This window comes from Nyctibius grandis, chromosome 3, assembly GCF_013368605.1.
Source record: "Nyctibius grandis isolate bNycGra1 chromosome 3, bNycGra1.pri, whole genome shotgun sequence".
Classification (NCBI taxonomy): domain Eukaryota; kingdom Metazoa; phylum Chordata; class Aves; order Nyctibiiformes; family Nyctibiidae; genus Nyctibius; species Nyctibius grandis.
Genome location: NC_090660.1, coordinates 106,651,289 through 106,795,467, shown reverse-complemented (window position 1 = coordinate 106,795,467; position 144,179 = coordinate 106,651,289). Strand labels below are relative to the sequence as shown.

Genomic DNA, 144,179 nt, shown 5'->3' with positions numbered 1-144,179 from the left:
AGCAAATCTTGTGGCGACACGGCACACCAGAGAGAATTGAGTCGGATAACGGTACTCATTTCAAAAACAGTCTCATAGATAACTGGGCCAAAGAGCATGGCATCGAATGGGTATATCACATCCCCTATCATGCACCAGCCTCTGGGAAAGTTGAACGGTATAATGGGCTGTTAAAAACTACCCTAAAAGCAATGGGGGGTGGAACCTTTAAAAACTGGGATAAGCATTTGGCACAAGCTACCTGGCTAGTTAACACCAGAGGATCTATCAACCGAGCTGGCCCTGCTCAGTCAGACCTTTTACATACAATAGAAGGGGATAAAGTCCCTGTGGTGCATGAAAGGAATCTGTTGGGAAAAACTGTCTGGGTTCTTCCTGCTACGGGCAAAGGTAAACCCATTCATGGGATTGCTTTTGCTCAAGGACCTGGATGTACTTGGTGGGTGATGCTGCAGGATGGTGGAGTCCGATGTGTCCCTGAAGGTGATCTGATTTTGGGTGAGAATACTTAATTCTGAACTGCATGATGTTAATTGCTGCATAATACTAACAGTGTTCATAAGTGTCTTTCAGGTTGAAGCAGTGGTGATGAGACCGGAGCTAGCTGCAAGTGGCGTCCAGTAACCTCCTCGAGACTGACATCTTTAACCTGCAACCCGTGGGCACGAACTGTGACAAAGCTCATATCATCTCTCCTACCCTGGGAGACTCCTAGCCAGATGGAAACCCACAATCCTGAACTAAATGAACTTGATGAACTTTTTTTTTTGTATAGAGATGAATCATAAACTAATGTTATCTGTATATATTTTAAAATGAAAAGTTAGTGGTGATCTGAGTATGACGTGAATGGTATGGAATAAGGGGTGGAATGTCCTGGTTTGGCCTAAACCAGACCGATTTTCCTTTCAGTGATTTTTACTTTCAGCTAAGTCTCCTCTAACTAACTGCATGTTTTTGCAGACAGTGTCTGCTTCCAGGACTGATAACGCTCGAAGTTTGTAGTTATCACTGAGGCACTGGTAGGGATGTTGTGCAGAAAGGCTCTTGCTGTACTTATTCTTGAGAGAAACCAAGGTCACTGCTGAATTCCTCATTGCTTACGAGTGAAGAGCCGAAGGGGGGGGTCGCAGCTGCAGTGGGGAGCAGACAGGGCAGGTGACCCAAAATTGACCAACGAGGGTATTCCATCCCATACACGTCATTCTCGGTATAAAGTGGGGGGATCACGAGGGTCTCGCCCCTTTTCTGCTATGGCCGGTGTCCAGGGAGGACTCCGTCTGTTTTCCTGCTGCCCCCGATCCCGATCCGTGCGTTCCTGAATCCAGCTCTCGACCATCGCTAGGCCCAGGCTGGGCCTTCCCGGAGCCTGCCCTGCAGTGCCGGTGGTGACGTGGCTGACTTCAGGGGAGCTCAATCTTGGTTTTGTATATATATTTGTATATATTTGATTATTTTTATTATTATTATTATACTTTTTTTTTCATTATTATAGTTTATTAAAACTGTTTTAATTTTCCAACCCAGAAGTCTCTCTCCCTTTTCCCTTTCCCTTTCCCTCTGGGGGGAGGGGGGGGGATAACAGAGGGCATCTGCCGCAGGTTTAATCGCCAGCCCAGCTTTAAACCGTGACACTTCCTAAGTGGTGTGAAGACCGGATAAGTCATACTCTGTCTGCTCTTTCTGTAAGGGTTAGGTGTAGCCACTATCACTGAACAAAAACATAGCAATCAGGGGTAACCTTCAAGAGAAGAAAGCATGGCTTTGCTATGAGCTTAGCCCTTTCCCTGTGATGAATAGTTCTCACCATCATCATTACACCAGTTGGGAATCCCTTCTGGGATCGGACATGAGCAGTGCATGATCAGTCGTCAAGGAAATCCCTTACCCAAAAAGTAGTTTAGTTAAGGGTTGGATTTTAAAAAAATGCAATGAAACATAAAGGTCACACTCAAGAATGTTTCCCGAAAAGCTGATTCCACAAAGGTTTTGGGTATCCTGTGTTACTAAATGATTCCTTATTTGTAACCTTCTACTATACCTATAGCATGCACTTGCCCAATTTAGACTAAAAGGGGGCTTATATTTTATAAGAAGTTATGACAGGGCAGGCAAGAAACTCACTGCGAGTTACAGCCTTGAATGGTTAAAAAAACACTGGAAGATAAATGGATGATATATGCCTACCACTGCACATCCATCACTGCAGCCTAGTTTAGGGAAAGGGTCTCACTGCCTTCACTTCATTCCCTGCAGCCCTCTTTCTCTGAATGCTGCATAGTCCCTATGTGCAATAAGAACCATCCTCAGTGATGAGCAAGAATTTTACTTTCCAGAAATCTAATTTATGGCTTCCAGTGGTACTTTTTCACTAGTGAATTTTTTGTTTAACTTATGTTGGAAAGGAAAGAAATTGACAGCTTCTTCTGCTATTAGACACATCTTTGAAAGAGGGAAGGGAAGGGAAGGGAAGGGAAGGGAAGGGAAGGGAAGGGAAGGGAAGGGAAGGGAAGGGAAGGGAAGGGAAGGGAAGGGAAGGGAAGGGAAGGGAAGGGAAGGGAAGGGAAGGGAAGGGAAGGGAAGGGAAGGGAAGGGAAGGGAAGGGAAGAAAACTAGAGGAAACTTTATCTTAAGGAAATGTTTGTTAGGGAAGTAGTCTCTCTAAATAAGAACTGAGAGACCTTATTGGTGTAATATGAAGGAGATATCCTCTCTTGTTACCCAGCTGTGTGTGGTCCCTCAGCCTTCTTTGCTGCCCATTTTTAGAAGAGTCATATGGCAGCAGTCACATACTCTCCTTCAGTATCAATTGCTGCTTTTCCTTTGGTCCTTGAGACATGTAGTTTGGATTTCCTTGCCTTATGTGACTGAAATCACCTAAATGTCATCTGCTGCTTCAGTGTGAAGCGTGCTGGAAAGACCGCCTTCAAGCACACCGATGTCAATGGACAGGCAAAGGAGGAACAACATGCGGCTTCCATACAAGACTCTCATACCATTCCTTGAAGTTCAGCTGTGCAATATGTTTGGAGGTGAGCTGGAGATGAACCCGAAAGGTCCTGACAGGATCTACCTTCAGCCCAGAGAGGAGATTCCTGAGGAAGATTTGAGTAACCTGGTCCCTGAGCTGGTAACCAGACAGTTGCTCCAGCCTTGCCTTCAGCATACTGAATCTGTATTAGCAATGACAAAGGCTCACAAGGGCCTGAGACAGATCCAGTTGTCATGTTCTTCAGCTATATCAACTGCCTTGTTCAGACAAAACCTAAGCCACTTCCAATACCTTGTGGAAAGAGGGGAGAGGAAGAGACTAAAATGAATCTTATTTTGGTAAAGAAGTTGAATGTTAAAAAACCAAACTCTGAGGGTTTAGTCAAGCCCAAAGCAGAGGGGTTTTGTCTGGACAGTTGTCAAATTCTGGTCCTCTTTTCAAATCCACAGCAGCAAAGGGATTGCCAAGTGCTATCAATCACTTGCACCCTGAACCACATCAGTAGGCATTGCTCGTGGCACATGCCTCCAGCACCTGAACCAAGCAGATCTGAGAGAAGGTGACATTTAAGCCTCTGTCTAATGAGCCATAACAGCAGAGTGCTCCATTTTCTTCATCCTTAGTCCAATTTCCACATAGAGAATAATCCACTCCTCCTTCAGACAGGAACTTTATCCATCAAGGGGAAGGGAGATTATTGCCTTATTGAATGAAGCAACCTATTGCTCCCTAAATAAGCACTCATCCATGTGTTGCTCTAGTTGTTAACTATACAGAGAATGAGTCTTTGTCACTGTTTCTGTCCTTTGATATATGTCTATATTCTGCCCCCCGTCCCCATCCCCTGCCCCATGATGCCACTGTTACCTATTTCCTAGCTAATAATGTTGTTATCAAGAAAGGGGCTTGATCACAAACCCCTAAAATGGATTCTGGCTCCTTACTGAACAGAATTCAGGAAGTTACTACATCTAGTTTTGCTCAAGACAATTAGCAGAACTTTGTTTACATATAGGCCAAGAGCCTCTGAAACACCCTGGATGTGTGAGGTTAAAGATGAAGTGAGTTAGTGCTCACGACTTACAAGGTTATTTTGTTTTCTAGTGTTGTGTTGTGTACTGCTGTTCTCATGGTGCAGACAGTGACAACACTAAATTGCTGTTTGTCCTGGAATTTATCTACTGCTGTTATATTGAATGGGTACTGGGCACCAATCAATTGCTTCTAATACAACACATGCCCTCCTATTCATATATCCTCCCTATGCATAACAGGATATATCACTAGGATGTGCAGAGTGATCCAGGATCTTCTCCTTCAAAGAATGACAATGATTCACAACTGCCAAGAATCATCTCCAAGAGGCTTTGCTACAATTGCTATAGCAATTAAGACAAGGGACTGTACTGCAGACAATTCTCTTCTTGGCAACAAATGTGGACACATTTCTGGGGTCTATTTTAAGGTGTTCAGGGAGAACTACACCTAGGCTAGTTCAGGCATTTTTTTCTAGTGACCTGGACATTTACCATGGTTTTAAAACGTATCGTATTCCTTCCCTTTTGTATATAACAAGATGTCCTGGTTTGGCCTAAACCAGGCCGATTTTCCTTTCAGTGATTTTTACTTTCAGCTAAGTCTCCTCTAAGTAACTGCACTTTCTGAAACTAACTGCATGTTTTGCAGACAGTGTCTGCTTCCAGGACTGATAACGCTCGAAGTTTGTAGGTATCGCTGAGGCACCAGTAGGGATGTTGTGCAGTAAGGCTCTTGCTGTACTTAGTCTTAGAGAATCACAGAATCACAGAATCACAGAATCACAGAATGTTAGGGATTGGAAGGGCCCTCGAAAGATCATCTAGTCCAATCCCCCTGCCGGGGCAGGATTGCCTAGACCATATCACACAGGAACGCGTCCAGGCGGGTTTTGAATGTCTCCAGAGAAGGAGACTCCACAACCTCTCTGGGCAGCCTGTTCCAGTGTTCGGTCACCCTCACCGTAAAGAAGTTTTTCAAGAGAAACCAAGGTCACTGCTGAATTCCTCATTGCTTACGAGTGAAGAGCCGAAGGGGGGTCGCAGCTGCAGGGGGGAGCAGACAGGGCAGGTGACCAAAAATTGACCAACGAGGGTATTCCATCCCATACACGTCATTCTTGGTATAAAGCGGGGGGATCACGAGGGTCTCGCTCTCTTTCTGCTATGGTAGGTGTCCAAGGAGGACTCCATCTGTTTTCCTGCTGCCCCCAATCCCGATCCGTGCATCCCTGAATCCAGCTCTCGACCGTCGCTGGGCCCAGCCTGGGCCTTCCCGGAGCCTGCCCTGCAGTGCCGGTGGTGACGTGGCTGACTTCAGGGGAGCTCAATCTTGGTTTTGTATATATATTTGTATATATTTGATTATTTCTATTATTATTATTATACTCTTTTCCATTATTATAGTTTATTAAAACTGTTTTAGCTTTCCAACCCGGAAGTCTCTCTCCCTTTTCCCGTTCCCTTTCCCTTTGGAGGGAGGGGGGTGGGGATAACAGAGAGCATCTGCCACAGGTTTAATAGCCAGCCCAGCTTTAAACCGTGACAAGTGTGAGTGCAAGAAACAGGTCACTGAACTTTGGTTTGAAGCAAGTATTATATAGATTAAACTTGGTTTGGGGAGCTTCAGTGTGAAAGTCTGTCACACAGTTTTTCAGGTTCTTACTCCAAGACTCGTCTATGCCCCTGGGAATGGAAGTCCACTGTGTTATATTCAAACAGTTAATCTATGTCTTTTGAAAGAAGGGAAATACTCATAAACTTGGTTTGGGCTCTGTTGGTACCTAGTATGAGACCTAGTAATATTGAAATAAACCAAAAGTTATAGACAAGATGGCTGGAGATATACTGAATTATGAAGAGATATACAGAGATATGAGCTACACATATTTATATACACATATGTATACATTTAGATATTTCTTTTCCACAGTGCTCATTATCTTAGTATCAAAGCATGAATTTGATTAGAATCAATTCCCCTGTGTTATAGGGCAGGCTGAAAGGCAAAGACCTGGAGAAGGAAATGGGAAAGAAGAGTGGAGATTTAAGTGACTTGCTGGAAGACATGGAGTCAGTAGCAACCACTTACTTCTCATACCATGCCAACAGGAGGATCATCTTGACTGTGAAGCTAATATAGTTTGCAGTTTATATTAGTAAAATTACACTGTGGTTGGGGTAACTTAGCCCTGTCCTGACCCAGAGCCACTAAGTATGAGCAGTGTAGCACACTAACTTAAACAGCAAGTGAGAAAGTTCCTCCTCAGTCCACGGGGTTTTTTTCACATAGGAACTTGGTCCATACAGAGTCAACTGTGCCAAAGCAGTGGTGGAAGCAACTCTCACAGGAGTTGTAAACAGAAGATTAGGTTTAATTGAATGACATTTTTCTTCGTAAAGATCACGCAGATGGAGAGGCCTGTTTTTAAAGAAAGCTAAAGGTCATGTACTGCTTAGGCAGAAGAGAAATTTGTCCATTCTGCTAACTCTAAAAATATACTGTTAAGAATGTCATAAAATCGGACTTAGGACTGGAAGCATTTTGATTATTTTGAAATGCTTATGCATGAGCCATGTGGGATACATGTACATAACCAAGGAAACAGGGAATTTACATAATGATTAAAAACACGGGCAAGAAGACCGTAAGTCTGCAAGACAGAAACCACGTTGCTGTCCCAAGTCAATCTGTTAACTAGCAACAATGATGTCATTGCCCCGATTTAAAACCTCTCGGCACCAAAGCAACAGCAATGTCTGTAATCTCAGAACAGTGGGTGCATACAATCAAATCACTGGAACTGGCAAAGATTATAGGGCCTCATCCGTTGACTTCAGATGGCTTAGGAAAAACCCTTGTTAGCTTAGATATGATTTTTTTTTTTTGTAATTAAACTCTCTGGCAAATAAGATTCTGGATAATGAAAGAACTCAGTCTTCTACCCCCGAAGGAAAATACATATCCCCATATCTACATCAGTTTCAATTAGTCTTAACACAGAAGGCGAGCCCTTCAAAAAAACTGACTCAGGAGCGCTGATTTCTCTGTAATGGCTAATGACAATGAAAGAACTCAGAGCTCACAAAATTAAAGCAGCTCTTTTTCTTAAATATTCACAAAGATGCTGCAGCTAGCAAGCATCATTTTTGCTATGCATGCACAGAGTGACTGTATGGATGTCTCCATTTCGCTTGCCTACTTATCTTGCTTGCCTCCCTCTGAGCCCCAGGCCAGATGCCAAAGGCACAAATGACACAGGATTTGATGGGAGACCTGCCTGAGCCACCACCACAAGGACACCTATGTCCTTGCAGGTCCTATAGGAGATGGAAGAGTAGGAGATCTTAAAATAACTCTCATTGTCATGATAAAACACCAAACAGTCATCACGTGAAGCACAATGCTTCCTTAAAGGTTATCAATTTAACATGATATTTTGCAAAGACCACCTGCCTCAGAAAAACATTAAATATATTATAATATCAGAACAAATTTCTGCCCTAAGGGAGGAATATTGTTCCTAGTTGTTTGAAGAAAGAATAGCTCAATGCAAAAATAAATACTTTAAGGCCTTTTAATATACCAGCATGAAATAAGGCCTCAACCTACAATGCTCAAGCAAATGCTGAATCATTTTCTTTCCCTGTGGACTCCAGTGGAAGCTGAAAGTCTCAATTGTTTTGAGGAGCTTAAGGTACATAAGGAGGAAAGTCACCAATGTGAGGATCGACATGTGTTCATTGGGGGGGCTTTGGCCACCAAATAATCTAATTTTATTTCTCAGACATAGAATACTTTTTCCTTCACAAGCAGCATTTATCATCATCATGATTTGAAACCCAGGAAGCAAACGTTAGTGAGATAAACTGGGAAATACTATCTTTCAGTGCGGCTTGTACACATCACTGAAGGGAGAAGGGTTGATATTTTGAGTGGTATAAAACTGCCTACAGACCTCAAATACACTTCTCTTTCATTGCACTATATTTTGTCTCGAACTGTACACTTCACAAGGAGTCACTTCACCATGCATGAAAATAGAGTGGTACAAATCAGATTGTTACAGGAGCAGGTCTGATGTGAAACGATGTTTGAGATTTGGACAATAGAAAAGATGGCATCCCAAAGTGCTTGCAAATACTTATAGACTATCCAAAGAAGATATTATACACGGGTAAGTCAAACCGTGTCCACAGTTTTACTATATAGCAGCAAAACTTATGGGAAATCTTTCTGCGCAGAGTTTCAGTCCACAGAGCCCAGATTGCTTCTCTGAAAACATCTGGCATTTGAGAAGAAACCTGCAGTAACCCAAGGCAGGGCTCTGAGCCCAGTGGGTCTGCTCTGCACGACCCTGCAGGCACAAAGCTCCCTTTCACTGCAGTTGATCTTTGCTGTGAACCTGACAAGATCATCAGTCTGGTGGAGAGCAAAAGTCTGGAGGGCTTCCAGGTTCAGGAATCGTGGTTTTAATTGAGGGTGGAGCCAAACACATTAAAAGTAAAACCAAAGAAATTAGAGCCAAGAGGAAATTCTGATCATCCGTGGGTTATATTTATAAGCTCCTCAGGATCATAACCCAGCCCCTTGCGTGTAATGTAACAACACTAGTCGTCATCTGTCAAATAATTAGCACAAACAGGATTTATGTGTTTTGCTGGTCTGTGGGGACTTGTCTGTCATGATAAGGATTAGGTCCTTTGGGAAGCTCTCAGACTTCTCAACTAGCAAATTCAGAACTTAAGTTTAATCAAGGCTGGAGGTTCCTTATATGATGTAATTGTTTTAGGGTCTATATCTGCCTGATTTAATACAAATTATTCCCTTTGTTTTGTCACTCTCAAGGAGGCTTTTTGACACAGAAGTGCAACTGGATCTATGAAATCAGTAGGTGAACGCCTCAGCCTGTTGGGCAGTTGACAGTGCCTCTACAAACACACAAAAGAAACTAGAACAGTCTTCACCACTCATTAGTGTTACTTTGGGGTGGGAATAACACCTCACTTGCTGTACTGTGCTAGAGGAAAGTGTGAGCTGAAGCAATTAATTACCGAAGTAAAGGTCGTCCTGTAAAATAGGGCCATCTCCTTGCTAACAGCTCTCCACAGTTCTGTTCTCCTGGGCTCATTGCTCAGGAGCATGACCTGCATAGAAGCATACTGACTGGCAACCTGTTTACATGGGACTGGCCACTTGATCCCCTTTTCCCTCTACTTTCCCACACTTGTTCCTCCCTAAACCAGTTAGATCTCTCCCTTTCCCTGAGTTTGTTTCATCCCCTAACCCATACTGGGTCTTGTGCAATTCCCAGATGCTCTTCCCCTGCATCCTGTAGTGTGTCCCATACCCAGGCAGTGATCCCTCTCTGACCTGTGAGGTGAGCTGGGGAGCTGCTCCTGTTTCCCCATGGGGAGGGTGCCACCTCCAGCCCATAAGGCCGAGGGTCTCCTGAGACAGCCCCAGCCCAGCTCAGGGGCTTGTGTCTCTGACTAGGACATTGTGGCTCCCCCATTTGCCCTTGTGCCTCTGGATTCCCTGTGTGTGTGGAGATTAGCCTTTAATCACACAAGCTAATACAGTTCTTTCAATGTATTTCATGTCAGATGAAGGAAGATCCCAAGAACAAACACCTGGAGCTTCCCTACTGCTTGCTGGGCTCTGTAGCTGTGTATTGCAGCCTTGCTGTACAGCTTTGAGCAAGATATTTACTCTATGTATACCATGGGGCATCATACACTGGGTGAGTGGAGAAGCGTGATGATGTACTTCCTATCTTTGCAAAATGCATTAATGAAATGAACTTTTTCGATTGTTGTGAGATATTGCCAAAAACTTGGTTGAGAAAAGGCTTAAAGAAGGGAACACAGAAGGCTGTGTTCTTCCAGAGTATGTTAGAAATGAAAAGGAGAGAGACAGGACTGTCCTGGGAGAGAGATACTGTCTGAGGACTTGAAACATCTGCATTCAGTTAAAGAGTACTTGAAAATCTTGGTCATATGGAAATGATCTGTGGTCTCTGCATCATGGAATAAGCCTTCAGGGGGGCATGGAACAGGATAAGGCCAGAATCCTGAACTCATGCTACCATGTGCTACCACATACCCTTTATCCTACACTACACAACTTTCAATACCAGCCCTGCTGCCCTGGGGGCCTGTAGTCTGTCCGTCTTCCTCAGTTGAGGCATTAAACCCAGGTATTGATGCTTCTTTCATCATCTTCCTTGAGGCCAAGGGAAAGCACTACTACACTTGCTGAATTCATCACTGTGTGCAAACTATATTTATATGACAGCAAATCTATATAACTTTCCTGTGTCCATTTACTGTTATTTAGCTAGCAAGAAAAGGAAGCCTGTCAGGTCCTTGCCAAAGAGCACAGTAGTTGCTTGTTTCTCATGGTTCAGCATGGATCCTTTGCCCTGCATAAAGCCAGCCACGAGAGCAGTAATTTCCTTGGGATTCTTTTTTTAACTCCAAAGATACAAAAAAAAAGAGCTAGTTTCTAACAAGTGGTTGGGGTTTTTTCCTTCATTTTTAACTTTTTAAACTTTTAACTTTGTTAATTTTTAACTTTTAACAATCAGCCTGGTCCGGCCCCTATATTCCATGTTTTTCATAATCCGTAAACATGTATAAACCAGACAAGTTAAATGAATGAAAGATAAGATAAAGCCTAAGCACAGCTAGTAACATATATAAGGGAGAGAGGGAAGGCCTTGGTCTGTCTGTGCCTTGCAGTCATGAGATGATGGCAAAGCACTACTGTGAAGGCAGGTTTTGAGCAATCCAATGGAGTGCTTGTAGGGGGTTGGAAATAAAAGTAGTCCCAGAATAGCAATCTAAGACTATCTATCTGATAGCTCTAGATTGGAAACAGGACTAGTCGATCTCAAACTAGACACTGAAGACAACTCTGTTCCTAGGACATTCATAGATTCCTATAAGACTTCCTGATTTTCCTAGTTGTTGGTCACCTTGGCCTTTGCATAATGTAGACTGTAGAGGGATAGGGCTTAGTGTTGGAAATTGAGTACAACCAGAAGAAAACAAAGATGATGCAGTCTACAGAACCGAATTTTGCTAGAAAACGCCAATTTGAAATATCCATGGAAATGTGTCTGTTGCAGCAACCTTTCATTAAACTGTAAACTTGCATGGTATCTTTCAGTTTGGAAACCATAGGAGGTCCCAGGGCTCTCTACTCTACTGGTAGCTACTAAGGACTTAAATCAAGCATCAGTTCTCAAGCAGTCCCAAATCCTTAAAAACTTTTTCTTGAATTTTTGTATCACTCCCAAGTCTATTGTAAAAGTTGTGAAGACTTGAGAGCCCCAGGTTGAGATGGGAATTTTCATACCTTCTATGCTATCTGAGGGGGATGGAGGAATCTGGAGATTAAGAGATGGGATTCCAATGCTAGGAGCTCTGGAAAAAAAACCAAACCAACAAGTGTCCTTGTGTACGAGACGTTAATTCTTCCCATGTTGCCTGACTTCAGGCTGAGCCCTCCAGGAACACAGCAGCTCAACATACCCAGGCCGCCCGGGGGATGAACTGCCTGAGGGTCACAAACGAACCTGACTGAAACTCATACATTGGTCAGATCTGAGCTGCTGACCACTGAATATCCTCTTTTCCCAGCATGCCACCTGGTAGAGATTTTGAAATTTAAATTTCGTAATATCAAAGCAATTGGAAATTCAGTTTCAGCCAACAGTATTTTTGACCTCCCTTACATCCATTTTACTTATGTTGAGAGAGTCATTCCTGACATTGTGACTGGGAAGTGATCAGCAGCAAAATTCAGTTAGGCCGGAGATCATTAATGTGAGCATTACCCTGATAATTTTATTTATTATGTAGCATAACATTGCTGAACCCTTATACTGGATTGCTGAATCTATCCTGTGCATAGATTGGAGATACTTGAAACAGTCTATTTTCATTAAAATTTAGTAACCATATCTTTACAATTTTTCACAGAATCACAGAATGATTAGGGTTGGAAGGGACCTCTGGAGATCATGTAGTCCAACCCCCTGCCAAAGCAGGTTCACATAGAGCATGTTGCACAGGGTCACGTCCAGGCGGGTTTTGAATATACCCAAAGAAGGAGACTCCATTAGCACTACTTTATAGGAGAAGATGCTGACAGGACAGTAAATGTCTGGTTGTGTAGAGAAAAGCAACAGATGTGACTCAGCAGGCTGCTGATCCCTTTTTCTGCTCCTTATTATCTTGCCCATGTCTCACAGCTCAGCAAAGGATTCCCACACGGATGGGATGAAGCAGAATTTTACTCATAGCCAGATCTGTTCTTATGCAATGAAGAGGATTCAGAGACAGTTTTTTCAAGCCATTTTTTTTAATGTGAATTTAGTACCTAAACATCCTGAAAAGAATTGCCCTAAGTATTATTCAAGCGAGTGTGAAAAATGAGTCTCAGTGAACCCAAGTGTTAACTTTGGCTTATTGCAGCACATAAGGGGTATAGCGTAGTCTCTAAATGCCAAAATAATTTTAAAACAAACAATATCCCAGTCCCCAAACCTCAGCTCTGCTCACAGTGTCCTTATTACTCCTGGGTCTCCCATTTTGCTCATTTTCATGAAATATTTTCTCCTTTCACCTCACAGCAGCAACACTTGCAAGCAAGATGGGAGGAAGCACATTTGCAACAGAGATGACACAGCATTGTAAACATGGACTTGAAAGATGTTGTCATTTAAGACCACATGAAAATGTGCAGACTGAATGGATTTGGACAGTCAGGCCCTTGCCTAAAGCCCTAAAGCTTCATGTAAAAATTTAAAAAGTGTGCAGGCATGATTTTTTTTGTCTCAGTTCAGGATAAAGCACTGTGTGTATGTGTGCATACACATGCAAGTGAGATGGTCTGTACCACAACTGCACTGGGACTGTGGCCTCAGGGGCTCGTATCTCCAAGTGCCTGCAACTGGGAAGACTGGGACCAGGGGCAGCTACAAGGCAGATGGAGTGACTGAGCCCAGCTGCTGGAGGGATCCACACGGTAATATATACATGTGTGTTTATATATATACATTCCCACTAACTGACCATTGTCCTGCACAGACAGAGACTGGAGCAGGATGAAGCCATTGTTGCTGTTCTTATCCATGTGAGCGTTCTTTGCGTCTATCTGTGATCTGTGCTGCCAGCCAGGTATGTATGTGTGTACGTGGTGTGTAGGTGTGCTCTGTGTGTGGGTGCCTGTGGGGAATATGTGCTCAGCCTGGCTACTGCTGGGACCTGGGACATGGAGCTGCCCCCGCCTCACCTCCCTCAGGCTTCTGGATCCAGCCTCCACCTGTCTCAACCATCACCACTGACTTGATGACACCTCTAGGTACAAATGGGAGCTGCTTGACCCATCTCTGGCAGCCCAACGTCACTGACCCAGCAGAAAAAGTTCAAGGAAAGAAGGAAAGGGAAAGCACAGCTGTAAAATCCAGGCTGTGGTAGCAGCTGCATCTGTCAGCCATGAGTCTGTCTGATCTGTGGTTTTCATAGCCCCTCTTCCCTTCCTTTCTCCTCCACCTGCATCCTAGAAAGCTCCTATCTTCATAAAGGAAAACGTGTAATAATTCCTCAAATCTAGCCAATGCTTTTCTCTCTCCCTCCTTCCCACCTTCTCAAACCAAATCTGTGATCAAATCCACCCACCAAAGTCAGATGTCTTTCCAGGGATGAACTTTCACACAATCTTGGAAGCAATTTTCTAGTTCTGTGGTTGGTGAGGATAAAAAATTAATGTGGCTTGTTCCATGTAGAAGCATCAGTCACGCATTGTGTGTACACTAGATTCACAGGGTCTTAGAAATTAGAGATTGGAGAGCCCTGGGGGGAGAGCTGCACCAGCTAAGGAGCTGTGCAAAATTGTTCTCTGCATCGCATTAAAGCGAGGAAGGGCTTTGGGCATTCCGGAGCTGTCATGTCGCCCTTGTTTTCTTGTCACCTTCCTCCTGAAACATAGGTGTGGGCATTGTCTTTCCCAGAGAAAGAAGCTTATTAATTTTAATGAGTAAAGCAAGATGTGTGCTGTTGAGGAACAAGCTCCAATTAAAACATTACTATTACGTAATCAAACACGGGCCTTTCACAGTGACATTTAAAGAGCCATGTCCTGACTTTTGGTTAAAAACTGCACTGAGCTGGCTTAAGATCCATCAACATTCCTGTCTGAGGATCTGACCCAGGTTAGATATATTTGATTCAATTCTCAGGCTATTATATACTCTTTCATTACGGATCTAGACTTAATGCCAATCAAAAGGTATTGGAAAACCTCCAAATGTCTTTGGCTGAATAGAGATGGGCATCATTCAGACCATGGGCTTAAGGTCAGTGTCTGCCCTCAGGTATAAATCCAGCAGAGTGTCACTGAAATCAATTGAGATATAGCTGATTTATAGAGATGACATTGGCAGGAGCAACTGACTCACTGCAAGAATCTGTCTGTGGCCTCAACTCAGCCAAGAGCTCCTGGGATACCCACACCATGTGCTGAAATCAATGCACAACAGGACCTGTTGTCTAGTTATCTTCTGCCTCTCGTTTGAGTTCTTTTTGGTTTAATTTTCTAACAAAACAGCCATTGTATGCACTGGTTCTGGAGTGGAACATCATGATGTGATTGAAAAGTGTCATGTTTACCATAAAATTATTGCCATATGTTTGCCTAGCCCAGCCGCAGGAAGAAAGCATCCTCCTTCCCTTTGACTTCCCAGCTGAGGGTCAGCCAAAACACCCCTGTATTTCTCCACAAAAACCAAGACTTGCCCTGTGGCATGGCTGTGATGTCCCCACTGTCCTGCACCCTCATTCGGTCTCTGCAGAGATACTGGTGGTGCCCTCAGATATTCCCTCTGTTGCATGATGCCTCCTTCAGACTTCTCAGCATGGGATGCGACTTTGCTGCTCACCTTGTTCATATCCTGGATTCACCCCCTGCTTCATGGAATTAAAAGTTCAACAAAGGGGCAGCCCCATGCAAGGATTTAGAGGGCTCCTAAGCTGCTGCTGCAACAAATCTTTCACTCCCACTCCAAGTAGTGGAGCACTGGACATGAGAAGAAATTCACAAGGAGCAAGAAAAAAACATATTCATTAGCAGTGACTTGCTGATCATGTGGTTTCTCTGTCAAAATCTATGACCTGAATTACCACCACCTGTGCTGCTGGAGAGATTATGGGAAAATGGATAGCTTTGCAGGGAAAATAAATCAGACTGGTGGGCAGAGCTTTTATTAAAATAAAAGGAAAACCTACTTCCTTGTATTGCATATAAGCAAAGAGGACATGATCAGAACATCCTTAAAGATGAATCAGGCTGCAGAGTGCAGCTGGTTCATGTGAGCCACAGGTCAGGGATGTTGCAAATTGCCTTCATGCCCTCTTCAGCTGAAGCCCCCCAAAATGCATTCCCCAACCTGCAGTTATTTGGATGCAGCTCTAGTTTCCAATAAGTTGGAAAAAAAAGAACAACCCAACCAAAGAAGTGTCATTGCTGAGGGTCATCCTCAGACCATCTCCCATTTTTTATGATCATCCTCCCAGTGGAGTTCTGTGGAGGTTTAAGGCTGCTGCCAGCCTGGAGTCCTCACTCAGATGATGTTCCTGAGTCACTGCCAAAATATCAGGGGTGAAGGAGCTTCTGGAGCAGCTGTGAACATGACAACCTCTGTCCTGCCCCACTTCTGGATGGATGCATTGACAGGAGGACAGTTAACAGGCTCAGACACACAATCTCTTGGGTGGACTGGAGGACAGACTTGGGTGACTGTCACAGTTTAAAGCTGGGCCGGCTATTAAACCTGTCGGAGCTTCTCTCGTGCCCCACGTTGGGCGCCAATAAATCTGTTTAGGCCAAACCAGGACATTGACCTGCCAGCCCCATGGTGTAAAAGCCATTCAAATCTAACCTGGAGAGCACCTTTGAAATCAGCAGCATATTTATCACTGTGGAGTCTCATATGCTTTGCTGAAAAAAAACAGGCCTATTCTTATGACTTTTCCCTTGTTTTGAAGCAAAAACCCAGAGTTTAAGGATGACCTGTTCATGCTGCCTTGGGTTATTCTTCTCCCTGGATTTCATGGGGCTCCTTGAGCCAGAGCTGTGCACCCAACTGCAGAAAGATGCTTCACACAAACTTCCAAGGTATCCAGTTCACAGGTTGTGTTTTGACTACAGATATGTAAGAAACAGCAAAAAGAGACTTAACCAACAAATTGACTGATGAGTCAGTCCTAAAGCGAGTAAAGAAGCTGTAAAATTACTATTAGCATAATATTATGTTTAATTAGGGTATAAAATCAGATTGCACTGCCTTTGATTAACACTTGCTACAATGTCATGTGTGACTGTCCCAGTTCAAAACCTGCTTATCTCCTGTGCATAAAGATTCATTGGCTATATGATGCTGTAAATAAGCAGGCTGTGAAGTGGGGAGAAGAAAAGGCACAGGGAGGTCAACAACACAGCCTTGGATTTCACCAAGCAGCCTGCACGTGGCACCCCAGTTTGGCAGAGTGGGCCCATCAAAATGTTTAAACTGGATAAGTCATCGTAATGCTGGCACTTTACATTCCCAATATTTGTCCTTCGCAATATCTTGGTGGAGAAGCTATAAGCCCTGTATGTCCCCAAGGCAAACAGGAAGTAAATAACCCACTCCCTCTGCCTCCTGGCTGCTTTCTTTCCTCAAGAGCACCACAAAGCAGCCCCAAAGCCTACATAATCAGTGTACTAAGGATATCACCATGGCTTTAGGAAAGTCCTTAGGTAGAGAATCATTCCCTCTTCTAATCCAGGTGAAGGTGGTTGTCAGGGTGGTGGCCAGGAGATTGGAGCATCTCAGAGGTCCTGTTGCCTGAAGAGGCTTTTGCAGGCTGGTTGGTGCATTGCAAAACAGCCCTTGGGCTACTCTGGAGAAGCATTGATATCAAACTGCTCCACTCTATCTACAACAGCCATCATGGCATAGCATGTTCTCACCTGTCTGCTGCATCTTTCAGGTGCTTCTGTGCATTTCACACACTATCTCTGCAATATCATGGAGGCAGCTGAAGCCTGACAGCAATTAATAGTTTTGAAAACCTTGACTGAGGAGGAAAAATCTCATCATACTCACCTGAATGCTGCTAACTGGATTGGTCATGAGTTTGTCTCAAGCAGGTGACCCAGGTCTGTTACACACTGCATCTCTTCAAAATCACCCTAAGACCAGAAGTTAATTTGGCTGGTTTAGTGGCTTTTCAATTTTTAGCTTTAACTTTTGATTTGCATGGATATAGTGCTACTTAATAAAGCCCAAAGGGCAAAGTTCAGGGTACACATCACGCACAATAAAAGAAAACAACGAAAGTAAACAAATAAATCATTAATACTGGCATTTATACACCCTTACTCATAAATCAACATTCTGTATCTCCAAAATACTTTTAACTACATAGATAAAGAGACCTTTTCAGATCACTTTCTCTTCTGACGAATGGAGTCATTAAATCTCAAAGGTTTCACTGTTCCTACACTGTAACATTTCTGTCACTGTAAATTGGATGCTGATAGGACTCAGTGACTTTAATAAGCTGCAGACTTTCCCTGATGATGTTACCCTTTATAGAGATATCAGAGTGAGTTTTCTTTGTTCCTGTTTGTTGACACCCTTGCTGACTCTTCAAATATCATAGCTGACTTCAGAGGGGAATTATCTGGGGGGTAAAACCCCCACATTATTCTTTCAGTATGTTTTGACATATTTCAACACACTGCCCTGAAGACAGACTGATGGGCATCACCACATTTTTTCATTGACGTTTTTGGGTTTGATGGTAGTTTACTTAGACCAAAGCTTTGTCTATAATAGGGGATTAGCTTTGATCTCAGCAAGTCATCTTCCCTTGTCCTTTAACACAAATCCCCTTTCTCAACTGAGTGCTGGTGTGATAGGAATTGGTAAATTTGATCCTTCATATATTATTGCTTTCCTGGTAAATACTATGTACACTTCCCATGCCGATCTAGTGCCCTCTTTCAAACCCCTGCTCAATATCCTGCTACGAGTTGCACCCTGCAGCACCAAGTTACACCGACTCACTGAATGTACTGAAGGCACAAAGTAGCTTTCAATACTTAGGTTGGTAATGACACTAACGCAGCTCCTGTGCCCTACTGAGGCCTGGGCTAATCTCAATACAAACTGCTGATGAGATTTTGAACAGCATTCAAAGACTACATTTTAAATGCTTTAAACCTTTCTAGGTACTGAATTCATTGCTCTTATAAGCTACACGCTTAAAAACCTGTAAAAGTCTGTCTCTAAGTGACTTAGGAGTTTATGTCCTGTCTCCAGAAAAGAAAGGCACTGACATGCACACGTGTCAGCGAAAGCCAGTGAGCTTTAGATTTGTAAATTAAGCAGCCAATCTGGTACCTTGACCTTGGAGTCAGGAAAGAGATTCACATGAATCCCCATTGACATCCCAGTGCATAGAATCACAGAATGGTTTGGGCTGGAAGCGACCTTCAAAGATCATCTAGTCTAACCCTCCTGCCATGGATAGGGACATCTTTCACTAGATCAGGCTCCTCAAAGCCCCGTCCAACCAGACTTTGAACACTTTCAATGATGGGGCGTCCATAACCTCTGTGGGTGACCTGTTCTAGTATCTCATCAACCTCACTGTAAAAAATTTCTTCCTTATGTTCAATCTAAACCTACTCTCTTTCAGTTTAAAACCATTAGCCTTTGTTCTGCCACTACCGGCCCTGGTAGAAAGTCTCTCTCCACCTTTCTCATAAGCCCCCTTTATATACTGAAAGGCCGCAATAGTTTCTCTGGGGCCTTCTCTTCACCATCTCTGAGAGGTGTTCCATCCCTCTGATCATTTCCATGGCCCTCCTCTGGACTCACTCTAATAGGTCCATGCCTTTCTTGTACTGTGGGCCCCAGAGCTGGATGCAGTACTCTAGGTGAGGTCTCACCAGAGTGGAGTAGAGGCAGCAGAATCACCTCCCTCGACCTGCTGACCATGCTTCTTTTTATGTAGCCCAGGATATGATTGGCTTTCCAGGCTGCAAGTGCACATTTCTGGCTCATGTCCAATTTTTCATCCACCAGTACCCCCAAGCCTTCTCCACAGGGCTGCTCTCAATCCCTTCATCCCCCAGCCTGTACTGATAATCAAGGATTGCCCTGACCAAGGTGCAGGACCTTTCACTTGGCCTTGTTGAATTTAATGAGGTTCACACGGGGTCACTCCTCAAGACTGTCAGGGTCCCTCTGGATGGCATCCCTTCCCTCTAACATATTGACTGCACCTCTCAGATTGGTGTCATCTGCAAACTTGCTGAGGGTGCACTCAATCCTGCTGTCTGTCATTGACAAAGACATTAAATAGTAGGACCATTCAGTGGATAAAGAATTGGCTGGACGGTCGCACTCAAAGTGCTACGGGTCAACGGCTCAATGTCCAAGGGGACACCAGTGACGAGCGGCGTTCCTCAGGGGTCGGTATTGGGACCGGTCCTGTTTAACATCTTTGTCGGCGACATGGACAGTGGGATTGAGTGCACCCTCAGCAAGTGTGCTGACGACACCAAGTTATGCAGTGTGGTTGCCACACTGGAGGGAAGGGATGCCTTCCAGAGGGACCTTGACAGGCTTGAGAGCTGGGCCTGTGCGAACCGCATGAAGTTCAACAAGGTCAAGTTAAAGGTCCTGCTTGTGAGTCGGGGCAATCCCAAGCACAAATACAGGCTGGGCGGAGAATGGATTGAGAGCAGCCCTGAGGAGAAGGACTTGGGAGCGACGGTTGATGAGAAGCTCAACATGAGCTGGCAGTGCATGCTTGCAGCCCAGAAGGCCAACCGTATCCTGGGCTGCATCAAAAGCAGTGTGGCCAGCAGGTCGAGGGAGGTGATTCTGCCCCTCTACTCCACTTTGTCAGACCCTACCTGGAGTACTGCTTTCAGCTCTGGGGCCCCCAACAGAAGAAGGACATGGAGCTGTTGGAACAAGTCCAGAGGAGGGCCACAAAGATGATCAGAGGGCTGGAGCACCTCTCCTATGAAGAGAGGCTGAGAGAGTTGGGGCTCTTCAGCCTGGAGAAGAGAAGGCTCCAGGGAGACCTCATAGCAGCCTTCCAGTATCTGAAGGGGGCCTACAGGAAAGCGGGAGAGGGGATTTTTACAAGGGCATGTAGTGACAGGACGAGGGGGAACGGTTTTAAACTGCAAGAGGGTAGATTTAGGTTAGATATTAGGAATAAATTCTTTCCTGTGAGGGTGGTGAGACACTGGATCAGGATCCCAGAGAAGTTGTGGATGCCCCTTCCCTGACAGTGTTTAAGGCCAGATTGGATGAGGCTTTGAGCAACCTGGTCTAGAGGAAAGGTGTCCCTGCCTGTGGCAGGGGGTTTGGAACTAGATGATCTTTAAGGTCCTTTCCAACCCAAACTTTTCTATGATTCTATGATTCTTCTGTTCTTTTATCCTTGAGGGCAATTTCCCAAAATGTGTCATCCACTAATTCCTTAAACAACTGGAAGTTTGCTTTCCTAAAAGGCAGAGTCTTGACTCTACTCTTCACCTGGCCCATATCCCTCAAGATTGTGAACCCCACCAGGGCATGATCACTGCAGCCTAGGCTGCCACCAATCTTTACATCCCTAATTAGCTCATCCATGTTGGTAAGCAATAGGTCTAGTAACTTCTCCTCTGATTGGGCTGTCTCTCACCTGGATTAAGAAATTATCTTTGACGCACTCCAAGAGTCTCCTGGACTCCTTGCAGCTTGCTGTGCTGCTTTTCCAGCAGATGTCAGGGTGACTGAAGTCCCCCAGCAGGACCAGAGCCAGTGAGTGTGATGCTTCCTGTAGCTGAATTAAGAACACCTCATCAACATCCTCCCTTTGATTGGGTAGCCTGTAGTAAACACCAACCACAGGTTTCCTTTGTTGGTTTGGCCTCTAATTTTCACCCATAAGCTCTCAACGTGTTCATCGCTGTTTTTCAAAGACAGCTCCACGCAGTCAATACGTTTTTTTACACAGAGGCCAGCCCCCCTCTCCCTCCTTCCTTGCCTGTCGCCTCTGGACAGTTTATAACCATCAACTGCAGCACTCCAGTTGTGTGATTCGTCCCATTAAGTTTCAGGGATAGCAACTAGATCATAGCTTTCTAGCTGCACATTTGCTTCCAGCTCCTCCTGTTTGTTGCCCATGGTGCATGCATTGGTGTAGAGGCACTTCAGCCGGGCTATCGACTGTGTCACCCTTTTAAAGGAACAAGCCCTAATTCCTTTAAGATATATGGTTCTTAATACATCAGCAGCCCCTGGCTCTTTGTTACTCAAAACTCCATCCCCTTCCCGCACTAAGTCTAGTTTAAAGCTCTCTGCATCTCAGTCCCTCTTTCCTTCTTTCACTATCTTCTTTCAAAGAAATGTCCCGGCCTAACATCTGTACCAAACATTCCATCATCACTCATCCTCTACTCTATCTTTCCTCATTATAATCTATTTGTTATATCTGTGGAAAACCGTTGAGCCAAATCCCATCCACAAATACAGAGAACAAATGAAGTGTCAGTGCACTAGAATGGCGGCTAAGGCAGAACGATTATTTTGTCTTCCAGCAATTGGTTTATTTGCCAAAATGTGTAGCTTCATGTCAAATCTGTCTAAGAGTTCCAGCTGACCTATATAAATACATATATATATAAAAGTATTAAAATATATATATATAATATATAAAATAATTTAAGAAATTTGCCCTTTTGTCTAATAAATCAAATCTTATGGCAGACCTGCAGGCTGTGGGATAACAAAGTTCAATTCAGATCCTCGAGAATAACACCCCAACTGTAAATTTACAGAGTTCTATATTCGCTGTTTTGTTGAAGTTGGTCCAATTTGTATAAAACATTTACATTTTTACTAGCACAGCAGTTAAGAGCCCAGATGGCTTACCTTCCAGGTGAGTCTCTGAGTATCTGACACTGTTGATGCCTCTCTTGCTTCTCCTTCTCCTGTTTTCTAGCTCAGGGAATAATTACTTAATCAGTGCAAAAGACAATATTATTAAGAAAAATAATAAGACAAAACCAGATTAAGGATGCATCTACAGTGTGCTGGGAGCTGTGATCCAAGAAGCAGGTGAAACCCAAAACATTGCTTAAATTGGCTTTTTATATAGCAGCTGTCTGTAGATTGGTACACTTACACTAGGGTGCAGGGTACATGGACATCCAGGCTACTCCACGGCATATGGGATCAGGACTCTGCGACGGATCCCATGGGCACCTCTTCTGCCCATCATTGGTCACTGGTGATGCTGGTGGAAAGGACAGTGGTGGACTGGGAGTATCTTCCAAAAGGACACATCAAGGGGTTGCACAGGTGCAGATCACCAAATCACAGAATCACAGAATGGTTGGGGCTGGAAGGGGCCTCTGGAGATCATCTAGTCCAACCTCCTGCTAAAGCAGCTTGACCTAGACAACTCGTAGGGACTGGAGTGCCAATCCTTCCATTTATCTTCTTCCTTCTTTTTAATGTTTTTCCTTTCTTCCTTCTGACACCAAAGTTCCTGGATTAGTCAGACTCTCCTTTTTATAACATTTCTGCAAACTTTTGACTAAAGGGGAAGTCAAGACGCTGCCAGACACCAAAGTGTTTTGACATTGGCTTTGGCATCGGTTTAGCACATGGCCAAGAAGCCATGTGCTTGCCTGCTCCCCTCCCAGCAAGGCAACCTTTAAGTCAGCTCAGACAGACCAGAATTTTGTATCTATGTATGTTTGCCCCTGGTGAGTATGTTTGTTTATTTTTTTAAAGAAAACAGGGTGGGATTTTGGCAACAGCAGTAAAATGAGGATTCCAGCCCATCTTAGCTAGCTTTTCATTTTCCCTGTAAAGAAAAATTCATTCTGTCTTTATCAATATGTAAAAGATGCTAAGCAAACCTCACCAGTGAGAAGGGGGATACCAAAACCTCCTAAATTCTTCTATCACAACCAGTTTTTGAAAATCTGTCCAGTACTGTAGAGGCTTTTTCATACTTCTTGTTGGTCCTATATGGCTCAGTGAAGTGCTGTGCAGATCTGCCCAAGCCATATCCGAACAAACCAGCTCAGGTATTGAAAGCAGGCTAACCACGCTAAGGAAGTCTTCCAGCCAGGCAATTAGCCCTCCTGAAAAGCAGGATAAACTGTTGCAGTTTCTTTGGTATATGCTATCGCACTCCTCTGTGTAGGTACCCTTTGACTTAGAAGTTTCATTTATTTCACTGTAATTAATGCAACAGTATGCAGTTACTATGGTGATGTGGGCTATCTAACTATCTTAGGCTACATCCATACTCATGTGTGAGCCAGCTCTTTCTGTGCCTGAAGTTTGCTGGCTCCTGACTACAACCAGACTGCAAGCCAACATGTAAGAATGGCTGGATGATCAGGGAGTGTGAATATAGCTTAAACAGAGACACTTGCTCTTCAGTAGCTATGGACTTGTTTGGGTGTCTCTATGTACCTATATGCTCCATGTACCTATAGGGGACAAGTAAAAATGACCTGTGATCTTTATGAAAAAAGCAGTGACACAACCCATGTCTCCCAGCCTCATTGTGTGTGCACCAGTGTATGCTGCTTTCATTTTGCCAGGCTCCTGCCTTAAACACAGGAGATAAGGGTACTTCTGAGTTATTCCTGTGACTGCAAAAGGCAAGACTTCAGAGTAGGTGGAATTCACCCAGGGACAAGATCCTCAAAGTCCCTGTAATACCTTGGATGATGGAGCACCCTCTATCTCCAGGGCTTGATGGGATTCAACAGATAAACAGTACTTACATTGGTCCTCTGCATAAAGGGCTCAATTTGTAATTACCATAAACAAGTAGATGACTTCCAAGATCTTTAAGGGGTTTTCTGTGGCTAGGAAAAGGGTGAACTTAAAACCATGATTTGCTGTGAGTTACCCACTCAGCTGTTCATGGTATCTGCCTTTACCCTGCTGCTTGTTCATAATCATCTCTGAGGTGTTAGATACCTGAGCATTGCCATGGAGATTTTATTTCGCTTTTTTTCAGAAATAAATCTTTGTGTCCACTGATGGCTCAGTCAGCAGATTTTCTTGCCTGGTGCAGCTCACCGTGGCACACAAAGTTGTGCTGTAGCATGCTACTAAAAAGAATAGAGTTGCTCTGATACACTATAACAAGGACAGTCTCCCGGCTGGGGTGGCACAGACACCTTTACTCTGTTCAGAGATTAGAGAACATCTGTAGAACTTTCCACTGATAGGAATGCATTGCCTCACAGCAGGCTGTTTGAAGAATCTCGCTATCATTACCCAAATTGTTCTGTCTGCAGCTGGGTGCTGCCCAGAGGAAGAAAGAGACGTGGGGCCTGTTGCACGGTTGCTGTTGCGAAAAAGCAAAAAAGCATAAGCATAACTCTGGGTAACGGTAGTGGTGATGGGGAGATGTTGAGTCTTCCTAGCAGATCTGCTTCTGACTTACCTGATGCTTGGAGCACTAATCAGTGTCAGACCGATACAGACTACCAGGCTGGAGATATATTTATGGGTAGATTTTGAAAAGTGTCTGTAGATGCAGAAATCTTGCCAAAATTAGGAAAAGAAAAAAAAGAACAAAAAAGAAAGACTAGGAGATCAATGGCAGTTGGGTGCCTAAGCAGTTGGGGATCTTAAAAATCCCACTTCCTTTCTGCATTTGCAGGTATTAAGTAACTTTGAAAACCACAGCTGAGATACATGGATGGCTTTGAGGACTTTATCTATGGAGGGTTATATCTTTGGATGTCCTAAAAATTCCCAATGAGACTGAAGCATTTCAGGTGCTCTCCGACACCTGGTGCAGAGAGAGGAGGTGCTGTGAGCTGCAGAGACAGTTCTCCATGGAGACCCATGAGGCTGACAAAATGCTCATCCATGGTTACAGGGAGCAAGAGGAATGAGTGGCTCGAGCTGTTTCAAAGGTGTTCCCTGGAGATGGGACAGGGGTGAGAAAGTGGAAAGCCTGCGAAGAGGGGAGGCTTCAACACATCAAGTTCTCTAGCAACATCAAGACAATAACTTTAGGATAAATTCGCAGATTGTTTTAACCAGCCTAAAGAAGTGCAGCGATCATGCAACAACAGGCCCGCTGGGACATGCATTGATGTATCTGAGTTTTCGGCTCTGTCACACGTCTGCATTTTGAAGTGAACCATCTCCCATGAAACCTCCCCTTGCACAGGGTGGAACAGACCCAGCTGGTTGACATGCTGTGCTCCCTCACACAGACTTTCCTCTTATCCTTCTTTGTTTTGTTTTTCCTTTAATGAAAGAATTTATTTTAATGCCATTTAAGCTGAAGGAATCTGGCAGCTGTTACTGTGCGCTGTAAATCTGCTGCTCTCCTGGCGCAGCACAGCCCTCCACCACCCGTGGCAGCAGAAGAAACCGAGGACATGGGAATGAGATCTGAGCTACACCAAGAGGTGATTATTTTAAAAAGCTCATTGGACAGTCCATTTGGCAGTACAGGTGTCACCTGCCAATAAAACTGGAAAGGAATTTGCTCTTTTCTCTAGCTCACAGCAGTGATTTTTGTCTCATTGGAAGGTAATACAGGTAACTGCCCAGTTCACAGTGTACTTGCCTGCTCCCAACACTGCAGATCAGGAGTTAACTGCTGTATTTAACTGCTTAGGCAAAGAAAGAGAAAAAAATGCTCCCCAAAATGAATAAGAAGACTGGACCTCCAGGCAAAATAAACATCCTGTATAACCACGCAATGCCTCTCCCCATATCTCTATGTGTCCACAGTGTCTTGGTATGAGTTGCACAATCGCAAGTTCACGTCACAAACACAGCGAATTAGGTAGCTATGGCTCCTCATGTACACTGACCGGTCCAACCCACCCACGCCAAAGAACCAAAGTGAGGGTTTGGTTATTCGAAACACTTCATAGCCATGAAAGCCTGAGCTTAAATGGAAATGCTCACTTTTGAGTTGCAGGAACTTGGTCACAGATAGAAGGCAAAGTATTTAAAGCCCAGATCCAGGTAGTCCTAAACTTTTCTTAAGGCTGATAGGACTGTGATGCTTGAGAAACCAAGAAGGTCTGAGGAGTCCTGAGTCAGTAAAAGCTTAGCTGGTGGCTAGCATCGTGTAGGACAAAAAGAAGAGTAACAGTGGCAGTAAGGCTAGAAGGAGTCATCACGGTTATCTCTGCTGAACTCCTGCATAAAGTATACCAGTGTTTCACCAGTGCTTCCCACATCAAGCCCATGGCTCATGGCTGAGCATGAGTCTCTTTAGGACAGCACAGAGCCAGCCTAAACTCTAAGCCTTGGTTAAAGATGTCAAGTAATAGATAACACCCCACTGTCCTCAGGAAGAGGATGTTAGAAGGTGGGTTTGGCTTTGGCCTGGAAAGCCTCCCAGCTCACTGTTTTCATGTCCGAACTAGGACTAACTGCCTTTTGGCACAAAAATCTTCCCAGTTCCCATGTCAGAGGGAAGATGGTAGGCCTTGAACTCATTCAGAAGTTACACTGTTGATGTCTCTTAGGCAAGAGAAAGGAGAACAAAACAGGCCAGACTTCAACTACGTAAGGCACCCCAGCCCTAAGGAGTTAATCCACCTTGAGGAGGATGTTCCAGAGCAGAGGAATGAAGGGAGCATGGTCTCCATGCATCAGCCTTGCTAAAGGGCAGTAGCTAATAGCACCCTATCATGCCTGCTAGTTGCTGAGTGTTTGCGTGCATCACTGTCTGTATCAAAGGTGGAACAAAACCTTCTTGATGACTACTTTGACCTTTTGGTGAGCCTTTGTTATTTTTCTGAAGAATTTCCAAGTCTCACCAGGGCAATATGGACTGCAGTAACCAATGTTTGAAGATGCTTAAGCACTGAATGGCATATGAGTCAGGATCCAGCCTCTGTCCCAAAGGTAGGTCTAGCTAGCAGCATACCGCCCTGATTTGTCCTACGTACTCATTGACCTTGTGTGCCAAACTTTCATTTTATTTATGTTGTAAATATGTTTAGATTCACTTTCCAGATACTGCACCTCAGGGGTATGGTGGTTGGGGTTTTACATAGGAAGTATAAGGTGAGCTGTACCTCCAAAATCTACATCCATACCTGCATAAGAAGCCGTGCAAAAAGGATAGGTTAAGGTGTATTCAAGAGCTCCAAGGCAAAATCTGCTTTGGCAGGCAGGATAAATGAGGTGCACAGAGTCCTGTGCTTCATTGTGACATGCTTTCTGCTTCGTGATTGAAAGATGAGCAGCTGAAGTCTCTCCTTAGACCCTTGATGTGCCGTGATCTGCAGGGATGGAGCACTGCACACTACACATGAGCTCTCTGCAGCACTGTGCTGGGCTACCAGTCAGCCCACCTTGCTGCAAAGCAGTAGTGAGGGCTGGGAATCAGCCTGCACTGGGGTGGTCTTGCTGTGGGGTAGGGAGGAAGCTTTGCCATGCATTGGTTTTTCTCTTGGGTTTAGTGTAGCTGCATGCACTCAAGAGATTCTCACTGATCATCGCAATAATGCCGAATTCAAAATGGGTGAGCTAGGTCATCCCGAAATCTCCAAATCAATGTTAAAATAACTCTGCATTCAATATTATAATAAATGTTGGAAAATTTTAATTTGCCTTCTGCTTTCTGAACCTTCAGAGCACATTCAGCACAGGTTCTTATCAAAACTAGAAATAATATATATAAATAAAAATAAAATTAATATACATTCACATTATATATAAGTGTTATTATATAAATATAAAAATCTAAATACATAAATATTAATGTACCTATTCAAAGCTAGAAATATGCTTTTTCTAAATTATGAGATTTTCCCCTGTATTGTTTTTTTCTGGGATAGTGTTAATTTTCTCCATAGCAGCTGGTATGGGGCTCTGTTTTGGATTTGTGCTGGAAACAGTGTTGATAACACAGGGATGTTTTAGTTATTGCTGAGAAGTGCTTACACAGAGTTAAGGCCTTTTCTGCTCCTCACACCACCCCACCAGCGAGGAGGCTGGGGGTGCACAAGAATTTGGGAGGGGACACAGCTGGGACAGCTGACCCCAACTGACCAAAGGGATATCCCACACCATATGATGCCATGCTGTCATGGGGGAAGAAGAAGGAAGGGAGGGACATTTGGGGTGATGGCGTTTGTCTTCCCAAGTAAAAGTTACACCTGATGGAGCCCTGCTTTCCTGGAGATGGCTGAACACCTGCCTGCCCATGGGAAATAGTGAATGAATTCCTTATCTTGCTTTGCTTGGGCACATGGCTTTTGCTTTACCTATTAAACTGTCTTTTTCTCAACCCACGAGTTTTCTCACTTTTATCCTTCTGATTTTCTCCCCCATCTCACTGAGGAGTGAGTGAGTGAGTGAGCGGCTGTGTGAGCTGCCTACTGGGGTTAAACCACAACACCCCCAAATCAGCTATTTCCAGAAGTCAGGGATTTCAGTGAAATGTTGATGAGAAGCCCAAGATAGACAGCAGTTCTATGCACTGTGTTTACTCAAATAGTGGCAGTGAGTTTTTTCCCCTTCTGATTTTGTTACTGATGAAGCCACAGCACAGACCAATTCTAAAACTGCCACACAAATACTGCACGTTACATCAGTAATTTGAATGCTGGGTATTCAGAAATGACAATTCAGCTAAATTTCTAAAGCTGAGCATTAAAAAGTAAAAGGTATTTCCAGAAGTCCAGTTGTAACTGGTGTATGCAATGATACCCACAAATCCAGTGTCAGAGTTAAAATTTGAACTCCATAGTGTTTAATTTGCAGAAACATGCTCAGCCTCTGCACATGGTACCTTGGGAGATGAAGATCCATCTGAAAAAGTCTATAAATTTGAAAAATAACTCTCATAAAAACTAATGTGATTTATATAAGCACATTAAGGGGAAAATACCCTGAACAGTTGGTTTAAGTGCTTAGACTTCCTAAACTTAATATTTCCATATGGTTACATAGCAATTTTAGATTTTTAGTGGCTTCGTACCCTTCTTTGTTAAATTTGAGAAACAAATCAGGTACCAGCACAAAGAAATTAAGGAACAAAGATGCCTGCAATGAGTTTTTGATTGTTCCCACATGAAGCAATGATTCTTTCTACAAACTCCCCTAATCCTCTAGGAAACATTATTCCGATTGTCCCAGGGTTGTCTGTGTGATGTTGTGAACGATGATTATAAAAATATTCTGATATAAATAGAAGAAAAATAAGGGAAGAAATGAACACCCTGCATTTTATTTTTTTTTAAATGCAGGATTATATTAGCTAAGTAAAGATTAGTTTCAAAATACTAGACATGGTTTGAATTCTTACTGAATTATTTCATATCTCTAACACTTTCACAGTTATCCCCCAAGATTTCCACTTTTTCCTAGTCTTTACTACCGCTGCAATGGACCACCTCTAAAAAACCTTTTATCTGTAGCTCTCAAACTTGCTTGTGTGCCAGTTTTTTAACTAAAGGTACCAAACATTTTGAAGACTGTTATTATTTAAACCAGCACAACCCATTGTGTGAACCTTCTTGGATCAACGAAAGCCCACCTTATATTGATTTAACTTAAGCTGATCCCTACCAACTAAAACTGAATGGCTACAAATCACTTTTAGAGCAATGTGGAGGGAGCTGCAGGAGGTTTTTGTCGTCTCACCTGAATCGTCTCAGCTCACTGACCACAATAGTGTGAGGCAAAATTTAACAAGAAAAATCAATTCCTTGGAGTAATCTCTTCTCTACCATGATTCATTCTTGAGTTCCCAAAAAGAAAGCCATGTGAGGTGGTAACACCATAAACACCCAGTACAAACTGCCTTCTATATCTGTATTGGACCAGCTTATAGGTAAAATGAGGTCGATGAGAAATGACACAGCAAGTCTAGGCTGAAATTTGGTTCTCTAACATGGCCTGTACATCTGTGGGGACACAGCCACAGGTAAGAAAAAAATGGCAACACCTGTCCAAAATTGCTGTCTATTTTCCTGAAAGTATCTGTAATCAGAGCTAATAAATGTGATGGAGTGAAGAAGATAGGGATGGACAGAGGGACAGATGAGGATAGGGCAGGCCTGAGCTGTACCTATAGTTTGTGGTAGAAGACTCTCAAAGGGAACAGCAGGTCTCTGATGGGAAAATTCCTTCTCATTTCTCCCAGCCAGAAAGATGTGCAAGTTCCTACTCAGCCACGCCTGCCGCCCAGGCAAGTAAGCAATATATAAATATATTATACCTATCCTATATATCACATGAGAGCATTACAACCAGCCATGCTTAAAACAGGGATAAGACATTGGGCAAAATAAAGGATTTTCATTGCAATTCTTTCCTTCAGACCCAATAAACCACTATGGAGTGACGGTTAACACACCAACACTTAAACATGTTTTGTATAAACTAAAGGGAACCTGTCCAGATACATGAATCCTTTGTCTTTTGTTGCTGAGATTGTGTAATTCTTAACTTGTCTTCTTCAAGTGGCAGAGAAAAAAAACACACATCAATAGTGGATTCATTGCTCTTTGCTTTATAACTTGACAGATGTAAGTATTTATTTAAAAATTAAACATCTGGCAGCTGTCTGGCTGGGCTAGTGGCTGAGCCTTGTACGATTAGATACAGCTGAAAGGTTAATGCTGGAAACCAAGCTGAATGGAAGGAGCTGAAGTCTGTGACGCTGCAGGGGTTGTTAGCACCAGAAAAATGGAAAACAGATACGGAACAAACATATCAAGATTAATAGTTATATAATCTGGTCTTTTTCCAGGGGTACCATAATTATTAAGGCATTTTCTCATGCATGCCATATGCAGCTCATTAAAAAGGTACAATCAATAGAAAGTACAGCCTATGGACAACATACGTATTGAAATCTAGCTGTATCTCCCTAACCAGATTTTCAGTGAACTGCCCCAGTGTGCCCTCCCAGCACTTAAGAGTGAGGCCTCCTCATACACAGGCATTGATGTCATTCATCTGTTGGAGATGCTGCAAAGTCTCATCACTGTGATGTGCAGAGGAGAAAGCCAAGGAAACAATTCAAAGCTGGGAACATGACTTAGTTGAAGAGTCAGATTCATCTTGCATAAATACAGAGATCTATAATGCAGGCAGTGACATGAGAGGTAGTCAGCACAGGCTTCCTTGATTGTTGCTAGACAGAAATAGGAATGCTGAGAGGGACATTCATCTGGTCTGTTTTAAACCTCCACTTTCAGATGAGATGAATTTCACCCTGGAAGGGCTCATTTCTCTGTGCTGACTGCAAAGGGATGGTGACTAGTGCTATATACCCATCTGTTGGGTAGAAGTTCACATCTGGTCAGATATGTCCCATGTGAGAGATTGAAAAAGCTCAATCTACTTAATTCATCAGAAGCAGATCACAGTGCTAACTTGAGTATAGCATGGAGGACCTTCAAACAAAGACAATTCTGTTCCAATGGGCATTGTTATCCAGCAGAGAGAAACAAGAGTGAACAGCTGTAGATTGAAGCCAGACACATGAAAAGAAAATACAAAGTGAGTTTTGTACAACGAGGGAGACAAACATTTGTCAAAGAGTAGCAAGAAAAGAGGTGGCTTCTTGGTCTCTGGGAGCCTCTGATGTCTTTCTGAAACACCTGTTCAGACCAGTGGTCCTTGTTCCACTTAATAAGGGTTAACTGAATAAACCTCTGTGGACTCTGTTGCTGCAGAAATCAGATCGCACTACATGTCCAGATCTTATGGCTGATGCCTGTCTTAAAATTATTTTAAAGCTTGCATGATTTTCTGTAGCTCAGATTACACATTTTCCTCTGTTCTGCAGGGGAAATAAATAACTAAAAAAAAATAAAGCAGCTTATTTTGTTTGCTAAAAAAGAGAGCTAAACCTTTTTGAACAAAAATACATTCTACGCAGTTATGGGAATCATAGAATCATAGAATGGTTTGGGTTGGAAGGGACCTTAAAGATCATCTAGTTCCAACAACCCTGCCATGGGCAGGGACACATTTCCATTAGACCAGGTTGCTCAAAGCCTCATCCAACCTGGCCTTCAACACTGCCAGTGAGGGGGCATCCACAACTTCTCTGGGAAACCTGGTCCAGTGTCTCACTACCCTCACAGAAAAGAAATTCTTCCTAATATCTAACCTAAATCTACCCTCTTTCAGTTTAAAACCATTACCCCTCGTCCTGTCACTACATGCCCTTCTAAAAAGTCCCTCTCCAGCTTTTCTGTAGGCCCCTTCAGATACTGGAAGGCTGCTAGAAGGTCTCCCCGGAGCCTTCTCCTCTCCAGGATGAACAACCCCAACTTTCTCAGCCTATATTCAGAGGAGAGGTGCTCCAGCCCTCTGATCATCTTTGTGGCCCTCCTCTGGACTCACTCCAACAGCTCCATGTCCTTCTTCTGTTGGGGGCCCCAGACCTGAATGCAGTACTGCAGGTGGGCTCTCACAAGAGCGGAGTAGAGGGGGAGAATCGACACCTTCGACATGCTGGCCATGCTGCTTTTGATACAGCCCAGGATACGGTTGGCTTTCTGGGCTGCAAGCGCACATTGCTGGCTCATGTTGAGCTTCTCATCAACCACCACCCCTAAGTCCTTCTCCTCAGGGCTGCTCTCAATCCATTCTCCGCCCAGACTGCATTTGTGCTTGGGATTGCCCCGACTCACATGCAGGACCTTGCACTTGACCTTGTTGAACTTCATGCGGTTCACATGGGCCCAGCTCTCAAGCCTGTCAAGGTCCCTCTGGATGTCATCCCTTCCCTCCGACATGTTGACCGCACCACACAGCTTGGTGTCATTGGCAAACTTGCTGAGAGTGCACTCGATCCCACTGTCCATGTTGCCGACAAAGATGTTAAACAGGACCAGTCCCAATATCGAACCCTGAGTAACGCCACTCGTCACTTGTCTCCACTTGGACGTCGAGCTGTTGACCGCAACTCTTTGAGTGTGACCATCCAGCCAATTTCTTATCCACCGAGTGCTCCATCCATCAAGTCCATGTCTCTCCAATTTAGAGACAAGGATATCATGCAGGACAGCATCAAATGCTTTGCACAAGTCTAGGTAGATGACATTAGTCGCTCCTCCCTTATCCACCAATGCTGTAATCCCGTCATAGAAGGCCACCAAATTTGTCAGGCACGATTTGCCCTTTGTTGGCTGTCACACGGAATGACCACAAGGATTTGGTCTGCACAGATAAGAATAATTTTGCAAGAAGAATAGGACAAGTCTTCTGAGCTGCTCCCCCTGGAAGCAACAGTTCTTCAGTCTTATTCCTCCTTTGAGCGACAAATGGAGATTAGAGGGATTGAGTTTCTTGAGCCCCTTTCAAGTGTACCAGTGTCCATAACCTCCTATTTTCTGAGATAAAGAGGAATATTTGCCCCAAGCTCTTCATTTCAGGATGAATTCAGATCTTAGAGAATTCAGCAGAACATGTTCTACTGCCTCATGTGAACTGCTGCCAACCAGCTCTTCTGACTCCTTTGTGGAGCAGAGTTAATGCATCATGGGGACAGCTAGGAGGTGATGTATGTGTTGCACTCTGTCCTCATGTCTTTATACATATTGTTTCCAGCTTTACCCATTTTCCTTGGTGTAAAATAAGAAATAGTTTTGCGTGAAGCTGCATGTCTCTTCTCAGTGCTCAGAGATGTAAAAGTATCCCATAAGGATGGTAGCTCAGCTCCTAATGCAACTGCTCTTTAGTGAGGAGTAGCTGGAGTATAAGGCAGTTGCAGTAGGAAATGTGTGTTTGTACTAACTAGGTCCTTGACCCTAGATGGGGACTGCTAGGAATGATGACAGTGTAAATTATACAGATATCATCCAATGATGATGATACATAGGCTTTAATAGAGTATAGAGAAGGGAAGTGGAACAACAGAGAAACAGTATTTTATATGCATTAGAATGGGTGTATTTCTGAAGTAAAGAGAGGCAGGGTATGTCACTGAGACCTATGAAGATACCATAGGAAAAAAAGGAATCATAGAATCATAGAATCATTTTGGTTGGAAATGAACTTTCAGATCATCAAGTCCAGTTGTTAACCTAGCACTGCCAAGTCCACCACTAAACCATGTCCCTAAGCACCACATCTACATGTCTTTTAAATACCTCCAGGGATGGTGACTCCACCACTGCCCTGGGCAGCCTGTTCCAATGTTTGACAAACCTTTTGGTGAAGAAATTTTTCCTGATATCCAATCTAAACCTCCCCTGGCACAACTTGAGGCCGTTTCTTCTTGTCCTATCGTTTGTTACTTGGGAAGAAACCAACACCTGACTCGCTACAACCTCCTTTCAGGTAGTTGTAGAGAGCGATAAGGTCTCCCCCCAGTCTCCTTTTCTCCAGACTAAGCAACCCCAGTTCACTCAGCCACTCTGCATAAGACCTGTGCTTTAGACCCTTCACCAGCTTTGTTGCTCTTCTTTGGACTCTCTCCAGCACCTCAATGTCTTTCTTGTAGTGAGCGGCCCAAAACTGAACACAGTATTCGAGGTGCAGCCTCATCAGTACCGAGTACAGGGGGACGATCTCTTCCCTAGTCCTGCTGGCCACACTATTTGTGATACAAGCCAGGATGCTGTTGGCCTTCCTGACCACCTGGGCACACTGCTGGCTCATATTCAGCTGGCCATCGACCAACACTCCCAGGTCCTTCTCCACTAGGCAGCTTTCCAGCCACTCTTCCCCAAGCCTGTAGCATGTGCTTAGAATGGTGGAAGCAACCACCGGATGACTGGAAACGTCTCCCATGTCACCACCTGGAACTCTTCCTGGGCCTTGAAAAGCAAGTCTTATGGTGACACGGCACCCCAGAAAGAACTGAGTCAGACAATGGGACTCATTTCTGAAACCACCTCATAGACACCTGGGCCAAAGACCATGGTATTGAGTGGGTATATCACATCCCCTATCATGCACCAGCCTCTGGGAAAATTGAATGATACAATGGACTGTTAAAGGCTGCACTGAGAGCAACGGGCGTTGGACCTTCAAGCATCGGGATACACATTTAGAAAAGACACCTGGTTAGTCAACACTAGGGGATCTACCAACTGGGCTGGCCCTGCCCAATCAAAATTTTATGTACTGTAGAAGGGGATAAAGTCCCTGTAGCGCACATAAAAAATATGCTGGGGAAGACAGTCTGGGTTATTCCTGCCTCAGGCAAAGGCAAACTCATCCGTGGGATTACTTTTGCTCAAGGACCTGGGTGCACTTGGTGGGTGATGCAGAAGGATGGGGAAGTCCGATGTGTACCTCAAGGGGATTTGATTTTGGCTGAGAGTAGCCAATGATTTGAATTATATTATATTAAGTGCTATACAATACTATATATTATCACTTCTATGATGGCTATATGCCATATTAATGGTATTACAGTAAGAATCATCCAGATTAATGAAGAATGGACATTGATGAAACTGAGAAAAAGTGCAGCAATAATGGAACCAGAACTGGCTTCAGCGTGCAACAATCCAACCCCACACACCATCTCTTCTGCCCTGGAGGACTATTATGACAGATGGAGGCCAAAGTCATGGACTAAATGAACTCAACGAACATTTTATAGGGATGGCCCATAGCCTAAGGGAATATCTGTGTGTATATATCAAAAGACAGGAAAAGTGGTGGCGATTAATTGGAATGTATTGGAAAGTGTGCGACCTGGGCATGACATAGATGATATAGAATAAGAGGTGGGTATTGTCCTGGTCTGGGCTGGAAGAGAGCTAATTTTCTTCCTAGTAGCTGGTATAGTGCTGTATTTTGTATTTAGTGTCAGAACAGTATTGCTAACACACTAATGTTGTAGTTGTTGCTAAGTAGTGCTTACACTAGTCAAGGACTTTTCAGCTTCTCATGCCCTGCCAGCAAGAAGCTGGGAGGGGGCACAGCCAGGACAGCTGATCCAAACTGGCCAAAGGAATATTCCATGCCACATAACGTCATACTCAGTATGTAAACTGGGGAGAGCTGGCCGGGGGATGCTGTGGCTCGAGAACTAGCTGGGCAGCATTGGTCAGCAGGTGGTGAGAAATTGTGCTGTGCATCACTTGTTTCTTATATTCTATTATTATTATTATTGTTGTTGTTATTATTATTATTATCTTCTTTTTCTGTCCTATTAAGCTGTCTTTAACTCAACCCATGAGTTTTACCATTGTTTTCTGATTCTCTCCCCCACCCCACTGGGCGGGGACTGAGCAAACGGCTGTGTAGTTTTAGCTGCCTGCTGGGTTAAACCACAACAAGCAGTAACAGAGGAAATGGAACAGTAGTTGATGTTACGCTGTGGAAACACTACTGTGCTGTACCCACTAGCTTCTTTTTTTTTTTTAATAAAAAATCCCTCCTCCGCTCAAAAGCAAAACTTTAGAAACTATTTTGGAACAATTTATCTGTGGGAAACTAACATTGCACACTATGTGACTGTGTGAACATATTAATAATACCGGATTTCAACAGCACTTCCCATGACAAGCAGCTCCCTATTTTCAGTCTTCTTTGGGCTGTCATAACCCCAGCACTCTTGTAGGAGCAAACCATGCATCCCTTTGCCCATCAGAGAGGTTAGGAACAGGTACTGGATGGTGGCCTTTGCTAGGGCCAGCAGAACCTCTGCCAGGATGTTTAATGTCTTTGTTTCTTACTCCTTTTAGCACAATATAACTGGTGCCACTTGCTGGGGATGTATATCTTTGAGCATATGCAACATCAAGCTACATTTCCTTATAAAGGAGGTGTAGGTCTAATTCATTAAGGTAGGTTGTTTTCTCATACAGGAAACCATATAAAATATTCCCCAGGAATGAAGCAAGCCCCATATGTAAACATCAGAGAATTTGCTTTCCCTTCTCCCCTAGAAGCTTTCTTGCATCTTTTTGTCTTTTTGTATGATAGTTAGTAACATTATTTTCATTTACAGCCTGAATGCATCCACCTGCGGCTGGTACTCGTTACTCCTTTAGCTACTATACATTCCTCCCTTCCCTGACATTTACTTCTCAACCAACCAACAGCAATCGGATTCCCCCTCAACTTTCATTTTGCAAGGCTAAGCAAATCTCATTTGTCCATTTCACAGCTTCATCCTGTTGGCAGCTTAGAGTCATCCTGTACACCACAATTGTTCCCCTCCTTAACAGGAAGCAATTAAAGAGCTCTTAACTCAAGGTAGATAGTTTTATTCATTCCGAAGAGTGAGGTTCACTTCACTTACCTTGGGTTCGCTTCACTTACCTTGGTGTGAAGTGCACCTTGACAACTCCCTCAAATTTGCTGACTGCATTTCAGCCGTGAAGCAAGTAACCCCCCAGCCCAGGTAACCCTTCCTATACACCCAAGAGCTGTGCTTTAGCTGGCTACCTCCTCTTCATGAGGGGTGGGCTCATCTTTTAGCTTGACTTGGATAACAGGACAACCTTCTGCCTCTGTGATAGCATAGAGATGTGCTACATGTGTCCAGTGTAGCATTTTAAACTACACTGGACATGCACCCTGCTCCATGGCTGGGGGAGAGACCCATTTCTGCATCTTGGCTGCACGCACAGCCTTGTAGATCAGTTGAGCTGATGCAGTGGTGAAGCTGAGCACCTCAACACCAGGCAAAACCAGTACGTCGAATGAGATAGTAAGAGACTGGGAAAAGTGCAAAGGTTCCCATATCTTCTTGAGAAGCTATTTTGAATCCACTTTTACATAAAGCACCAAAGTCTGTAACTTTTAAAAGTTCAGGCCCAGCACACATGGAATTTGGACCACTAGTCTTGTTCCAGCCTTAGCTTCCAAGAAAACAGTCAACTGTCTGAGTAGCACCATTATATCTTCTTCATCAAAGACCAGGCAAACACAATCATAGAAACATAGAATCATACAATTGTAAAATGGTTTGGATTGGAAGGGACCTTAAAGATCATCTAGTTCCAACACCCCTGCCACAGGCAGGGACACCTTTCCACTAGACCAGGTTGCTCAAAGCCCCATCCAACTTCGCCTTCAACACTGCCAGGGAGGGGGCAGCCACAACTTCTCTGGGATCCTGATCCAGTGTCTCACCACCCTCACAGTATAGAATTTCTTCCTAATATCTAATCTAAATCTACCCTCTTTCAGTTTAAAACCATTACCCCTCGTCCTATCACTACATGCTAAAAAGTCCCTCTTCACCTTTCCTGTAACCCCTTCAGGTATTGGAAGGCTGCTATAAGGTCTCCCCAGAGCCTTCTCCAGGCTGAACAGCCCCAACTCTCTCAGCCTATCTTCAGAGGAGAGGTGCTCCAGCCCTCTGATCATCTTCGTGGCCCTCCTCTGGACTCGCTCCAACAGCTTCATGTCCTTCTTCTGTTGGGGGCCCCAGACCTGAATGCAGTACTGCAGGTGGGGTCTGACGAGAGCAGAGTAGGGGGGAGAATCACCTCCCTTGACCTGCTGGCCATGCTGCTTTTGATACAGCCCAGGATACGGTTGGCCTTCTGGGCTGCAAGCGCACATTGCCAGCTCATGTTGAGCTTCTCATCAACCGTCGCTCCCAAGTCCTTCTCCTCAGGGCTGCTCTCAATCCATTCTCCGCCCAGACTGCATTTGTGCTTGGGATTGCCCCGACTCACATGCAGGACCTTGCACTTGACCTTGTTGAACTTCATGTGGTTCGCACGGGCCCACCTTTCAAGCCTGTCAAGGTCCCTCTGGATGGCATCCCTTCCCTCCGACATGTCGACCGCACCACACAGCTTGGTGTCGTCAGCAGACTTGCTGAGGGCACACTCAATCCACTGTCCGTGTTGCTGACAAAGATGTTAAACAGGACCGGTCCCAATACCAACTCCTGAGGAACGCCACTCGTCACTTGTCTCCACTTGGACATCGAGCTGTTGACCGTAACTCTTTGAGTGTGACCATCCAGCCAATTCCTCATCCACCAAGTGGTCCATCAGTCAAGTCCATGTCTCTCCAATTTGGAGACAAGGATGTCATGCGGGACAGTGTCCAATGCTTTGCACAAGTCCAGGTAGATGACATCAGTCGCTCTTCCCTTATCCACCAACACTGTAATCCCATCATAGAAGGCCACCAAATTTGTCAGGCATGATTTGCCCTTAGTGAAGCCATGTTGGCTGTCACCAGTCTACTACATAAATATTTTCCTGAGACTCACTTCTTGTCTCAAATAGAGTTACAAATAAATCTTGTTTAATCTCTTTCTGGTAAACTCAGTTTTGCCTTTTATCGCATTTTGTATTTATTCCCAGATCTTAATTTTCCCTTTTACTTATAGTCTAATAAATGACACTTTATTAAGCTTAGATTAATTGTTCTCTGGTTTTCTATATAACTTTTTTTTTTTCAATTTCTTAGATGTAGTTTTTGTTCTGAATGGAGCACCTGTCTGGTTTACAGAAAGACCATTTTCAAGTTCTTGAAATCTTTTGTCCAGCTCTCGTATCTAATCATTAAAGCAATTCCTTAGTTTACACAACTTTGCTCTCTGCAGTTGTAGAACTGGATTTGTAGTCTTGCTTTTGTTTATCTTACCACGCAACTTAAGTGGAAAAAAGTCATGATCAGTTCCTCCAAAGCCGTCTTTGATGACAAGCTCTTCCCTAATAGCTGATTTGTTAATACCAGATCTAAAACAGCATTACAGCTCACTTAGTGCTGCCTTAGTGAAGAATTCTGCTAGGTTTTGCACACAGAAATAATGTGACCTAAGTATTTTCCAGTCTACATCTGGGAAATTTATTTTTAAACTCATTTTTTTTCTCTAGTAACATGTCAGATACCCTGTCCTACACCAAGCTCCAAGCTATGGATTAACAGCAGAGATTCAGCACTGCACCAGCACAACTGCTCACCTTCCCTCCCTGGAGGGATTCTGCCCACACCATTTATCCCTGCCCAGCCTGTCCCACCAGCTGGAATGGACTGCAAAATGTTATTTTAACCCATATAGCTGGCAAGAAACAAAAAGTTTTCTACTCTCTCTAGCTTATTATATTGCTTTTCTACCATTCAACATAAATGTCTTTCCATACTAAATTAAGCTATGTGACTAACATCTGCCAGGTGTGGTTCATTGTTTATTCATCATTTTCCCAGGGGATGACTTCCGCATGCAATTAGTGCTTTGTTTTGTTAGTCTGTTTAACTTAGTGCAGCATGTACAGCCCTTGGTATGTGTGCGATGCCCTTTGAGGAAAAACATTTATCTTGAAAACTGCACGGTGGCACAGCTTGCATGCTTCTGTGACATTCAAGAGAGATGAAACGGTTAGCTGGTGCTGATCAGACAAGCACATAAGCCTGACTTTGAAAAGGTTCTTCTGCGTTACTATATTTATTTCGTTTGAGCCACAGAAAAATGCATTCTTGTCAAAATGTTTCTTTAACTGGCTTTGCTTGCCATTCTTCTTGTGGGCTGGAAACTCAAACACAAGCCTAATAGACACTTCAACCTAATCATCAACATTTATTTTCTGAGTCTAAGTCTAATTCCACCTTCCAGTTTGTTCCTGACTATCCTAGGGGACAGATGAAATGAAATAAAATGGAATGATGCTAATAACTTCACAATCACTTAACGCACACATTTTCAAGTCTTTGCTTGGGAAAAACTGAGGATTTTCAGCTGAAGTGGCTGGGAATAGATGGTACTCAAGGCATTATGGGATCAAGAAGCACAAAGGTAATTCAGCTGAATTTTAATGTTGTGGCTTTCTGTAGGTGATGTCTGAACTGCCAAGAAGGGTCACAGAATCTCAGAATCATCGAATAACAGAATCACAGAATCACAGAATCACAGAATGATTAAGGGTTGGAAGGGACCTCTGGAGATCATCTAGTCCAACCCGCTGTCAAAGTACGTTCACCTAGAGCCTGTTGCACAGGGTCACGCCCAGGCAGGTTTTGAATATCTCCAGAAGTTTTTCCTCATATTCAGATGAAACTTCCCTTGTTTCAGTTTGTGCCCATTGCCACTTCTCCTGTCACTGGGCACCACTGAGAAGAGTCTGGCCCCATCCTCTTGACACCCACCCTTAAGGTATTTGTAAGCATTGATAAGATCCCCCCTCAGCCTTCTCTTCTCCAGGCTAGACAGACCCAGATCGCTCAGCCTCTCCTCACAGGAGAGATGCTCCAGTCCTCTAACCATCTTTGTAGCCCTCCGCTGGACTCTCTCCAGTAGTTCCTTGTCTTTCTTGAACTGGGGTCCCAGAACTGGAGACAGTACTCCAGGTGTGGCCTCACCAGGGCTGTGTAGAGGGGGAGGATAACCTCCCTCGACCTGCTGGCCACACTCTTCCTAATGCACCCCAGTATACCATTGGCGTTCCGGGCCACAAGGACACATTGTTGGCTCATGGTGAACTTCTTGTCCACCAGAACTCCCAGGTCTTTCTCTACAGAGCTGCTTTCCAGCAGGTCAGCCCCTAGCCTGTACTGGTGCATGGGGTTATTTTTCCCTAGGTGCAGGGCCCTCCCTACACTTGCCTTTGTTGAACTTCATTAGGTTCCTCTCTGTCCAACTCTCTAGCCTGTCCAGGTCTCACTGAATGGCAGCACAGCCTTCTGGTGTATCGGCCACTCCTCACAGTTTTGTGTCATCAGCAAACTTCATCCAGGTCATTGATGAATAAGTTAAACAAGACTGGACCCAGTACGGACCCCTGGGGAACACCGCTAGCTACAGGCCTCCAGCCAGACTCTGCACTGCTGATCACAACCCTCTGTGCTCTGCCATTCAGCCAATTCTCAATCCACCTCACTGTCCACTCATCCAACCCACACTTCCTGAGCCTTCCTATGAGGATGTTGTGGGAGACAGTGTCAGAAGCCTTGCTGAAGTCAAGGTAGACAACATTCACTGCTCTCCCCTCATCTACTTGGCCAGTCATGCCATCATAGAAGGCTATCAGATTTTTGAGGTCATTTATGTTGGGGAGACTGAACATGCTACATGTGTATGAAACACCTAAAAAGTATATCACATCTTTCTCTCTTTGCTGTATAGTTACTTACCTCTATCCTCATTTAGTGCTTGCACCATTTGTTTGTTCCGCAGTAAATCATTGATGGCCAATGAATGTCCCTACATTAATCTAACTTCCTGTATCGTGAGAGAGGTACTATGGTTTTATCTATTTTAATATAGTCACAGTGTTTTATTCTTATGTAGTGTTTATTATTCCTCTCAGGCTTCATATTGTCCTTATAGCAAAAATTACATTTATCTAAGAGTACAGAAGCAAAGAAGTATTTCATAGCTCAGATTGTTTTTTAAGTGAGTTTGCTTGAGCTCTAGATTTGCTGAATATTTCTGCAAATTGAGCTTTTGGAGTTTACTGGGTGGTTTTGTGTGCTACAATACTGAAAGGTTTTTCTGACTTTCTCAGGTATTTATTAAGAGCAAGTTGTGCCATATCACAACCTTCACCCACAGCTGATGCTCCCGTATACAGCACTAATGAGTCCTAGAAGGTAAAAACATGTCTCTGTACAATACTTTGGCCTCAAAAGGAATCCCGCTCTGTTGTCAAAGCTATCTCAGATGCAGTCCTACACCTAGGTGCTGCGAAGCAGGTGCTGAGAGCACTGGCCGTATGTCAGTACCACTGAGCTCTTGCATCTCCTCACCATTTGAAATCCAAGAGCAAGCAGTGAAGGATGTTGCATGCTTTTTTATTAGTTTTCTCTTTGCTTTTAATGCACCTCAATGCCAGAGTCTGATTCTGTGAAGTATGGGCCTACAGGAAAGCTGGAGAGGGACTTTTTACAAGAGCATGAAGTGATAGGACGAGGGGTAACGGTTTTAAACTGAAAGAGGGCAGATATAGATTAGATATTAGGAAGAAATTCTTTCCTGTGAGGGTGGTGAGACACTGGCACAGGTTGCCCAGAGAAGTTGTGGGTGCCCCCCTTGAACACTCCCTGGCAGTGTTCAAGGACAGGTTGGATGGGGCTTTGAGCAACCTGGTCTAGTGGAAAGGTGTCCCTGCCTGTGGCAGGTGGGTTGGAACTAGATGATCTTTAAGGTCCCTTCCAACCCAAACCATTCTATGATTCTATGGAGGCTGAGGATGTGATCTAAAAGCCCATTTTAAACCTCTGAGCTCTTACCAGTTGCCTTGGATCAGGCCTTAGTAGGCCTTGGATCAGAAGAGACTATCATAGTTCTGCAACATCTGTCAGAAATGCAGGGCATTGTCTGCAAAAAAAAAAAAAACTCAAGACGACCAAACCAGCAAGATAAAACTGTCTATGAGTTATGGCAAAATCAACTGCCATCAGATAGCATTATAAAGTTTGTTCTCACTGTCTATAATGCTCTGCTGTAGCAAGTTATGTAAAATAAGAGCAGTGCTTCTGACACATTCAAATACAGAACAGCTTTTACCTCTTCAGTGGAGATCAGATGTATGTAGACCATCTATCTCTCTTACCAATAAGAATAAACGATTGTGTAGAGTCCATTTATGGTCAATATTCTTAGTTTCACATTTATAAAGTTCCGTTTGAACTATTTAATCTCTTTCACAGCTAGCCATGCCAATCCATAGATGTGTCTCTGTACAATACATAATAACTATGATTAGCTACATAAAAATATATAGACTTACCAGTAGATTTGCTTGTAAAGGGATCCACCTGCATGGAGCTTGGTCCTGGACTGGGAACATAGCTGGCAAGGTCAGTAATCACTCCTGCTATGTTAATTATGACAGCAATTATCCAACGACATTTCAGCCTGTGCAAAGGATGGTCCCCTTTGACAGAACTAGTGGGGGAATCTGGGGATGGAGCATTAGCTGGTCACACTCTTGGATCCTCTCCTCTTTCCTCCCATTGGGAATACGGTGCAGCGGTAACACTTGGCACATCTTTTAGAGCACACCAACCATTTCTGAATGACAATTTATTTACACAGGCAAGGAGAAATAGCTTCTTGGCAACCGTGTACACACCAAATGCTGATTTTCTATTTTAACTTCTTCTTCTTGGCCTAGGCACAATGGCAATTGGCTTGTTTGAAAGATGACAGATTACCTACTGAAGGGAGAGCAAATGAGGGGAGAGCAAATACAAGCCCAAATCTGCACTCTTCCAGTGCGGTGCCTAACCTTACACCTTGCTGAAATACTTGAAATTGGTTTTGAGCCCAAGGAGCTTTTAAAATAATCAAAACGATTTATTTTTAATTGCAAATCTGGAGTAACTATAAAATAGAAATGAAAAGGTGGACAATCCAGGAAAACAAGGAAGAGTGTGGAAACCATTCCATAAGGCTGAAACCCAGGCTGGTTTTGAGCATCTGCAGAGCAGGCACCTCCTCCCTTGGCTTTTGCAAAGAGTTAGGAAGGGACAAGAAATTAAATCCATAAAAGGTGAATCATTGGTTATTCACCAGCAGTTAGCATTGCCTATTAAAACTGCCAAGAGTGACTAAACTGGTGTTCCTAGCACTACATTCTTTGGGAAGTTAACAGGAGGTTGGCAAAAACATACTGCAGCCAACCTTCAAAAACCAGCCAAAAGCCAACACGTCTCACGCCTTTCTCCAACACCACCTGGGTGCGGCCCTTTTGCAGCTTTAGGTTACAAACAAATTACAGCTCCTCTGTCTCTACCTTGGAATGAGGCTTTCTGAGATGGAAGAGACATAGTTCTCCCCACATCTGGTTTACCAGTGTGTGTAAGAGGAAAAAGTGGTGAAATTGCTTAATTTCTCGTCTTTTCTGATAAGTGCCGGAGATAATGATTTCCTCGTTATGGTTTGTAGACTCCAGCACGCCGCTGTGTCCACACATAGGAGGTCTCAAATCTGAGTCTTAAATAAAAAAAGGGTTTTGGTTCCAGCACAACATGTTTGTAAAATATCTGCCGACAGGACAAAAAAAAATTGGTCTACGTGGCCTGTAAAACATACGTTAAAAACTCTGCATCATAGACCAGCTTTAAATTATTCATTTTTAATCCCTTAGCCTTGAAGGGCCTTTAAACATTGACTATGGAGAAACAATCCTGCCACTGAGGGAACAGCTATAAAATAAAATACTGGCTACTTAAAATATAGAGAAAAATGCTTTACCTAGACACAGTTTCTGCATTTTAAAATATGAATAAAGGGCTGGATCCCCACTTGGTGAAAGCTGATACAGCTCCTTTGATGTCTGCACAGCTATCCCCTATCAGCAGCTGAAAGAACTGGCCCAGAGTTTAGAAAAGATATCATTTCTCTACATAAGAAGACAAGCGAGATTTGCATGGTTAGTTCAAACTATTTCATATTCACTGAGCTGTTGAGGAAATACTGTCTGTGAAACAAATCCTGGATTCTTTCCCAAAAACATCTAAACAACACTTACTAGGGAAATGTTACAGTATAAAGGGGAGTGGATGCAACCCTCTGGGTTGAACCCTGCTGTAATTACTATGGCATTATCGGAGAGCACTTGCTACCTGCACGGTCATTGGGGTGCATCGGTGAATTTGAGACCATCCAAATGAGTTAACTGAGTGTAATACTGGTATAACAAAGAGAAATAGGTTCCACACTTGCTATTTCAGGAGGATTTGGTCTTGTTCTCTGCTCTTGGCTCAGCCTCCCGCTGCTCGAGATGGCGCTGATTGAGACCTGAGGCACTTCTCCATGCTCCACCCGTATCCCTGTGTCACGCCTCCCTGAGGCATCCCTGGGGCAAGCACCATCCTCTTCTGCCTGGCTCTACAGAAAAGAGCTTTTCTGACCAAAACCAGCCACTGCAGAACTCTCTTCCATATCTCCTACTTCCAACTTGTAACCAAGGCTAGTGTGGCTGGAGGGGTGCACCATGTCTTAACCCTTGCGTACTCCAGAGAAATGGTGCAGGGATAGGACTGAAAATGCAAAGAAAACTTCATATGATCCCCTGCTCCCTTTCTTCAGTCATAGAATCATAGTCATAGAATCATAGAATGGTTTGGGTTGGAAAGGACCTTAAAGATCACCTAGTTCCAACCCTCCTGCCATGGGCAGGGACACCTTCCACTAGACCAGGTTGCTCCAAGCCCCATCCAACCTGGCCTTGAACACTGCCAGGGAGGGGGCATCCACAGCTTCTTTGGGCAACCTGTGCCAGTGTCACCTTGATTAACTATAATTAATTAGGACACTCTTGACTGCAGGGTGCTTTCCTTGATACAACCTGTAGACACACTAGTAAAACTTTATATACTGTATGATATCAAGGGCAACAAAGGTGATGAAGGGCCTGGAGAAGAAGTTTTATGAGGAGCGGATGAGGGAACTGGGGTAGTTTAGTCTGAAGAAAAGGAGGCTGAGGGGGACCTTATCACTCTCTACAACTATCTGAAAGGAGGTTGTAGCAAGGAGGGTGTTGGTCTCTTCTCCCATGTAACAAGTGACAGGACGAGAGGAAACAGCCTCAAGTTGCGCCAGGGCAGGTTTAGATTGGATATCAGGAAATATTTCTTCACGGAAAGGGTTATCAAGCAGTGGAACAGGCTGCCCAGGGAAGTGGTAGAGTCACCATCCCTGGAGGTATTTAAAAGGCGTGTAGATGTGGTGCTTAGGGACATGGTTTAGTGGTGGACTTGGTAGTGTTAGGTTAACAGTTGGACTCGATCTTAAAGGTCCTTTCCAAGGAAAACGATCCTGTGATTCTATGATTCCATGATGAGAAATCACCTGTTTTACTATAATCGTTCTTTTTCTCTGTTAAACTCACAGACAGACCAGGTGTGATACAACAGGCAGTGAAATGCAGAGTGCTCAGACTTTTCCCTCTCCAGGCACTGTTGCTTTTATAGGATATTCTTCAGAGCCCTCGTCATCCTCTCATTCCCTCCATCACCTCAAAAATGCTTGGAAGAGATCTCCAAATACGATGCGCAGCCTTTTTGCTGGTGAGCTGTTCCCCAGTGATTTCTTCATAAACAGACTCACTCATCCACAATCATCAGGAAGGAAATGAAGCAGCAAATACAACTAATTTGCCTGAAGGTATGAGAGTGTTAAGTCGAGAGGGTTACAGAAACTGTCACAGGTGATCACATCGGAGCTCCTCAAGGGCCCTATCCCACCTCCAGCAAAGCAGCAAGCAGCTCCTGGGAAAAAGCAGTGAAGAGCTGTGTAATACACTGTTTTCCTCACACAGTAATTCCTTGTGTTGATACATTTCTCAGAGAAGCAGCCTATTTTTTTTTACCCTCATTACTTTAGATTAAATCCTTTCCAAGCCCTGTTTAGGAATGATATAATACTATGTTGCTCTGCAGTATCCAGGGGCAGGATTTAGTGACAGGATGAGTCCCTTGAAGGTTTAGTATGGGCTTATGCTCCTAAGCAGAAAGCTGAGCCTGTCACAGGTACTCACACCTGAATGCAAATATATGCACAGCGCGGTACGCGACGTGACATCGGTCTAAATTCACACTTAAGCTTTTACTAATATAACTCTATGGAAACAAGCTCGGTGATGATTGATGACTTACAGCTCCTATGTAGCGTGTTAGAGTTTCCAGTGGAAGTATGTTGTGCTGGATGTAATAAACCAACAACGTGGGCAGTTTCAGTAAGTAGATTAATAACCTGTAAACTCAGCCACTTCACAAAAGAAGTTATGGTCTGGCTGCGCAGCGTTAAGGAGCATGTTTTTCAGAGCTCAGGAATTCGTTCTCCCCTCCAGCATGTGCTGTGGATGTTCACCGTGCATCTTACGCTGCCTATGGGTGGGAGACTGGAGAGAAGACCAGAGAGATCATTTGCTCCTTCGGAGGTGCTGTAACCTCACCACTTCTCATCTTGGCTCCGGTCTTTACACATCGACACTAAAAAAGCCAGCATTATGTTGTTAAAGAGTTTTAGCAGACACTGTATCAGTTGAATGTATCTGTCTGGGGGATTATTTTATGATGCTGTGTGCTTTTTAATTCTACAGCGTTTTACAGTCACCTTAAAAATGTCTGATGCTGCACCGAAAGAAGATATGTGCTACTTTTTATTATGATTCATGATGCAAAGTGTGTTTTCTCCTCTGAGAAGCACCGAATTTCTTTTCACTTCCCCTGCTGTGATCACCTCTGGGATCCGCCCAGCCCAATCCCAGACAGGCGACTTTCAGGCTGGGGGTGAGAACACAGGTATTTCGGGGTGGTGACCCTCTAGGGAGGTCATGTCAGGGAGCAGGGATTTCACCCCGCCGCAGCTCCCGGGGGAAGCTCGGGTTGGTGCCCGCAGCCCCCCCGCCCGCCCCTCGCCCCCCGGACGGCCGCAGCCCCGGGGGGGAACGGCGCGCACTTCTGCGCCGCGCATCTCCCTCGGGCGCGCAGCCCCGCTCCGCGGGGTGAGAGGAGATGGGAGGGGATGGGGGGGCCGCCCCGGCACCGCCCTGCGCGCTCCGAGGAGGAGGAGGCGGCGGCGGGGCCCCCCGGCACCGTCCACGTGGCTGGGGGCGCGCTATATGAGCGGGCAGGAAGCGCTGGGCCGGGGGGGAAGGGGAGGGACGGGGCGCCCGGAGAGGCTCCGCGGGCAGCGCAGGCAGACAGCGAGGTAGCGGCAGCAGCAGCAGCGGCGACCGCCCGCCCTTCCCTGGCCATGGGGCTCGGCGGCTCGCCGGCCCCCCGCGCCCCGCCGTGAGTACCGCGGGGTCCCCGCCGCCCCCCCCGCCCTCCTCCCCCGCCTTCCTTCCCGTTTACCTGCAAATCCTCCCGCTCCCCGCTGCTGCAAAAGGCTCGGCGGGAGTCTCCCCCTCCCTCCCAGCGCCTCATTCGGCTGATAAGTTGGGTTTTTCTTTATTTTTTATTGTTGTTATTTAGAAGCAGGGGGTGGCCCCGGCGCTAGCGGAGCTTGCAGCATCCTCCGGCGGGTGCCCCGGCGCTCCGGGGCGGGGAGGGCTTCGTCCCATCCAGCCGGGATTTCCCCGGTGGAGGGAGGCGGAGGGAGAGGCTGCGGGTGCCGAGGTGAGCTCCGGAGCAAGGCGCACCTTGGGGCGATGCCCGTGCGGCACCCGAGGGGGGGAGCTCGGCAGCGGTGCCGGGGGTCTGCCCCGCGGCATCCCCCGCTCCACGGGGGACCGGTCCTGCCCCCCGCCCCCGCGGCGGAGCCGCTGCTGCGGGGTGGGTGCTGGCAGGCGGGGAGTAGCGGGAGGGACCGGCCTGGCGGAATCCTGCACCCTGATATTTTTTAATTGTGTGTTTTATTTTTTTTTCCCCCGTGGGTAGGCTGTGCGGTGAGAGAGGCAAGCCAGTGTTACTCCGTTAGAGGGGAAAAAAGCAGGCTAGCTGCTCTAGGTACCCGCTCGCACATCTCTGCTTGCAGAATTAATTTCCAGTGGAGTGTAAATAACTAATCTTAGAAGTCAGCAGTTTGGTTGTTAGGTGTGCTTTTATTACACTCGATATATTTATCTATTTACTAAACATACATCCCAGCTCCTTACTGTGATTGATTTTAGTCTTGGCATTAATGAAAACAAACCAGTGAAAAAATGCCTTGATGCATATTTACTCCTTTGAGACGCACAAGATTTTTCAACTCTTTGTAACAGTTGGGCTTGTATGTGTCCAATACACTGAAATAACTCATTGTATATATAATTGTAAGTCTGAATTATATATTTGCCTGCTGGGCACACATGTTAAAGGAAAAACCTCCCTAATTATGGATCTTTCAGAGAGATTGGAAGGGTGACAAAGCCCTTGTAATCTTTTGGGTCAATTTTCATAAGCTCCAAAAGCTCTCTTTGAAAAGGAAATTAAATTTCAGTGTGGAAAAGAGACAGGAAATTCAAGGACATAAAAAAGAAAGTCCTTATTCTACTTTGATCCTGTCCTCAAGAGTTCACTTACGTTGGTGCTCTTCAGTGACATAAGTTAAAATGAAGAGTCGCCTTTAACTGGAGTCTTCCTGCCTCTTGGCAGTTGGGAAGATACTCAATTAGCAGCACACTCCTCCTGCATGTTATTTACACGGTTTTAGCTGGAGGGGTGGCTCTGTGTGAAGCATCTGCTTTGAAATACTTGGATCGCTACATCCATAGTGGCCCATTCGATCCATGCCAGCCAGTGCCTTCTGCAGCCGATATGTTCACCGCTCCTCATTTTTTACCGCTCGATCCAGAGCTGGTGGTGCTCTGCCCACTGTTTGTAATGCCTCAACAGGTTAGAAGAAGTTGGGGTTGGCCCCGGGTCCTCTTTCCTGGTTTTGGCAACGGCATGATGGTTATCTGCAGGGCACGACTGTGCTTGAGGTCCCTGCTGGGTTCATCTGGGAACTCGCAGTTTTTAATCTGTTTGAACACAGGTTCAGGTGGTGGCCAGGAGTGGAGGAGGGAATGGTTGCATGTGAATAAAAAAGGCGGATTTGCTGATTAGTTAAAGGTACTTGTTTTCTTGATTATCCTGAAAAAAACAAAACCCCAGCGTAGCTCTATGGTGAACTTGGCACTCTGTTCCTCTGCCAATTTCTCACCTCATTTACTCTGTTTTGGTGCTGCTGTAGGATAACATTTCAGCGGCAGTGGGTTTAAATCTGTGCCTCGACAAAGTCCCGCTCTACGGTCCTGTGAAACCAGCTTTAAAAGTACCTCTAGATTTTTAAAGTGCACTGCTGTCTAATATGCATTTGTTTTACCTTTCTGCTAGTAGCGTGTAAAAGCATAGTCACTGAAAGAGCAAAAGAGGAAAATCCAGTTCCTTGTTCTTTTGGCTCTCTCGCTTGGTGCACAGTCTGGTTGTGCATTGGAGACGGCGAGTTGCCCTGTTTGTATGAATTTTTCACACATCTCAGCCAGAAAGGAACTTGCAGCCTTGTTTGCAGTTTTTCTTCCAAACTTGACGATATTAATAATGGTGATGGCATCTCAGCTGAGGAATGTAGATTTAAAACTAAACATAATTTTATATAAGACTTTGTATTTGCTTATCAGTTTTCTTTTTTGTTTATGTAAAACTGGGAGTAATTTGAGGGGAAATTAGGGTCATGCAGATGGCAGTTCCCTCTTCTAGGTTATAAAAGTGTCTTTTATGCCAAGTGGATTGCGAATGCTGCTGTTAAATGATAATAGTAATACATTTTCATTAGGAGGTTCTTTTAGAAGTATTTTCAAAAGTGTGGTGAAGCAGAAATGTGCTTTAAAAAGCAAAGGAGTAAAAGCAAATCCAGCTCCATAGTAAATTTAAAGTGCTGTTAATCCCACCACCTGGTGGAGCTTTTCATGGCACAGGCTGAGGGAACTCTGAATAAGGATGCATTTTGTGTCTTGTTTCAACACTGTCAGACACTGCATGTAGAGTTTCTTTAACTTTTTTTCTTCCTCATACCAGACTTAATTAATTGTCTATATCTTCTATATATTCTGTACTTTGCAGAAGGCAGCATAGGACTATCGGTGTCTAACCTGAAACAGCACTTCTCTGTAGATAGATGAATCGGTGAAGTCAGAGATAAATTCCTTCCTTCCTGTCTTTGTCTTTCCCTTGCAGCACACTTTTTTCTTTTTTTTTTTCTAAGGCAATATAACGCTAGCACAGAACATGACTGTAACCTGGGCATCCAGAAGCTATTTGTTTTCACCTAGGAGCTCTTCTGAAGAGGAAGAATTATTTTTAATAGCCAGACCCTCTTCCAAGGTACTCTGATAAAACCTTTCAGTGCAAGCTCAGTTAGCTTTGTACTAATAATTTTGATCTAAATATTGCTATAAAATATTGGCTAAACAGCCTGAGTACAATCAAGCTTGTGAGGAGAAGAGAAGCAGCCGCATTTTTGACTGATCTGAGAGTACTGATATAGGTTAAAACATGGGTGTAAATTCCACTGAATAAGGCAAAGTGTGGAAGAGAGACTTTGCCCCTCTCTGAAGTATGTAGTCCTGCCTAACTGCATCAAAGCCTGTCTGTCATGTTTGTATTATGCCTTTTAACTGCTAAATGAAAATCTAAGTAAGTCAGAGGTATGCAAGTTAAAAATAACTTTAGGACGACCTGTCAGCTCACACCTCGGAGTGAAATTACTTATAACAGTGAGAAACTTCTTTATCCCATACAGATGTTTCCTGAGCACTATGACTAATAATGCAAGTGACACAAACTTGCAAACAAATTGCTGTTGTAAATCACAGAATCAGAGAATCACAGAATGGCTGGGGTTGGAAGGGACCTCTGGAGATCATCTAGTCCAACCCCCTGCCAAAGCAGGTTCCCCTAGAGCACGTTGCACAGGGTCACATCCAGGCGGGTTTTGAATATTTCCAGAGAAGGAGACTCCGCAGCCTCCCTGGGCAGCCTGTTCCAGTGCTCTGTCACCCTCAAAGAAGTTTTTCTTCATATTTAGGTGGAACTTCCCGTGTTTCAGTTTATGCCTGTTGCCCCTTGTCCTGTCACTGGGCACCAGTGAGAAGAGTCTGGCCCCATCCTCCTGACACCTGCCCCTAAGGTATTTGTAAGTGTTGATAAGATCCCCGCTCAGTCTTCTCCAGGCTAAACAGACCCAGCTCTCTCAGCCTTTCCTCCTAAGAGAGATACTCCAATGTTTGTATTGCTTTTATTTCTACACTGCCTGTGTCAGCAAACAACAGAATAACGGAGTCTTCCACTAGCCTAGGAAGGTGGTAGCCCCCATCTGCCTCTCGAGTCCTGGCAGGCACAGTATGCCTGGTCCCAACAGTGAGATGGATAAATGCCTGTGTGGCCCATCCAGAGCAGGTCTGCTGCTTGAAGATTGACTCAAGTCAGCACCCAGTAGGTGTCTGCTCCAGGGAGCTGTGAATCACGTACCAGGCTTCAGGGATCTTTGCTTCTCAACCATAGGCACTTAGTGCCATTTCAACTGAACTATCTGTCCTGGCCTTCTGGAGCTGGTCCAGAAAAACGTGAGTATCATCTGAATCCATGTGTCATATTTGAGAGCCCAGGAAGGTGGCTTTGATGTCTAGGGCATCTCCAGTGGCATCTGAAACCTGCGGGAGCTAGATATGCTTTCTGGGCACTAGCCTTTAACTTATGAATTAGATGATAATGTTATCAACATGAGTGGCTTCTATTTGGGACGTAATATCATTAGAGAGGAGCTGTCTCCTACCTTGTGTGACTCCTCTTGTTCTGATAAGGCCTCTGGGCCACCCTGACACTCATTAAGGGCAGCCACAAAGGAACTGTTGTCACCCTTCTGGGCACCTTTCCCACTCTTTGGCAGGGGGTTACCCCAGCCTCCTCTTTCCACGGGTGCTGAGTGTCCCATGCTGTGGCTTTTAAGTAGCAAACTCAAGTCACTTCGTGGAAAATGTCCTATAAGGCTTTGAAAAGCTCCTGTAAGTCAGGGCTGCACAACACCCACATCTGTGAAATATTCGAGTGTGGAAAACAGGGGTCCTTGGGGGACAGGGAGCTCTCTTTAAAAGAAACTCCCAATAGCATCGGTAGAAGCTTGTTCTGAAGCGTGAGTTAAGATTAGGGACATTGTCAATTGTGAAGACTGTAGTAATTGTTAAAATGCAATTCTGGGGGGAAAGGAGGGCGGAAAGCAATTAGTTCCTGGCTCTGCTGTGCTTTGAAGTGCTCTCGATTAAGTTGCTTCATCTGGACTGATGTGCACATCCCTCCTCTGGGAAAAGAAGACTTGTGCCCTGCGTATGAGATGACAATGCCTTTGTTTAAAGTGTAGGTGCTGATCAACAGCCGGCTAAACATGAGCCAGCAGTGTGCCCAGGTGGCCAAGAAGGCCAATGGCATCCTGGCCTCTATTAGGAATAGTGTAGCCAGCCGGTCTAGGGAAGTGATCGTCCCTCTGTACTCGGCACTGGTTGAGGCCACACCTTGAGTACTGTGTCCAGTTCTGGGCCCCGCACTTCAAGAAAGATGTTGAGGTGTTGGAGCGAGTCCAGAAGAAGGCAACCAAGCTGATGAAGGGTCTGGAGGGTCTGACCTATGAGGAACGGCTGAGGGAGCTGGGGTTGTTTAGCCTGGAGAAGAGGAGGCTCAGAGGTGACCTTATTGCAGTCTACAACTACCTGAAGGGAGGTTGTAGTGAAGTGGGAGTCAGCCTCTTCTCCCAGGCAACTAGCGATAGGACAAGAGGACACAGCCTCAAGCTTCGCCAGGGGAGGTTCAGGTTGGACATTAAGAAGAATTTCTTTTCAGAAAGGGTTATTAGACATTGGAATGGGCTGCCCAGGGAGGTGGTGGAGTCACCATCTCTGGATGTGTTTAAGAAAAGACCGGACATGGCACTTAGTGCCCTGGTCTAGTTGACAGGGTGGTGCAGGGGCAACGGTTGGACTCGATGATCCCTGAGGTCTCTTCCAACCTGGTTGATTCTGTGATTCTGTGATCTCAATAGAGCCGTTGTTTTCTGTAGTAGCTTTTCCATTTCTTTGGAAGTCCTTTCTCCCAGCAGTAGTTTTCGATGCAGGCTTAGCCCTCCATAGCTTTCCACCCCAAAGGGTTTGAGTAAAGGGAGACAGAGTGGCTGGGGTCGGAGCCACAGGGTCCAAACATGACCTTCCCCACCTTCTTGGTGCCTGACATAGGACTGCTGCTGGCATGGAGGTGGCCACACATACTCTGGGTATTGCTAAAAGTCCCTTGAGCCAGATCACTCCTTATCCATCCCTTTGGAGGATTGTTCTACAGAGCAAAAACCAGAACAGTGAAGCTGAGGTATTAAATTGGATGCAATTTTCAAATGTCTCTGGACTAGATAATTGCTACTGACATTTTCCCAGAACTGATATTTTTTTAATTTGTTGGGTTTTTTTTTTAGCTATGCTACACCAACACAAAACACAGGTTATTCTTTTTGAAGGACACTACATTATTTCTGGAGTCTGGATCTTCAATCAATGACTTAATCTTACATATCTGAAATGCTGCGTGTGCTGACATGTCATAGTGCTGTACCAGCTCGACAAAGAAATCTAATTCTATCAATCAAATCTGCCAGCTCAGTTAATATGACCCTGCCAGGGAAGCATGAGGCATCACCTCCATTTTTTTTATGTAGGAATCAGGTTCCCTGTCTCCAACTCAAATTCAATGCATACTACACATGGTCAGATTTGGATTTTGTTTTTTTTTTAAGGTACCTTCTTACATCCTGGCATGTAAAACCATAGATCAAGTTGGAAGATGTCATCTGAGTATTTGGGTTGAAACATACGGGTTTGAGTCCTACAGAAAATCCTTCTTTGGGATTAGTCTTGTAGCAGAGACCTGTGTTACTTCACCCTGAGACTTCCTTTAGTCTGGGCTATGGTGATGCCTTTTACATGATGTTGTGATTTAACCCCAGCCGGCAACTAAGCACCATGCAGACTCTTGCTCACTCCCCCTGGTGCGATGGGGGAGAGCATTGGAACGGTAAAAGAGAGAGAACTCATGGGTTGAGATAAAGACAGTTTAATAGGTAAAGCGAAAGCCATGTGCCCAAGCAAAGCAAAACAAGGAATTCATTCACTATTTCCCATGGGCAGGCAGGTGTTCAGCCATCTCCAGGAAAGCAGGGCTCCATCTTGCATAATGGTTACTTGGGAAGACAAACTCCATCACTCCAAACGTCTGCCCCTTACTTCTTCTTCTTCCCCCAGCTCTATATGCTGAGCATGGTGTCATATGGTGTGGGATATCCCTTTGGTCAGTTGGGGTCAGCTGTCCCAGCTGTGTCCCCTCCCAAATTCTTGTGCACCCCCAGCCTCCTCGCTGGTGGGGTGGTGTGAGGAGCAGAAAAGGCCTTGACTCTGTGTAAGCACTGCTGAGCAATAAAGAAAACATCCCTGTGTTATCAACACTGTTTTCAGCACAAATCCAAAACAGAGCCCCATACCAGCTGGTATGGAGAAAATTAACTCTATCCCAGCCAAAAACAGCACCTATGACCTGCCCTTGGGCAGATACAGGCTACAGCCTACATTAATGCAGGACTTTAGCTGCTAGTGCTGTTGCTCCATGCATCTAATGCTTTCTCTTACTAGATCTTGATTTAAGTGCAGATGATCTGACTTAGATTTTTTGGTGACAAAACAGAGGAAAATATTTGTTTACATTGAATCGAAGCAAACCTTAAACAAAGGCAGGTCAAGATAATTATGCTTTGGATCAAGTGAGTAATTCCTGCTTTTTTGTTTTACTTAATCTTAATTCCAGGTCCATTTCAAATCTCAGGTAGTCAAAATTACTTGTTTTGAAAGAACCAAGAAGAAAGTTTGCCTTCAGAAATGTCAGAATGATTGATGTGACCTGCATCAACACAATTTATGTTGGCTGATGGCAGTACTGAAATTATACCTGAATTTGGGTTTTTGTTTCTTGTCTCTTTGAAACTATTTTTGTATTGAAGTTATTATTCTTCAGAAGGTTCACCCAGCTTTTCTCTTCAGGGGCAACTCTGTGCCTTTCAAGTAAAGAAAGGATCTGCCCTGCTTCTCAGTCTAATGCTTATTAGAAGAATTAGAAATCTTCCCTTCTTGCTCTCTCTCCTCTCTTTCCCTCTCCCACACCCTCTGCTTTTCCCCTTCAGATAAAATTTGCTCTTGTTGAAAAGCGATGACTGTGTGATCAGGTCTCCTGTGGCTTCACTCTGCATCTTACAAACCGACCTGCTGCTCTTCCCAAACAGTGGCTTAATTCTAGCCTAAAAATTCACCCTGAAAAGTAAAAATGAACTTTTGCTTGCCCTGTATCCCGTTAACAAAGTTCAGCGTAAACTTCATATGTTAATGCTGAGGGCTACCTCATATCTCCAGGTGATCAAGCAGTAGCACCAGTGGAAACACAAAGCAGGTAGGTATTAAGTTTGCAGACAGGACATGGAGGCACATACAGTTCAGCAGCTGAAAACACCATAACCTCTGCAATGATGTTATGCAAGTTATGATGAAGTTATCTCTCATGCTCTGGAGATTAGGCTGTAACGGCAGCATAGAAATGCAAGGAGAAATTGCATTAGCCTTTCTAAAGGGTTAGTAGTTAAACAAACCCTTGCAAAAATTTCTCTTGCTTAGGAAGGCAATATTCAAATATAAAGTGGCTCTTGTAGAATATTGTATGGAAATCACAGTTGTCTTTTATGGTGCTAAGACAAGGAAAACAGTTTGGAAGGGTAGTGTGGGGATGCTTTATAAATTTGGCAAAAGGCAACTCCTTTCTTTCAGGCTACCAGAAATGCCTGTGGTGTGGCTTACCTGTGTAACTGGGGACTCTGTAATGGATTCACGGGGAGCATCTGGGCAGGAGCCACAGCTGTGGGGCCAGAGGATACAGCTTTGCTTCAAGATCTCCTCTCCAGGCGAAGAACTTACCTCCACTGATGTAATTGTGATGTTGGCAATGTGATGATGTGAGGTGCCCAGTGAAACACAGTGTGTGTGAGATACTGAGAGCTTCTTCAGAGCTTCAGGGATAATTTTCCTAGTTTCGTCTCCATTTCTCTCCTTCCTGTGTATGCACTGAAATGTCCTTCAGTTCTGCTGTTCTGGTACCCTTCTGTGTTTTTTGTCCCTCTTTTGCATGTGCTCTTCCTCTCATCAGTCCCTTTTCCACTAATGCTCCTTGCTAGAGGAGAACAGACTATTTTCTCGTTTCCCACCACTCCCCTTCCTCTGCCGTGTTTTGTTCTCTGCATGCCAAGGTCAGAGCGAACCGAGAGGCTGGGAGAGCCAGGGACACTTAAACTTTGCATCTGAGGACAAGTGCATGGTGGTGGAAGGACACACTTGTGGCTGAGAACCCGGAGTCAGCTTGGAGAGCTGAGCCCCGTCCCATCTCAGGTCTCTGGTCCAGTCTTGCCAGCTGTAAATGATAGTGTTTCAGTTTCCTGGAGGTTGAGTTCGGTCTGTAAAATGTGTGGAGGTTCCAGTAAAGGTATCAATATTGCCCTTTTGACCAACAGCTTGATTTTGAAACAGGAAAGTGAAAGGAAATCTTCAACCGCATGGACAGAGAGCTTTAGAGATGGGACACTGGCTTTAGTGATTCACTGCCTGCCACTCCATTGAGTAATGCAGTCATCAGAGGTGTGCAAAAGCACTGTTGAATCAACAAAAATCACCTATATTTCTTCTTTGGCTACTGCAGTGAGGTTATCACCGTAGTGCTGCAAGGGTTGTGCAGTTTGGTACTTCGTCCACGTGGCTGTTGGTGCGCTGCTTTTGCTTACCTGGTTCCTGAGACCTTACAGAGGAATGTAAAGTGTCATTGACTCACTGTGGCTGTCGCAGCAGATTTGCTGTGAACATTGCAAAAATACGCAAAAAAAACAGATATGCAAAATTAAAAACTGCTTCAGACCAGAAATGATGGAGAAGAAGCCTGTATCATGGTAGCAGGATGTGTGAAATAGCAGCAGCTACACAACTCTGTGATAGAACTGCGGGGCTGCTGGAGCACAGCCGTCCTGCCATCTCAGATGGCCACTTCATTAGCTTGCTAGGGCAGCAAGATGTATGTGTCATCTGAGAGACAACCTAATAAAGCAAACCCATTAAAAAGCATGCTGATTACAGACAGACTTCACCCCAGGCCACCAGATGAGGTTTGATAAGACTTGTTTAACGATACACATAGTTGTGTGCAATATTCTGGTGCTTTTTGGCCCCTTTGAGAAACTAGAAATGTTTCATTCTCCTGCAGGATATGTGCACTGTAAAATGTTTGAGGACACTGGAGAACTGTGATGCATATTCCAGAATGAGGAAAAATGGGGTGATGTAAGTCTCTTACAAGTGCGAATTTCACTCAAGTTACAGGAAATAAATGTGATAGAAATTGAGACACCTACTTCTATTTTTTTTAATGGTCCTTTAAAATCATGGAAGTTTTCAGAAAAAAAAATATATATGTTGATCAATATATATATTGGTCCTCCAAGTGTTGCTGTGATTTGACATAATGCTCACAATTCAGACAGTTAAATTACACCAACAAGAGCTGGGTGTAAATGCACAGTTAAGACACTGATTTGTGCCCTACTTGGGCTTCTCCTGAAGCACTGTAAATCTGGTGTGTAAAATGGCCAATGCTTCAAACAGAAATAAGCCTCGAGCAGCTACATAAGTGGTTGTGAGGCCAAAGAGCGAAGGAGCAGGAGACGGATGCTGGTTGTTGAAAAAATACAAGGTTGTTAAAAAAAATACAAGGTGATACAGTAATTGCAGAAGTGGCTAAAACATTTGCTAGTAGCAACGAGACAAAGGAGTTTAGAATGAGTTGCCTGTGCGCAAGGCGAGAGTCTCATGTTGATACTGAGTTGAGTGTAAGTACTGGCAGAGGATGTTGCTATGTCATTGCAATTCATTCTGGGATTTTTTTAATAGAGAGGTTTGGATGGAAAAGAATCGATAGGTTAGAATTGCCATCCCAGCTCGTTCGGAGGGGGATGGCTCTGTTTCACAGAGCACCAGGAGAAAAGGCTGCTTGTTTCTTCCTCTGCTGACCCACTGCTGGCGTAGGAGAGGGGCTCATTTGTTGTGCTTTGTTTCTGCTGGCTTAAATGGAGGACACGCACTTTTCGTTTACGTGTAAAAACTCTGGATGAAGAATGCTATATAAAGCTAAAATTTTACCAGATTAAGCCGGAAGTGCTCAGTGAGGTCACTGCCTCTATTGTTTCTTGGAGAAGAGCTTCCCCCACCCCAGGTTAGATAGTAGCCCTTTGTCGCTGTGGCTTAAAATACCCAAGTCCTGTCTGTGAGGACTGTCATCACACTAATTGACAATCCTCAGAAGTTGCTCCGTTTAAAGTTATTATGTTGGAAAAAGAACAGTTGTCCTGTGGGAACAAGCCTGACCAAGAGGTAGATGTTAGTGCAGCAGAAAGCAATCCTTAGATCCTCCTCAGGTGAGCTGTCAGGAACCCACACATCCAACTTTTCTTCTTTTCTAAAGAAGCTTTGCTCAAAATGTCATTTCACTGATTTATCTTACCACACGCAAACTTAGAGATTCTCTGTCTTTTGTGAAAACACCCCAGCACAGCTTCATTTTGGAAAACGGCATTTCATCAAGGTGTAACTCTCCCCTGAGGTTGTTCTCAGAGCCCCTAACCACACTTTTGGCATGTCTCTGAATTTGGAAAATAATATTATGAGTCTGGCTGTTGTCTGCCAGTAAAAATTTTACATCCTTACTGTCTTGCTTGGAAATTTACTGGCTGTGATATGCAGATGCAGAAGATATCAGTGTGTGTCCTCCGTGAGAAGCTTCTCATGGAACAGACTGGAGGTGGAACAAGAGACCCCGAGGCAACCTGCTGTGCTTCCTATGGGAGTTTCAGGCTTGCTTGGCAGAGGTGCACACATCTCTTAACCCTTCCCACTCTCAGAAGAAACCAACTGGCTTTGCAAGACAGCTCTTCTGCAGGGTGAAACTTGGTGCTGTTGAAACTGGTGCCACCTGCTCCTGCGCTGCTGGCATTCTCCTCACCTAAATTGTGAAATGTGGCATTCTGCCATTGGTGCCCGAGGGTCAAGTTGAGGGTAAAACCAGGCAAGACTTGCTCATTTGGAAAAGCATCTCCTTCACAGTCCCTCACCTCTACAAAGGGAACCGTGCTGAATTTGTCAAAGCCCAGATGCCTTTTTTACTTTCGTATCTAATAAGGTTTCATTTGACAAGTGTAACTCTTAGAGATAGAAATTCTGTTATTAGGGCACTGACACTTTTCTGAATATTAAAAACCCTCTTGTTTTTATAGCTGTCAGAATCAATCTTTCAGATCTCCCCTTCCAGCTGCCATACTCTCTGCTGAGCTGATTGCTACTCCTGAGCAGGTACGTGGCAGCATCACTTTGGCTGGCACCAACAATATCGACTTGAAAGGAAATTAAGGTGTTTCCACATCTTGGACCAAGTGCTGTGTTTTGTTTTTAATCTTCTCTTCCATCAGTAATAAATGCTGCATGACGGTTTCACCTTTCTCCAAGAGAGAATAGGGTTGTGCACAGTAACCTTGAGTATAGACTTGTCATATCTAATGAGCTCATTAGGGCTTGATCTGCTCATTACCTGGAGACTGTTGAAGGCAAGACCAAAATATCTCATGGAGACAGAGTGGGTAGCATGCTTCTTTCTGAGTCAGCACAGGGCTGTTGCTCAGCACATGTGTTCAAATCAATTGCTGAAGCTGTCATCTGCTTAATGAGACTTACAAAGCTTGTGACTTCTCATAATCTTTAAAACTCATGGCATTTGTGTGAACAGGGTTGTTGATGATGGTTTCCTTATCCAAAGCCAACAGGACTCTTCAATCTGTATAGCAGAATATGTGTCTTAGAGCCCTGAGTCATCACTGTCCAAGAGTCCAGTTGAAGGTAAATAAGGATAAAATTTTCCTTCTTACAAAGTTACCCTAACCTTCCCAAAGGAAATTCTTTCATAGGTGTGACAGCCATTGACAGTCCACTTATAGCTCCTGTTGAATTTCAACTTTCTGTCCAAAGTTGTTGGGACATAAGACTGTTACAAGACTTGTTTTCTTCCTCAAAGGCCACGGGGTAAGGGTTCCTTGTCAACAGTACGTGATAGAAGATTTCAAACCTGATGAATGATCTTTAAGGCATGCAGCGAGAACCTTCAGAGTGACTTGGGTGTTGAGAGAGTTAAAATTGTTTTTTTTTCAGGAGATGCAAAACAAAGCAACACAGCTGGCATCTAGAATTAAAGGTGTCCTTCCCTTTGGTCTGCTCAGTGGGCTCTTTTGGGAGGCATAAGCAATGTAAACGTCATGGCAGAGAGACTAAACTACTCCACATCAAATGAGAACTGTGTTTATGCAGGTTCATGCTGTCCTTCTCAGTGAGTAACTTCATAGTTCCCTATCACTTGTGAGATTTGTATCTTCATCTAAACAGGATGGAGCCTCTTTCACCAGGATTCTCTAGGTGCACGCTCAAACTGGTATGTTAGCAGGGATGTACCACAGCACAATGAATGGCAAAAGTTATATCCTTTTGACATAGTTGCGCAGTGATGCACAGCTTCATCAAGTTGGTGACTTGGTTTTTGATCGTACCGAAAAATAAGCAAGGTACTCACTGGCACGTTTGTCTTTGTATTGCCTGACCCTTCAAAGGAGACAGTGGCAGGGGAAGGGCACAAGTGACTTTCAGGCGACATTGCATTCATTCGTAACAATGCTGGATTTCCTGTTGAGATGCTTCCTAAGGATGTTACATGCATCTGGCAAAAGCTCTGCTTATGTTTTCCTTTGATATATACCCAGAACCAGAGACAGATGCTGTAAATCAAAGTAATTAAATATGCTGGTCTCTCGTAAAAGATGGTTACTATAGTTCATTTCATGGTTTGGGGCTCAGGAGGGATCTTTAAACACAACTTTGCTCTGCCTGTGGAATTTGAAGTGGGTTTTTTTTGTGTGTTTGTTTGTTTTTTTTAATTGCAAGGCTTATTTAATAACTTTGTAGGCAAAAGTATTTTGCAATGACAAACGTCTTCAGTTGGGTGTTATCAGCAGCACTTCCTTTGCTCCTCAGCTCAGAGTGCTTTAGACAGAATGGGAGAGGGACATGCTGAAGGAGAATTGCTTTGTACTTAGCAAAATTAGAATAAGCCCAGCAAGCACATGGTTTGTGCTTAATTCCAAGAGCCTGAATCTGATCTCACTCCTACTAATCTCTAAAGGGATTATTCCTGATTTACACCATGCTGAATGAAATAAGAATCTGGCCCTAAAAGCCTATTTGTACTTCAGGCGTTGTCTCAAGGCAGCTGACCTGCAAATATGAAAAAGAAGCTTGGCTTCCCGCATGTTAATTGTTTAAATTTGTCAAGCTAAGTGGACTACAGCTTGTGTAGCAGGGTTTATTTTAAACTAAAGACTCTTTATCCAGAAAACTATATTGCAAAAACTCAGGCTAGGATCCATTTACCTCTATTGGACTAATAAGAGATGGTAATCAGAGGACCTTCTTTGGTACAACACAGTGCTCTTTATTTGCATAGTAACTTTCATCTGAGGATATTAAATAGCTACTTCATTGCAATTCTGGAAGCTGTTCAGCCAGACAAGTCTCTTTGATGACCTGCAGTGACTCTAGTTGCTAGCAGTGAAGTAAAAATAATCTGGTACACTAGGTCTCTGGTCATGAGTGGCATCTGTAAGGAAAGGTCTTCAACCTAGAACGGGGTGAAGCTGTTAGCTGAGAATACCGGGGCTGCTGGAATAAAGGCTACAGCATACTTATCTGCTTTGAAGAAAATGATCTTTATCAGCACAAGTTCAGCTAGTGTTCACTGAGACAAGTACCAAAGGCAAAGTACAGTTTTGGGGAGGGAAGCACATATTGCCTTTAGATTCTGTGATTCTGTGAACTCCTTCACAGCCCCAAATTGACATACTTTTTGTTTACGTTTTGATTGTCTACATGCTCATTTTTAAGGCTGTGTTGATATCATACTTGTCTGTGTCGTGATGAAAGGAAAGTGGAATACACCTGTTCATAGGACTGCTCTAAAGGAAACTGGTATGTTATTATATACCCGTGCATATTCTCAAATGAACAAGTCACATTTGTCATTGCTGCAAAGCACAATTTTGGTGTAGTGACACACTTGCACAGTGTTTGGACTACCTAAATGCAGCCATATAATGTCAGGGAGCAAGACGGGTGGCCTCACACCATGGCCCACCTTATTCCCTTTGAAAATTTTATTCTTCAATTCTGTTGTCAGCTTTGATTTCATAGAATTTCCCGATAAGTGTCTCTTTGACATGACTATTTGAGATGCTCCAAGTTTTAAACTACAGTTTTGCTATATAGCAATCAGAGTTGTTAATATTTATAAACACTAAAAGCATGGGGTACATGAGTGACTGAATCAAATGTCTTAATTGCTGTCTTTGGGAAGAGATGGTAAATGGCTGTCTCAGCAGACTAGCAGGGTGTATTCGCAAGGGAAACGACAAGGCACAGGCAAGGCTGTTTAGATGGCCATGGAGGGTCCTGTGTTTATGGACTGTAGGACAGCTCATAATTTACTCAGCGTAGTGAAAAAACACTGAATTTTGGGACACTTGTCAAAAAGGCACAGTACAGGAAGATTTTACTCACACTGGCTCAGTTACCCCGTACAAACATCTGCTCCTGCTGTGGAGCTGAGCCACCTTTTCCTGGCTGAAAGCGTGGCTATGACGTTAAATATATTGAACCAAATTTGACATGCACAGTCGTTTGACTGGAGAATACCCTTAATTTTCTTTACAATGAGTAGGGAAGTCTGCCACTTCATCGAAGGAATAATTTAGCTGTATTGCTATTTGCTCCAAGTTGTTATCCATGACTAATGTAAGCCCTGACTGTCTATCAGCAGAGACTGGAGGAGCTAATGACTATATTCCTGGAGAAGAGACTTCATTGATTCAAACTGAAATAGCTGGTGAGCAATACTCTGAGGAGTTTGCCTTAAGAATAAAAAAAACAGTTGGCTTTGTATAGTTTGTACAAGGAACCCAGAAAACTGTGTAGTGAGCTCTCTGTGTTTTTCTGTTTTCCACAAAAAAGTCATCATCATCATCTTCTTAGGTCCACGCCTCTCTACTTTTCCATAGTCACCTGATATAAACCAGAATAAGTGGCACAGCCACGTAAGCAAATTGGCAATTTAGTGGGGGAATGAAACCTCCTGGTTAATCCCGCACCGCTCAGCAAGGCTCTCCCCTTCTGCATCCTCTCCTGTGCAGCAACGTGTGCATCAACCTGAGTCCGCCTCATTGAAAAGGAGCAATGCTGGAGCTTCCTTTGGAGCTTTTGCCATTTAATTGAATCAAATAGCTCTAAAAATTCTCTCCATCTGTATCCCCACCGTAGGGTAAGAGACATTTTTTCCCTCTTTGTCTCTGCTCTCAGCTGGTCCCACTAAGGCTGTTGCCACAGCAGATGTAGAGGTGGAGAAACTTCCAAATATGCCACGTGCCAGATCTAAACTATACTGCCTTACCGAACTGGTTAATGTTGTTTAGCTGACATTTCTGTAATGTAGGAAAAGCTGCATACTATTGGCCAAGCACTTCATAATTTTCTGGTATTTCTAAAATGGATGCCAGCACTGGGAAATACTGAGTAATTTTTAATTGAAGGGATATGATCAGTAGGTGATTAGTTTATGAAGTGCCTTGGACGTATGCTGTGTTGTAGAGACAAGCCATCTGGAGTGAGTCTGTGGTTTAGCTTCTGTAATGAGTAACCACGGACTGCAATGCCAGAATGACCAGCTTTATTACGTCGATGAAGATCTTGAGTAATTCAATTCATTTTCGCAGACCTAAATGAGCTAAAATGGGAACGTAATTTGGCCCAAAGTTTTAGTTTGATGCTCTTAATTATTAAACCAGGATCATCAATGCATTTTCCAGTATCCTTAATATAACAAGCCGCTGCAAATCAAGACTATTGAGTTCCTTTCTCTGCCCGCAGCTTTTACCAGATTTGCTGGGGCCAGGATTTCACCCCATTTTGCCTGGATGAGCGGTGTGTCTCCCTTAGGTGTTTCTTGTATTTGCTGCTCCTCTAACCTGCAAGCATAGTCCTCTGCCTCTGATCTGGGGGTAGGCTGGTAGGGTAGAAGAATCATAGAATAGTTTGGGTTGGGAGGGACCTTTAAAGGTCATCTAGTCCAACCCCCCTGCAATGAGCAGGGACATCTTCAACTCAATCAGGTTTCTCAGAGCCCCGTCCAACTTGACCTTGAATGTTTCCAGGGATGGGGCATCTGCCACCTCTCTGGGCAACCTGCTGCAGTAATACTGTCTCACTAGCAGGGGTTACTGAGCAGAAAAGTCTCATCATAAATCCGTCTTAGTTACAAAGCCTGTAGTTTGCATTGCTGCAGGGTACCTGGGCGGTGCTGGTCCTGGGTACCTGCAGCAGTAGTGTCTGTGTTGCCAGTCTTGTAGCTGCTGGAATTAATTACTCTAAAATGAAGATTGATTGGCAGTATCTCACCAAAATTAGTCCTCCCTCTTTCTGAAATTATTGTTACACAGTCTTTTTGCTGAAGTCCGATCAATCATGGTGATGTACAGCGTTAAAACTTGAATCCAAAGTGCTGCCCTGTCAAGAGGTGTAGGAAGGAGTGAGGGTGACTGGAGGAAGTGACTGGAAGTGGCTGAAAGAGAACAAATCCTTGAGAATGCTTTGATCTGAAGTTGAATATCTGTGCACCGAGGGGGGAGTGTACTTTATAGAAGCGCACAGTCTGCATGTAAGTAGATGTATTCTATTTGATGTGTCGAGATCAAGGTGTCGGAGCCTTTAACTGCTCATATGGCCATCTTATCTTGCATTTTCCCTCTTAATTTCTCCCTTGTGTTTAAGAATCGTTTTTCCCTCTTGTTCTGTGAAACATTCTTATGTGAAGCCAAATCTCCCGCAACTCAAGCAAGTTGTTTGTAGCACAACAAGAGCAAAGATGTGCAGGAGTTTTGGCTTTGCATAAAAACACATCACTTATTTTTCTTTTTTTTTCTTTTTTTTTCTTCCCAGACTTGTTATTAAGTGAACAGTACTTTAATGAAGCATTTCATGGAGGAAAAAAAATGCAACTGCTATGTCCTGTAGATTGTTCCCAGATCGCTGAAGGAAAGGTTATTTGCAGATTAAAGCCCTCAGTGTTTCCTGTGTCATTGCAAAGCAAATAATGAGCAGGACTTGAAAAGCTCTGCTATCTCCTGGTTTGGAGTACCAGACCCTCTCAGAACATCAAACAGCCATGCCAGCACTTTTTCATGGTACCAGATGACTGAATTTTGTAGCAGATTCTCCCCTAATTTAATGCTGCTAATGATGTGTGAACAAGACTTAAAATGTAAGCATGAGTTTAAAATCTCAGGTTCAGTATTTGAACTTAAACAAGTCTGTACAGGAAAGAGTCTGTTGGGAAGGGAAGCATCAGTTTAAAAAGGTCAAGTTTTCCAGTTTTTATTGCGATTTCTCCAAAGCCATGCAATCCATGGCAGACCTAGGAATAAATTGCAGGAATCAGGTTTTTGCTGTAAGCACGGACAAGTAGTGTGCTCTCCATGCTGGCTCGTGGTGAACAAGCCAGCAGTCTCTCTCTCAGCAAGTGGTGAGTCACTTGGGTAATTCCTTTTTTAAACAGCAGAACCAGATTCATGCTTCAAGCAGCCTCAAGACTGAGGAGAGGAATAAACTTCAGGTTAAAACCTTGTGTTTCATGTCATTACCTTCTTCCTTTTTCTCCTGCAGTGACGTGTCACTGGATAACAATGGGAAGGGGAACTATGCCACATGTGGGAATCATAAAAACTAGCAAGGTCTACGTTGTGAGGTCCTCTTGCCTTCTAATGTACAGGAAAGAAAAATAAGGGCAGGTTTATATGGAGCATTTGGGCAAACTGAGCACAGATTTCCCCTACACAAGGTACCTCTTGGAGCAGGTGAGGAGATATATATGTAAAACTATCTATCAACCCATCCTTGATCAAGGAAAAGCACTTCTGGCTGACTGAAGTCTGTTATTTATGAAATATCCAGAATATGTCTGTAACACATTCTGCTGATACAAGCCTGAATCACTAGCCTCCCAAATGCACTTTCCAACATCTGGTAACACTTGGCCCCTCTACCTGCAGTGCTACTATAGCTACTTCTTTGAAAAGAAGGGTTTCAGTGACAATATTGATCTGAGCTTATTCTTAACTACTGTATAATCACAGGCTGAGCACTGATGACCTACAATTTCAGGGAAACAAGATAACATTTACTTTATCTTTGTTCCAACAAAAAGTCTGTGATGTGATCTCTGATTCCAGCCTTTGAAGGGGTCCTGTTTGTAGAGATTAGGTAAATAGAGACTCTGCTCATTCTTAGAGTGAGCAAAAGGGGATAGAGTTTGGATAGGACACTGGATTGAAGACAGGGTTTCATTTCTGTCTCTGCTGTAGAAGAGTTGGGAACTCCACTTTGGTGTGGGTTTGCCAGCTATAGACTACAACTGCTACTTTGCACCTCTTTCAGAACTTGTCTGGTTTTGATTAATTTTGTCTTTTCTGTCCCTTTTTTAAATGTGTTGTCACACTAAAAATTTTTGGAACAGAGCTGGATGGGTCTGCACAGTATACTGAAGTATTGACAATCCTTAGGCATCTACTGTTGAAGAGCTGAAATGCAGATGGCTTATTCTGTGGAGAAGTCACTGATGCCAGAAGTTTAAATTAATGAAGACATATGGGGAACCTTTGAATTTGCAGTATAAGGAGTCTCTGGTAGCATAAATAACACTATGGGCTCTTTTTTTTTCTCTCTCTTTAAGGGTTCTCCATATCCCATGTTGTGCAAATAGGACTGATGGGATGTTAAAATGTGCCAGAATAATATTCCTAGAGACTCCACTGTTTTGGATGGGGAAAGGAGAGTTTACTGCTTACTTGATCCTAAATATACCTATTTATAAATTAAAAGTGTGCTTCCTTTTGCTGGACAGGTAGTTTATGGTACCTGACCTCTCAATATATGAGAGTCTTAACTAAATGGTTTTGTAAGCTACAACTTTGTAACCCTTAATATACTAGATGAGAAGAATGAATGTGGCTCATTTACTGTGAGGGTGGTGAGACACTGGACCAGGTTGCCCAGAGAAGCTGTGGCTGCCCCCTCCCTGGCAGTGTTCAAGACCAGGTTGGATGGGGTTTTGAGCAACCTGGTCTAGTGGAAAGGTGTCCCTGCCTGTGGCAGAGGGGTTGGAACTGGATGATCTTTAAGGTCCTTTCCAACCCCAACCATTCTATGATTAATAGCTCTTGATAGGTAGTAGACATGTTCGCAAATGACTGCATACTGTTGGCAGTGTGATGAGAGTAGGTGTCCCTCAGCAGGATTTGGTGGCTCTGATTGGCAAAGAGGTGGAACAACCTTGGAGAGGATATCAAAGCAGCATGCTGCTGGCTGCCTGCCTGTGAAAGCAGAGGTGAAATCCAGCCATGATGACCCGTGAGCAGTGAAGGGTGCATGGGTACGGGAACAAATCTGTCCAGGTGCACAGTAATGCCCCATTGAATTGTAGTTTGGAGAGCTGCCAGGCCAAAAGTAGCTGCAAAGGTGTCAACCTTTCAAGCAAAAAATCTTGGTGGGCAGAGGAATTACTGCTGCCCAGGCAACTCTGTAATCTGAGGTGCCGTATGGACTGCAATTACTCTGGTACCTGCTCAGACATGTTACTCTTATACCTTGCTTGACATGCAGTGATGGAGAGCGGAGGGAGCCACTACCACAACACTCATCTTTTCTTCTTTGGCAGGATGAAAACAGGACAGTGTTATTTCTGTCTCCTCTTGGTCACAGCATTGGGAAGGGGGATGGAGATGTGGCAGTTGTACCTGTGCTGGGGAAGGTGGTTTTGGGTTCGCAGGGCTTCCCGTCCGTGGCAGCTCCAGTATGTTTTGTTCCCAGGCATCTTTATTCTTCACTTCTGGGGCTTTTCAGACCAGGAAGCGCTGAGAGCGCTGTCCTCCTGGGTGTCCTGGGCTGGTGGTGAGGACAAAAAGGGGTGAGGGAAAGCCGTCAAATGGAGTCAGTGCTCAGAGGAGAAAAACAAACAGCTAGGAAAAATGCCTGGCTTCTGGGACTCATTTCCTTAGGAAGTACAGCAGGAAGCAAAAACATGTGGGATGACTAAGATATGAAGGAAAACCAGGCTTGTGTTTGGCGACAAGCCCCGCCCTTCAGCGCTAAGGGTAGGGCTTGGTTTCCACATCTCTCTCCGGGTCTAGCACACATGTGACTCTCACAGGCAAGACTCCTGCTCCGTCTGCCCCCTCTCAGTGCTGCTGGCTGACAGCGCTGTTGGCAGAATCGATACTGGGAATAATATGCTGCTATGACCTCATAATTTCGAAAAGACCTTGCAGAAGGGAGTATGTTCTCCGGCGTCGCCAAGGGAATTGGAGCTTCATTTTCTTTTAAGAATTCTCCAGTTTCTTTTAATTGGAAGAAAACTACTTGCCTTATGAAATGAAAGGTAGTGTGTGGGTGACAGGCATGTGGCGGAGGGAAGCCGTTTGTGCTCCTTCTGGAGCAGAGAGCGTTTTCCTATGCTGGGACTTTTCTTAGAGTGCAGGAGATGAGTGTGGGATACGTCCGACTGAGTGCAAGCATCTGCAACGCATGTGCTGCTGTCAGAGCTGCTTCTCTGTCCTCCTTTTATAGGTTGCAAAGACAAATAGGTACTTTAGCATGTGATTAATCTCATTTTAGAGGAAATATCTAAAAAATAGGCGCTGGAGGTGGGAGTTCATCCCTGTTGACTGTTAAAGAAGCCCTGACAAATTGTCAGGTGTGGATATGTAATGTTAGATCAGATGGGTCCTACCCCACCATGGCTAGGAGTGAGATCCCAGTAACATCTTTGGTAGGGATGCAAGTGCTGTAGGGTAGAGGCTGGGGCATCTAAACCTGAGCTAAAGCTGGTTTTGTGATTTTCTTCTGTGGAGAAATGAAGCCCTAAGGCTGTGTCTGTCAGGTAAGCTGATGGGAGGCTTTCAGAGCTCAAACAGTATTGAGCTGCCTGCACCTTACTGAAACTCAGTGAGAGCTGTGCCTACCTGCTTCTTTTATGCCATTTAAAAAAAATATATATATTTTGGTGTTATCTATTGAAAAAACATTCAGTGCATCAGTGTTGTCCCTTGTAGCTGAGCGTGAAAGAGATGGAGAAGCTTCTTTATGGTCCTAATTCGCAGCATCTGCTTCTCTTTCTGTAGGGAGGAAAAAATTATTACTGGCCTGATTGACTGAGAGCTACCCTGCAGAGCCCAGGACCCAGACTCTTTTTTATAAAAGCTTAATACATATAAACAAAGAGTCAAAACCCAAATAATCAATCATGCTAAGATTCATGGCTTAGCTGAAGACTAATCCAGCCAGTGTCTTCCCACTGCGTGACGCCCCTTGTTGTCTCTCATAGATGAGAGGTCCAGACTGACCCGATCCCAGGCGCCCAAGCATCCAGCAAGTGAAGCCTTTTTCAAAGTGTTTGTTTTCCACATGAGAAAACAACTTCCTCAAGCATTTAATACTTAGCCTTGTCCCCTGCTTGAAAGGATGCTGTGAGCCCTCTGCCACAGGGCAAGCATGAGCATTTTTTTTCTGAAATGGAAGAACAGCAACATTTAAGTGCCAGTGAGGCGTTGCTGCTTTATCAAAGTCTAGTTGACCCTGAAACTTGCCACTGCGCTGCAGTTTTGAGTAAGCCAGAAAAGCAGGGTTTCTGATATGATAGACATTGAATCTCATGCTTTGTTCTGTATTGTCTCCAAAAGGTTGAGGAGGAGATGGCTTTTGCTATCTTAAAGAGCCTTTCACAACTTGCTGGTGGTCGTCTTCTGAAGCACTAATTGCTGCTGAGATGAAACATGATTTTTGTGGCAATTTGCCTTTGTTCACACCATTCAGGTGCTTTTGTCCAATGTTTTGTAGCAGAGGATTCACGAGCTCTTTTTTCAGTAGGGGAGCTCTGCTGTGTATGCAAGTCACCCTTGATATTAAAACAGATTTGCCTTTAATTTGATAGCCCCATTGCTCTTACATGTGTTCTCTGTCATTGCAAAAAAGTGTTTTTATTGGCTTTTCTCAGGAAGGGAAGGAGGATGCAGAAGTGGAATTTCTTTAGTAGAGAAACATCATTTCTGCTCTCTGCTAATAACTAAATATGTAAAAGAGTAAAGCTAAAAATATTGGTCATTCTGTAGAGAAGTAAAAGCACCGCTCTCCTGCAAATGCAGCTGTGGGATGTGAAAACATGATTCTCGTTCGGATGATTTTGGATTGTAATTGTGCATCACACCTCTGCTGCCCGGCGCTCCACTCTGTGTGTCTCTGTGTTCAGCTCATAATATTCTGAGTATTTGTGACTAGCTGGACAGCTATAGCTGTAGGTACGATGTGATCTAAAATCCTCTGAGACACTGAAATACATGGAGGCAAGGAAGGACGTTTCTTCTAAAGAGCACATGATATAAGTGGAAAGTCTGACCACAGCAAGCCCAAATGTCTGCTAGAGGCACTAGTTGCTTAACTACCTAATTTTGGACGTTTAAGCAACTATGTTTTAAAAAAAAAAAAAAAAAACCAAAACCAAAACCAACTAAGTTGTGGGCAGTTCTTTTGAGGTCTAAAATGACAGTGATGGATGACCCTTAGACTTTTAAAACACAGATGCTTCCAGAAAAACAATCAATCTTCTACTATATGCCATTTTAGCAGACTAATTTATTTTTTAAATTTTGTTAGCTTTTAAATCAAGTTCAATGGCATTTCAGGTTGCTGGGAACACTAAGTCTGCTTCACAGTGGTGCTTTCCTTATTTGTGCTGAACTTTTCGTGAGTATCAGGTTTCACAGGGTCCCCCAAATTACTATCCACTCGCGTGCAGCTTTGCACTTGGATGACTCTCTGGTCCTCTGCCCGCTGCCATTTCTCAATGCCAGACCTTAGCAAGTGACAATTTCCCAGCACAAAGCACTTGCCCTGTAGTTCTGCTTTTGCATTGCTGTATTCCAATTTTTTTTTTTTTTTTTATTTTTTCCCCTCCTGACCTGCTGCTGCTGACCATACTGAACCTGTGTCCCCATATGTATCCTGTGCTACCCTGAAATCTCATGCACGGGACGCATCTGGCTGTTCCCCTGCTGTATAGGACATTCTTTCAGCGGATTACCTCTGTTGCATTCTGCTTCATTCTGGCACAAAGCCCTGAAAAAGTCATTTGACTAACCCAAGCTCCCTGCAGATCCAGATCACCCATCTCTCGCCACTCTTGAGACACAATTGATTCTTGCTGTGTCCAGCTGCTTGTAGCTGGCTGTCTTGGGGACGTGGGCATTTGTCAGGTTTGCTTTTCCCCGTTCTTGTTGCTTTATCATTCGTATCCGCTAGAAGAGGAACTGCAAGTTGCTAGGAGAAGGTGAATCAAAGTATGCTCAACTTCAGGAAGTGAAGTTTGGGATGGGGATGGGATTTTTTATGTATTCACAATGTGGGGGGGTGGTTTTCTCCCAAGGCTCCACATTTGCAGATTTTCCAGTGAGAGAAAAGGGAAGTTAGCTTTGGGTTTACAGGTGTAATAGAAAACAAGTGTCTGTGGCTTCCTTCCGATTTTACACTGGCTTTTTTTTTTTTTTTTTTTTTTTATTTGACGCAACTGCTCTGCACAGGCTTGGCAGGTACTCAGTCCTCTATGCTTTCTTTTGTTGAGTCCACAATAAATCCAGCCAGAGGAGAACAGCTTAATGGTCTATAGTAATCATCTAGCCAAAATCCTGGCTAAAATATCCTCATCCCTCCAACCTGTGTAGCTCCTGGGTTTGCCTCCTTTCATCCCAAAGGGGACAACATTTGTGTGTGTGGTGGGATATTGGAGTGTCCTTGTTATGTATCAAGGCCAGGTTGGATGAGGCTTTGAGCAACCTGAACTAGTGGAAGACATCCCTGCCCATGGCAAAGGGGGTGGAACTAGATGATCTTTAAGGTCCCTTCCAACCCAAACGATTCCATGATTCTATGCCATGAGTAGGGCAGGTGATGTTGGTGCAGTAAGACATGGCTGGGACCCCTGGGATCCCCACATCCCTGGTGAAGTATGTGCCTAACACAGCCCCTTTAGGAAAATCAGGAGAGCCTTCAGTTGGGATGTAGTACCTTTTCCCAGGGTAAAAAATAATCTACTTATTATAGAATCATAGAATCACAGAATGGTTTGAGTTGGAAGTGGTGAGACCAGGAGGTCTGTTCAAAGAATTCAGAACATCATGATTTCTGAGACCTGACAGAAGGGTATTTAATGTTCAGGGCCAATTTAATGTTCATGCACCAAACCCCTCAGAGTATGCCTGTAAGGAACAAAAGCCTGTGAGAGACATACTCATTCATTACTGTGTACACTCATACATTATAAAGCTTAATGTTTGCTTGAAGCCTGGGTGACAGGGACTCCATTTACGCTGTGTGTGGCTCTTAATCATTATGATAATTTATTATACATCGTCTCTAAAAGGTAGACTAAGTCCAAGCATGACAAAACCTCCTATTGGGTTGCTGCTGAGATCTACCCAATAAGACCAACATTAGGTTTATTTTATTTTTTTTGAAGCAAAGTTCTTATTTACCTATTACCAAGTACTTAAAGACATTATTTTTCTGCTCAATGATGAAATAAGCCCTAAAGCCGTATCAGTGGGGTCACTTGGCTACCTGCAAATGAGGTCTCTGAGCTCAGCAGCGGTTTGCTAATTACTGCTGATGCGGTGCCCTGTAAGCAGCGATCATTAGCAAGATGCCGTGTGGCTGCTGGCAGTTTCCAGCCTGGATGTACAGCACGCTGGCGGCTGCTGTGCTGTCCTCAGCGTTACGGAAATCCTGAAGTAAGTGATAAACCTGCCGTCAGCACGGGCAAGCGCCGGCAGAGCGGACATCCTGATGGAGGCCGGGCGGTGCCGTTTAGTTCACCGCGCAATCTTGTCGAGCTGCAAGAATTTATTTTCCCATTTGGGGCCCCTGGGCTTGACTTTCAAAATGAAAACCATATTCTGAGCTTTTTATTCCAGCAGAAAATCAGCTCGCTTGCTCCTGCTGAAGCTCTCCTAGTGCTGCAAAGGTGTAAAAAGAAACCAGGTTCTAATTGTTTGCATTTGTCACATCAGCTCTTTTGGTCAGCCCTGTGTTTCCCTTACAGACTGTGGTTGTGCAGGGAACATCCCGTGGTATTATGAGAAAATAATTATGAGAAAATAATTTACTCTAAATATGAGAAATAATGTATATAAATATAAGTAATTATATTAATATTATAATTATATTATAAATAATAATTATATTTTTATTTTATAAATAATTGTATTAATAATAATATGTAAATAATTTTCTCTAAATATGAGAAAAAACTTCTTTACTTTGAGGGTGACAGAGCACTGGAACAGGCTGCCCAGGGAGGTTGTGGAGTCTGTCTCTGGAGATCTTCAAAACCTGCCTGGATGCGACCCTGTGCAACGTGCTCTGAGTGACCCTGCTTTGGCAGTGGGTTGGACTAGATGATCTCCAGAGGTCCCTTCCAACCCCAGCCGTTCTGTGATTCTGTGTATTAGCATGCGCTGCCAAATGCAGATCTTGCGTGTGGCTGCTCTCGCTGCCTACAACTGTTTCAGCTCACTTTGTGTGAGATGTCTCTCTTCCAAGTGAGTAAACCGCAGATGCGACTTCCTGCATGATTACCAACTTTTATGGAAAGCTTACGGCTCCCTATGAGGTCTCCTCCGCTCCCACTGTGCTGCTGCTTTTCTGAAGGCAAATTAAACAGATCTATTCCCATCTGACTGAAGCCATTGAGTTACTTAAACAGATTGACCTGACTTAGGCTTATCAATTTCTTTAATGAGGTATCTTCTGCAACTTCTGCTTGGCTTTTTGCCATCCTTCTCATTAAAAAAGTTTAGTTTGGAATCTCTTTGTTCCAGGTGGAGTCATTGCCAACTAGTTGGCTGGGTATATGCCTGACCTTTAGCCCTTAATAATCCTTTAATTTTCATTTTTAAATCTAGCAAAGGCACTGAGAAATTACCTTGCTTATAAATGCATGATTTGGAGAGCATTTTAACTCTGCCCGAGGAGCAGCAGTGGAGAGGATGCTTCTTACCTCTGGCTCCATGGAAATAATCCTGCAGAACGGAAAGAGTTTCAAGATTAAGATGCTGTTTCTTGCAGCCTGGGTGAGATGCCTTGTCACAATTGCCTTTTAAAATGACAACAGTGGGAGATTCCACCCAGGCTGGTGGGTAAACACCTCCCACTGCAACTTCTTTACAAAGTTGAACCTTCAGGATCAAATGGTGGGTATCTGTGAAAGACTTACCGGAAGCGTAGGAAAAAAATCATCGATGCACAGAGAAACTGGTGTGTTTCTCTGGGATGAGTATGCACCAAAAATGGCTGAATTAATCCATTTACTTTACTCTGATAAAACTGCGCTCTGCCCTGGAGCATCTCTCCATGGCCCTGTCTTTCTTGATGCTGATGGTCTATCTCCTAAAGCTATTGAATTGGCTAATGTTAGGGGATTGTTTTGTTTTTTTTTCCTTCAGCCACTAAGTATCATTTGTATATCATACATCAGCCAGGGCCAGATCCTCCACAGGACCTGTATGTGCATGAAGTCGTGCCTTTTTGAAGGCCTTATTCAAGGCTACAAGGAGGCTACCTTTCCTGTGCTCCAGATCCTTCACCTTGAACCTTCACCCAAAAGTACCTCGCATGCTCTTCCTCTCCACCAAATAAAAAACCCCAACAAGCAGTACTGGCTTCTTTCAGGGCATAGATTATTGATCTTGCAGGTGAGATCCTGAGCAGAGCAATCCGTGGTCAAAAAGGAGGGTGTCCCGCAGTCTCCTTCTCAACAAAAGTGATGCTTGTGGCTGACTTCTGCAAAACCCTGTCCTGCCCATGTGTGTTGGGCACAACACATACCATGTGGACACCCCAAGGAAGCACAGGCAGAGCAATGCCTGATTTTTGGGTGCCTGTTGTGCACAGCCATGAGATAGGTAGGAAATACTCAGTCCTGCCAAGATGCAATCAGAATCATAGAATGGTTTGAGTTGGAAGGGACCTTAAAGATCATCTAGTTCCAACCCCCCCTGCCTCAGGCAGGTACACCTTTCCACTAGACCAGGTTGCTCAAAGCCTCATCCAGCCTGGCCTTAAATGCTGCCAGGGAGGGGACAGCCACAGCTTCTCAGGGCAACCTGTTCCAGTGTCTCACCACCCTCACAGTCAAGAATTTCTTCCTAAAATCTAATCTAAATCTCTCCTTTTTCAGTTTAAAACCATTCTCCCTCGTCCTGTCACTACTTGTCCTTGTAAAAAGCCCCTCTCCAGCTTTCCTGTAGGCCCCCTTCAGGTACTGGAAGGCTGCTAGAAGATCTCCCTGGAGCCTTCTCTTCTCCAGGCTGAACAGCCCCAACTCTCTCAGCCTGTCTACACAGGAGAGGTGCTCCAGCCTTCTGATCATCTTCGTGGCCCTCCTCTGGACTCGCTCCAACAGTTCCATGTCCTTCTTCTGTTGGGGGCTCCAGAGCTGAACGCAGTACTCCAGGTGGGGTCTGACGAGAGCGGAGTAAAGGGGCAGAATCACCTCCCTCGACATGCTGGCCATGCTTCTTTTGATGCAGCCCAGGATATGGTTGGCCTTCTGGGCTGCAAGCACACATTGATGGCTCATGTTGAGCTTCTCGTCAACCATCACCCCCAAGTCCTTCTCCTCAGGGCTGCTCTCAATCCATTCTCCGCCCAGCCTGTAATGTGCAGGGACATCACTCCAGGTACCTCTGGGAACTTTATTATGACTGCTACTATTACTACTACTACTACTACTACTGTTATTATTATTATTATTATTATTATTATTATTATTATCATATTTTTTTTCCTTTAAGACAAAGTCCCTGCAGAGTTTAGGTGCCAGTGTGGGAGTGCTAACCAGAAGGGGTTAGATGTGCAAGTTTGCACTCGGGCATCCTTTTTAGTCTCTTGTTGTCTCTGTGACCCTTTCCTGGAGCAGTGTCTATCAGAGCTGACCAGGTTTAGCAGGGACCTTCCTCTTTGGCATACTGTATATATATAGTTAGTGGGGGCAGGTTCCCAACTCCAGTGAGCAAACTCCAGTTTGCTCTTTTATCCTGGTAGAAATAAAGCCAATTTAATATGAAGTTGCTGCAGAAGAAAAGCCTTCTGCTCTGGCAAATACACCACCTCTGCTTCTGCCCCTCCTTCTTCAGACACCCAGCCTAGGCGCTGACAGTATTTTCATCTCAAATGCACCATTAGAAGAGTGGGGCAGGGAAAAACCAAGATAAATCTTGCATAATAGATGCCTTCTATATAGAGACACATCTTAATCCCAGACAGAGAGAGGAGGTGGGGGAGTGCGTGTGGCTCTTGGCCTGGGGAATAGAGCGGGATGCGGGGACGCGGAGGCAATCCCACGGCACTAGCGGGGACACTGCATTACAGATCCCAGCAACCTCCTGGCTGCGGAGCAGAGATTGCTCTTTTATGTCACAGTATTTATTACCGACTGCTATTGGATTTTTATAGACCTGATTCAGCAGAGCATTTGCATCAGCGTTATTTAAGTGAGTGGGAAACCCACTCTGTCTTTCTAAAGTTAGATGTGTGCTTAAGTGTCTTGCCGAGCTGGGATTAATTTAGAGAAAATAAATAGCTGCTTCCTGGCTTGGGTAGCAAGCAGTCTGGGGCCAGCGTTTGCAACCCGATTAGATTTAGGATGTGTTGGTTCTGAGTGCCTAACTTGAGATACCTCAGCACACAAGTTTATCAAAAAATACAAGCACCCGAGAGAAAAGCAGAGCCTGAACCACACTGAACCTCACTCAACAGCCCGAACACTAATTTACAGAGTGTTTTCCAAAGTGTGTACTCCAAACAGTTGGATAATGAATGTAAAGCTGTCCAGAGGGCCATGTATATTGGATTTGCAGACAGTATTATTGAGTTGTGGTCAAACTGACCACAGATAGACGTGTTCTGACTCAAGTAATCAGGTAGCAGTCTGTGTGTGAGCCACAAGAGTTTGGAAAAGGTGTTTCTTGTGTCCTTGTGTGTGCCCGGTGGGCCTGACCCTGCATTCCTGTGCTGGGCTGTGAGAAATCACCCATTAAAATCAAAGAGGTTTTTGAGTGAATAAGGAGTTCAGACTGTATTGCTGTGGATTTTAGTTCCTTACATTAATTTTCCTTTGATTATAAGTACAACACTTTATTTTTGCACAGTGTAATATTTTATTAGAGGCGCATTTATAGCTAATAACATTTATGAAGAGGCAGCTTTGACTGAAACTGCATCTGAATGTCACTTAAATAATGAATAGGAATGCCATATATTCATTAAAATTTGAACAATGAGAACTGTATGTCTGTTAAGGTTCCCTTTTTGATGGATATGGCCATCAGCCATTGAAATACAGTGGGAATTCTTGTTTGCGGGCCCACAGTGGCTGATAACACTCTTGATAAGTATTTACAGCTCAAGACACTGAATTTACAAAAGGGATTCATTGCAGCCAGCAGCAGCTCTGAAGATTGAAATGTTACCATCATTCGGCTCTACTTTTCTTTTTTTCTTTTTTTTTTAAGCCTCATATGTGTAAAGAAAGGATTTAATTTCCCCATCAGTCTGTAGAGTTTGTTTTCTGCTGGCCTCTATGAGCAGATACTCAGTTTCTGAATTTAAAATATTAGCCAGTGTTCCCAAATGGTTCAAACTGGTCCCAGCACCGCAGCGGGAGAGGTGGAGACTCTGAAAGTGTGCACCTTTTGTAGGTTTTTCTGCCTCTCTTCCTTTCACAGCAAACCATGTGAAGAAAAGACAGCATGTAAGCAACATTGGGATGTTGTTTCAAGTGACTTGGCACCTGATTTCCAACCACTGTGACATGATCTTTAATATAAATAAAGCCATCCAACAGATCTTTAAACATGCCCATCCTTGCCCTGAAGACAAGGCAGTGGTTAGCACCCTGTCCCGGATGCGTTCTCTCTGCAAAAGACAGAGATTGTATAGTCACTTGTGACGCTCTAGTTACTTGTGACCCTCTCACTCTATAACAAAGCACTGTTTTAAAGAAAAAAATATCTACATTTCATCCAAATTGTAACCCAGAATTTGTAGAATTTAGAAATGGAAGTGAGTCCATTTGCTATACCTCACTGCACTTTCTTCCAAGCCTTCGTGTTTCTGGGCTTTTTAATGTTTACAGATGCATTGCTGCTGCTGCTGCTATTTCTCCAACTTAGTGATGTGTGGATGTGACTCGGCTCTAACAAGGTGATTCACGTGGCGCTTTGAAGTCGGAGGAAAATATGGAAAAATCCTCTTAATAGCATCTATCCCAGAAAGTGACTTAGCTTAGCTTACAGTAAATATGAGGTACTTCAAAAAAATGTATTAACTACAGAGTCTTGTAACTCTTTGATTAGACCTACAAAGCTGACCCAACAGAGGCAGTGTAGTACAGTGGCTAAGATGACTGACAGATTTATATTCTCCATTTTGACCTTGAAAAAGTCACTTAATAGAGTTTTTCCTTTCCACTCCTGTCCATTCGCCAGGGCAAGGTTTATCTGTGCAAAAAGTGCTTACTAAGCATCAGTAAAACACCTTCTGTGCCAGAACCCTGAGCTTTATCTCTCAAGCCTGGTCAAATAAAAAATAATAAGTTGGCCTTCTGAAGAAATAGATCTTTAAAAGAATCTTGTAGGGTTGGGTTTTTGACTGGCACAAAGCGCTGGAGTTCTTCCTAAGGATTTGGCAAGCTGTTTGACTTTAGTTTTTCTTCTGTCATTAAGGATATAGTCTGTTGACTTTGCTGATTCTTTCCCCCATTCCTGTGTTCAGTTCCGACCTGGCAGCGGGAGCTGGAAGTCTCACATCCTTGTGCGTTAAACAGGATGCAGCGCCTAATTATTATCTTGATTAAATTTTGTGATTAAGTGGTCTGTAATTGTCTGTAGGCTCAGACTTCCCAAGATATTACTCAGAGCTGTGTTGACTGATCATCTGGTCAGGGCTGAGGTGGCATTGCGCTGATTAAAACTTACTTTAAGGGGAAACGGCACACAGCTCTACGTGCACTTAAGCTCTGTGGAATTTCGTTATATTTCTCTTTGCTGAGCAATATGTAAAAGTCTATCAAGTGCAAGGCTAGATAGGTAATAAATGTCGAGAAAGTATCTATAGAGGGATGTATGTGTAAAATATATTAATGACTCCTTGTTTAATTTCAGAAGACAGAAAAATACCAGATTCCAAAATATGTACAAAAAACAGAGAAAATAAATATATGATAGCAATATAACTTCCCCTTGATCACTAAAGCTATGGCATTTTTAAAGCTAGAGAAGAACCAATTTTAGGGGTGATTAAATCAAAATCTCTATCTTTCCCTATTCTCTCAGAATAAACCATCCATGCATTTTAAATTTTACTCCTTTGATACGCTATGGCATATTGATAAATAATAATAATAAAGAAATGCTCCTTTTAACAAAGAAAGGGAAGTCTGGTAGTTAAATGTTTTTCAAGCTCGGTGCAACTTGGACTTAAAGACTTGAATATCACCCAGAAATAGGAGTGTGGAGATGAAATCCACTTGGATAAAAAGTACAGAGCAATGCAACCTGATAAGCCGAGTCCTAAAGGGCAGCAGTCTTGGATTCAATAGTCCCTCTCATTTTGAATAATTGCTGTGTAACACAGAATCAAACATTTATTGCTGAGCACAGGCGCATTTGCTCTCCCTCGTGACCCTCTATAAGCAAATGTGCAATGCGATTATATTACCAGGAGTGCATTTCACACAAACTGTTTGCTTTACAGAATTAAATAAAACCGGACAAAGGACAGTCAATACTATTGTTTTGCCTTCTTGCATTTAAATGCTGTCTCCTAGACAGTTCAATAGCAAGCCAGGAGAGAGAAGGGTTCTGTCTAAATGATTCACGTAGAGAAATTCACCTTTGAGGAAAAGCTCGCAGGAGTGCCAAAATCAAGGGGTTACTTCTCTGTAGACAAAGCATTCAGAGGGACCATGACAGAGAGATCTGTCATCCAGAGGGACCTTGACAGGCTTGAGAGGTGGGCCCGTGCGAACCGCATGAAGTTCAACAAGGCCAAGTGCAAGGTCCTGCATGTGGGTCAGGGCAATCCCAAGCACAAATACAGGCTGGGCGGAGAATGGATTGAGAGCAGCCCTGAGGAGAAGGACTTGGGGGTGTTGATTGATGAGAAGCTCAACATGAGCCGGCAGTGTGTGCCTGCAGCCCAGAAGGCCAACCGTATCCTGGGCTGCATCAAAAGAAGCGTGGCCAGCAGGTCAAGGGAGGGGATTCTGCCCCTTTACTCCGCTCTCGTGAGACCCCACCTGCAGTACTGCGTTGAGCTCTGAGGCCCCCAACAGAAGAAGGACATGAAGCTGTTGGAGTGAGTCCAGAGGAGGGCCACGAAGATGATCAGAAGGCTGGAGCACCTCTCCTGTGTAGACAGGCTGAGAGAGTTGGGACTGTTCAGCCTAGAGAAGAGAAGGCTCCGGGGAGACCTTCTAGCAGCCTTCCAGTACCTGAAGGGGGCCTACAGGAAAGCTGGAGAGGGACTTTTTACATGGGTGTGTAGTGATAGGATGAGGAGTAATGGTTTTAAACTGCAAGAGGGTAGATTTAGATTAGATATTAGGAAGAAATTCTATACTGTGGTGGTGAGACACTGGCACAGGTTGCCCAGAGAAGCTGTGGCTGCCCCCTCCCTGGCAGTGTTCAAGGCCAGGTTGAATGGGGCTTAGAGTAACCTGGTCTAGTGGAAGGTGTCCCTGCCCATGGCAGGGAGGTTGGAACTAGATGATCTTTAAGGTCCCTTCCAATCCAAACCATTCTATGATTCTATGATTCATTCAGACTATTGCCTTCATCTAAGCAGACTGTTCTGATCGATGGCTAGTGGGAATTAGGTTGACTGGAGAAATCCTAGCCAAAAAATTAGTTTCCAAACTGGAACGGCGGAGCATTGGCAAAGCTTTGATTTTGCTGCCAATGCAGCATTTGAAGAGTGAAGCCATATTTGTGGCTGTGGCTGAAAGAGCTTCTGGGAGACATTTGAACCCACGCCATGAATTTGTGAACTAGAAACATTTGTCAGCGCTCAGAAAAAGGACATCTCAGAGCAACAGTTGCCTGGGGAGGGGCTGTGACCAGTCTTGCCTTTGGGCAGAGCCTGCGATGAGACCTGGTATCTCTTCAGCTCAATTAAAAATAAAAGCATCTGGTGCTTAGCTTGTCATGATGACAGCACATTGCACTTTTGTGGAGGGACATCAGGAGCCACTTAAAGTGCCAACTAGTGCCTTATTTGTTGTGCTAATGTATTCCTGCAGTGTTGACTCTCCCTTGCTAGGACAAAACTAGACTAAGCAGAGTCAAAAAGGTTAATGGGTTTCGTCTTTTTCTTTCTACCAGCTTTATGAGCACAAGAGGGCTAAAGCATCCCAAGGCACAGAGCAGGGGCTTTGTCATCTTCATAAAAACTTGAGAACTCCGCTCAGAGATACGGATCCAGCACAGCACCCTAGACTCTAAAATCTTGTAATAGTTCGTATTCAGGGACATGCTGATGTTGTTTTCCCCTGTAATGCTATGCTTTGTACAATGATAAGGTTAAGTCAAAGGGAAGCACTGTAAAATATACATTGGATGTGATTGGTAGCACTGCATGGAAGCAAGAGTAAATTCTGAAATGCTGATTTATTATCCCAAGACCAGCAATTGGGCTTTTTATGAGGCTTAAACTAAGGAATATAAACACTGGATGACAGGCAAAATGGGACTGGCTATTCAGACTATACCACCAGCCTATCCAGTTATTGAGGGCCAGCACAGAACAGCAGAGAGAACTCATCAAAATGTTGCAGGAAGTCCTCAGCTGTTGCAGATCTATTGGTGGTGCAGGGATGAGATGACCTAGAGCTCAAGCTCCTGGGTGTGTGTTAAAGCCCAACCAGGGTATTCTGGGAAAGTTTGTACTTTGCACGGTCCAGGATCAAGCCTCCAGCTCCAGGAAGCAGAACTGGCACAGGGTGCAGCATGGTAGCCATCATGGATCATTTTCAGAGAGTCTAACCCCGGCTTTGGAGCAACAGGTTTTGTCCTGAGCAAAGACAGGTGGGAGATGTGTCATCTCAACACTTTGAGTGCGTGATCTGGCAGAGGAGTCCCCTCTACCAAAATTTTCTTTGTAATCATTTGTGAGATAAACAAACTGCAAGCATCACGCACAGCCAAATGAAATGGAAGCTACAGCAAAGCTGGTCAAGGGGACTATAACAAGTAGACTTTTAAGTCAAGGGGACTTCCTCTTTCAAAAAGTTGCATAATTAGTGACTCAGACTTTTGAGATTAAATTTTTGACAAGTGAGTTTGATCTGAAGAGTTCCCTTGTTCACTCAGAAGCTCCTGCATCTTGCCAACTCAGTAATGTGCTGTTGGGACAGGTAGAAAGGGCTGCTTTCCAAAAATAACCAGATATTATGCAATAAGCTGTTATGTTAATAACTAAAAGACAGATGTACTATTTATTATCTGCTTTCAAATCCAAGTAGACAATCATACTGATGATTACTGATTTTTTTTTCCTCTTATAAAGGGAAGTGTGTGGGGAAGGGCAGAACTCGGTGTTTAGTGTTATACTGTTGATTCTACATTGCAGCTTGATAGCTGATGAAAGATGTTGGCACATGTCGCTAGAAGTTTTTCTGTTGGCTTTGGGCTTTGAACCTGGTCTGACAAGCCGCATCAGGAGTCCTCACCCCTTGCTCTAGCTAGAGTAAGACTCTTATTGCAGGACCTGCTTCTGGAGTTCTTATGGATAGAAAGCACCCATCTTCATTCACTTACTTCGTATTTTTTTGTCCAGATTTGGTTGGATATAGGATATGTCCTGCATGTAATGTCCACTGCTGTAAGCAGGAGCAATCTTAAAATTCATCCTGAATTTTGAAAAGGGGACTTTGTGTGAAACAGCTGGTGGAAATAATTTGGAAGACTCAACTGGCTATATGTGAACTTGGCACAGGCTCAAAATACACTGACAAGTCCAGCAGTGAAAAAATCTCTGTTTGTTGTCAGCTGACGTATCCTTCTCCCTGCACTCTCGGTTGTTCACACTGCCTGTCTCAAGGCACTTAATTTTCATGTCTAAATTGGGAGCCCAGTAAATAAGAAGGGGAGGCTCCCCACATTGCCAACGGAGGGAGCGAGCCCTTGCACCACAGTTGCTTAGCAGAGGAATTTAACTTTGAAATTACAAGTCTGAGTTGAAACTGTGAGGTCAAGGCGTGTGTCCCAGCGCCGGGCTGAAGCTGCACATCCTGGCTTTCATCCCAACAGTTTGTGGGGAGCAACCCAAGAGCTTATCCACCTCCATTCACCTGCTCCATCATCCCTAAGTGACTTATATTACCCTCTGCAGGAGCACCACTGTCTGCATAAGGAACCTGTGGGTAATATCACACTAAAGCACCAGATTCACGCCTCTGCAACCTCAGTGACCTAAAAGGGGTTGTGCAAATGTGAGTAGATGCACATGGCTTCCCTGCCCCAGAGAACGGCAGTATGTAAAATTTGGGCTTGTATGCATACATGGAGATACATAGCTAGAAAATGAACAAATAAAAACCTTGAGTTGATACTATGTACCCATGTCACACTCAAAAATGCTCTTGAATAGGGTGGGTGACAATAGCACGGTGTCTTCTAGATGCAGGTGGAGGCAGCAGGTTACTGTGGTGGCCAGTGCCGGGCAAACCAGCTCCTGCTGCTGGGACCCAGCCTGGGACCCTGCGGCTCCTCTGCAGGCATCACCACGGGTCGCTGAATCGCAGCCAGCAAGCCAGCTGGCAGTGCTCTCTCTGTCTGCAGTGTACTTTATCCCGTAAAGTGTTTCAAATGCTACCCCCTCCCTTTCTCTCTCCTTGCTTTGTAACAGATGGCATTGAAGGACTTTTACCTTTTTTTTCCCTGGCCTTGTTTAGGGTCTCCCTGCCTCTCCTCATGTCACGGGTGATGCCCCTGACAGCTGACTGCTGACTTCTGCGCCAGCAAGATTTTTTCTTGTCCAGTAACCGATCTGCCTAATAACCCCCTCCTCCTGCCGCGGGCACGAAGCCCTCACCCTCGGGATGAAGGATGAAGCGGCTGCTCCATCCTTTTGCCACAGGCACCAGGAGTGGGGCACATGAAGACCCTGGGAGCAGCTATCCCTGCCTCCCCGCTCCGCTCCCGTGATGCTGCCTTTGCCTAGCGGTACGGCAATCCGGGCTGAATTACCGAAGCAAAAGCCAGCTGACGCGCACGGCATTTCCCTCTTCAGAGACAGGCTGCTCTCACCTGGCGTCTCGCAGCTAATCATATTGACAGGAGCCATTGTTTATTTTCCTCCATCCTTGTCTTCCTTGTTTTATGGTAAATTAGAGCAGGCAGGCAAGCCATCCATCAGCCTATAAATGCTGCGAAGTATTTTGGCTTTGTGCTAAATAATTGTGCATTTTATTGCTATTTACACATTCATTTTCCTAGGCAATAAAATGCAAAGTGCAGTCCCCAATACTTTTTATATTTCGTATCTGTTTCGTGGCAGACACACAGGCTTCAGCAGCAGCATGCAGCCTGCTGCCGTAAATTTACTCTCTTATTTTAGTAAGTCTAACATTTATTTATAATTAATGCCAGGGACCTTACATAGTAATGCCGTTTATTGATTTTTATCTTTTTTTTTTAAGAAAAAGAAATTACTTTTTTTCTTATTACTGCCATAACCACACAATCAAGTTGCAGTAGCTAATCTTGTCCAGAACAGCGGAAGAAAAGGCTCTTAAAAACTGAGTTAGTGATAAAGTTATGAAAAGTAGCATGTGACCCCTTAATTCTAGGGTTCATATAGGTGGGGATTATTGTCTGGGGGGCAGAGGGCAGTAACTCAGATTAGCAGCTGTGCTGGTGTCAGCGAAGGCAGGTGGGAATGGGCAAGCTCTGCAGCAGGAGCCGTTGTAGCCACTGCAAAATGAGCACCTTTGGAAGTGGCAGTAGAGCTTATAGAATCATAGAATCATTTTTGGTTGGAAAGGACCTTTAAGACCATCCAGTCCAACTGTTAACCTAACACTGCCAAGTCCACCACTAAACCATGTCCCTAAGCACCACATCTACACGTCTTTTAAATACCTCCAGGGATGGTGACTCCACCACTTTCCTGGGCAGCCTGTTCCACTGCTTGATTACCCTTTCTGTGAGGAAATGATGTCCCAAAGCAGCTGGGAACAGGGTAGCACAGGCTCTCTGGTGGATCCCCAAACTCCCATCATTAATGACGGAGGGGTGACTGCTGTGACTGCAGGTTGTGCACTGCCGGCAATGCCAGTGGGGATACAGCACTCCCTGGACGATGAACGTAAATGAAACTCAGACTGAGTCATCACAAACACATGCACAGTAAATTGGACCAAAGAAGTCTTAAAATACGTTTTATGCTTTGAATCTCCTATTACCTTCTTGGTGTTAAGATAGCTAGCCCTGCATTTGCAAACTAAATTGCCCTTAGCAGTAGCCCTTGCATGGCTTGTGCTTCTTTTTCAGTCCGACTGTGGCCCATTATGCCAGAAAATTTGCTGAGGGCAGCATCAGACTTGGCAAAGAGCGATGGGAACAGCAGCCAACTCCATCTTAAACTAATTTTTACCCCTGCCAGGGACAGCTGCCTAACAAGTGCTTGGCGGACCCAGGCTGAAACACAGCCGTGAAAAAGCTGCGGGTTGGAGGCATGAAGGGGGCTGCAAAGGGCACAGTAACATTTCTGTTACTGCTCCAGTTTCCCACTCATAATGATTTACCTTCAAAACGCTGAGCAGCCGTGGGAGAGAGAAGGAGCGGAGTCGGGAGCTGGGGATGTATGTTGCATTTCTGCCTCGAGCTCTGTAAGGGTGAGAATAAGATGGATGCCAGCAGGCTCGCTCACCCCTTCCCATGTGTAAAGCAGAGCGGGCAGCAGAATGTTCTGTGCACAGCGGTATTTGGAGGGATCGCGGGAAAAAAAAGGCTTGCGGTGAACAGTTGTCATGGGGGTCGAATAACTGGCTTGTTATGTGCTGCCTCCCCCTCCAAGGGCTTGGCCCCAAGTTAATCCTCCCATGGCAAACCAGCCTCGGTGGGTTGGGAAATGAAAACAGAGATGGTATGTCGTTTCTTGTGACACCTTTCCAACGTCCTTCAAAACCGGTAGCGAAGCCCTGTCTTGGCTAGGGTGTGTGCGGTGTCTGTGTATGAGCACAGGAAGAGATGCTGTCAGACCAAAGCTGGATGTTGCTGAAAAGGGGTAAATTGAGGGTTTCCTCAGTTTGCAGAACAGCAGTCCTGAGGGATTCTTCTCTGGCTTCTTGGGTGACTGAAATTGTGTTGAGTGGCTAAAATTGTGGAAACCAGTGAGGACTGGATGCTCAGCATCTCTGGAAACTCAGCCCCAAACGTCTCCAGTGGAGTGTCCCCCCAATGAAATCAGTGAGTGCTTTGGCCTTTACTTGTTTGTCATCGTGCCACCACAAATGCCACCCGGATTTTGTCACTTCAAGTCTGGCACTGCAAGGGATATATTTTTTTTTCCCTAGGATTATTAGGATTTTTCTTTTTTTCGCTTGCTCATTAGGAAGAGAGCTTTATTTTCATTTCTTAATTATCTTGGTATTTCTACAGTCACTTTAAGATGTCTGGCTAACTTGAAGCAACGTGCAACACCTGTCAAGCCAAGGGCTTTACACATCAGGGCCAGATAGCTTGGAGTTGGGAGAACACGTACACGCCACATGTGCTCTCACAAAGCCGTATTGTCTGGACTTGGGGCAGATATCGCACGCAGGAACCTCACCTGCATGCGGGGGAACATTGCTGACAGGCAACCGGGCAGCAAAGGGGCTTTATTCCTCCCCAGTAGCACTGGTGGGGCTGCAAAAACTTCTTCATTCCCTCTGTCTGCTCTGATGATGCCTTGCAGTTTGGCCACCAAACATGCAGCTCATCTCCGTGGTTTTTGTAAAGCTGTTTTTGAAAGCAAATCCCATTTTTATCCTGCCTGTGTCGAGCAGGTTGAGCTGTGAATCATATTTCACCCCATGGATGCTTTGCAGCCCCAGTCCTGCTTTGCAGAGAATGAGGTGGAGAGGGTACTCATAATACCCTAGGGCCTGTAGTGGTAGGATGAGGCATAACGGTTTTAAACTGAAAGAGGGTAGATTTAGACTAGATATAAGGAAGAAATTTTTTGCGCTGAGGGTGGTGAGACACTGGAACAGTTTGACCAGAGAGGTGGTAGATGCCCAGGGTTCCCATCCCTGGACACATTCAAGGTCAGGTTGGACAGGGCTCTGAGCAACCTGATCTAGTTGAAGATGTCCCTGCTTATTGCAAGGGGGTTGGACTAGATGACCTTTAAAGGTCCCTTCCAACCCAAACCATTCTATGATTCTGTGATTCTAATGCAAGCCATGGGGAGGAAGAGGAGCGATGTCCTTCTCATTTGTTTCAGCCCTTACTGTAGAAGAGGGTTTTCATCACATTGGGAGGCTGGTTTGGTTCAGACCAGCAGAAATTTGGACTGTGACTAGATCCTTGTGTGCTCCCCACCCTCCTTGCACGCAGCGGCGTGACACATATAAGGGTTAATTCCACCTGTAAGCTCTGTCAGCAGGGCAGTAAACCTGCTCCCAGACCCTTCCTGCTCCCAGCTAATCCAGGCAAATCCTCTTTCCTTGCACCTTCTCCTCTTTCTTCCACTACCTTGGCATAAAAAGGTGGGGCCAAAGGAAAGTTATGGAAGCACACTTTAACCGTTTTGGTATGTGCATGGAAGCAAAATCAGTCTCCCCCTCGTAAAGCATAGCCCCTGCTGTCCCTATGGGCTATGTGCATACGGTTGTGCGCAGCCTGCTTAGCCTACATGCTCCTTCCTACTCGGCCACCTGGCCCATGACATCCCAGGACTTTTCCTATTGTTCCCAGCATAGTGTCATGTGCTGTAAATGAGGGATGGGATCACATGCTGAAGCTGTTTCCCAGGATGCCTGTATCTGGAAGCAGGGGGACATTCCTCCTGGGGTTGTTTAGCCTGGAGAAAAGGAGGCTGAGGGGAGACCTTATTGCTGTCTTAGAAGTACCTGAAAGGAGGTTGTAGTGAGGTGGCTGTCAGTCTCTTCTCCCAGGTAACAAGTGATAGGACGAGAGGAAACGGCCTCAAGTTGTGCCAGGGGAAGTTTAGATTGGATATCAGGAAAAATTTCTTCACCAAAAGGTTTATCAAACATTGGAACAGGCTGCCCAGGGAAGTGGTGGAGTCACCATCCCTGGAGGTATTTAGAAGACGAGTAGATGTGGTGCTTAGGGACATGGTTTAGTGGTGGATTTGGCAGTGTTAGGTTAATGGTTGGACTGGATGATCTTAAGGGTCTTTTCCAACCTAAGTGATTCTATGATTTTTGCCCCCCTTGCAATGCTGTGCAAGCCGGGGTGCAGCTTCAGCAGCAGGTGGATGCTCGCGGATGCTACAAGACAATGCTCTGCGGTCTTCTCAGAGTCTGGTTTTGATTCAGGGCTCAAGGTTCAAACCTTTCAAGTTTTGCAGTGTAGTGTTTCATCTGAAGGCTGAGCTTGTTTCAATTTCTTTCTTTAAGACTGTTAATTCAAATGGGAGTTTGGAGAAGGGCTTTTTTGCTGTTGTCTGAGCCAGAGAAGGTCCTGTACTGACAACAAGTTGCTTGGAGAAGCAGGAGAATGTCCTCTACTGGCTATTTGCAGAAGAAGTTAGACAAAATTCTATTAAAATAGTTATGTATAACTGGTTGGTGCCGCCTTTGCACAGGAGGAAACCTCTCAACACCTCACCCAGCTGAACCTCCTAAGTGTCTGTGAACGAATGTCCAGAATTAAAGCCAAACTGTCTCAGTTTCGGGAGTCTGCCAGGAACCGCACCTCACTGAGTGGCTGCGAGGGGTAGGCAGTCCTTTCTGGCTGGTAGCTCCATGAACAGAAACGACTGCATATATTTATAAAACTCAGGCAAGATCATATGCCATGTGCTGTCACTGTGAGCCCCATCAACGTCTGCCTCCCACACTTTCCTCACTGTTTCTCATACAAATCAGTGATGCACCAAATCTGCTGTGCACGTAAATCAGAGCAGGGTCAATGAAATTCAGCAGTAAGAGATACAGGAGGCTGTAAAATGAGAACGATTTCCATCAGCTGCAGGTTTGGAAATATCTCTGCAGCAGCGATACTGGTCACTGGAAACTTCATCTTTTAGACAAACATCTAGAAGTGATCCGTCAATCTGTCGGGGCACAGGATCCTCTGGCATCCACTATCTTTTCCTAAGGATAGGAACACCCCAGTGACAACAGCTACCACATACTGGATGAACCCCTTGTAGCTGGGTGTGACAACACTTCTGGGGCTGAGGACTCTCGTCGTCTTTTAGAGCAACTTCAAATCAGCGATGCTCATTAGCCAATGCTACATCTCCTCCATAAAAAGTCATAGGTCAGTTCTCCTCTGGGAACATTTAAGCTCTACTTGTAATGACTTCCTTTTGGATGCAGTCATTATTTTTCAGCATTTTTTTTTTTTTCTTAGCAAGAGAGATGTAATAAAACAGATAAAAAACGTATCGTACCCTGTTTAAAACCAAACCAAGCAGAACAGTGTATTTTCAAGAGTTTCTTGGTATATAGTTCCTGGCAAATCCTGGAGAGGTTTTAATTAAAGGTGAAATGACTTTCCTTTTCCCTTTTCTTAATAAAGGCAAAACACAAATAAAAATCCTGTAGCTCCCACTTGCAAAGCAAACTTTTGCTTTGCAAAAATTTGCAAAAAAGACTCAAATTGGTGGCTTATTTAAAAGCAAACCCAAAGCCCAGGGTAAAGCTTCCTACGGTCATTGAGGAGTGTTAGTTTTTAACACTGTACCAATTAAAACTTGCCAGGAGCTTTATTGCTAGGGCAAGCGGTGACATTTTCATAAGCCCCGTTTTAAAAACTTTCATGAAACTTTTCATCGGAGTGAGAACAGGATCCCACATTCATTGTAATAGTAATATGCACAAAAGCTTGCAACAGAAAGAAAAAGCTTCCCTGTCCCACCAAAAACAGAGGGACGTTTTAGATGAGGAAAGGATATTGCAATGAACGTTGGATCTTCTCAGTCACAGAATCACAGAATCACAGAATCACAGAATCACAGAATCACAGAATCACAGAATCACAGAATCACAGAATCACAGAATCACAGAATCACAGAATCACAGAATCACAGAATCACAGAATCACAGAAAGTTAGGGATTGGAAGGGACCTCGAAAGATCATCTAGTCCAATCCCCCTGCCGGAGCAGGATTACCTAGGCCATATCACACAGGAACGCGTCCAGGCGGGTTTTGAATGTCTCCAGAGAAGGAGACTCCACAACCTCTCTGGGCAGCCTGTTCCAGTGCTCGGTCACCCTCACCGTAAAGAAGTTTTTCCTCATATTTAAGTGGAACCTCCTGTGTTCCAGCTTGCACCCATTGCCCCTTGTCCTGTCAAGGGATGTCACTGAGAAGAGCCTGGCTCCATCCTCATGACACTTGCCCTTTACATATTTATAAACATTAATGAGGTCACCCCTCAGTCTCCTCTTCTCTAAGCTAAAGAGACCCAGCTCCCTCAGCCTCTCCTCATAAGGGAGATGTTCCACCCCCTTAATCATCTTCGTGGCTCTGCGCTGGACTCTCTCTAGCAGTTCCCTGTCCTTCTTGAACTGAGGGGCCCAGAACTGGACACAATATTCCAGATGCGGCCTCACCAGGGCAGAGTAGAGGGGGAGGAGAACCTCTCTCGACCTGCTGACCACACCCCTTCTAATACACCCCAGGATGCCATTGGCCTTCTTGGCCACAAGGGCACACTGCTGGCTCATGGTCATCCTGTTGTCCACTAGGACCCCCAGGTCCCTTTCCCCTACGCTGCTCTCCAACAGCTCTGCCCCCAACTTGTACTCATACATGGGGTTGTTCTTGCCCAGATGCAGGACTCTACACTTGCCCTTGTTATATTTCATTAAATTTCTCCCCGCCCAACTCTCCAGCCTGTCCAGGTCTCTCTGAATGGCTGCGCAGCCTTCCGGTGTGTCAGCCACTCCTCCCAGTTTTGTGTCATCAGCAAACTTGCTGACAGTGCACTCTATTCCCTCATCCAAGTCATTAATGAATATATTGAATAGTACTGGTCCCAGTACCGACCCTTGAGGGACTCCGCTAGACACAGGCCTCCAACTGGACTCTGTCTCATTGACCACCACTCTCTGGCTTCTTTCCTTCAGCCAGTTCACAATCCACCTCACTACCCGATCATCCAGACCACACTTCCTCAGTTCAGCTGCGAGGATGCTGTGGGAGACTGTGTCAAACGCCTTACTGAAATCGAGATAGACCACATCCACAGCTTTACCATCATCTATCCACCGGGTTACGTCCTCATAAAAGGCTATCAAGTTGGTTAAGCATGACTTCCCCTTGGTGAAGCCATGCTGAGTGCCCCTAATGATCCCCCTATCCTTGATGTGCCTAGAGACAGCACCAAGAACAAGTTGTTCCATCACCTTTCCGGGGATGGAGGTGAGGCTGACCGGTCTATAGTTACCCGGGTGTTCCTTCTTGCCCTTTTTGAAGACTGGAGTGACATTCGCTTTCCTCCAGTCCTCAGGCACCTCTCCCGTTGCCCATGACTTAGCAAAGATGATGGAGAGTGGCCTAGCAATGACTTCTGCCAGCTCCCTCAGCACCCGCGGGTGCATCCCATCAGGGCCCATGGATTTATGGACGTCCAGATTGCTTAATTGGTCCCTGACCCAGCCCTCATCAACCAAGACAGATTCCTCCTCTATCCTGACTTCTTCTGGGGCTGCAGGGGTCTGGGGCTCCTCAGGACAGCCTCCAGCAGTATAGACAGAGGCAAAGAAGGCATTCAGTAACTCCGCCTTCTTTTTATCCTCTGTCTCCAGGGCCCCCACCTCATTCATCAGTGGGCCTACATTGCCTCTAGTGTTGGCTTTACCTGCAATGTATTTGAAGAAGCCCTTTCTGTTGTCCTTGACCTCTCTTGCAAGGTTTAATTCCAAGGAGGCCTTAGCTTTCCTAGTTGCCTCCCTACATCCTCTGACAACAGACTTATATTCCTCCCAAGTGGCCAGCCCCACCTTCCATAATCTGTACACCCTCTTCTTCCACTTGAGTTTGCCCAGCAGTTCCCTGTTTAACCATGCAGGTCTCCTGGTACCCTTCCTTGACTTCCTACCTGCTGGGATGCTCTGATCTTGAGCTCGGAAGAAGCAGTCCTTGAATGCTAACCAACTATCTTGAGCCCCCTTACCTTCTAGTACCCTGTCCCATGGGATTTCCCCTAGCAATTGCTTGAAAAGGCCAAAGTTGGCCCTCCGGAAGTCCAGGGTTGTGATTCTGCTAGCTATTCTGTTCCTGCCACATGAGATCCTGAACTCTACCATCTCATGGTCACTACAACCAAGGCTGCCCTCAACCTTCACCTCTTCAACCAGACCCTCCTTGTTAGTGAGGATAAGATCCAGCAGCGCTCCTCTCCTAGTTGGCTCATCCACCATTTGCATCAGAAAGTTATCATCAATGCAGTGGAGGAACCTCCTGGACTGAGGATGGCTGGCTGAGTAGGCCTCCCAGCAAATATCAGGGTAGTTGAAATCCCCCACGACAACCAGACCCTGTAATTGCGAGACTGCTCTCAGCTGCCTGTAGAAGGCCTCGTCACCCTCCTCATCCTGATCCGGTGGCCTGTAATAGACACCCACAACAGTATCACCCCTGCCAGCCTGCCCCTTAATTCGCACCCACAAACTCTCAACTCGCTCCTGATCCGCCCCTGGACAGAACTCAATACATTCTAGCTGCTCACTCACATAAAGAGCAACTCCACCACCTCTCCTTAGCGGCCTGTCTTTCCTGAACAGGACATAGCCATCCATGACCACGTTCCAGTCATGCGAGGCGTCCCACCAAGTCTCTGTGATTGCCACTAAATCATAGCCCCCCGACCGAACACGGATTTCTAACTCCTCTTGTTTATTCCCCATGCTGCGTGCATTGGTGTACAGGCATTTCAGGGAGCGAGCTGAGCACACCGATTTCACCCCAGGGGGATGGGAGGCCTCCTGGTCTGCCTCAACACTAGAGCGTTGCCCCAGTGGTGCAAGCCCAGCTACTACCCCATCCCCCTTCGAATCTAGTTTAAAGCTCTCCGAATGAGCCCTGCTAATTCCTGTCCCAGAACCCTTTTGCCCCTACGACATAAACCTTTCCCATTTATTACCGTCACGCCTGGTGTCTTATAAAACCAGCCATTATCAAAGAACCCAAAGCCCTGCCTGTAGCACCAGTCTCGTAGCCAGGCATTAACAGAGAGAATCCTACTATTCCATCCCACGTCATCACCTGAAAATGGAAGGAGGGAGGAGAAAACAACTTGTGCCCCAGACTCTTTCACCAACCGTCCTAGGGCCTTGTAGTCTTTCTTCATCCCCCTCAGACTATGGGATGCAGCTTCTTCCCCACCTGTCTGGAAGATCAGCAGGGGGTAGTAGTCTGTGGCCTTCACCAGGCTGGGGAGTTGCCTGGTGATATCCCTGATTCGGGCTCCAGGCAGGCTGCAGACCTCCCTGTGATGGGGGTCAGCTCTGCATATTGGGCCCTCAGATCCCTTTAGGAAGGAGTCTCCAACCACTAAAACTCTTCTCTTCTTCCTTGTGGAGGAGGTAGCTATACGCCTGTCAGGTTTTTCTGACTGTGGTGGGACCTCTGATATAGGTTGCCTCTCCACCACATCCCCATTGGACCGGCTGTATTCCACTAGGGCTTCATATCTATTGCTGAGAGGCACCTGTGGAGGCAAGGTAGGTAAGGAGGGCACTCGCCTATTGCCACAGCCATAGACTTGCCTCCACTCACTCCTCTCCTCTAGGTTATTGTTCTTCTCTAGGTTAATGTTTTCCACCTGAGAGGGGCAGAGTACAGGGGTCCCTCTATCCTGGGAGCTCTCCGGCAGGTGCTCCCATTTTTGCTGCAGGGAAGGCAGAGCCTGGCTCCACCAGTCTATCTCCATTTCAGCCTCCCGAATGCTCCTAAGCCTTTCTACTTCGGCTTGAAGCCTTTCAACCTGGCTTTGCAGCTGTGCCGCTCGGCTGAGCAGATCATCTACCTGCTCACAGCACACACAGCCCCCTGTCACCACAGAGACGCTGAAGCATTCCCTGCAGCCTGCGACCTGCACCATCGCCTCCTTCCGTGGGAGCTCTGTCTGGGTTCCCACATCCATTTTGGTCTTCTTCCGCCGGGTAGATACCATTGTTCTTTCACTGAGCTGGGAAATACCTGTTGGTGACACCCCTGGTTCACAGCTCCTTGGCACCTTCCTCGCCTTGTGCACTGGGAGGGAGTCAGCGCCCTCCCCCAACAAGCTGCAAACAGCTGTGGCCTCCCCTGCCCTGGGACACACCCAGTCACTGCTGAGTCTCTCCCCTCTGGCCAGGGACTAGTCCCTGCCCTCCAGGAGGCTCTTTATCACCCAATCAACAGGGGGTGGTGCATTTAAATCGCCCGCGGTGCCTCCGGCTACACCCCCTCCTCTCCTGATTCGTTGCCGGGAACCTCCGGGTCCGGGGTGGGGGGGGAAGCAGGGGAAGCAGCTCGGGGCTGATGCTCGGGGCGGTGGAGGCTCGGGGGGGGGGCCCAGAGTACGAAAACCGCACAGTTAAGCCCGATGTCGCCCTCGCCCCCGCACTAATCTCAAGTCGCTGTCACCGCTGTCACTGCTGCCGCCGCTGTCAGCTGTTTGTTCTGGTTTCACCGAGTTTAAATCGCCCGCGGTGCCTCCGGCTACGCCCCCTCCTCTCCTGATTCGTTGCCGGGAACCTCCGGGTCCGGGGTGGGGGGGGAAGCAGGGGAAGCAGCTCGGGGCTGATGCTCGGGGGGGGCCCAGAGTACGAAAGAGTACTCTGGGGGGGCCCAGAGTACGAAAACCGCCTGGTTAAGCCCGATGTCGCCCTCGCCCCCGCACTAACCTCAAGTCACTGTCGCCGCTGTCACTGCTGCCGCCGCTGTTCTCAGTGTTTGAATGGGAGACGTGATCTTGAACCCAAAGACAAGATTTAGCTTTAGATGTTGCTCCTCTGTGGGGTTTGTGCTGACATAGGGCTGATACAGTTATGGTCCTTTAAGGATAGTGACCCCAAGGGTGAAGTTGGACTTTCTGACCAGCACCAAACCAGCCCACGTAGGACTGGTGTTATCTTTCATTGATGCAGGAGAAAAAGTTCTTGGTTTTCTAATGTACCACCAAATGGGCAGATGTTGGAAATTATTGTTGGGGAAAAGGAAGCAGCAGGGGCTTCCCTGTCCTGGTTCGATAATCAGAGCCCAAGGACAGAGATCTTCCCTCTTCCACTCTTTGTCATAGGTAAAAGAGTAAATCCAGGCTGATGTTTCAAGCATCTGCCCTGCTACGGCTTGATTTCTAGGTAGGATGTAGTTGACAGCACTGCAGAGGGCAAGGCCAAAACAATGTTGAATTGATCACCGCTTTCTTGTGTTAAAATTTATGCTTTTACAAAATCGATGGATAATAGTATGATGCCATTTTAGAATTGAAAGTTTTAGTGCTAAATAAATTAAATCTTCCTCTGCTAATTATTTCTGTATGGATAAGTGATACTTTGAAATTCTCTTTGAACCAGAAAACCGTTAAATATTCAAGGATTGCTGGCTACCTTAGCAATCTCCCTTTTTATGTTTTAACCATCTAAGTGAGACAAGTGGAAAAGATGCCGTAGTTTTGTGCATGTCTGTGTGTGTTTCTACAGCATTCAATTATCAGCATCCACATAATTCAGGATTAACATTTTTAATGCACTTCAGGATGCCCAGTCGAGCAGCTGTATGTGCAGCTCTGATGTATGCAAATCCATTTTGCATGCAGCTCTTGACATATTTTCATTTTCGGGATTATGGGAAGCCTTTTCTGTGCCACTCTGATGTATGCTAATCTTTGTTTCTCTAAAAAAAACTTTAAAAGTCTAGACAAAAAGACAAAATTTCTTCTTCACTGAAATCCTGTGGTTTTTCTGCACCCAGGCTACCACAAAGTCCAAAGCAAAGCTTCTACTGATGGAGCACCAAAGGGCCATATTCATATTGCCTGCTCTGGGCAGCTACTTCTATCCATCAGGTGTGAGAGACAACCTAAGATCTGGCAGTCCTCTGGATAAAAGGCAGACTGAATCACTCATTTCTTTCTTGACTGTCAACACCGTTGTAGATGTAGGGCAAAAGCTGGAATGGGAATGCCACCATATGGACAGATGCTGGATGATGCCTGGGCTGGGAGCAAGAGCACACAGTGCATTTGGATCCAAATAGGTCAAGTACTTCTGCTAGGGACGTATAAATGATCAGTCAATTAAAGTAGCTGCCTAATGGCTTTGTAATACTGGCTTGTAACACAGTATACCAGTTATCAGATGTGTTACTTGTATCTGTGATATATTTTTAATGTATTATTTATTGACTCCTTATAAACTTACTGTGGCTGCCAAACTCTCAGAAGTGTGCACTGTGAATGGAAAACTCAAAGTATTATTTTTTACTTGCCATAGCTAGCCCTGACTGCCAGGTCTAGAATAGGCACAGATGCTAAAACACCTCTGAATTTCATTGTGGGCAGTTTGACACCTATGCCTTCCTAACACAAGAAAGACTAAATGTATATCTCAGGTTAATGAAGGAGAAAACCCCTGTGGTGTCATTAAACCTTCTCCAGAGTAGATTCAGTCTGTCTGATGAATGAATGTTTAATGCAGAGTCGTGTCAGTTGGTGTCATCGATTGTAAGAGAAACCCTGTTGGTTTAACGAGGACCCATCAGTGAGAACACGAGTTAACAACCTCACAGTGCCAACAGCTGCTTGCTATTGCCTCAAGGCAGGAATCCCAGCAAAGAGAGTCAGAGATGCTCACATAGCCACAGAAACAGGTTTCCTAGATTTGGGGGGTTATTGACAATACCATCAATATTATCATTATCATCTAATCTTTCTCTGCATTTAGAATTATAATGCCATGAGGGTCCCTGCGGTGTTAATCACTCTCTCAACACCAGAAATCGGGGGTCCTCGCAATGTATTCTTTCGAGTCTGTTCCACGTGAACAACTGTATTTATAGTCACATACATTTTCCTACAATTTTAACCAAAAAATAGATTGGTGAATATTTTTGAGCTGGGTACTCATAGACAGGCTAGCAAAACACCTGCTGTCAATGTGATTGAGTTCCACCTTTAGTTTAGAGAGTCCTATAATCTGAAATAATCCTATATCCTCACCTGTAATCCTATAAAACTGAAACTAATGCATGTACAGGAATTTGCTTCTACAACACTTTTAGCTTGCCTCTATTTCTACTACTGCTGTTGCCACTGTTAATTTGTCTTTCTGTATTTGGATTACCTGAAAGTAGCATTCTTACTGTCTCAGGGGAATTAGCAAGACTTTAAAAAAAATACCTAGTCAGCCAAATATGAAGTAAAACCAAAAAGAAGGGTGATAATTTTTTTCACCCTTTTCCTAGCAGGAGTGAAAATAGAGTGATTTTTTTTTTTCCCACTTTGAACTTCTAAATGTTTTGCTTTCCTTTAATTACCATAAATTACACATTTTCTATAAAAAGTTTTTTTGCAAAATCAAAAATAGAATTTTTCATTTAAAATGTCAAGGATCCCTCTTTCTTGAAAGTTTCTTGAAACAGAAAATCAAGATGGAAAATAATTTTATCCACAGAAAGATTCAATTTTGACAAAGTAGTGAAAAAAAAAGAGAAATAAAAACAAGCTGTGCTTGAAAAACTCCTTGCAACTCTATGATTATCCTATCATGAACCATTAAAAAATTATGGTAGTTGCAAACACATGCAAGTGCCCTGGAAATCCCTTTGACAGCTCTTTTTTCCCAAGCAAAGAGTAGCAGAGCTTTGATCCCTACACATCACCTAATGGTACAGGAAGGATTTGAAAGTATCAGGGCACTCTGTCCACCATGGACTCTCTGCCATCAAAGGTTGTCAACAGGAATCAGACAGCAATTTTTATGTGTCCAGTTGTCTTCTTGGATGGTTTTAAAGAACTCTTCAAAGTTGAGCAATTCACAGAGATAAAGTAAATGAATTTTAGTGAGTGAGAGAATTTTAGTTTAGGATTTTCACCACAGAGTTGTTGTTTTCATTGCCCTAGCTTTGGGCTCTCGACGTGCAGGTCTATGTAAAGACAACACAAAAAGTCCCATCCCAACCCATCGGTGGATATTGGCCCACCACAGAAAAGCTCTCATAGTCCAGCAGGTTAAACCTATGTGTCTGTCCAGCTTTGCAAACTACAGGATGAGGAAGGAAAATAATTTTTTTTAAGAGCTTGTAGTGATATATTTGCTATTTAAAACATCAATGTGTCTATGGGGAAGGGGATTTGGAATATATGAGAGAAAATGAAGTACCACCAGGGAAGCAGAGGTGCCGTTTCTTGATTAATAGAATGTGCGCAAAGAGGTAGGGCTCCTCCAAAAATCACTTTCTAGCAAGACAGAGGCTGGGGAAGACATTTATTTTTCCACTGTTGGTTTTCAGCACATCTCTGGTGAGACCTGGCAGCCTCCAGCCTCTCAGCCGTAGTCCCAACTGTTCATGGCTTTGCTGGACAGTGCTCTTTTTCTACTGCTCCTATTTTGTCCTGAAAATACTTGAGCTGAGTGCTGAGCCAAAGGAATGGACCATAAACAGGTCAGCAGTGGAGCTGCCCGTTAAATTTGAACTAATCGCCCTTTTCACTGGTTTCTCCCAGTTCATCCCATGAGGAAGACACCCAGGGGCTAGTTTGCAAGGGGTGGCTGGTTCATGGGCTGCAGACATGGCTGAGTGCTCCCTTGGCACCATAATAATCTGGAAAAGTTAATATGAGGCTTACATTGACAAGTTTTGGTACTTTATCAATGGCCTTTTTCACTGAGCCTGACATGATAGCAAGCCTGGCCTGATACCAAGCCTGGCCACAGTAACAAAGGACTATTATATAATCAATAATTTGCTTACATTATAGCTCCCACTGGAAAGAAATTGATCATGAGTTTATCTCCACAGTCACAATCATCCATGTGTTTCCCAGTGATAAGTGGTACCCAGGTGAATGTTGTACTGGCATAGCTAGTGCCACCAGAGGAGGGAGCTGGCCTTGCCCTTCACCCCAAACCCAGTTTCCCTCCTCTCTCAAGGCTGAAGATCAGGTGCTATATGAAGAGGTGGCAGTAGGGGACAGAGTGTTTATCAAGAAGGTGGCAGTTTGATTGGGATCCTGGAAGGAATTTGCAGCATCAGCTTTTTTTATTCATAGAATCACAGAATAGTTTGGCTTGGAAGGGACCTTTAAAGGCTATCTAGTCCAACCCCCCTGCAATAATCAGGGACATCTTCAACTAGATCAGGTTGCTCAAAGACTCGTCCAACTCCAGGTGGGGTCTCACAAGAGCGGAGCAGAGAGGGAGAATCACCTCCCTCGACATGCTGGTCCCACTGCTTTTGATGCAGCCCAGGATACGGTTGGCCCTCTGGTCTGCAAGCACACATTGCTGGCTCCTGTTGAGCTTCTCATCAACCACCACCCCCAAGTCCTTCTCCTCAGGGCTGCTTTCAATTCATTCTCTGCCCAGCCTGTATTTGTGCTTGGGATTGCCCCGACCCACATGCAGGACCTTGCTCTTGGCCTTGTTGAACCTCATGAGGTTCACATGGGCGCAGTTCTCGAACTTGGCCAGGACCCTCTGGATGGCATCCCTTCCCTTCAGTGTGTGGACGGTAACACACAGCTTGGTGTCATCTGCAAACTTGCTGAGGGTGCACTCAATCCCACTGTCTATGTCAATGATGAAGATATTAAACAGTACTGGTCCCAGTGCGGACCCCTGAGGGACACCACTTGTCACTGATCTCCATCTGGATAATTCATCAAGGAGAGTTTTGGGATCAACCAGGAGAGCAAAGACTTAAGCCCAGGTTGTCACTTTTTCCTGGGTGTTTCTTCATTTAGAGTGTGATGCAAGCTCCTTTGGTTGGAACAAACTTTGTTTCAGATCCATTTCTGACTGCATGGGCTCCCCAGAAGTGGAGTGAAGTTGTCCTGTCGCCCCCCAGGAGAAGTATTTGGAGCAGATTACTTCTGCCATAGACATGGTGGACAGGCGAGGGCAGAGATTTTGGAGATAGACCATCTTTCATGGCACTTCCAGCCCCATTCAAAGCAAAAATTCCCACTTGGCCTGAAGACATCAGGAGGAACTATGGCCCATGGAGGACAGTGCAATTAATCCTAGATAGTAGCACTGAAATTTCTCTAGACCAAACCCCCCTTTGTAGGAATTGACTCTTGGTATGCGAGGGAGGAGGAAGTTTTTGCTGCTGCAAACCCCTCTGCAGCAGTGGAGGGCAAAATGTCTTCACCTCGACAGAAGGAGGCAGGGGTGGCAGCTCTCAGCACCCAAGGGTACGGGCAAGATCATGACCCTTTCCGAGCCAGAGCCTCCAGCCCTTTCCTCAAGCATTGCGAGGGAGTTTTCATTTCCAGACCGCTCAGCAACATGCCTGATAAAGTCTGCCAAGATAAAGATTTATTTTGAGGCAACAGAATGCAACTTCCCCACCCAAGTTTCTGTTAATCTTACACACATCTTGCAGAAAAAACTGTTTGCTTACCCTGGCTGCACAGACCTGTTATGCATGTAGGCAGGGCAGGCTGTGTTAGAGTACCAGGGAGATCTCCTATCTACCTGGCCAGCCCGAGCCTGCCAGCAAACCTGCTCACTGATAAGACACAAGTATGTCATGATTTTTTTTTCAGATCGCTGGCACCTAAAATGCCATGCAGTTACGCTCCATAAACCACCTCCAGTTTTTCATCTGTTCACTATGATGGATGAAACACTGCCCAATAGCTGGCTCCAAATTCAAGAAGCACAGAGGAGTTGCTGCCTTCAAATTTGTCTAAAGTTGCTTTTTCTCATGGCTTAAATGTTCCTGAATGGTTTTGTTTTCTAGGCGGTGTTGATGTGATTAGTTGGAGTTGCTTGGGGTGAGCATTTTAATAAATCTGGAAGCAATATACCAACTGGCTTGCCCGGCTTCGATGCTGTGACCCTGTGTGACAGTGGCACTCAAACAGATTTATGCTTCACAACGTGGTCGGGGATGGGACAGAAGAGTTACAGATCATTTTCTCCCTGATTAAATGGCAAGTGGGACTTGAGGCTGCTTCTCTGTGTCTGTGGGCACACAGGACAGCAGCACTTATGTCATCCCTGTGAGGATGTAAAGATGGACAGGAGAGAGGAATCAGTTAGCTCTGGGAAGCAAAACACAGTCTGATTTTAATTAAGCTATGGAAGGAAAAGTGGAAAGTCATGTGGCAGCTGGTGCTTTTCCAAAATTGCATCCCATCGTGGCTCTTGGTGTCTGAGAAGGATGGGGCTCACCTTTGCCTGCCAGCGCTGTGGGGCCAGCGGCACATGGGAAGTCACACCACAAACAGGCTGAAGTTGCAGAAGCTGTGCTGGGGCAGAGGCAGCACCCCCTCACGTCTCCAGCCCTCGTGTGGCCTTTGATGCTTGGTGAGATTGATCTCCTGGAGCTGGAGGAGATGGACCAGAGGTCTTGCACAGGCTCCAAGCATCATCTGATTAAGGGAGATTCAGGTTTCTGCCCTGTGTTTAACTGATGGGCTTCCAGGCTGTCTTGTAATTGCACAATTTATCTCACGTAGCAAAAGCCTCATGCTCAGACGTCTCTGGCAAGGTGTCAGGCCAATGAAGTGTTTCTTTCTAAATGTCAGCCAGCTCCAGGCAGTGGGAGGTAGCCAGCGATGAGCCAGGGCAGGGCAGACAATCCTGTGGTTAGGAGTGAAACAGACCCCTTCGTTGTTCCCCTCCAGGCCTAAGCACAGACCTGGGGCGGAAATTTCTGTGCATTTTCCAGGGACAGGCATTTTGCTGCCCCAGCATGACATCTTCTGAGACTGCTCTGGGCCTTTGTGAGTGCAGTAAAGCAAGATTTAACCTTCCATACTCTCCCAGGCCAGGGCTTTGAGACTGAGGGTTGCTCAAATAGTTACTCATGAGGAGGGTGGACGGGAAGGAAGTCCCAAAACAGCAGGAAGATGCTTGAGGACATGCTGTTTGTGTTGCCAAAAGGCTTTATAACAATATAGCTGTCAGTGGCTGTATTGATTCATCTTTGGAGGTTTTGCAGGAAGGGATCTGAGCTGTGCTTCTGAAAACGGGCATTTTCAGTTCTGCCACCGAGACCTTTCTAGCACAGCACAGTCTCTTGAAGTCGAATTGGAGCAAATCTCTTCTCGAAGTATAAAGTTTCCAGCTGTAAAATTCTGTGGATTGTAGAAGGGTTGTACAATGGCCACCAGCAGTCATGAGAGAGCTGCAGCAGGTCGGGTCGTCCTTCCCCAGCTTCTGCTGGGGCAGGTGGGTATGTGGGTTTTGAGTCTAAAGGACTTTGAGACCTTTGAACTATTCAAGCAGTGAATGGAAAGCTGGAAATATCTCAGTACAGGGATGCTGTTCCTTGTTGCCTTTGTGCTGTTCTGCCGGACACGCTGCGTCTGGAAAATGCTGACAACTTCAAACTAGAGAAGTGTGTTTCTCACGAGGGTTTTAATGTGAGTTACGGACCAGAAGGCAAAAGCTGGATCCTAAACTATCAATATCAAACACAAGCTAACAAAGATCTCCTCAAAGTGGTGCTGGTACTGAGTACTTTCTTTGCTAGCAAAGTAGACATCAACAAAGGGTCAAGCTCTGCCTTAAGTGCAATGGGACATTTACAACTTGAGGAGATAAGAAGAAGTGCAGTGATTTTTTTCTCAATGTTTTTTCATTATTATTTTCTACATGCTTTTTGATTAAAACTCATCGTTTAAAAAAAAATCAAGAAATGAAGCATTCTGCTAATATTGTGTGGCTGACCACACAGATCTTGTGAAATCCCGAAGTGCTCTTCCCCTGCACCCCATAACATGTCCCATGCCCCCGGGCAGCAACCCAGCTCTGTCCCAAAGGTGCTCTGATGTTGACTCATCTGGGTGAGTTTCATGCCTGGGGCAGAGGCTGTTCTGGGCGAGCCCTGGGAGGGACGCAGACAGGATGTCCCTTCTTCCAAGTCCTTATTTCAGGTCCCCACCTGCCTTTGTGTCCCTGTGCTTCTTTGGGCTGGTGCAGAGGGGTCTTTGACCGGCTCCTGGGATGGGCCTGGGAGCCTTCAGGGTAGTGGGTTTTTTGGGCTCCCCCTCCTGCCCTTGTCTCTCTGTGGTCCTTTGTGGGTGTGCAGATGAGCTTTTAGCACATAACCTAACAAGTGCAGTGAGAATACATTGCGTTTGTATGTGGATTTGTCAAAAAAAAAAATTCTGAAGGTGTTAAGAATATTAGTCCATTGAACTGATGTGTTTTTATCCGTGTCTGTTAATTGCCAAATTGGCAAGGGACCAAGGACATTCTTCAGATTGTGAATTTACAACACAAAAAAGTTCTACCCTGGGGAAAAAAAAGAAAAAAGAGAGAAAAAGCTCTTTCTGTTCCTTCTTTCTGAAAAGTGAGAAGACAATGAAGACAAACAATCGCAAAGGATTGATCCCGATATATTTTATAATATAAAATATAGACAAAAGATTAAGCTCTACTCTCATTTATGTCCATTTAATCACACTGGACCCACTCCTACACTCAGGACAGAGGTTGGAGGAACTTGCCCCTTCTTCTGAACCTGCCCCTCTCTGTTCTTACCTGGGACAAGTCATTTCACATTTTCCCTGCATTGCATGTCACTGGGTGTTGGCAGCATAAATAAGTTATCCTGGGGTGTCTTATATGGGGACAAGGGTGTATATAGGAAGGGGGAGGTGGTGAGAAGGTAGCAAAAATCCAGACCACAAATAAGACCTTAAGCTGAGCTGGGATAGCTGCCGCAGGCACAGCCGCACGCACGCTGTACTGAGACTCTCTTTAACTCTCAGGGAACCGTAGCTGGGACGAGGGCTGGGCAAGTAATTTAAATCTCCATAACCTGAAGTCCACAGAAATTGTTTGTGGGTCTGAGGCCAAAATAGCCTGTTCACAGCTGTACTAATGCCAAGGTCACGCTGAGGTATGTTGATAAGGACCGTGGCTGGTATCACGCTACTTGCTCGTAATGGCTTAAATTAACTATATCGCAAATAGTATCAGGAGGTAAAACATTCCCAACAGCTGGAGTTGGCAGCCCTGCGTGGTTTCCCACACCAGCTGCTGCTTCGGTGTCGTCCCTGCCCTTCCCACTTCCCGGCACCTTGGCGAATCCTGTGTAAACCCTTTTGCGAAGATTTATGAATATATGTGAGCAGAGGGAGATGCAGGGATGGTCTGAGATGTGGTACAAGGTGCTGGGAAGAGTGAAAGTACTGATGTCTGGGCTGGATCTAGTGTGTGTTTTAAGAAAAGAGAAAAATGGCCCTGATCCAAGTCACAGTGATCTCTGTGAAAGCATTTTCCATTCACTTCAGCCTTCCTTTTCCTCAGGCCCTAAATCACGTTTATATACCCCAGAGCCTTTCTGTCAGGTTATATATATAATTTTTTTTCGATCATGAGTATACATAGGAAACATGAGCATTCATAGGAAACTGTAAGTAGCGAGAATTAAAACAGAGTATCGGTGTTTATTTCCGCACTGGAAAAGGGCCTTGGGAGTCCTTCTGGTTTCTCACCTTCCCCTCACATGCTATAAAAGACGAGATGATTAGGAGTTTGGAGACACTGCAGTCCACTGCATAAACACTGGGTTTTTTTTTTCCAAATTCTAAATAGATGTTTAACCTTAGCTCAGTTACAAAAAAAAAATCTGCTGAAATGGGTGTTTGTTTTGGAGGCCAGAACTCTTTCTTTTATGAACAATACTCCATTTTATAGGCTTTTCCAAGAAAGGCTGGATAATCCCCCTCCCTCCTCCACTTAAAAAAAATAATAGAAGAGCAGGAGCTGTGTTTAAAAACACTGAATTGGCCCAGCGGTAACAGCAGTAGGGGTTCGACCCACCAGCATCGCAGCTCTTGAATTATCCACTCCATAAATGGAGAATCAAGCTGCTTCTGGGATTTGGCGTCTTTTTGGGGGGTTAGAGGCTGTGTCTTTGTTTAGACTAACAACTACATCCAGGCTAGTAAAGCAAATGCGTTTGGGGCCGCTCTCCGGCACAGAGGCCAGCTGGAATGGATGGGGCTATGCATGGGGGCTGTGCTCTTCAGCTCCTTTTCTAGCTCTCCAAGGCACAACGGCAGCATCCCCACTGCCTTTTGAGTTGCAATTCCTGAATTGTACTCAGGAATAATTTGGAAATTTTCTGGTTAGCTCCAAGACTTCCCTCTAAGAAGTTAAAGCGAGCGCAGGATTCTTCCCCGTTGCCGTTTAATTTACTGGTGCAGGCGAGCCAGAGCAGCCGGGGTTAATAAAGCCTTTTGTTATCCATCCTGACCCACTTGTCAGCCCTTGAGCTCTTGTAAATGGATTTGTAGGGGCCAAACTTAAAATAAATCTTGAGGCATTTGGCAAACAGCAGCTAACTGAGCAGCACACACTACCCATCACGTGCTGCAGATGGGAAACCTGAAGCAGAGCAAAGGCTTAAGACCACGGTCTGAGGCTCCTTCCTTCGGATATGGCTTTACGGGACTCAGTAAATATTTACATTCCATCTCTAAAAACCAAGCCTTTGCTGTCTCCAAGATGCCATGTCAAACCCCTTGGAAAAGCAGTTTGGCCTTGGGCAGCTCCTCGGGGATAAAAGCCATCAGCAAAGCCAGGGATGCTGCACCCAGCCCAGACCTGTGGCCACCAGATGCACTTTCCCTGTGTTCACCTTGGCTTTGGGTAATGAAATGGAGGGATCCTGCATCAATGTGGTACACAGAACGAGTTAAAATGAAGGTGTTTGACAAGTAACAGTTGCAGTTTTGCTCTTTGTTTGCTGGCCTGAAGCCTGCAGCTGAGCAGCGAGTGAGACTTCTCTTGCTGGGCTTCTGCGTGTTCAGAAATTGCACATTTCCTGACATAGATGCTTCTCTGATTTTTTTCTTTTTTTAAATCAAAAGAGTGTTATTTAAGCAATGGCACTTTTGGGGCTTTTTGCAAACATCCGAAGTTTTAAAAACCACAACACTTTTTTCTTCCCACAAAACAATGGCATTGTGGGAGGAAGGGATCCATTTTTTGGCTTTTAAAAACTCATTTAAATCAGTGCTGCCAGACAGGGGACACCAGGAAGGGGGCGGAGAGCAGCTCCGGGTCCCTCTGTATCCCTTGACTCACCGATGAGAAGCAGCTCCCTGCCTCTCTGCCTGTCTCGGGATCTCACAGGAACCCTCTGAGATCACAGGCTGCCCCCACTTACCCTTCCCTGGCAGGAAAAACAGCAATAATCCATGCGAAACAAAGGCCATTTATACTTTGATTTCCCCTGTCTGTCCCAGGACATCTGAGCTGTTCTTGCTTGGCTTTCTGTGAATCACGAGTCCAGCCCCGATCCTTAAGAAATGAAGCTGGTTGGGGAGGAGGAAGAGAAGGGAACAGATTCCTCTTCCTCCGTGTCCTGCTCCACCCTCCTTTGCCGGGTGCTTTTGGTTCAGCTGCTTTGAGTTATGAATACTTTGCTGCGTATCTTGTGGCTATCAAGGTCAGCCTAAGGGAAGGAGGTGAGTCATTGCCATTCAAACGGCTACAAACTGTAATTCAAATAAGGCTGATTCAATACAAAGGGACTCAATGTCCACACATCGATGCTCTGCCCTTTCGGAAGTTTCACCCTGAAACTTCTCGGTATGCAAATACCGCAACAGAAATTACAGCTGGTGCTGCTGTGTCAGGGCTCTGAGCTGATCAGAAGTTTTGGGATGGGCAGAGGAAAAGCAGAGAAATTAGGCTGGGAGGAATGCAAAAAACTTTCTGACAATATTTTTTTTTTTTCTTTTTGTGTGTGTGTATGTGTCTCCAGGCTGCAAACTGCTCTCCATGGCTTAAATGGACATCAGAGCACATCTCTCTGCTGGAATGTACATCCCCGACTGATCTGATCCTTCGTGCACTAACTTCCAAGAAATCAAAATAACCACCTTCTTTTTTCTACAATTTGCTTGCTTTAATTTGTGGCTTGCTCCCACACAGAAAACCTACATTTTAATGCTGATATTGCTGCCTTCTAAATCTTCTGGTACGCAGAAGGGCAAGGGTCTGTCTTCATTGAATCTTTGGTGAGAAAGGTTAGCAGGAGAGGTAGAAGAGGCTTGGAAGCACTGTGAGAAGGTGAAACCCAGCTTTGCCTTTTTTAAGCCCATTTGGGGGAAATAAAGCTTCTCTCATGGATGGAGGTAGTGGAGTCGGTATGTTCAGCCTAAGCCTGGGGTGGTAACCAGCAGGCGCGTGCAGCACCCTTTGCTTCTTGCCTTACGTTGGATCCTACATTGTACTTGGTCAGCGGCGACCGCAGAACCTGAGCAGGAAAGATGGTCGTCGTAAGGAGGCGGAACGTGAAAGTATTTACCTTTGCCTTTTTGCTCATCACGGTGACGTCGTTTCTGCTGAACTACACGCACCAGGTGACCACGACCACCTGGGATCTCAGACATCTCATCATGCAGTTTTCGGAGCAAGTCCAAAAACTCTTCAAGTACCCCAGGAGACCGTGCAGCTGTCGCACGTGCATTTCTGAGCTGGGACATTCCCTCTGGTTCGATCAGAGATTTAATTCAACTATGCAACCTTTCCTGACCTCACAGAATGCCTTGATCCCAGAAGACAGCTACAGGTGGTGGCTGGTAAGTGGGAGGTGGGGATATGGCCGGGCGTTGGTGCGGCGGTTGCGGTGTCAGGCTTCGAGCCATGCCGAGCAGATAAGAGAGAGACGGTTCCTGCCAAAAGTATTTGCCATCTCAGCTGACAAAGCAGGCAGAGGTGGAATAAAGTGGATGTTCATGCTGCTGTTTAGCTCGCAGGCACTCGGAACACACGTTCACTTGCTCCAAGCTAGAAAAAGTCCCCAGCAGAGTTAGGCGGTGAATCCAGAATTTGCAGATGTCAATATTGCCTTTTTCTCCCTTCACTTAGAAAGGCTAGACTTCGTAAGCTGGCTTGTTTCACTTCACTTGTTTCACCATCCATCGAGGTAGCAAAGCAAAGTCGTTGTGAAGTGTGTAATTCCCCTGGGGCTCTCCCTACTTTAAGACATGTAAATAATTACCAGGATTAAATGGAAAATGGTTAATTCCACGTGTATGAGAACAGTCTTCATTGTGGCTGATGATGTAAAATGGCTCTGTAAAGCACACGGGTGGCCGCAACTCACTGGGAAGGGCAGCCCATGTGTATCCTTGAGCAGGACGGTCCAATGAGCCCAATCCAAGCATCATGAAAGCTAGCAGATACCTTGTTCAAAAAGCAGAGAAGGGAAGAAGGCCTATCCTGATGCTTTGCCTAATTAAAGCCCCTTTTACACTCTCTTGAAACAAGACATTGATTAAATGAGTTGCTCGTGGCCTGCACTGCCGAGCTGCCAAAGCGCAGGTTCTGGCTGCAGCGCCCCAGTGAAATTGTAGATTCATTATGAGTTGCTTTCCCCCTCTTCAGAAAAAATAGTCTCCCTGTGCTTTCCTTTCAACACACAACTCCCTGTAAGTCAGTGTCCTGCGGTGAGCACAACCCTTGTTGTTGAATTTGGGGATTTCAGCCGTTCCCTGGGGAGGTCCTTGTGGCAGGCACCCACTTTTGCAGTGGGGACATTCAGGTTTCGGAGGAGGTGTCAAGTGCTGTGGGGATGAGGCTGCATCTGATTTATCACTTCTCAAACTACTGGCTGTTGCTTTTACTGGTGAAAAAGAGATGCCACTGAACTCTGATGTCTTTAACTGATGCATAAATGATATCCTCATTCTATGACGAAACCCTCCTTTTTGCTATGAGTCTCACATACTCCAGGCGTTGCATCCTTTCACCTGCCGCTTGGCCATGACTCAGATTTCCCATTGCTTATGTTTTTTCTTGCAGTCCCCAGACACTTTTCCTTCTGGTGCCCACATTCCCTAACTGGGCTTTGCTGGAGCCATGAGAAGGGAAGATGGCAAGCTCAGGTCCTGGTTCCCCTTGCCCTGGGGTGAGGCTTCACCAGGGAGCTGAGCTTATCTAATAACTGGCAGTTTTTGGAAGAGGGGGGATACCCTGAATAAATCTTGGTAGATAAGAGGATGAAGTTGTTCATGGAAACCATGAGTGTTGAGGTTGGTTGTGAAGTGAAGGGGGCGGGGCTGGAACTAGATGATCTTTAAGGTCCCTTCCAACCCAAACCATTCTATGATTCTAAAAGTGCCTCCCGATTGCCTGAGTACAAAAACCAGGAGCACTCAGCACCTTGAGGAGGTGCCAAGGGGAGGGTGGGATGATCAGTTTTAAATCCTGGCACTGGGTGTGGGGGCTGCACTCCTGCAGCACCCAGGTTGAGGAGGAGTCCTGCGAGACATCACTGGGTGGGCAGGATGCCTCTGCTAAGGGAGCTCGCCCCCAAGCAAAGCCACGCTGCATTCTGCACTCAGACCCTGCTCTGATTTAAATATGAGCTTTCAATGCATTCTCTTTAAAAAAAAAAAATTAAAAGGAAGAAAAAGCTTGGGACTTTCCGTGCAGTCTGAATTTCTGATTATCCTTCTTGTAGTGAAACTGAAATTAAAAAAAGACACAAATATCTCACTTCAGCTGAACCTGAAACAGATTATTTTGGGGGAGGGTTGTTTCTTTTTCAGCAAAATTAAGAAATAGTGACTTTCAGGACAGCCAAAAGTCTCCCCTCTCTTCCCCACCCAAATAAAAGCTGTCCATTAATTTTCAGGGCTGTCTAACCCTATTTTTAGTATTTTCATTCATTTTTTGAATTCAGGTCAAGTTCAAAGGGAATACACCACTTTAAAACACAAAATCAAAGCAGTTTTTACTTAGATAGTAAAAGTAAGTCTTCTAAGATTTCAACACTTTTTCTCCCATATATTTTTTCAGCCAGAACTTATCTTCAACTAGAATGTGTGAAATATTTTGATGTCCCCCAAAACTGCACTGTTTGTTGGAAATCAGTTGCTTACTGAAAATATTTACCCTAATCTATAGTAGATGGAGAAGGTGCCCTGACTCCTCTGAAAGATGCTTCTGGGTAAACCCAGGCATGATGTGGCATCAGGTCCTCATTGCAACCTGTTTCCTATATATGCGTTGCTTTGGATAAGACGTACCGAGACAGTCAGGGTCATTTCTACAGTAAGTAGTTCCCAGGTGCATCCTGTCTGTGCTCCGTTTTTGCTGTTCATTTTTAGACTCATCCTCAAAGTGCTTCTAAGATTCCTGCCAGTCTTAAAGAAAACATTGCTCGTGGCCATGTTTTACTGTCACTTACTTTGCCAACTCAATAATTTGTGACTTTTTACTATATTTGCACTTAAAGGATGGGGCATGAGGAGACCTGAGATTGCTTAAACTTCGTTTCACGGGAGAAATGACTGTGCGTTCGCTCTCAGGAACTGACTTCAGATAGTATGGTGGTTTCGTTATGTTGTAACTGAGACGAACATAACTGCACTGGAGCTATTCATTATAAGGCTGTGACTTTCCTGTCACGGGGAGACCCATGTGATGTGCTTGGACTAAACACAGGCAGAGCTCTTGCCAGAGAGCTCTCTGTCTACCAAGCTGGTCTGCCCTCCCTTCCCATTAGCCCTGTTGCTGTATATGTGAATAAGGATTATTCATCCAAGCATTAGTAACCCTCCACTTCTAGGAAAGTGAGGACTGATTTCAGAGCCTAATGGCCAGTATTTGAGATGAAGTGACATTTGGGGGCAAAGAATGGGGTGGTTTCTCTTGCTTGCAGCTCTTCACATGGCTGCCAGGCTGCTTCATGGTTTATTTGGAGAATGTATGGTTTAAACTCTTCCAGCTTGGTAGAATGTGGCCTTTTGGAAGGAGATTCAACAGGCTGGGTGGAGAATGGATTGAGAGCAGCCCTGAGGAGAAGGACTTCGGGGTGATGGTTGATGAGAAGCTCAACATGAGCCGGCAGTGTGCGCTTGCAGCCCAGAAGGCCAACCGTATCCTGGGCTGCATCAAAAGCAGCATGGCCAGCAGGTCGAGGGAGGTGGTTCTCCCCCTCTTCTCCACTTTTGTCAGACCCCACCTGGAGTACTGCATTCAGCTCTGGGGCCCCCAACATAAGAACAACATGGAGCTGTTGGATCAAGTCCAGAGGAGGGCCATGAAGATGATCAGAGGGCTGGAGCATGTCTCCTGTGAAGACAGGCTGAGAGAGCTGGAGTTGTTCAGCCTCCGGGGAGACCTTCTAGCAGCCTTCCAATACCTGAAGGGGGCCTACAGGAAAGCGGGAGAGGGACTTTTTACAAGGTCATATAGTGATAGGACAAGGGGTAATGGTTTTAAAATGAAAGAGGGTAGTTTTAGATTAGATATTAGAAAGAAATTCTTGACTGTGAGGGTGGTGAGACACTGGACCAGGTTGCCCAGAGAAGTTGTGGATGCCCCCCTCCCTGGCAGTGTTCAAGGCCAGGCTGGATGGGGCTTTGAGCAACCTGGTCTAGTGGAAATGTGTCCCTGCCCATGGCAGGGAGGTTGGAACTAGATTATCTTTAAGGTCCCTTCCAACCCAAACCACTCTATGATTCTCTGATTCTATGAGGTATTCCTGGCTTCTGTGAATAAAATTGCATTGTCCGTACTGGAGTTAGCAGTTCTACCTATGCAGATGGGAAGGAGCAGGGAAGGGCAGTGCCACCATCCCTACAGCAGCTCATCCTGCTGCGTGGGGCAGGGCTGCTTCTGGAGAATGCACCTGAAAACATACCTGGCTCTTTCTGTGTTCATGGAAACAAGGGAGCTGTTGTCAGGGCTGTTACTTTCTTTTCATTTGCTTAAATCTATTCAGCTGATAAACTTTCCCATGGTCACTTTAGTTGGGTAACAAATAATGGCCCAAATTCTCCTCCTGGGTTCACTCCTGCAGCTGCTCTGTGCTTTTTGTGACTTAAAGTTGAATTGGAGTCCTCGTCTCGGAGATGATCTGGGCATTAATAATACCCCAGACTGTAACCAGCTTGTTAGAAATTCCTTCCTTCCTTCTTTCCTTCCTCTCTCTCTCTCATCCTTCCTCCCTCTCTCCCTCCCTCCCTCCCTCCCTCCTCCTCTCTCTCCTCCTGTCTGTCTTTCTCTTCCCCTCTACCTCTGTGTCTTTCTGTCTGTCCATCCTTCTGCCTTCCCTTATCTTACACTCAGCGACAGTGAATGTCCCAGTGTTTCGGAAGTTGGCACTTTATCATGGATTCATAGATTTTTTTGGTTGGAAAGGACCTTTAAGATCATTGAGTCCAACCGTTAACCTAACACTGACAAGTCCACCACTAAACCATGTCCCTAAGCACCACATCTACTCATCTTTTAAATACCTCCAGGGATGGTGACTCCACCACTTCCCTGGGCAACCTGTTCCAATGCTTGACAATCCTTTTGGTGAAGAAATTTTTTCTGATATCCAATCTAAACCTCCCCTGGCACAACTTGAGGCCGTTTCCTCTCATCCTATCACTTGTTACCTGTGAGAAGAGATTTACAGCCACCTCACTACAACGTCCTTTCAGTTACTTGTATACAGCGATAAGGTCTCCCCTCAGCCTCCTTTTCTCCAGGCTAAACAACCCCAGTTCCCTCAGCTGCTCCTCATAAGACTTGTTCTCCAGACCCTTCACCAGCTTTGTTTCCCTTCTTTGGATTCTCTCCAGCACATAGACGTGCTGGAGAGAGGGGCCCAAAACTGAACACACTATTCAAGGTGTGGCCTCACCAGTGCCGAGTACAGGGGGACAATCACTTCCCTAGTCCTGCTGGCCACACTATTTATGTTACATGACATTTCTTTCTGTTTATATTTTCTTTCCCACCTCCCTGAGCTGGTTCACCTGCAAGTTTTTCATTGTTGTTCCATGACACAAATGCTCTGGATATTTCTGCTAAATTTAATAACCTGTATATAAGGAAACAGGGCAAGAATAATATGCTGTAACCCAGCACAGCATTTATTTATAGTTTTCTTGTTTCATTGTCAAGGTTTTTTGGCATTGTTTTTGGTGGTCAGGAACTATAAAAAATGCAAGATCAGAACCTGCTGTTCTAAATCCAAAATAACCCTGTTGAGGTTGATGAATTAAAGCTGTGATAAGTAAAATCAGGCTCAGCGTTCCCTTATCTGTAGCACATTGTTCATAAACTACCATGTTATAACAATTTTTATCTTGAGTCTTATGATATTTGAGTGGTTTGCTTTCTTTTTTGAAAGAAAGCTCATCTCTTGGGGCCATGTGATTAGCATAACTGAAAGAAAATGTTAACTTTTAGTGCTTGTGTTTGTAGGAAAAAATGTAATATATGGCTTAAAGATTTGCTAACCAGACAGTGAACAAAAGGGCATCCCCAACACATGACCTGGGGAAGTCGTGGAAGATGCATTTATTTAAGACAGCAGCAGAGCTACTTGGCACCTGAATGACGCGTTTTGAATGCTCTTTGTAGAAAATTTGCCCAAATACTTTGATCACCAGAAGTTGTCTTTAAAACTGGGACACTGTCTGTGATACTTTGAAAGCAATCCAAAGGGCTCAGTGCTCTGAAGGTAGCGTGTTCACAGCAGAAGGTGGTACCAAATCCAGCCCAGGTCACAGGCTTTAGTCTGGGCTACATGCCCAGTCGCACCTGGTGGTGTACTGCTTGGGTGCAAGCGTGACATTTAGACGAGCCTTGGACATAGTGGGAGAGAAAACGTGACCCTGGGCTACCTTTTATCCCCACTGGCAGCCCCCACATAAATCTAGCTTGGCTGCAGCTCCAGGGTGTCCTACAGCGAGGACAGACGGATCTGAAGGTGGTTCAAGCTCATGGGTCCCTCTAAGCACTGCGATGCTCTCTGCCAAGCTGCAAGTGTCCTGCAGCCAGAAATGAGGGCACACAGAGCTGGTGCAGGCAGGGTCTTTGCTCCTTAGAGTAGCGTGGAGGTGACCCGTACCAGCCATGGAAGTCAGAAATCGTACAATTTGGCATATGCATATTATTGTGTATTATTTACATAATATATGCACATTACATTCATATTTGAGAATGCATGTTTTTTGACAGACACAAATCATTAAACAAAGCCTGAACTCTTGAAAGCCCCTATATTCTTCTCCTTAATCTCTTTGATGCATAGTAATTGGAGGCCATTAAGTATAACAATAATAATGCCATATTTTCCAGAACAAGGAGGCATTTTTAAAATTGATGGTTTCCTTTTGACCTCTCCTTCAGTCTGCAAAATGGAGATTACCTGGATTTGCCCCACTAGGCTGTTGCTAGGATTAATCTTTGTGCAATGTCTTATAGCTGTGAAGTGCTTCATGAGTATTAATGCCTCCGAGTATTAATGCCTCCAAACTGCTGCAGCGAGGCAATTAGTAGCTGTGCAAAAGAGATTCTCATGGGGCTTTATTCCCTCTTTATCTTTTAAAAACAGTTAAAAAAATTTAGAAAAGCCATGAAAAACAGTATTGCTGCACCAGTTTCCCCAGGCTGCCTGGCCGTGTGCTTGCAGGAGGGCCGCCCCACAGTGCTGGCTACTGCCAGACCCACAGCTATACCTGCCTGTCCACCACGAGGGTTGCGTCTCGATCCATGCTCCATCTGCACCCACACCACACCAGTGATTACAGGTTAAGCAGGATATTTTCTACCTGCTAATAAGCTGGGATTTTGAAGGTGTATCTAATATGCTGTCAAACTTGTCCATGGATGTAGGATGCACAGGCACCAGGAGAGCTTCCCTTTGAGGCTCTCCTGACTGTAGCTGTGTCCTCACCCCTCCAGGCTATTAGTTGAGTTTTGGGTATTGCTTCTTGGTGATCACTAGTGATGTAATGGTACTGGAGAGCCCAGGGAAGCCTTCTGAGAAGTTTATAAAAGCAGCAAAGTCCCTTGTCATCCTTAACAGAGGTGTGCACACACTGATGAGAGAAGGAGATGAGAGATCTCTTCCTTGGAAAGTCATTCATGGGTAAAGAAAAGAAGTGCATAAACTTTGAGGGTTCTTTTTTCCTGCTTTTTTTTTTCTTGCTTTTATTAAATTAGAAGATGCAAAACCAGCTAGTAAACTTCTGTATGTGAAGTGGGAAGTTTCCAAGGCTGGGAGGATAGGGTAGTTTGTCTTCCCTGTGAAGATTATTAGGAAGCTTCTCAATCTGGACTCCCAAATGTAATTTTTAACAACCTAAGGTGAAGACTTGACTCTAAAGTGCCGGACAAATATTTTATTGGAGTTTTAAGTGATCTAGTGATATTTTATATGTGTACACAAGGTGGGTTAAGATGCTTTTTGGACTTGGGCAAGAGGATAAGCTGCATCATTAGACAGGGCTGTTGCTTGCACAGACTTCTGAGAAAAGCAGTCACTTCACTCAGGACACAGGGGTCAGGTATTTCAGTGTATTTAAGCCCACTTCTAGCACCTATATCCATACACATATCCCTGGCACAGATCTATGGCACTTGGAGGGAGGATGCTGTCCCAGCAGAGCCACATGGCACTGTCGTGGCTCTGCCTTGCACGGCACGGACAGACGTTCACCCAGTGCTTTTGTTGATTTATGGGAAAGGCCAGACTGGTGGGAGCTTGTTAAAAAGACAACATTGCTCAAAAAAAAGGACAAATATTTGGTGTGGGAAAGTGAACTATAATTGGCTTGTAATTGTGATGCTATTAAAATGGTGTTTTTCAGGAAGTTAAGTAAACATTGTGCAATAAGGAGCTGGCTGCACAGGAAGTCTGAACTTTTAAAAGCTGTATCTGCCTTGGAGTTAACCAGCTTCATTGCCTGCTCTGCTCTGTTTTGATGAAATGTCAAAGACCAACCAGTGCTGATTGAAGATTAGGCCTGAAAAGCATAGTCCAATCAGATAATCACTGAGGAAATTAAAACAGAGCTCTTTTAATGAGTTAAGGATGGATGTCTTATTGTATGGACGTTCAGCACACAATGCAATAAGGTCATCATCCTATTTAAGGTCTTTGAGAGAATCTCTAACATATGTAATAATCTCTGCTGTGGAAATTGTGTACAACCAAGGGATCGTAGGACAATAGTGTCCATGTTTTAACTTGGTTGCAATAGAGTTACTCTAGACTGGTAACAGCATAACTGAAAGAAAAGGCAGATCCCTGTTCTGTGCAAATAGAGGTACCTACCCATGATAATGTTTCTTGTCATTTTAATGCATCAAACAGAAGTCAATACTCCACTTCCTTTCCTTCAAGTATGCTATCGTTCTGGCTAACTTAACTTAAGAGGGCTCAGGTGCTTACGATATTCTGAAAATTACCTTCTTCATCTGAATTTTCTCAGGCAAAATCAGTTCAAGAACAGATTTTTGTTTTTTTTCCCAGAATAACTATGTTCTTAAAAATATTTGTTGCATGTTTGGTGGTTTTCCCTTTCATTCCTTAAAGACAGTTAAAGTCAGAGAGGGGTTATACATGGGTGTATGCACATAAGTGTTCAAATAATTCAAATTAAGTTCCTTTTTAAAAAAAAAACTTGGATTTTTCTGCATGATACACCTGATCTTACACTGTATGATATCTATGGAAAGTCTCCATTTATTTTGAAGGCTGCAGGCTTTTTAACATTAAATGTTTTTAATAAATTCAGAGTTTTAAAAACAGGTTAGATTCAATTCATAAAGAATACGCCAGAGTTTAGATATGTGAACATGTGTTTGTAGCATCACACACAGATTTAGAAGAAAAACTTTTGCACTTTGAGCGATCCACTGAATAGCGACATACGTGGTAGTAATGGCAGTGCTTGTTTGGGCATCCTAATTACTTTGCATCCTAATCACGTTGTACAGTCCATATATGAGTATATAGGCTGGCAAGGATTAGCACAAAGATTAAGTCTTTATATGCAACATTTCTTTGTTGTCTTTGTTTCAGGTCCTTGACCCCAGTCTTGTCTTGTAGCTCTGAGCTCCACGGACTTGTTATTCAATTCAGTGCAAATAAGGTTGCTTTGCATAGGTCTACAAAGAGACAACATGAAATTTAAACAAAAATTACAGTGATACATCTGTGTGTGTTTGTGTGCATGAGAGAGAGAAAGATAGCAGGACAAACTAACAGATCCTGGTGCAGTCAAGGGAAAGTAAGCAGCAGAAACTAAAGCCAAATTACCCCAGGCTGTTCCTGGGAGTCATGGGAAAAGGTGTTTCTCCTCCCTGCCTCCCTGTCTTTCCTTGCCCCGGGCTGGCAGAGCAAGGGCAGAGCCTTTTGGCAGATTTTGTGTTAGGAGCTGTACTCCCTTTGTGAGCTTGCAAGCATGCGGCACCATGAGTGTGGGCAATGCTTTTTGTGAGCCTGCCAGCACTCCCAACCTCTTCAGTAGCCCTCAGAGAGCAGAACCCCAGAAAGGGAGTGTCTGACCATCACCTGGCCTGCACCTTGCCTGTACCTTCCCAATCCAGCCATTGTTTCCACCATGCACCACAGAGCTGCTACAAAAGAGTTTCCCTCCATGGCAACAGACACAATGACCAAGGTCCGGGTGGTTTTCTTCATCCTGGAGAATTTTTTAGATGGATTTACACCTCCAGCCCTCAGGGCTAACTCTACCATAGTTTCCTATGCACTAGCAGCTGGTTCCTCCACAGTGCAGAAAAGCAGCAATGAGATCTCCCACCTCCACTTCTGGCATATGCCAAAATTTGTGGAAGGGATGTTAGCCACATCTGTGCTTAATCTGGTTCTGTGCTTTCTAGGAGGTTTTAAAAGAAATCTTATACATGTCCTAATAGAAGATACCTGGCCCAAGGTGGCATTAGGCTTATAGACACCAGAGGAACATTTATTCTGCTAAGGTCAGCCTTGGGGAGAACACATGATCTCTTCCACCATGGCTAGATAGACTGAGGAGGTGAGGGAATCCAAGGAAAAGGAAGGGAAAGGGGGAAACAAGTTAAAAAAGTTAATGGGAAGGGATTTTCCACTTTTTTTTTTCACACTTCTACTCCCAACCTGAAGCCTTGTAGTGCATAATGCAGGAGACAGTGTCTGCAGGTAGATGCAAGAATGGTCTTTGAGAAGACATTTGAAGCTACGTCTTGCTCACAGACAAGCTAAAGTAACCTGAAGTGATTTTTCTCCCTAACAGAAATTGCAAGGAGAGAAAGCTCCGAAGAATATTAATACTACTCTCAAGGAATTGTTTGAGATCATTTCTGGGGATGGGGATCCACTGCAGGAGCGAGGCACTTACACATGCAGGCGGTGCGCCGTCGTGGGCAACTCTGGGAACCTTCGGCAGTCTCAGTATGGCCAAGATATTGACTCCCATGACTTTGTGCTCAGGTGAGTAGGCACCACCTTGGCTCCAGATGTCTCTGTTGTTTAAGATTCACTGGTATTTTGGAGGAGAAGTGAGCAAACAAGATTTCGGGGACTATCTAATGAAATCTGGTGCTTAGGTCAAATCTAAGTTCCAGGGATGTAAACTATGTGTGTTGGAGATATGACCTCATGTTTTAGCTTGGAACAAAATCATGAATAGGTGTTGATAATATAGCTTGTTCTGCGCTATCTGTAATTGCCTGTGTTAAAAAATATAGCTGAAAAAACCTACAGTTTTGAGTAAAAGTTATTTGTGCAGCTAGTACTCACAAGTGATCTTTTACACACTTAATTGACTGTATCAGATTTGACTTTCTTGCACTGGTTCATTCTTAAGCAACAGTGGAGTGGGGAAACCAAAATCACTTTGCAACGGACAGGAGAAAACTGATTGGCTGCAGCTACCTTGTAAAGGGTCGCATCACTTCTTCCTTTTGAGCCAATGAATGTTTCAGTTTTGTCCCACTGAAACACAAGCGGGAACTAGGTAAGCAGAGCTAATCACCCAGTTCATCTCCAACGTGTTGTCCAGCTTTCACACTGCAGCTGCCAGTACAGCACAATTTGGGGAGCAATGCAAGGCAGGTCAGAGGGCCTGGAAGGGAGGGTTTGCTGTTGAAAATACCACATGTGGGATTATACTCTCAGAAACAACATAACCTTTTTCAGGAAGCTGTGTACTAAAGTCCAGAGTGAATCAGCAGAAGATCAGCACTATTTGAACTGTTAGGCCACCTTAGGCCACTTGGCTTCCAGTGTAGCTTGGACATGCTGTAGAGTCTTTAGATGACATCTAAATGTTCACGATAAATCATTTCAGGAGTTGATTCCTTCAGCTGCATGCCTTGCCCTTTGCCAAAAGTACCGCCCCAAAGGCAGAAGCAGCCAACCTGGTCTTCAGATCCACGAAGGGATGTGAAGAGCCCTCAACATTAATCCTGCAGATTGGAAATGTGAGGCAGCTGAGATGCATTTATGCTTAATTCCATGTCCCTTGCTACTGAGACAGCCCCGTTCCTATGTGGACTTTGTTATCTTGCCCGGCCTGCATTTCCAGATTCATGCAGAAAAGGCTTTGCTAGACTGAAAAGCTATTTTTTTGAGTATTAATTAAAGGGTAATGCACTTGAATGCTTGTTTCTGCTCTTAGGCCTTGCCCTTCCCATAGCTGTGCATCCCTGGCAAGGGAGAAACTCTCTGACTTGGAATTGAACCTTCCAGTCTCAGATTTATATTTAAGCAATCAGGCCAGATCTGAAGGGATGGCACGAGGTTTTAGGATTCACTGTGGAAATTTGTGCAGAGAAGGTGACCCCTCTGTGTGTTAATCCAACAAAAAAAATCTCTGGTGACCTGATATTCACTTGCATGTGCTCTGGCAATACAGCCAAGCTTGGGGAAGAGCCGGGAGTCTGAGGGGACACCTTTCCTTCCAAACACCATGTTCCAGCCCACTTTTATTTGGTTATCTATCTACTTCCATGACAGAAGGAAATTCCTACTCAGTCCTTCCTGTTCAGACTGGGTGTGAACGCTGCCTTCTGCCATGCTGTGCAGCCAGCCCCACCAGAGATGGTGGGGAAGGTACATAGACCTGAGGGCAGAGTGTGAGTAAGATAACTAAGATGCCACCCTTGGCTTTGTCCTGATGGAAAGAAAATCCCAGATTTTATACCTTAGACTGACTAATCTCAAGTCAAAAAATAGTAAGTCTCATGCTTTACTGTGTATTTCTATGCAATACAATGTGGATCACTGGCAGGGAAGAAGCTAACTCGATAACAAGTCCACACAGGCTGGCAGGATAGTCTGCCTACACTAATAACTCCCTTTGAGGGAGTTAAAAGGAACTTAACTAATTTGCCTGGGGGAGCACTGCAATAACACAGCTTGGCATAGACTTGATAAACAGATTTCACCTCCCCTGTTACCAGTGACCAGGGCAGCATGTTGTCTAGCAATGTACAATGCTCCTCCTCATCTCGTCGGCTACATCCTTCCTTGTCCTCCCTGCACTTCTGCCAGGAGCTGAGCTAATGTCTCTGCAGAAGACTCCACTGGGCTGCAGAGAAACCCCATTCTGCTCAGAGACATCTTGGGGGTTTCTCCATGGTGTTGCACAGCATCATGAATTCATGCAAGGTCAGTCAGGGCCACTTTGGGGATCTCTAATGTGCACTACAGAAACAGGCAAATCTCTACTAGCAGTGAGCTAATGCATCAGGGAAGGAATTGCTCCTGTGTCCCCAGATTTGCTTTCAGAAGTGAACACAGGCGTAGAGGCATTTCTGCAGTCCTGAGTTCAGAAACCCCCACTCTGCTCCCTGATACACCCAACATAAGGTAGCCCTGTTTGGCCAACACGTTTTGACCGAGCCCTGGTTGGCCCTGGGCAGATGTCTGTGCACTGACCCCAGGGTTACTGAAAGCACGCCACGTGTGTGCGGAGTGACCCTAAGTAGATGTATCGAAGCTGGGGGACATACTATAAAGTTGGGGGACATACTATAAAGTAAGGTTTGAATAAATGAAGTGCCAGCTGGTAGGTCCTGGATTTGTCTCTGTGGCTTTGATGCCTTTTCATGGGAGGACCATAAGAAATATTTGCTGCTTCTTATCACACATTATATGGTTTGTTACCTTGACCCTAGACATCCAAATATATCTGTAGAGATGGGGGGAATGAAGGTGCAAGAAGTCAAGCTGATGGACTTCAGGGCAATATTTTCCTCACCTACTGGAGGCTTCAGCTTTAGGATGAAAGGAGATGTGTCCTCATGGACTCACAGGTGTTTTGACCAGCTCTCCGCTGACTATAAAGGGAACCCAGGGATGTGCTCAGAGATACACTTGCTTGGGAGAAACTTCCATTCAGTCCGAGGAATTTCACACTAAAGCTGAGCTTTCATTTACTTTTAATTTATCTGCTATGGGTGATGGTCATTTCAGCCTGCTTGAGGCCACTATACCCTGTCAAGGCTGTCTGAAGAGCCTACATACAGCACTCTCATTAGCCATGGGAGTATTTTCCTGCCTCCTCAAGCAAATGATTTGGGGAAGAATAACACATGTTTGTACCTACCTAATTCCTCTCCTGCTTTCTTACTCTCTCACTTCTTACTTTTGGGCTGCAGAATGAACCGTGCCCCCACCACTGGCTACGAATCAGATGTTGGGAGCAAGACCACTCACCACTTCATTTACCCTGAGAGCTACAAAGAGCTGGCAGAAAATGTGAGCATGATCCTGATCCCCTTCAAAACCCTGGACCTGCGCTGGGTTGTCACCGCTCTCACCACAGGCACCATCAACTTGTGAGTAAGGGCAGCCCTGAGTGGGCAGGCTGAAGGGATGGGAGCCCCCACATATTTGCTATAGGACAGAAGAGCCTACGCTGGGCAAATCCCCGCTTTTGACAAGGCCTAGGGGAGCTTTACAGACCATCTCAGGTCAGGGTTCAGTCCTGAACACTTGCTTTCTAGGAAAAGCTTAATGTTATTGTGTAGTCTTTGAGGCGAAGATCCAGATCCAGCTCTTCACAACCCAACACAGTGGTCTCAGAAATGAAAGGGGGAGTTTTTGCTGTTGGAGGTGGTCAGTTTAAGCAGTGGTTTCTTGGGCTTCGGAGTTCAGTGCCTCATTTTGGGCTTCTGCTCATCCTTCCTCCTCTCCGGTCCCTTGGGAGTACAGTGGATGCAGCCAGCATGCCCATACCCAGACGTATGCATCAGAAAGCCATCTGCAGAATCAGGTGTTTGGTGGGTTATTCATTTGGTGGGTGGCCAAGTGGTCCTCCAACATATATTATCCCTCTTGTAGAAGGGGACAGGGCAGCAGAGAGGGATGTGCAGGCTGCTCAAGCAAGGCAGTGAGAGCAGAAGCAGACCACAGCACTCAGTTCCCCATCCACAGCATCCTTCCCCAAACAAGTCAGTCAGGACCTCGGTCTGTCTTTCCTGGTGGAATGTGATTGAGAGCTGTGCAGAGGAGACACCATTGTTTTGTGTGTCACCTGTGTGCCTCAGCCTTAAATTAATGTGTTCTACCTGGCAATAATGTGCCACACTGGTATTTATTCTCCATTTCTTCTTTATGAATGCTTTCAGAAATAAATGTTGTCCTACTTAATGTATTTATGGCAGCGATAGAATTAGAAATGTGAAAAAAACGCATGTTTCTTCTGGACATCTGCTAACAGATTCTCTCCCTTCCTATAAGCTGGCTTTTCCTAATCCAGAGAATGAAATATGTGACATTTGTACTGTGTGTGAGGTTATCTGCTGGATGTAAAGCCACAGCCTGGTGGGATTGCTCAGTGGTGCCCTGCTACACATAGACAGCAACAGCAAATCAGATTACTTTATTCCAGAGAGAAGTATTTCAAGACATTTCAACTTTTTTTCCCAGTTTCAGAATCTCAGAAGATTACAAGCTTGGAAAAGTATGTCCCTGTTGGCAGGGGATAAGACTCACTTCTCATTTTTAAGGAAAACTTTTTGATGGGACAACAAATGGAATTTTATTTCTTCTTTTCTTTTTCTTTTCTCTCTTTGCAATGCATTTTAGATTCTTTTCATGTCTTATTAAGATTCTCTTAGCTTGTAACAAATGTGGTTTAGTCTCTTTCAACCTTTTTTTTTCCACCAGCACTTAGTATAGACAATCATAAGTTGTCTTGAAACGTCCATCTTCAGGACACGCTCATAACTCAGAAAAATCATCCCACTCAGAAAATCAGCTAAAAAATGTCGATGACATTTCATGTAAGGCTTAGGGGCTGGGTTTTTTTTTCAGAAGCTGTATTGATAAAAAAGGTTGAGAACCTCCACTCTTGAGCCTGAATCCAAATCCCATCAGAAGCAATGGAAAGCTCCCAGCTGCTTTCAGTGGCCTTTGAATGAAGCCCTTTGCTGCATCTTTCTCAAATCCATGCCTGCACTAGGAAGAGGAGCCCACAGAGGTCCCATTGCTGCCATTGTCACCCATCCATGTTTTGGTCACTGTCACAGCTCTGTGCCCAGGTTGCAAAGCCATTTGCTGGTTTTTGTTGAGAAAAAAAGAAGTGGCAGCAAGTGGGCTGCAGTGGTAAAGCTGAGTGAGCACTTGGCCTGTCAGGAGGATATAACTGGTTGACTACAAGACAGTCACAGCACATGAAAGGAAAAACATCTTTGCCTAATAAATTACAGGATATATTATATATTTATACTTAGATTTTATACATGAGCTTGGTAAGCATCTGGTATAAATTAATGTGTGCGTATTTAACCTCGTGGAAGAAATACCAGTATTTTAAGATTTTTGCCATACTTAAAGCAGAGAAATTGCATAATTAATAAGCTGGCACATGCTGGAGCAATAAAACCAGAAAATCATAAGCACACAAATCATAACAATACATTTAATATAATTTTAGGCTAGCAGAATAAACCTGTGAGCATGCATTAAACACACAATGTCAGATACAGTGTGTAAGGAAATTGTTGGCTGTACATTTGTAAAGGGGAGAAAGCATCAAATAAAAACAAAACCCGTCTGAAATTTGGTGTTTTAGAAGAGAACCACCACCTGAAACAAACTCAAGAAGATGTTTTTTACAGCACTCGTGATGAGCTATGCAATGCCAGCCTGTTGTGCCAGCATGCACTGTGCATGTAATATGGGGAAGAAAAGGGTTTTTTTGTTTTCAAGACATGACTCATGATTTAGACCCAGTCATAAGGTATGACTTGGAAGTTTTATGCTGGGAACTGCAGGAAGCCTTCAGCATCCCCCTGGGGAGGAGGGGAATGGCTTGCTGGTGAGGGGCTGTGTACTGGGAATGCCAGAGTTGCACATAACCACAGAAATTATGAACTCTGCTACCACCTACTCTGAAAATCATGCCATAGCTACAAGTATTAGGAGGGGAAAAGTCTCCCCCTGGTGGGAAAAGGTTTTTCTGCCGTGGAATTAAATTGAAAGCCCTTCCCATCATCAGAGTGCAAAGACTGCAACAGTCATGGGTCAAGAATTAGAAGTCATGGGCTCCACATATTATTGACTTCACAATATATTGTCAACTAAATCTTTGATGTCATACTGTCAATAATGAACTTGAAAATTTAAAAATGTAATGGCTTCCTATAAACTTGCTTCAGTATCACCTCTGTTCTTTTCGTGCTCTATTACTTAATTGCAGCCTCATTTTCCAACAATTTCTTGAATTTATTGCTTTCAAATAAGTTGAATTATTCCTGTACATGAAGAATATTCTTTCTTTCTTCAGAAATACGGGAAAATATTAATATCTTGTGCTTTTACTAATCTTGGTGTTGGTTGTTTTCTTCTAACAGCACATATGTTCCAGTTCCACGGAAAATCAAAGTCAAAAAAGAAAAGGTGAGCAATGCTGATTTGTGAATTTGTTCTGCTAATCTACTTGTAGGTCTTTTGCCTCTTTGGGAGACTGCAAGAATCCAAGGAACCCCTTGATATTCATAAAAACTGCAACCAGAATACACACACTTTACAAGGCTGAGCTAAGCTAAAGGTTTAGCTCCTGTGTACCATTCAGGCTGTAGATCAACCACTAAATAACTGAGGTTGGAAAGAAACTGCTCTTGTGACTATGCCATTGCATTAACACTGTCCTGAAAGTTGCGTTGTTTCCTCTGGTGCTGCTTTAAGGTGCACCGTTGGCCAACTTAACTGTGCTCACCCTCCACAACAGTTGCTCTGTTCCCACCCATTGCAGTCATTTGAATGTAATGGCACTTTGAGCTGCGGAGAGCCTTTCGAGTTTTTTAAAAATGTTTTGACTATTTGAATGCCAAGGATGTTTCTCACTCCCGGGTCAGTTCCTTGTAATAAAGAGCTGAGTGAACTCTGAACAAATAAAGCTGTGTGTTTTCAAGTCAGTGAAGAATTCAAGATGGTATCAATGGCTCTTGGAGAAGGCTCTTAGCCCACAGCTGTAATAACTGCCTGTACCCAATTAAACAAGCCTGGAGACTGGGCTCAGGCCAAGTCCATGCTGGTTTTGTCCCAAGTGTATTAATACTGTCCAAGGCAACGTTCAAGCAAGGTGCTTGTTGTTGTAGCTGCATGGTTTGAGCATATAACCAAGGCAGGGAGAGATAAAAGACATTTCCTCTTCCACAGACCTTCCAGCAAAATAAAAGTATCATTCTCTCAGCCTTTGGAGAGGCTGATTTTCAGAGGAGGTCAGGCTCCTAATGTCTCAAGGGCTGGTAAAGTATGATGTTAGCCCCAGAGCATTAAAATTACAGAGTAAAGCACGTGTCCTTCATTCAGGAGGCCAGGTTTTGCCAAAGGCTTCAGATGAGACCTTTAACCAGTATCAGTTGATATCCCTGTGCTTCAAACCGTGGGCCTCTGGGGGTATTAAATAATCACTTAGCTCATCCCTACCTGTTGTGAGGAACACATTAACCTCTGCAAAACCCTTGTGAGATGCACTACGGCAGGTTGTTAAACCCAGATCACAGTTGAGTAGCACCAGCACAGGGTGCAGTTATTGATATGCAGCAGCTTCCCAAGGAGGGAGATGAGAAGCTTGTATTTCTTCCCACACTGTGCATCACAAAACACCCTGTGAGAAGCGATTACACTCAGGTACAATATCAGCAATTAACCTCTGACTTTGTAAAAGGAAAAGTCTTGCAGCTAACCAGATAGCACTGAAACGCTGTCACTTGAATTACAAACACAGCATGGAGGGAAAAGCCTCTCTTTGCCTGATTCAGGGAAGGAGGTTGAAACCAAGGCCTCCTACCAGTCCTTGGATTTACTGTACACTCAGGTCTGATCTTAAGTGCTCTGTCTCCATTAGATGGCCTCATAATTTCCCCAGGAGATAACAAAGTGTAATTTATGTCTTGTAAAAAAAAAAACAAAACAGGATAGAAAAATAGCATATTTGGGAAACAGGAGAAATGCAGCTGACACAAGCTGATAGGCTTCCTGATAGTTTACACCTGACTCCTTGTTTCCTTAGATCTGTACCTATAGAGATACCAAGACATGGTTGGCATATTGTGCAGAAGATGCTGTTGCTTCTACCTAAATTATGGTTGGGCTCAATGATCTTAAGGGTCTTTTCCAACCTAAATGATTCTATGAAATCTGGCATGGCATCTTATGCTTGCCTTGCTCAGGCCTCCAACTCCCCAAAGCTCACTTGCGTTACAGCAGGATGCTGCAGGGAGGGTTGAATGCCTAATATTCTTCTCACTTGTGCCATTTCATACCCATTGATTTCAGTAGGAATCACCCAGGATTGACATTAGTGTAAGCAGATGGTGTATCAAGACTAAGGAAGGAATATTCATGTGTAATTGCACATGGGAAATACACTTGGCATGCACTTAACTATGGGACTTTATTTTTCTCTTTCACCTGCCCTCAGGGAATAACAACTATTCCTTTCTCCCTTACTCTTTTACCCCAGTATCCTTTAGGGATGACATGCTACTGTTGTTTTTTTCCCAGGGTATTTTGCTAATGAGTCTTTCTCTCCAATTTTCCCTAGATCCTGGTTTATAATCCAGCTTTTATGAAATACATCTATGAAAACTGGCTCCAGCATCATGGGAGATACCCCTCCACAGGCCTTCTGTCTTTGATATTTGCACTCCACGTATGCGATGAGGTCTGGCTGTGTTTGGATACATGGATAAAAAATCAGGAAATTTCATGCTGAAGTGCCAGGAGCATGTCTTGGCCACTCACTCAGACTTTATTTCCCCCTGTCCATCTTCTCTACCACTTTCTTCTTCAAACAGATGCAGAGTCCTCAGTAACATGCAGATATGCTCAACTGGCAGTGACTGATTGTTTTAACGTCAGCAAGTGGCAGGGTTTAAGATGCATTCCAAGGGTATATAATTAAGCATAAATAGTGGGATTCCACTTGGCATTAGAAGATATCTAAATATGGATGGTGTCCATGCCCATTTTGTTAGTGGAAGCCCAAATTACATTTTGTCTCACTGTTTAGTCACCTAGAGCCATTGGTGTTGCCCTGGACATGCCCTCTGCCTCCAGCTGCCAGGCCAGAAAAGTACGAGTCTCTTGGCCTTGTGTGACATCTGCCCACCCTGAGTAGATGCATTGAGTACCCAAGGACATCTCAAATGACATTGATGTTTGGGCAAATGCATTGATGTCTTATCTGTCTAATCAGTGGAGCCAAGAGGCTGATTGAGCAGACAAACCCCCTGGTAACACATTAGGGGAGCAGGATTGCTCCCCGGTTTCCAGTGACTGTGCTGCCTGAATCACCACTGACTGTAATGGATGCTCAGGCACCTCCATTTGGATATCTAAATCTTAAACGTAGTCCCACCTGAAGAACTTTGATGACCAGCTCTTACATAAGCCAATTTGGGGAATGCAAGATGGTCTATTTTCAAATCCAAGCTTGTGTGATTATACAGTAGGTTATGGTAAATGCCTCTGCTCCAGCAGTTACCTGAGGAAATTCCCTGGCTTGAGTGATGTGAGGTGCTCCTAGGCCATTGGAGACTTAGCGAGTTAGTGTAAGGCCAGGTCAGCTCTACAAAATCCTGCAAGCTTGGGCTTGACAGCATGGGAGATAAAAATCACTATGCTGGCAAAATCCCTGGCATAGACACAGATCTGCTGATGAAAGAGAGCTTTTGTCACCTAGGCCTGTGTTGCTTGGAGCCTTTCTAGTAAGCAGGCAATGAGCAAGGCTCTGACATTACCAAAAATAACTTAAAACCAGCTCGTATTTGGGTGGGTCCAGGGGTGGGTGGGTTAGAGAGCTTTTTTTGTGGGCTGTGACCCATTCAAACCCAGCCACATAGCCACTCTCAGTTTAAATAAACGTCAACTGTGATGTTTGGGCTTTTACCACCAGAGGAGACAGGCATAGCCATCTATAAATGAGCCACTGGGAGAGGAAAGGCCACAGGCGTATACACACACAAAGAACATAATGTCCATCTGCCTCCGAAGTGACTGCAAATGTCATATAATTAAGCATATAACTGGGTATCAACATGGGTCATCATTTGGAAGACTAATAGGAAAACGAAAATTTTTCCATTCTTTGTGGCCTTAATCAGCTAAAAAGGAAGTTCCCATCCCAAGCCACTGACCTCCTGAGGTCAAACATCATGCTTAGGGGACAGGAATGTGTTTTTCATATTGCTGAACTAGAATTCATGGATAGAAACTTCCTTTTCTGTCTGGGTTCAGGTATGGTGGTAGTCTCAGCATAGTTTAGGATGTAAAGTCCCTTGAGCAGGCCTTGGGCTGATATTCTGGGATTGCATCGTCTCATGCAGTAGAATAGCTCGGTGCACCACCAAGGTCCTCAGATGCTGCTTCCTATAGAAAAACTGAGAATCAAGAGAGTTTCTTCAACATTTCAGAGCTTTTCAGGCCATAACATTAGTTCTCTCTTACTTCCTAGGTGAATGTGTACGGTTTTGGAGCAAACAGCAAAGGACACTGGCATCACTACTGGGAAAACAGTGCTTCAGCTGGGGCTTTCCGGAAGACAGGTGTCCACGATGGGGATTTTGAGTTCAATATAACTTTGACTCTTGACTCCATTGAAAAAATAAATTTTTTCAAGGGCAGATGACCCTGGCCACGGGGAGAAGTGGGGACTGCAATTTCCAACATGCAGCAGAACAAAGCTCAGTGAAGATGATCTGGGAGCCAGTCAGGTTTGAATGCGCGAATCTGCGGCGGATTCGGAGCGTCCCACTGCTGCAACGCTCACCACAGGGAGCTCGGCCGAGGACCGGCTTCACGCTGCACGTGATTTCCTATCTACAGATAGCTGGGAACTACCAATCAGTTGTGGGAATAAATGAATCTCTGCTTAGGATCTACAGCTTGATTCTTGAATTACTGATGAAAGATCTGCCTGTTGCAATTAGAGGAAACCAGGGCACAGGAACTGCTGTTGTATGTCCGTTCTTTCCTCGAGTAAGGCAGGATATCCGTGAAGAAGAGTGAAAACGAATTCTGGAACTTGAGACCCACTAGGGCAGCTGTGAACATCAGAGTAAGGATTACCTCAAAGAAATGAATTCACTTCTGCTGTTGATCTTCTTTTGAACTGTCTGTTCTGTTTCCTCTATTACTTCTGGTTTCAGGCTGTATTAAGCAAAAAATATGAAGAAGTTGCCTGGAGTAGTAAATTTTTCAGTCATTGCCTCATTCTGCATTGATAGGATCTAGAAAATATGGATCAAATCATCTCTGATCATATGTTATTTAATATTGCTTCCTATACAGCCATAATGAGAGAGAAAACAATACTGAAAACTCCAGGAAAAAAAAAAAAAAAAAGACCTTTTTAGCCACTTGTATGTTTGTCTTGTTTGTTTACATATAATTTCTATTTCTTTTTTCTTTGTTGCAAAATACTCTGGAATGCTCATTTTTATTTAATCAGTTTAAAGTTGGAAAGTGGACTTTTTTCTTTCAGTCTTTTTTATGTGCCTTTTATAATTGTGCAACAGATGTGATTTTTTTTTAAAAGATGACAAACCGTAAATTAAACTTTTTTTATAAAAGGGGGAAAAATTAACCAAAGTCCAGCCTCCATATGGTATACTTTTGTAGTCAGAAACAATAATAACAGCTCCTATATTGTACTTGAGCAAACACAAACAATATCAATTTTTAAAGGTAGCTTTTACCTTTTTTATGGGAAAATATCCAAAAGTTCCAAGGAAACTTTTCCTTATTTTTTTACAAATCTCTTTGCAAGGTCTCTATTTGAAATGGAAGAAATATCATGGGTTGGGATATCAGCTAGTAATACAAGATGAATCTTTTGCCCTGTAGCAGCATCTACAAGGACACAACCTACACAAGCTGATCCTATAGTGTAAACCAGACTTCAAAATTATCTGCATCTCTGGAGGAATGAGTGTATTAATGTCAGTACCTCTAGGCAGTGAAAGGAGGGAAGTGACAGTGGAGATTTTACATCCACAGATTTTTGCTGGAAATCAACGCATTTAATCCTCAAGGGACAGATAAAGTAATGAATCGAAGAACAAAGTTCAAGTAGTGAGGAATGGAGAAACAGTAATTTTTTTCTTCCTGATATCATGAAAATAGTGATTCATGGATTATTGACCCCTTTCAGCTCTGGTGAAGCCAATGGAGTTCTTGCCACGGATTTCAAGAAACTTTAGATCAGGCTTGGAAAAAAAGGCATATGTAATTTTTAATGGATTACGGCGGTTGGAGTTTGTGGGATTCAGAAATTGTCTAAATGACTCCTCTTTCATGAACCAGTTGTGGCAGCAAGTCCAAGCGGATGAGTATTTGAGCTCAGTGAAGCCTAGCCCTTCGACCAGTGATGTACTTCAGTCCAAGATTTATCCCCTTGTCTTTCTGTGCCAGTTGTTAACAGTGAGCTCTCCTCCAAGGCAGCAATTCACAGCAGAATGGCACAGTCAGCTGGAATATACGTATTTTGGGCCACAGCACCACTCACCAACATGAACTGCTTTACCTTCATGAGTATTACTGGACTCACAGCATATAAAGAGACGAGGATGCCAAACATCTGTGCGGGGAACTAAGCTCCCTTTGCTGTACACACATGACCCGTCAGTTTAGCAATATGGAAAGAGCAGGATTTTCAAATCCTCATGCTGACACCTGTTCATGATCCTTACGTCAAGAAGCCCTTTCCTAGCATGGTGGCCAGCAGAACTCACCTGCCTGTCACAGGCACAGCACATTCAATGGGCTTTCTGTCTTCTACATGTCCTTTGTAAAAGTATGAAACATTTCTACCTGATCCATGTTTGTTTGTTTTAAGCATTCCCACTGTTTAAATTGTTGTTAAACAATGTGCTTCTGGTGAGATGTCACAATAATACGAGCAAAGCAACTTTAAGAGGAAAAAGACTCCATGGAAGACCCTAATGGTATCTTCACCCTGTGGCTGGATTTTGGAGATACTTTTTTCATCATGAACTTCAAATATTTTAATTTTTTTTTCTCATGGACAGATGTCAGTAATTCAGAAACACTGAATTACTATTCAGCTATTTCAGTCATTTTTAGAAAGACTTGGAAGAAAACGCATGGGGGTTTGGTTCTCAGTTCCCATTGATTTTTTTTATCACAGGTGGAAGTTTGAGATCAAAGAAAGTGGTAGAGGCTACCTTCTAGTCTGTGGTGTTCTGAAAGTTTATTTTTGCTGTCCAAATTAAATTTCCAGTTTTCCCCCCAATATTATGCCTCTGACAGCACATATGAAACATCATGGCTCATACTGTTGTGGATAGGTTTAGTGTCTGCATGATGGAACAAACTGCAATTCCCATTTAATTTTCTTGCCTACAGCAAGCAGTAACTGTGTACAACTGGTGTCCATTTTTCAGAGCACGAGAAGAGCAAAGAGTGGACCTTTCTAGCTGTAGGATGAGGGATAGTCTGTGCCATCACATTTCTATTAGAAAATAACTTTATCGGTTTATTTTATTTAAAAGAACAACAAAGGAAAACATTAAGCAACATGTCAAGGCTTCAAACTCTTGGACTGATTTTTGCCACCACTGCAAAGTCTCTGAAGCACTCCTTAAGTGTGTGTTATATTTTTTACCAAAGCCAAGTCTCCTGAGCACTTTTTTTCTCCCATGACCGGATTTTCTTCCTACTTTTCTTTGACTACATGATTGATTATGATAATAATTTTTTTTCTGTGATGATGGGGAGTCTCACTCTATCATTCTTTGACATTTTATTTATTTAATTTTTCAGTATGCTACGAATCAAAATAAATTTTTTATTGTAATCAAATCAAAGGTGTTTCTCTCTGTGCACACTTCTTCCCACACTATTTCCGTTAGCTCCTAGAACCTTGTCTGTCACATAACAGTGTAATGAAGCCTTAATCCACTTCCCTCCCACCCATCCCTCCGGTGACATCGGCAAAGGAATGCATGCTTCAGGCTGCCAGAAAGCTTGCAGTCGTGGGCATCACACTGCTCAGCTTATAGCAGTTCCAGACGTCTCTGGAGAAAAAACTTAAACTTTATATGCCTGTGGTCTCCTGACTGATCTATGCTCTATTTAGGTTATATATAAGGGAAATTAAGGTAGATTCAGAAATCAGTGACTTGAGAAGCGATTCAACTCACCTGTTGTCTGTGGCTGACAGACCTGGCTTCCTCCATGGGAGAGATGCTTAGGATCCACTCCAGGTCCCTATTTTAAGGGCCTAACTTAACTGCTATGGTCACACAAGCACTTTAGTCGTAGATGGCATAGGCTGTCCATTAGAAGAACCCATCTAGGAGATGGACTTCTTTGATCATCCTTCTGACCCATCTACAAGAAGGGTCAGAAGGATGATCCAGGGAACTATAGGCCTGTCAGTCTGACCTTGGTGCCAGGCAAGGTGATGGAACAGATCATCCTGAGTGCCATTACATGGCACATGCAGGACAATCGGGGCATCGGGGCCAGCCAGCATGGATTCATGAAAGGCAGGTCCTGCTTGACCAACTTGATCTCCTTCTATGACCAAGTGACCCGCTTAGTAGATGAGGGCAGGGCTGTGGATGTAGTCTATCTAGACTTCAGTAAGGCATTCGACACTGTCTCCTACAGCATCCTCCTAGACAAACTGGCTGCCCAGGGCTTGGATGGGTGGACTCTTCGATGGGTTAAAAACTGTCTGGATGGCCGAGCCCAGAGAGCGGTGGTGAATGGGGCAAAGTCCAACTGGCGGCCGGTCACTAGCGGTGTTCCCCAGGGCTCAGTTCTGGGGCCGGTGCTGTTCAAAATCTTTATAGATGATCTAGACGTAGGGATTGAGTGCACCCTCAGTAAATTTGCAGATGACACCAAGCTGGGTGGGAGTGTCGATCTGCTGGAGTGTAGGAAGGCCCTACAGAGGGATGTGGACAGGTTAGATAGATGGGCCGAGACCAACGGCATGAGGTTCAACAAGAACAAGCGCCGGGTCTTACACTTCAGCCACAACAACCCCATGCAGCTCTACAGGCTGGGGGAAGAGTGGTTAGAAAGCGGCCCGGCGGAAAGAGACCTGGGGGTGCTGATCGACAGCCAGCTAAACATGAGCCAGCAGTGTGCCCAGGTGGCCAAGAAGGCCAATGGCATCCTGGCCTCTATTAGGAATAGTGTAGCCAGCCGGTCTAGGGAAGTGATCGTCCCTCTGTACTCGGCACTGGTGAGGAAGCACCTTGAGTACACTGTCCAGTTCTGGGCCCCGCACTTCAAGAAAGATGTTGAGGTGTTGGAGCGAGTCCAGAGGAGGGCGACCAAGCTGGTGAAGAGTCTGGAGGGTCTGACCTACGAGGAACGGCTGAGGGAGCTGGGGTTGTTTAGCCTGGAGAAGAGGAGGCTCTGAGGTGACCTTATTGCAGTCTACAACTACCTGAAGGGAGGTTGTAGTGAAGTGGGAGTCGGCCTCTTCTCCCAGGCAACTAGCGATAGGACAAGAGGACACAGCCTCAAGCTTCACCAGGGGAGGTTCAGGTTGGACGTTAGGAAGAATTTCTTCTCAGAAACGGTCATTAGACATTGGAAGGGGCTGCCCAGGGAGGTGGTGGAGTCACCATCTCTGGATGTGTTTAAGAAAAGACTGGACATGGCACTTAGTGCCATGGTCTAGTTGACATGGTGGTCTCAGGACAATGGTTGGACTTGATGATCCCTGAGGTCTCTTCCAACCTGATTGATTCTGATTCTGTGATTCTGTGATCAGGTATCACTTCAGCATGCCACACCACCTCATCTGCATGACCTTGGCTTTACATGGGGAGACTCCACCTTAACTATTTCTTGTGGACCTCATAAGCTGCTCATTTTCTTTGTACACCATTTCCATTCATTGTTTAAGGGAGTGAGTATGGTAGATGGCCTAGCAGCAATGCAAGTTGCCCACTGAAATGCAACCAACCTGTTTGGTTAGTGGTAGAAGTCATAACAGGGCAGCTCAGGAAGCTCCTGTTCAGATATAGGCAATGGTCTGATGGTCACAGTAAGAGCTGCTTTCTAGTGGGACCTTCAGAGGACCAAGTTCTCCGGAGCTGCTTCACACATTGCTTTTCAACCCAGGCTCTAGACATGCTGCATCAGTAAGATATTATCCACTGTTAATGGATACAGACCAGCCAGCATCACACTTGTTGAAAATGAGTGGGAAGTAGAGGCACAGAAGTCTGAGGAGCTATCCCAGTCACTTCAGGTCCCGAAGCCTGGTTAGTGCCCAGAGCTTCTATAACCAGTTTGGTCGCAGGGTTATTCCAAACAGAGAAAGTAGGAGTGTTAACCTGGGATGGCTATCAAACTGGACTGTCCTTCACAATGGCTCTGTATCTTCATACTTGTCACTGTGCAGAGGAGATGCAAAGCATTTGCTCCTCTGTCGTCCTCAGCAAAACAAAATAACACCGGGGAACAGCTTGCTCTTGAAAATCATTTTGCATTTTGCTTCATGTCCACTCACAAGAAGAGCACTGAAATTCAGCTTCCAGGTCTGAAATGATTTTGTCAGGAAAGTAATTTGCATAAAATTACAATCTGGAGACCCCCTGAGACCAGTAAGACATGCAGCAGCGACAACAGCAACATCCAGACAGACGGACCAACCACAGGAGTTGGACAAAGGACTTTGCTTATACCATCAAATGAAGAAAGAAAGTACCCACAGGGGAACAATATGGCTTCAGTTCATGGCATGGGTTCCTTTGATGGCTCACATTCAGGATAGCAATTAAACCCAACAAATGAAAAGGCAAGGGAGTCCCTTGCCACCTTTAAAAATCTCTGTTTTCACTTGTCTTTCCCACAGACTTTCAGGGAGCAGATCTCATTACGTTTTGTTATCTTCAGGCAATGTGCAATAAAACGTGGTTCACACAGTGAAAAGTTCTCCAAGGTTAGGTACTTTTATGCAGAGGTAAATCTCTGTGTTTTCAGTTTAATTTTCTCCTACAGGAAATTCATCATGTTGCTTTACTCCTTAGTTTCTAAGGTAACCTTTGGCTGGCAGAATATATATATATCCATATGGGAATTTGCTGGACCTGTGACATTAGCACTGCTACTAAGACAGGACATTTCCCAGAGCAGTTACTTTTCCACATAATCAGACTCCAGAGTTATACAGTGACTACCAGCTGCCTCCCTGTCCACCCAGACACTAAATCAGTACAAAAAGCATCCTGGCCTGTGCCACTAACATTGCATCCTGCAGGACCATGATGTTCCCCCAAGGATTACAGAATCACAGAATGGTTGGGGTTGGAAGGGACCTCTGGAGATCATCTAGTCCAACCCCCTGCCAAAGCAGGTTCACCTAGAGCATGTTGCACAGGGTCGCGTCCAGGCAGGTTTTGAATATCTCCAGAGAAGGAGACTCCACACCCTCCCTGGGGAGCCTGTTCCCGTGCTCTGTCACCCTCAAAGTAAAGAAGTTTTTCCTCATATTCAGATGGAACTTTCCATGTTGCAGTTTGTGCCCATTGCCCCTTGTCCTGTCACTGGGCACCACTGAGAAGAGTCTGGCTCCATTCCCTTGACAGCCGTCCCCTAAGGTATTTGTAAGTATTAATAAGATCCCCCCTCAGTCTTCTCCAGACTAAACAGACCCATCTCCCTCAGCCTTTCCTCATAAGAGAGATGCTCCAGGCCTCTGATCATCTTTGTAGCCCTCCGCTGTACCCTCTCCAGTAGTTCCTTGTCTTTCTTGAACTGGGGGGCCCAGAACAGCACTCCAGATGTGGCCTCACCAGGGCTGTGTAGAGGGGGAGGATAACCTTCCTTGACCTGCTGGCCACACTCTTCCCAATGCACCCCTGGGTACCATTGGCCTTCTTGGCCACAAGGGCACATTGTTGGTTCATGGTGAACTTTTTCTCCACAAGAACTCCCAGGTCTTTCTCTGCAGAGCTGCTTTCCAGCAGGTCAGCCCCCAGCCTGTACCAGTACATGGGGTTGTTTCTGCCTAGGTGCAGGACCCTACACTTGTCTTTGTTGAACTTCAAGAGGTTCCTCTCCGCCCAGCTCTCTAGCCTGTCCAGGTCTCGCTGAATGGCAGCACAGCCTTCTGGTGTATCAGATGCCTCAACTAAGCCTCCAAATAAAGTGTTACACTAAGGAACCCCTTTGGTGGTTTCTCCCCATGTGAATTTTTGTGCTCCCCTCCTTGCTTTCCTGAGGCTGGCCCCAAAGAGCTGTCAGCATCCAGGGGAGCTGCACATTGATCCCTCACCCCAGCCCAAACCCACAGTCTGGGGCTGGGTGTTTGAACAGACTGGCTGTACTGGAGCTGTGCTTTGAAGCACGTCCAGTTTGCAGCCACATCATGTGTTCAGCCTGTGCACATGCCTGAGTGAGTATCATATGGTAGAAAATAACAGAAAGAGTGATTTCCACTCCTGTTTCTCCTTTGAGTGTTGGAGGTTTTCCTATAACACATCCTCATGTTCAGATTTCAGAGGGTGGGTATATGTGAGCAACATCCCCAAGACACTGATGAGGCACCAAGCTTCTGCCTGCAGTGGTGGACTCACAGGCAGAGTCATGGGAGAGCTTGATGATTGATGGTTCATCGCTGGGGACCTCAAAGAGCTGGCTGTGGGGAGAAGTTCTGCAAGCTGACAGGCTCTGTCATTTGAGGGTTTGATTTGAATAGGTAGGTAAGAAAATAGAAATAAATAGAAGTAAAAGTCAAGACAGGCTAAAGAAAAATAAAATCAGTAGAGCTTCTAGAAAGCCTTTGGAAACAAAGTAGTGTTTTAACCATTTGGTCCATCAAAGTAGGTGGGCCAGTAGAGAATTAGGCTGGTGATGCTTTTGGGCAACACATGCTGTTGTGATTTGACCCTGGCCAGCAGCCCAACACCCACACAGCTGCCCGCTCACTTCCTCTCCTGGTCCCGCCGTGGGATGGGGGAGAGAATAGAAAGAGCAAAAGCAAGAAAATTCATGAGCTGAGATACAGTTTAATCCATAAAGGAAGAAGAAAAAACAAGCTATGTAAAGGCAATCAATCACTTACCACCTCCCACCAGCAGACCAATGCCCAGCCAGTGTCTTGAGTAACTGCCACCTTGGAAGACAACCCCCCACCTCCTTCTCCCTCCATCCCAGTTTATTGCCAGGGTTGACATTACACGGGGTGGAATACCCTTTGGGCGATTCAGATCAGCGGTCCCAGCTGTGTCCTCTCCCAGACTCTTGCTCACCCCAGCCGAGTTGCTGGAGGCGGGGCAGAGTGAGAAAGAGAGAAGGCCTTGACACTGTGCAAACACTGTTCAGCAACAGCCAAAACTCTAGTGTGTTATCAACAGTGTTTTAGCCACCAAACCAAAACACAGCACTATATGGGCTGCTATGAAGAAAGTTAACTCCATTCCAGCCAGACTAAAATAAACTAGAGACTTAGCCTATGGATGCAAGGGGTGATGAGACCCCTCCTGAAGTCTGAGAGCAGGTAATATCAACAACACCTGAGATAAAGCTTTTGGTCAAATTTACACCATGCTATCTCAGTTACTAGTTTTTGCCAATTAGGCACCCATCCCACAGATAACCCACTGCCATCAGGTGAGATTACTACTCACCACTAGCAGGAATGACATGATCCAAATTGCAAAAACTAGGAGCTGCTTCAGAAGGAGTGCAGCCAGGGGCACTGGCGGCAGTTCAGTTATTGTTACTGTAGGAGCTGGAGCAATATTTTAATGAGAAATCACTGTTTTATGTGGCTGTGTGCACAGTGTTTGCTTCCCTCCCTGGGTCAGCACAACGCTTCCTTCCCTGAAGGTGTGTGCCATTCCACCAGCGATAGTCCTCTCTGTGGTGGCTTCTTGGAGGGCCAAGGGAACTTTGCTGCTTGTCACCAGTTGCAAGTCTGGCCCACAGCTACAGGACTTTACAGCTTAGCAGAGACATCCAGCAGACACAAGTAAATGATGCTGGAACAATGTTTTTATTTCCTATAATAAGCAAAGGAATGGGAAACATCAGCATACACGCAGATTAATGGATCTCTGAGCAGTGAGATGTGATTAACTCATTTCAGTCAGCGCTGGAGATCTCAGCACCTCATTAGCTTTTTCATTAATGGTTACAACTAATATCTGATTAGTGTCTCTGTTTCGCCAGTAATGAGTTCTCCTTCTTAATGGAGACAGAGTTTTCCACTGGGTGATGGTGAAAGGGAGAGGGAGGGAAGGAGCCTTCTAATTACTGTGCTAACGGGGCACCTCGCCATCACCATCACTGACCTGACTGTCCTCCCTGCCCCCTTGTAACTGGCCCTGCCACATTGGCATGGGCACGTGTGTGATGTGCCAAGCACACTCAGCAAGCCAGAGCGAGAAGACCTAGATCTGGCTCCTGAAAAAGAAATCAGTCCAAGCTGGATGACAGTAGGTGGGACAGCCTTGAAGCTACCATCCCCCTCCCTGGGCTAATGGGTATGAGGGGCAACAAGTGACTGGAGATGCACAAGGAAGGGGAAGAAACATTGGATAGAGATATGAAGCAACAGCTCTTTTCACGTGGAGCACTCAGTGCAATGATTTGTTTTCTAATAGATTTTAATAATTTCCCCACTAGAGCGTGCTGTTTTCCTGTTCCCACGAGTTATCCGGTGGCTTCTGCTCTCTCATACCAGTGTGTGTCACATCATGGGCTCAGAGCGTGTTCCCTCCTGACACCACTATCTTCACAGCTATAAGGCTTGGGATTTATTTGCTAAATCTATGCATTTTGGCCTCTAGATGAGAGCTGAATGCAGGAGCCCACTGGCCATGAAAGGGATGGGGGAGCACGAGATAGGAGAGGTCCTGCAAAGCTTTACACCCTGAGGGTTTACATTAGTGCTGTTATCTGTGCAGTTTTCCTTTCCTGCTTTGAAAGGGGATGACACTCCCAAATACATATGTGTTGTCTTTTGTACTAACCCTTTAGAAATGCTCATAATTGAAAAAAAAAACATTATTCTTCCTTTGAAACTTAATTCCCTGACCAGGGGCAAACATTTGGGACTCCTGGCTATGTGCTAATGCTCAAATCTTTTTAGTTGAGGATGTAAAATGCTTTAGTTATAGCAGATCTAAATGTCCTTTGTGGACCATAAAGGCAACTCAGTTGTTTCTAACAGGACTTCTATGTTATGCTACCGATATAATCAACTTGTGTAGTTTTGGATTTGTTTGTTCTCAGCTGTAGCACCCAGATGTTAAATGAGGGGCAGATATATTGTGAAAAGCAATCAATGCTGCAAATTAATTAGCTGGGTTCAATGAAAGCAGAAGCCCTATCTGGCTGCTGACTGCCAGCAGTGAGTACGCTCCTGACTCAGCCATGGCCCACAGCCGAGGCCAAGGGGAGCACCCCATGGGGAGCAGCGTGGCCCACTTGGCAGAGCACTGGCCAGGGACCTCGGGGTCCTGGCTCCTGCCTTGGGCTCCAGGACGGCTCTACTGGGTGACCACATCAAGTCCCATTGCCTGTCTGCTGCAGGGGAAAGTGCACGTGTCCCAGGCAGTCCCAGGGATGGTGCTGGCTGGGGTGCACTGGCATTGTCCATCATACCCCCACGTGGATGCAGAGCTGCCTCCTACCCACCTCATGGGAGGAGATGCTTGTGCTGAGCCTGAGAGACCCACAAAACAGACTGACCTGCTGCAGCATACTCTGCACACATGGGAAAGGTGTAGATGCTGGGCCCTTCCTATGGGCCTGTGGCAGTAAACATCCCCATTTAAAATTGTGCTATTTGAACAGCTACTGCCTTCACTTTTAAATTTCCTATTTGAATACCTCATTAGGCACCTGGGTTTTCAATATTGTGATATCAGTAGAGTGAACAATTGTTCTACTTCACCTCTTCTCCTGAATACTTCCATAGTTTACTCATCATTTCAAGCTGCAGAGTTTTTATTTTTTATTCTTATTCTTTGCCTATCTCTGAGCTGGGTGTGAGGTCCTCCACCAAGCCCAGAAACTCCCATATCATTGGTCAGATCCTCACAACTGACCACAGGTGATGCAGGATTACAGCCCAGGCAAAACTGGCCAGCCTGGTTTGTGGATGCTCTAGCCACTGTTGCTTTGCTCAGCTTTCAGTTGTTTTCAGTGGCGTCGTAGTTCATCCTTATTCATAGCTCATGAGTAGCAAAATCCCAGAGCAGGCAGGGAAAGAATGCGCTAAGGTTTGTAATGGGACTTTTCCTTCTTGAGTGTGTACCTCATTGAGACTAATCCTTCCCTGGGTCACCTGCATTTAGGGGCAGCTAGGATGCATTATGGTGACCATACCCACTTGCATTTGCAAGAGTAAGGCTGAGCTGTTTGCCCAACACTGCCTTCATAGTAACGGAAAGCACAGTAAGGCTCAACTCACCAGTTCTAGACACCATACCATGAATAACCCACTATTCATTCCTATGGCTACATCAGCACTGCTCATACATCGTGTCCTGGAGGTGGTCTCCCTCACATTGCTGAGGACTAGTCCCTCCAGCTGACTGACCATACTTGTGCCTCTTAGCACCTAAACCTGCATCTCCTGTCTGCCCCAAGTACTGGCCCTGTGACCTGAAAAAGAATTATTACTAATATATATATATATATATATAAAGTGAAAATATGTGAAATATTGTGAGAGTGCTCCAGCGGCACCATCAGAGTGGGATTTCTATGACAAAAAGCTGAATGTTTCTGTTGTGGTCCCAGAGGTGGCATGAAGGGAGTGCTGGAGAGTGCAAAGGGTGAGCTGGCAGCTGGCATTTAATGATAGGCATGTTTGGGAAGATGTTTATATATGTAGATATATAAACACAAAATAGGATGTAATAAAATAAGTCAAGTCCCATTCTGTGACCGAGGGCACACATGTAACATGGAGCATGCCTGTACAGCTAAACCTTTGTGTCTTAAAAATACTGGATGGCTCCATCTATACTGCCTTTTGAGAACAGTCCTTGGCTCATGCTGTGCCCCAGGCTGAGCCTGGACATTCTCTGGGAGGGGATGAGAAGCATTGGGCTAAAACAGTGCCAGGGAACAGACTACAGACCTAAACAGTATGGATGATCTCAGGACATGGCTTTGGTCCCAGTTAGTCCCTAGACTGCATGTATACCCTGGTGCCTTCTTTTTTACAATAAAAGCAAGCAATGTATAAAGATGCTGAGATGTGCTGTCAGGCTTTGATGTCCTTGCCCTTGTGTCAAGGAGAGGTGAAGATGGCTGACACAAGCTCATTTCAGTAGTGCCAAATGGCAGTAGAAGCAACAATGGCCATGCATTGCAGCTTAGGAGGTTCAGACTGGACACAGAATCACAGAATCACAGAATGTTAGGGATTGGAAGGACCTCGAAAGATCATCTAGTCCAATCCCCCTGCCGGAGCAGGATTACCTAGATCATGTCACACAGGAACGCGTCCAGGTGGGTTTTGAATGTCTCCAGAGAAGGAGACTCCACAACCTCTCTGGGCAAGCCTGTTCCAGTGTTCAGTCACCCTCACCGTAAAGAAGTTTTCCTCATATTTATGTGGAACCTCCTGTGTTCCAGCTTGCACCCGTTGCCCCTTGTCCTGTCAAGGGATGTCACTGAGAAGAGCCTGGGCTCCATCCTCATGACACTTGCCCTTTACATATTATAAACATTAATGAGGTCACCCCTCAGTCTCCTCTTCTCTAAGCTAAAGAGACCCAGCTCCCTCAGCCTCTCCTCATAAGGGAGATGTTCCACCCCCTTA

At 44.8% G+C, this 144,179-nt stretch overlaps 1 protein-coding gene across 2 annotated transcripts; it reads left to right on the top strand.

Annotated features, from left to right (window-relative positions):
- Positions 1 to 48,659: 48,659 nt before the first annotated feature.
- On the top strand, positions 48,660 to 132,433 carry ST3GAL1 (ST3 beta-galactoside alpha-2,3-sialyltransferase 1). 2 transcript variants are annotated; one of them, XM_068395973.1, is made up of 7 exons: positions 48,660 to 48,749; positions 108,905 to 109,724; positions 120,180 to 120,376; positions 123,550 to 123,729; positions 126,751 to 126,796; positions 128,949 to 129,068; positions 130,860 to 132,433. In XM_068395973.1, exons 2-7 carry the CDS (start codon positions 109,413 to 109,415, stop codon positions 131,031 to 131,033), a joined length of 1,029 nt encoding a protein of 342 aa, XP_068252074.1. In that variant the 5' UTR covers positions 48,660 to 48,749; positions 108,905 to 109,412; the 3' UTR covers positions 131,034 to 132,433. The 2 variants fall into 2 exon arrangements, with proteins under 2 accessions (XP_068252074.1, XP_068252075.1); XM_068395974.1 differs by lacking the exon at positions 48,660 to 48,749 and adding an exon at positions 70,003 to 70,100.
- Positions 132,434 to 144,179: the final 11,746 nt, after the last annotated feature.

Bases quoted from the DNA above. Each gene is read 5' to 3' on its own strand.
- ST3GAL1 (XM_068395973.1), top strand. From the start codon at position 109,413: ATGGTCGTCGTAAGGAGGCGGAACGTGAAAGTATTTACCTTTGCCTTT. The intron at 109,725-120,179 runs GTAAGTGGGAGG...TCTCCCTAACAG, and splicing joins ACAGCTACAGGTGGTGGCTG to AAATTGCAAGGAGAGAAAGC. The intron at 126,797-128,948 runs GTGAGCAATGCT...AATTTTCCCTAG, and splicing joins TCAAAGTCAAAAAAGAAAAG to ATCCTGGTTTATAATCCAGC.